The 144,179-nt window shown below is 40.9% G+C and overlaps 2 protein-coding genes and 1 pseudogene across 3 annotated transcripts; 2 read left to right on the plus strand and 1 right to left on the minus strand.

Annotated features, from left to right (window-relative positions):
* Positions 1-55,141: 55,141 nt before the first annotated feature.
* On the minus strand, positions 55,142-110,789 carry LOC147421099 (uncharacterized). 2 transcript variants are annotated; one of them, XR_015187053.1, is made up of 2 exons: positions 109,620-110,789; positions 55,142-55,309 (listed from the first exon to the last, which is right to left on the minus strand). XR_015187053.1 is itself a non-coding variant. In XM_086505149.1 (2 exons), exons 1-2 carry the CDS (start codon positions 109,791-109,793, stop codon positions 82,378-82,380), a joined length of 438 nt encoding a protein of 145 aa, XP_086361275.1. In that variant the 5' UTR covers positions 109,794-110,789; the 3' UTR covers positions 81,821-82,377. The 2 variants fall into 2 exon arrangements, 1 of the variants encoding a protein (XP_086361275.1); XM_086505149.1 differs by lacking the exon at positions 55,142-55,309 and adding an exon at positions 81,821-82,641.
* On the plus strand, positions 103,793-104,761 carry LOC147421100 (uncharacterized; annotated as a pseudogene).
* On the plus strand, positions 106,106-108,818 carry LOC147421101 (heat shock protein 81-1-like). Its single transcript, XM_086505148.1, has 4 exons — positions 106,106-106,368; positions 106,463-106,604; positions 106,747-107,024; positions 107,109-108,818. The coding sequence occupies exons 1-4, from the start codon at positions 106,243-106,245 to the stop codon at positions 108,669-108,671; spliced, it is 2,109 nt and encodes a 702-aa protein (XP_086361274.1). The 5' UTR covers positions 106,106-106,242; the 3' UTR covers positions 108,672-108,818.
* Positions 110,790-144,179: the final 33,390 nt, after the last annotated feature.

Below are 144,179 nucleotides of genomic sequence, written 5' to 3' on the forward strand. Positions count from 1 at the left end.
GGCGGACGGGTTGGCTACCATCATATCTAGAGCTATAAGTGCAGCATCCCATAAAATATTGAATGAGCCGAGAGATAAGGGATCACAAATTAAAGATGATAGGTAATCAAAAATTGTTACTATCACCACGAGTGTGTGTAGAGGTTACAAGTGACCAACGCTCTTCATATAGAAAACACATGGGATAAGTAGAACAAAGACTATATTAGGTAAAGTGGGAAAATCCCAACTCCCAGGTTGGACGACTTTCAACATATCATGTATAAGGTAATGAGATTTTTGTCAAAGACGTCAATTTGCTTAAGGTCTCATTCCACTTTATGCACGTAGATTACACATTGAAAACAAAATTGGACACCGAGACCATTAAGAAACTAATACATTGCATCCATTATCATTGTGTATTCTCTATTGTCCTACCTATGACTCATCTCAATGTGAAGAGCTTGATTTCAAGGCCCACCACTTGTCCAAGCCAAATGCAAAGTGAGTAACTAAAGAAAAATCCGAGGTCCACCACTTGTCCAAGCTAGGACCCATTGAGAAATACAACCCACTTTTCTATGACATTCAAGCAAGGTACACTGTTAATCTAGGACTTCCTCATTTGAGTCATGAAGCATACATAAAATATGTATAATATGCTTATTTGTATCATAGGAGTGTTGGTTTCATGGTGCACTGTAACATTTAATGGCCTAATTGTTAAGTATGGAGCCTGATTTACCCCTTGTAATTTTGTGTGGTAAACACGCACATTTGTAAGGACCCCATTATGAGGAGAAGCCATCGTGCGTAAAGAAAAATAACTCGCCGGAAACTAAAATCACTCGCCGGAAACCAAAATTTTCACGGCTAATCTCGAGCAAAGCTCGAGATTGGCTTTGCCGAAATATTATGGCCGAACGGCGGTCGGAAATGGTCAAAAAATGACTAGTCGGTTGGCCGGTTGGCTGGTGCTCGGAAGTCAATGGCTGGTAGCTGGTGGCCGAATTAAAAAGTGGACTTGTCTTCTCAAGGGCGGCCACACATGGGCGGATTGGAGGGTCTGATTTGGACTTATCTACACAAGGGCGGCTACACATGGTTGCCTCTCATGAGAGAGGACGGCCCTTTTGGCCTATAAAAGGAGGCCATTTCTATACACATTTTATAGTGTGAAGTTGATGCAACAAGGTGAGGGTGAGGTAGTGAAAGTGAAGCAAGGCGGGAGCTCTATTAAGGGTATAATCCCTTTGTAAACTACTTCTTGTTTTGAAGTACTAAAGCCATTGAGTGGCTACTTTCCCGTGGACGTAGCCCACATTGGGTGAACCACGTATATCGTGTGTACTCTCTCTCTCTACTCTATAATCTCTTGTGTGTAAAATCTATCTCTCTTCATTAAGTAATCTACTCAAATATCTATTTAGCTACGTCTTATTTCCTAACACTAATAACTTGTGTGTAGCGGAAAATAGCATGAACATAGTGAGCATTTCATTAGAATAGATTCCTAATGAAAATAATAAGAGTGCTTGGGTGGAAAGAGAGCAACAAAAAGTATAACACCTGGTTAGATAGCATGAACAATACTTCAAAAGAGAGAGAAATTAAGCTATTGACAACAGTTGAGGACTGGATTTACATGGAGCCGGTCTCCCCTCCAAAAGGCTTTGTATTATGGTTTCTCCCATCAAGAGAGACATCTTACAATATGATTATTTATGTTACTTCAATACTAGATAGTGCAATGAAGATGGAAACTTCAAGCACTAAGCAAAACACTTATAAGACAAGCATGGTAGAGAAGATGAGCATCCATTGAAGCTTGGCTCTTTGTTGGATTTGCATCACAAAGCCAAGAGTTGTTGGTGTAGGCCTCCCTTCTCACAAGCTTGGAGTAGGTGATAAGCTTTCCAGTAAAGCTTGAGAAGAAGAGAGAGAGTCTTCTTACTCCACACATGGACTAGTGTGAGTGTGTATGCAATAATGCCTTGAGAAAATCAGCCCCCTCTCTCTCTTGGTCGACCCCTCTTGCTATTTGCTCATGCTCACTTTGGAATTTCAAGAGCAGAAGTGATAGCTTTCTGACATGTGTCCCCCTTTCCCCTTTTGTGAGAGCTTTAGGTAATAAATTAATGCAACTAAACTCTCATTGGACCCCTTTGTCTCCTGGCTAATAGGAATCAGGCAAGCCATTGGGCTGTTGAATGCTCATTGGACCCTTTGGGAGACTGTCCAATAGTCTTCTAGAGAGCTTAATTTCTATTCGTTCTTTTATTAAGTGTATTTAAATTAATTAAACTAGATTTACTCTAGCCTAATTCTCATTGGTCCACCTCCATGGCCATCCAATAGGATTTGAGTACACCTTGTGGGCATCTGGGCTAGGGAGCTAACATGTGTCCCTCTTTCCCCTTGTGTAAAGGAAGCTTGTGAGTGTGAGTGTGAGTGTGTGTGTGTGTGTGTGTGTGTGTGTGTGTGTGTGTGTGTGTGTGTGTGTTTCTCTCTCATCCCCTACTTCTAGGGCTTGCCCCCTCCTAAGTAGGACTCTTTGAAGATTTTTTGGCACACACACTAAGCATCCAATTTTCCTAGTGATTGACCTTTGGACACAACCTTTGAAATTTGGAACCTTAGCATTTTGGAAGTCTTAATGGGCTGAACCTTAGGGTCTTTTAAGCCCATTGTTGCACTTTGCTCTTTTGCAGATGGCCTCCCCTTTGGATCCCTATTTTACCTCCTTTGGATCCCTACTATGTCCGGTCTGCCAGCTTAACCAATATTCTAGCTTTTTCTCCCCTGGTACTTCCCCATATTAAATGATCAGTTTAACATGAGAAAATCATTTAGGAGAATTAGATATTAGTTATTATGACATTACCTCTCTCTCTTGAAATCATAGTCATCCTCGACTATGGAGTAGAGAAGATAAAGCCTAATCATTACTCCTTTTTCTAGCGGGTAGAGGATCCCTACATTACCCTACGACATCGTCCCAGAATGGATGACTAGTCCATTTGGTGCTTGAGAGCCTAAGCTGCTCCGCAAGCATGTCTGCACATTAGTCCTATCAATCTTCCATAGTAGAGTGACAAGCTCTACTTGGTGTTTGGGAGGCGTCCTCTCCGCAAACTTGATCTAAGCATGCATTGTACTTCATTTTTGTGCACAATAAAGAAAAAGAGAGTCTTATAAGACAAAAACTTTGTTCATTTTAAACATCTGTACATTTGCTTACTCTAGGGAAGCATTGTAAGCATTGACAAGGTTTAGGTTATCCTTTAATTGAATGCCTTGCATCCATCTAGCATCTTCAAAAGGATAATTCTTAAACTTAATAAGATATCGTCAGATAGTCTTACCACCTCTTAGTACCTTGTCTTCATGTCGGAGAATGGACTTGAGTTGCAACACCTCTTCTTGGTCCTCAATCTCCGGTGGGTCTTCAATAGTTGGTTCTTGATGTGGCTCTCCTTTTTAAGGCTTTAGTAGGCTCACATGGAAAGCATTGTGTATGAGAAAATGGTTGGGCAACTTGAGTTGATAGGCCATTTCATTGATTGACCTAAGAATCTAGAAGGGACCATAGTACCTTTTTCTTAACTTAGCATAGTACTTTTGGTGTCCCGTAGGATTCTTGCCCGTCATGTTTCTTAATCAAGCCTTGGCAAATTTGAGTAAGATCCAATCATTTTCTTTAAAAGCTTGGGCTCTTATGTGCTTATCAGCAGCAGCAGCCTTTTGCCTTTTGCTGTGAGATAGAGATAGCATCCTTAATCTTTTGGAAAGATTCTTGTAGGTCTCGGCTATACTCATCGGCAGCGAAGATCTTCCCGTGTACTTTAAGTAGCAAGGGACTTTTTCATCTTCCCTCAATTACCTCAAAAGGTGCTTTTCCCATGGAAGTATGTACAGTGTTATTATAGGCATACTCCACTAAGGGTAAGTACTTCACCCATTGGGATCTTTGATCTACTTCTGTTACATAGTCTTTTAGTAGATCGAGAATTGCTAGGTTAGCTATTTCACTTTGGCCATCCGTTTGCGGGTGATAGGCCGAAGAGAAATTTAGCCGTGTTCCTAATTCTCAAAGAGACCCTTCCAAAAATTATTGGTTATTCTAGGATCTCTATGCGACACTATGGACATTGGTAAGTCATGGTACTTGAAGATTTGTGAAATGAAGAGGGTTTCCATTTGATGGGCTTTGATAGTCTTTTTGACAGGTATAAAATGAGCTTGTTTACTGAACCTATCTACTATCGTCCATATTCCAATTCCCATGGATAGACTTAGGCAATCCAAAGATAAAATCCATGGATATGCTCTCCCATGGTGAATTAGGGATTGGCAAAGGTTGAACCAACCCAGGTTGCTTCCCTCTATCAAACTTCACTGCTTTTGGCATACCACACATTTAGAAACATACTCTTGTATGTTTGCTTTCATGGTAGGCCAATAGAAATATGTTTCAATCCCCTTTAGGGTAGACTGAATCCCTCTATGCCCCGCATAAGGAGGAGCATGAGATTCATACATTACTTTCTCATGTAGTGAGTTAGTAACACATAGTCTATTGCCATAGAGAAGATAACCATCTTGTAAAGTAAATGGTTCCTCTTTCTTCCCTAGTGCAAGGGTTGAAATCACATCTCTAAAATTGGGATCAATAGCATACTCATCTATCATAGAAGATAGATCATTGTGAGATGCTATGGAAACCGCATTCACTCTCGGTCATCTTGAGAGTGCATCGGCTACTTGATTATGCTTGCCAGCAATGTGAGCAATATGAAAATTAAATTGCGAAAGGAAATTTTCCCACCTCATTTGTTTGTCGGAGATCTTGGTCTGTGTCATGAAGTACTTAAGACTTTGGTGATCCGTTCGCACAATGAAAGGAGTCCCCAATAAATAGTGTTTCCATGAGTCTAAGGCATGTAGAACTGCGAGGATTTCCTTTTCATATATGCCTAGATCTTTCTCAATAGGGTTGAGCCTTCGACTTTCATAGGCCATGGCGTGCCCTTCTTGGAGCAAAACAGCTCCAAGGCAATCACCACAAGCATCACATTGGACCTCAAATCGCTTTGAGAGATCCGGTAGTGTAAGCACAGGTTGAGAGATAAGCTTTTCTTTAATCTTTTCAAAAGCATTGTTCTCCTTGGTAGAACATGTATACCTAACGTTTTTCTTTGTTAGGTCATAATGGTCCTGCAATTTGTGAGAACGTTTCTATGAAGTGTCTATAGTATGCACACATACCTATAAAGCTTCTTAGTTCATGAAGATTCCTTGGTTTAGGCCATCCTTTTATTACCTCTAACTTTGATGGATCCATTTGGATGCCATCTTGAGAGATAATGTGACCTAAATACTAATTCTCTTGCAAGAAAAATTCACTTTTCTTTTGATTAACATAAAGTTTATTCTCTCTTAAGACTTGAAATATCACCTAGAGGTGTTGCTTGTGTTCGTCTTATGAATTAGAGTAGATGATAATATCATCAAAGAGCACTCCAGTAAAGGTTCGGTGAGGCATAAATAGCTTCTCCATCAAGCAGTTGAATGTGGCTGGTGCATTGGTCAAGCCAAAAGGCATGACAATATATTCGTAAAGACCAAATGTAGTGCGAAATGCGGTCTTTACAATGTCTTGATCAACTATCCTTATTTGATTATAGCCACTTTTTAGGTAAATCCTACTGAGTAGGTGGACCCTTGTAGCTTATCAAGTAGGTCTTCTACCCATGGAACGGGAAACCTATTCTTGATAGTGATCCTATCTAGTGCTCTATAGTCAACACACATACGATATGTGTCGTCTTTCTTTTGCACTAATAGCACAAGAGAACAAAATGGAGATGACCTAGTCTTAACCATGCCCTTCTCAACTAACTCATGCACTTGCCACATAATCTCCTCTTGTTGAGCTTGAGAAACTCTATAAGGAGGTTTATTAGGCGGTGAAATTCCTAGAAGAAGTTCAATTGCATGGTCATCATTGCCTCGTTTAGGAGGTAGCTCACAAGGGATGTCGTCAATAAAGACATCTTGAAACCCCTTGAGAAAATTGGATAACTATAATTCCTTGTGAGTGTGTATATTTTCTTTTGCTAAAACATTAGGTTCATTTTGAGAATCTTTAACAAAAATCATGTACACGGAACTAGAGCTCCTTATTGACTTATTGAAAGCTTGCATTTGTACAATGGGTATGGTGTTACCCATTTGCTTAGCATCTATGTACATATCTTTTTCCCTAAACCTAAAGTAGATTTTTCTTTCAGCAAATTTAACATTGGTAGCCATGCAATCAAACCATGGTGCCCCTAGGATTACATCCTCATCCTTGAGAGCAGAGATAAAGAAGTCCTCTTTGTCCACATAGCTTTGGACATGGAGCCTCAATTTCTCGATTAAGGGAGTGACTGAAGCTTCTTGCCCCTTGAAAGCACCATCTCCAAGAAGGACATCTCCCATCTCGTAAGCTTGTATGCCTAGCTTGGTGGCCAACTCTGTGGATATGAAATTGTGAGTAGAACCAGGGTCAAAGAGAATAAAGGCATCATGTTCTCTTACCTTTCCCCAAGCATGGCATAGAGGAGATCCTTTGTGGTGAGTTTCCTCCTCTTGGACTTCGACCAAGGTTGCTCTAGGAGGTTCATGGCGGGTGTTCTTTTGGGAAAAAACACGGTACACATGCCCTTGCTCGGCAGTTGAAACAGCGGTTATCCTTGCCATAACACTCAAGCTCTTCAGGAGAGAGTTTGTTTTTTGCCTTTGTAAACTCCCTTCTCCTTAGCTTTGTTGGAGTTGCCCTTATGAGACTTTTGGACATTGTCCTTCCCCTTAGGCTCATTGGAACCCTTGTTTTCCGTGGGCTTAGAATTTCTTTTATGCTCTGTTTGGAAATTGATTCGAGAAGCCACCATAGTATGGTGTATAACCGCGGATATGGTGCGTGGCATTTGAGAATTGACATACTCCGCCATTTCTTCAGTTAAGCCCACACAAAATTGTTGGTTTTTCTCTCCAAAATCCAACTTTCTGAAGACAGTGGCTTTGAGTTGTAGGTCCCAAAACTTGTCTACATATTTGTGAATGGATTCGTAGGGAGAGAGCTTCAGGCTTCGCCCTTCAGTGAGTACTTTGTCTTTGGCATCGGTGGCCAAAAACTGCTTCATAATGGAAGCTCTTAAAGCTTTTATGTTTGTGGAGCTTCACTGTTGGCCCATAGGCTAGACCACCATTGCCTGGTGGACTTTTGAAAGTGCATGAGCTACATAGTGTAGCTTAGAGGACTCCGTGAAGCCCTCGTCTCCAAACGACGGAGTGAATTTTTGCTCTTGTATCCCTCTTTGAACTTCTTGAGCTTGGACGACCTCTTCCATGCGGCATAGGATTTCCTATGGACTCTTCTTTTTTAGGGTTCAAAAGTTGCACCATCGCTTTCTTTAGAGGATGAAGAATTTGAGGAAGATGGAGAAGAGGGTTACCTCTTTCTCGCCTTTTTCTTGCCTTGATCTTCTTTATTTGCACCATCACTTTTATAAGAGGAAGGGGATGAAGAAGATGGAGAAGAGGGTGTCCTCTTTCTTGCCTTTTCCTTCTCTTGCTTTTTGTCATCCCTCTTTGAAGTATGGTGTGGAGAAGTGTGTGATGGTCTTCTCCGTTTTGGAGGTGATGGAGAGTGTTTAGCCCACCGTCTTTGTGTAGCCATCTCCACTGAGGTGGCAGGAGACTCACTTCTTTCTCGTTCCTTTAGTTGAGGCTCTTGAATCCTCCTTTGGGAAGGAGATGCATCATCAAGAAGCAAAATTTTTGAGCCCTTCGTATGGATCCTCTTCTTCTTCCCGAATCGGAGAGAGACCTGTTTTGGGAGTCTCACTAGGAGGCTTCCTAGGTACTCTCTTGTCATGGTGGGGAGCTTGGAGAATCCCATGAGCACGAAGCTGCTGTTGCACTTCACTTTGGAGGGATGGATTGCCCATGGCTTGTTGAAGTCTAGAAACAAGGTAGTTAACAAGCATAGGGGAATCATTAGTAGCCTGCTCATTATAGAAAAAAAGTTATCAACATTAATTTCACTCTCTTTACTATTGTCAGCCATTCTAACAACTTTTAGGTGTAAACTTTTTAGGTTTACTTTGGCACTTCAAGCCCTAGTTGCTACTCCTCTTTACCCCTTTAGAAAAAGCACTCAAGCTACTGTATCTGTGGCTCGAATACCATTAATTGCAAGGATAGAAGAGAGGTTTGTTCAACACCAAAATGGCACCGGCTCATGTCAAGCTTCTAATAGCCCAATAATGGTTAAGCCGTAGGCAAGCCCCGTAGGACTCCACTATTAAGACCATAGCTCTCGACGATGATGCCCTGTTATCTTCACGAAGGTAGGCGCATTCCAAGGCCAAAAAAACCCTATTCTACTTACTCAAATGCAGTTAATAGTATCAACCATTTATAGCTAGCTTGAGGACCTCCCTTCTTAAGCAAGAAAAGAGAAACCTTGTGCTATGATACCAATGTAACATTTAATGGCCTAGTAACTTGTGTGTAGCGGAAAATAGCATGAACATAGTGAGCACTTCATTAGAATAGATTCCTAATGAGAATAACAAGAGTGCTTGGGTGGAGAGACCAACAAAAGTATAGCACCTAGTTAGATAGAATGAAAAATACTTCAAAAGAGAGAGAATTAAGCTATTGACAACAGTTGAGCACCGGATTTACATGGAGCCGGTCCCCCCTCCAAAAGGCTTTGTGTTATGGTTTCTCCCATCAAGAGAGACATTTTACAATACAATTCTTTATGTTCCTTCAATACTAGCTAGTGCAATGAAGATGGAAACTTCAAGCACTAAGCAAAAAACTTATAAGACACAACATCAATTCCCTCACGGTCTCAGACCCAAGACCTCACACACCTTCAAAGATGCTGAGAGCTAGCGGGGCATGAGAGTAGATTGAGAGGAAGAAGGAGTAGTCTTACAAGAAATATGTGTACATCTCCTCACATAATCACTCATATTAGCATAGCTTAGCCTGGTAATTAGCATGGTAGAGGAGATGAGCATGCATTGAAGCTTGGCTCTTGGTTGGATTTTCATCACAAATCCAAGAGTTATTGGTGTAAGCCTCCCTTCTCACAAGCTTGGAGTAGGTGATAAGCTTTTCATTAAATCTTGAGAAGGAGAGAGAGAGTCTTCTCCTTGTGTAAAGGAAGCTTGTGAGTGTGTGTGTGTGTGTGTGTGTGTGTGTGTGTTTCTCTCTCATCCCCTACTTCCAGGGCTCGCCCCCTCCTAAGTAGGACTCTTTGAAGACTTTTGGGCACACACACTAAGCATCCAATTTTCCTAGTGATTGACCTTTGGACACAACCTTTGAATTTTGGAACCTTAGCATTTTGGAAGTCTTAATGGGCTGAACCTTAGGGTCTTTTAAGCCCATTTTTGCACTTTGCTCCCCTCCTTTGGATCCCTACTGCTGCAAGTGTGCCAGCTTAACCAATATTCTAGCCTTTTCTCCCCTGGCACTTCCCCATATTAAATGATCAGTTTAACATGAGAAAATCATTTAGGAGAATTAGATATTAGTTATTATGACATGCACTTATCCAAGCTAACCTCCCTTGACTTATGGAGGAATGCAAAGCCCACCACTTGTCCAATCTAGGTTCTCTTGACTTATGGATGAATGCAAAGTCCACTTCTTATATAAGCTACACTCAAAGTGATAAAGTTAGTGAAAATGATTATCATTGACTATTTTTAAGTGGTTCTCTATTGCAACAAATAAGATTTGGTTTGAAGGTCAAGCAATTAGGTTCAATATACACATAATGAAATATTTTTCACCTACAAGAAAATAAATTATAATAAGCTATTTCATATTGAATAGGAGAAGGTAATTTCCAAGAAGAATCTAATTAGATATAAACCTCCATTAAGACATGCATGCATACATTGACTTCTATGACAACTCAAGAGTACATGCAGTTAGAGTCCATAGTTTTCCTTTCTAAGTTTCTTTATTTTCTAAACCTCTTTTACATGAAGGATGTAGTGATAGAATGCTTGAAGAGAACATTTGTATCCATAAAAGAGATCTCTCTCACACATCCAAAGTCCATGAATTCTCCATTCCATGCTTGCAAGTTTTATTTTGACATCAAAACATCAATTTCTCTTAGTTACAAATAGATGAAACCTGAGATGGACTAACATAAAATTTCTCAAGAAACAAAAATTAATTATTGTTTACTAAATGATCGAGCATAGATCCCAATTGAATAAAAAAGAAGTCCCCAAAAAAATAGGGTGCACTCTAACAATACATTGGAGTCTCCTTACAATAGGATACACTCTAGCAATACATTAAAGTCCCCTTAGAGCAAGATGCACTTTATTAAAGTGTTCATCAAACCAACACATCTTTTCTCTAAGATAAAATTTATATCATGTAATACAAATATTGAAAGATGCCCATTACAAAAATAAATGAGACATCTTGTGGATCATTGTTATCAATGCTTTTGCATCGACAAGTACACACCAAGGACATAATTTGTCTCAAAATCATAGTAATGATTCAAATTTTGCATTACGTATATTCTCTCTTGTCTCTTGCAAACAACCATCCTACCAACCATGGCATCATTCTTTCTTGCAAGAAGTTTGAAGTTGCCTAAATTTTTTTCTTCTTTGGAAATATAAGATATGTCCCCGGCATGTTCCACATCACCCTGTATGGAGTGCCATAAAAAATTAGGGTATTTTCTGCATCCAAATCCTCAAACATGACTCAATTTTTTGTGATAAACCCTTCTGAATCCTAGCATGATGTTTGGATTCTGGCAATTCTTGTTACTCATAAGCATCTTGAACTTGGTAAAATGCTTAGGGAAGCATTTTTGTATGATGTGTTGCACTCTTGTTAAGTTATAGAAACTCCATATCCATAGCTCAAAGTATTCACTACAAAAATCCAAAAAAAAATCTCTGCATCTGGTCGCACCACATGATAACTTCATCTTTAGCCTCCACAAGTCGCATTTGTTGAGCCCAAGCTGGCATATAATCTCCATGTTTTGTTTCAGTTGTCTTGAGAAGCAATCCCTCTAGATCCAAGATAAATACTCTTTTAATGTCCTTGTTGATAGCAAGTAGTAGGTGATAAGGAGGTGGTTGAAGGCTTGGAAAAGGTCTTGGATGAGGTTGTTTGGGTAGTTCAATAGTTTCCTTCAAATCGTTCATGCATATAGCCAATCCATTTTTTTTTATTGAATCTGAAATTGAAAAACGAACACATTCAGTGTCAATGAAGCAATAGACATGAGTTTTATATTGTATATCATATGGTAATATTAGATGGAAAAATCCATCTACCAATATACTCATTGCCATTAAAAAAAGTCAAATTGAAAACCTAACCTTTTTTATGTTGCACTCTCTCTTAGTCTCAATATTATAAACTTCAACTAGGTCTAAGTCAATTAGTAAGTACTACTTGTCAAAGGTATGCTCAAAGTGCATAAGTTCTTAACCAATTCTCTAATGTATAATGGGTGCTTAGGTATCAACTATACCACTTTTCCAATATAAGATCCATTTGGATATGGAAAGAGAAACTCATAACCACTTGTGTAAGTGATCAAATAAAGTTTAAATCTTGATTCTTATAACATAGGATTCTGACTAATGTCTACTCAATCTTAGCATATATAGAATTAAGGTCCACCACTTGTCCAACCTAAGCATGGTACATTAATATAAGGTCCATGGCTCTATTCTCAATTATAGAATGGGGATTTAGTCTCAAGATTCACAAATAATCTAAGCTAGATTCATTAAACAATGATGACAAAAACATTGCCCATTATCCGTGCTAGCGTCCATGTGGGTAAACCAACTATGGATTTCAAGGTCCACCACTTTTTTGAAAACTTATGATTGTTTGTTGACTGGGCAATTTGGTTTCAAGAAGGACCACTACTTCTCCATGGTTTTAGCATGGAGAGAATCAAGGTGCACCAAGTATCCAAGCTATGCTTACTTTTATCATGAAGAGAATTAATGAGCATCACTTGTCCAAGCTAGGCATAACCTATTGATACAATGCCACCACATGTGAAACCCAAGTGGTGGATCTCCTCTTGATTTCCAGTCATTGACAGGATAAGTGGTAGAATTTGCTTCCATCCATCTGTCAATGGAGCCCAACTTAGATAAATGATGGACATTGAAATTGAAACCCCCATACTACAACATATCATAAGTTGAGCAAATGATAGAAAAAAACACTATCCATTCTGTAAAATAGCATAGGTGTGGGACCTTTTATCAAGTGGTTTTCCTTATAGCTTGGACACATTGTGAGGTCCCGGGGCCCCTTGTCGAGAGGAGCGGAGCACCTTTGATAGGTCTCCAATCCTAAGAAAGAAAAACCAACGGACATTGCCTTAGCTACTACGTAGCCACGGGCATGAACTGTTAGTGAAGGATTGGTCTTATCTCACTATGGCGGAGTGTGACCACCATAACCCTATCTAAAAACTATCTATAATCAATTATACCTAAAGGTATAAATCTTAGAGTGACCAACCTGTGCGCTTTTTCCCCCATGTTTCAGAAGCACAGCTGCCAAGGTCTATCTCTTTTAAGATTTATGACTATAAAAAAAAACAACTTCTAACGTTGGAAAGTTACCCGACTCATCGGGTTCACCCATCCATAGAATGATACCGTCGGGATATCATTCTCCCACTTTCCACACCACACTCACCCTTCTTATTTAAGAAAACCCTCTTGATATTCTTAAATATGTTAGCTAGAGGGTCTTTTAAAAATACAACCTTGCATTTTAGAATCTACCATGATCAAGAACTATACTCATCAAGTTGACCCTCGTAAGACTGCGATTGATGGTTTTAAGAAATCGACTTTATAAGCTCAAGAAAAAATGAGGCGACCTTGTACAAAATTTCAGGTGTCTTTTCCACAATTTTGCTATAGATAATTGAAAGTTTCATGTGAAAAAATTGACTTGGGAGTATATAAAATAATGGAAAGTTCTATGTGTTTGATATAGACATTTCAAGCATATCGTTGTATACAAAGAAAAATATGTTTTTGATGTATTTGTGAGTTTTAGAAAGTGATGCATTGCTTACCCTTTCTATCTAGGACTCAAGGTGGAAAATAGAAGGGCTTTGGTATGCAACAATTTTTGGATTATTTTAAATATTCAAAACAGGATAAGAGAGAACTTTGATATTTTCATTCTTGAGACATAAGCATTCAAAACCTCAAATAATATCAAACTTTCTATGTAGATCAACTAAATGTATCAAAGTACATGGTATTTACACAATTGGGGTGCCCAAAACCTTGGTTTTAATGTTATTATGGAGAGCTCAAGATTTTCAAGAGTTTTTTCATGATAAAAATTTCAAGATAGAGTTCAAGCAATGAGATTTAATTAAGTTAGGGAGCCCAAAAAATACGTAGTTTCTTGGTTTCAACATATAAAGTCATTTGTAGTTGTCAAATTGCACTAAAATAGCCCCAATTCCATGAGGGGAGCTTTGGAAGACCAAAATTATGCTCTAATTCAACACGTGCTCAAGTATAAAATTATGTCTATAAATTGCGTGTGACTTGGAAACTTGTCTTTAAAGTGCATTCCATTGTTTTGTAACACTAAATGCTAACACTTTGCTTTCATAAACATAAAAAGGGCCATCTCTACAAAAAGATATAAGAATTTTATGATTTTTTTGGCAAAACAGCTTGAAATTTTGCTAAAATTTATGACTTAGAACTTACCAGAATTCTATCCATATGGATTGTATTTTGACATGGAGAAAAATTAAGTGTTTTATTTCCCTCATGACCAATCTATGGTAGAAGCAAGGTATAAAAAACTTCTTTCTAGCTTGACAAATAAATTCCCAAAACTTGGAAGGAAAACAGGACACTTTAGTGTCTCAGAACACTTAAGTGTCCAATTACAGAACTAGTGTTAAGTCCAATCTCCTTGCAGTGTGACGTGATGGTCAGCAACAACCAAGGACGATGGATTTGACAACCCTAATCTCCTCCCTGCAGTGCAACACGGTGGTCAGCAACAACCAAAGATGAGGAATCTATTTTTTTTAAATCCGATCTTCCAATAGTGCGATGCAATGGTCAACAACAACTAGGAGGAAAATATGTAAGATAGCTAACTCCTCCCTATAGTGCGACTCAGTGGTAGCAACAACAACCAGGGACAAAAAGTCTAATTGTACAACCTAAGATACTCCTTGTAGTGCGACACGGAGGTCAGCAACAGTCAAGGACGAAGCATCTAAAGTCTAACCCCCCTTGTAGTGTGTCACAAGGATCAACACAGTCAAGGGCGGGTGTCTAAACCTGCAGACTAACACTGAGGTGTGAGCAAAGCTCCACAACAACAGCATTAGTAAAAAGCAAAATACAAACTAACACTGAGGTGCAAGCAAAGCTCCACAACAACAACGTTAGCAAATAAATTGCACATAAAAAAGCATAAAATAGTACAAGAAAAATCACCTTCTCTGTTTGTCTAGACTCTGCTCTCTCTCTCTCTCTCCAATAACTCTGTCTCTAGCTCTCTCTAGCAATCGCAATCACGGTAGTTTGAACGAACTACCGCGATTTTATAAGTCTAACTATATTTTGATCAAACTATAGTTCGATCAAAGTATGTTTTATTTGGATATGTGCGTATAATACGGATATACAACGTATAACTCCGTAACATACGTACAATTTATGATATACGAGCGTATAAATGCAACTTAGTTGAGATTCTATCATTTAAAAAAATAAAATTTTAGATGTATTTAAGATTTCCATCCATATACAATATTAATACTTGAAAATATCAAGTAAAGTCATAGTCAGCAAACAACTCTTCTCCTGCTGCAACCCGATAATTAGTCTCAAGGCATACATAGCCATACACTTCTGATTTGATGTGCGAAGATGTGCATTTGTGCCAAGGTGCAAAATTTGGATCAAATGTATAGCGTACATTTGGATGGACACTTGTACCATGAGAACTATTTATATAGCCCGACACATTTCCTTCTTCTATGCAACCAAGAATGTATGCTTGATCTTCCTCTTCTTCTACATTTGGATCTTCTAGAAGAAAATATTTAGAGGCTCTTGGAAATATTTTGCATACGCTTTTCCACACTTGAAATCTATACTTATGCCCTCCATAGTTTAGAATAGCCACTCCACTTTCAAGGGCAGTATGCACAAATAGCTCATAACCAGCTCCTTGAATACATGAAAGTTGCATTTCAAAAGAAGAGTCCCTCCACCACATGATACATATCACACCATTTTTTGTAAAATTATATTCATATCCAAAAATGCATCTATCACCCATTAATATAAAAAAGTACATTCTTGGGAATAGAAAAAGTTGGTGTCCCAAAAGGATCTTCATTATTATCATAGCATGAAGTACACCTCATTTTTATCTCACTTAACTCATCTACAAAAGGAAAACATTATGTATAAATACAAGGAATAGATCAAAGGATGAGAGTACTATTGGGATGTCCATCATATGGAAGACTGAGAGTGTCTCTTAAATGGGGCCTCAAAAGGTTTCAAAAAATATAGTCTTTGAGAAACATAGCACACCATGTCTCCAATATATATTGCCCATTTGACGCATAAATAGAACCAAGGTCCACCACTTGTCCAAGCTATACATTAAGCATTGATACAAGGTCCAATAACTATCCAAGAAACCTATAGTATCTGGTAACATGGGATGCATTGATGCAACAAAGGTAGCCTAACCTCTTGATCCATATATGTTTTCTTGTAGACTATAGGGGATAGTTTCAAAGTCATCACTAGTCAAAATTAGGCATAGAATATTGATACAATGCTCCACCACATTTGCAACTTATCTTCTCTAGTAGCATGGGTGTTTTGATCTAAAATTTCACCACATATTCAACATATACTCTATTGTAGTGTAATATTTTGGTTTGTAGGTCCACCACTTGGCTTGTTGATGTATGGAGATTATCAAAGGTCCACCAGTTCTCCAAGCAAAACTTATAGCACAATTTCAAGGTCCACCATGTGCACAACATATGAGGGGCTATAAATGCAAGGTCTTACTTCAAGGTCTACCATATCCTCTCCGACGCTAAGGTTCCATTGAAGCATGTAGAGAAGCAAGGTCCACCACCCAAGCTAGTACTTTTTTCCACCACTTCAAAAATCCATGTTATGTTGTCCATGGGGTTTTTGTTTCAAGTTCCACCACTTGCCCAAGGTAGGTGCTCCATTGAAACATGGAAAGAAAAAAATATCCGCCACTTGTATAAGCTAGGCTCCATTGAAACGTGGAGAGAGCAAGCTCTACCACTTGTCTGATCTAGGCTGCATTGAAACATGAAAAACCCATGAGATGTTGTACATGGGTGGTTTTGTTTCAAGGTGCACCACTTGATTAATCTAGGATACTTTGCAACATTTAGAGAGGTCAAGCTCTACCACTTGTCCGAGTTAGGCTCCTCTAAAACATGGAGAGAAGCAAGCTTCACCACTTGTCCAAGTTAGGTCCCACTAAAACATGGAGAGAAGCAAGCTTCACCAACCTTGACTTAACGTATGGAGATAATCAAGGTTCCACCATTTCTCCAATATAGGTATATAAAATAATTGCAAGGTCCACCATGTGTACAATCTATGATGGTTGTAACAAGAGAGGTTTCATTTCAAGGTTGTGAACACTTATCCACCTCCACTTGTCTAACCTTAGCTCCATTGAAGCATGGAGAAAAGCAAGGTCCACCACCAATCTAAGCTAGGATCCTTTGAAGATAAGAAACACTATCTTTCCTAAATATGCATGGGGGAACCTCCACAAAGCCCATTATTTGTCAAAATATCCTATGCTGCTGCAACATGTGGAGTTTTATTTGAAGGTCCACTCTATGTTCAAGCTAGAATCCATTTAAGCATGGAGAGAAGTAAGATATACCTTAGTCCAAGATAGGATCCATTGAAACATGAGAGAAGAAAGGTTCACCACTTGTCCAAGCTATACGTGGGTAGTTTGGTTTCAAGGTACTTCACTTGTCTAAGGTGCACTTCATTGAAGCATGGAGATAAAGAAGGTCTACCGAGGGTCTACCACATGGCCAAGTATGCTCCATCGAGACACAAATAGAAGCAAGATCCACCACTTTTCCAAGCTAATGTAACAAATTGGTGTTGTTTTAAAGTCTATCACAATTGTCTAAACTAGACTCCATGGTAGGTCCACCACTTGTCTAAGCTAGGCTCCAATGTAGGATATGAAGGGATATAAATACAAGATCTAAAACTTACAAAAATCAATCTCTTAAGCCATTAAGTTTAGGTTAGTCTTATATTTTTAATCTAAAGACTCACCATTCAAACATTAAATACTTGACATGAAAAAGATAGACTCAAGCAATACTATATAAAACAAAATCTAACACTAAGAGTATCAAATTGCCAAAAAGAAAACATTAACATGTACAAGAAGTTTAAAATGTACATTCTCCATTTTCAAATAGTCCTCCAATTATAAATGATGCTCTTCTTCTTCTTCTTCTTGTGGAGAAATATCCTTTTCACTAGACACATTGATCTGGTTGCAACGTGGATTGTTGGGTTTGAAGACCAGCCCACTCTTCTATATCAGCATGGGCCTTAGCAAAGTCTAGAAGCTTGATTGCTAAGGTTGATTGCTCCTCCACTCTCTCAACCAAGCATAGGACTTCTTTTTTTTGTTGTAGTCCTTCTTGTGCAACCAAGGAGCCATCACCAAAGAGATCAACAAGCTTACGGTCTTCAAAAAAATATGTATGAATGTAGTGCCTGACCAAAGGGCTTTTTTTGGCTTCCAAATATTGTAAATCTAACATCCCTTCATTTGATACTTGAAGCAATGAACAATCAATCGGCATGGAATGCTCCTCTGATCTTATTCTTAATTCTTCAAAAGCATTACCTTTTCCCAAGAAGGCAACAATTGCTAGGAACTGAATTGCTCCTTTACAAGGAGCTAATGGAAAATGATGCAAGGCACCACAACAAAGGTAGCTCAGATTATCTCCCAAAATTTGGAATGCACATTGCAAATTTGTGAATTTAGTGAAATTCTCAAATGCAAGAAAGACAAACCCAGGATCTGTTGACCCTTCAGCAATAGCCAATATCCCATCCAAAGCATTGTTAAATGTCTCCTCGATCCAGTGCAAACTACCCCATAGTGGTTTGCCAAGTCTAAAACCATGAGCCGATAGGCATTTCATTGTTGAAGTGGCACTTCAAGTAGATATTTCCTTCCATTTGTAGGCTCACCATATATATAGACCATGACAAATATCTAGAGTCAATTTTTTGCTTTTGAAGTTGAACTGCCTACTACATATATTTTACTACTTTATCTGGAAAAGATGTTTTCTTTATTCCATGCTTCAAGCTATATTTGAGTCATTCCTCACATAGTGTCAAAATTGTTTTATAAACTGCATCATTGATGTTATACATGTTGGCAACTTCTTCCCAATTTGTACATGGTGAGGCCACATTCAAAGCATTGAAGCCCTCAAGAAGTGCATCTTGAACCAATTTGTCTTGGTTGAGTTGCTTGATTTGATCATACATATCATATACATCACCATCTTTTGCACTCTTTGACAATAGAATCTTCTCATCTTTGTTTTCTTGTTGAATAGTCTTTACCTCTGATTCATCAAGATCGCAAAGGAATCTAAATGCAGTTGTTGGGGGTTTCCTTTTCTCCTCCTCTAGTCTTTCAATGATTTCTAACCAAGAATCATAAACTTCATCAAAATATGTCACCATGTGCGCTTGTTTAGCAATCCAACTTGCTCATGCAATCATTTTTGCCAATCAAAAAAAAGCCTAAAAAGAAATATAGCCATAATTAAAAGAACATTGTTTTAAATATATAGACTACAAGAAAGGAAAAAAATGACTTACATCCCATCCAGCACGAGATACATGTCCCTGTGCAACTCCACTTGCTGCCCTTGGTAGTCGTCCTGAGAAGATCCATTGACTTTGCAAGTGTCTCACTATTTGACTATAAGGTTGCTTAACATACAATGCTTTAGGCTCATCATTTGCAATGGCAGATAAAGCAGCTGCAACAAATGGAGGAGCATTCACAACAATGCGAGCCTTTCTAATGCAAGTATAGTCGTTGAGACAGCAACCCTTGTAACATTTCTTTTTGGATCCATCTCTTCTTGAAACAAAAAAAATCAATTCTTATTATAACACATATTCCACCACTAGTTCAAGCTGGATGATCCAAGCAAGTACATATAGTAAGTCTGTAAACTATTTAACTAAGGGGGAAGAGAGAACAAGGTCCACCACTTGTCCATGCTCAACTCTAAAAAACATAGAGAGTTGGGAGGACACTGGTTGTCTAATGTAGGCATGTGGAAATTATAGAAGATTGACCACTTCTCCGACCTATCTTTTTTAGGAAAACAAAATGGTTTTCCTTACAATTAGTCATGTGTCTAACCTATACATCATTGTATGATAAAACTTCACTTGTCCAGACTAGGATTGAAACATGGAGAGAAGCAATATCCACCACTTGTTATCTAACCTAGGAATGGGAATTTTTTGTCTCAAGAATCATTGGGACATGGAGAGAAGATAAGTTCCACCGCTTGTCCAAGCTTGGATCAATTGAGATATGCAGAGAAGCAAGCTCCACCAGTTGTCCAAGTTAGGCTCCATTAAACCATGCAAAACCCCAGTTGTTTTCAACATCAAGGATTTTCTTTTTGTTATCTTAGCTCCATTGGAACATGGGGAAAAACAAAGCTCCACCAATTGTCTAAGCCAAGCTCCATTGAAAGAAAAAGAGAATCAAGCTTAACCATTTGTCCAAGCTAAGCTCCATTAAAACATGAAAACCCCATGATGGTTTTATTCCGCCTGGGGTTTTGGTTCCAACCTCCACCATTTGTCCAAGCTAGGCTCCATTGAAGCATGGACATCAGCTAAGCTCCACCATTCGTCCAAGCTAAGATCCATTGAAACAATGAAAACAAAAGCTCTACCCCTTCTCAAAGTTAAGCTCTATTGAAACATGGAAAAACCATATATATGTTGTACATGGGAAAATTTGTTTCAAGGTCCACCACTTGTCCAACCTAAGATCTATTGAAACATGGAAAAACCAAATATATGCTTTACATGGGGAATTTTGTGGCAAGGTCCACCATTTGTCCAAGCTAGGATCTATTAAAACATGGAAAAACCAGATATATGTTGGACATGGGGATTTTTCTTTTAAGATCCACCACTTGTCTAAGCTAAGCTTTATGGAAACATGGTGTGAAGAAAAGCTCCACCACTTGTCCAACGTAAGCGTCATAGATAGTAGTTTGTTTAGTACAAAGATCCAACACTTGTCTAACCTCTAGAGAGAGGTGGAAGGAAAACTAGTTATATAAGCTAGGAATGGGGATTATTGGTCTCAAGAATCATTGGTAATGGAGAGAAGATAATTTCTACCATTTTTCCAAGCTTGGATCAATTGAGACATTGAGAGAAGCAAGCTCCACTAGTTGTCCAAGCTAGGTTCCATTAAACCATGGAAAACCCCAGCTATTTTCAACATCAAGGATTTTCTTTTTGTCAACTTAGCTCCATTGGAACATGGGGATAATCAAAGCTCCACCACTTGTCCAAGACAAGCTCCATTGAACAATGGAAAGAAGCAAGTTCAAACATTTGTCCAAGCTAAGCCCCATGAAAACCCCATGATGGTTTTATTCCACATGGGATTTTGGTTCCAATCTCCACCAATTGTCCAAGCTAGGATCCATTAAAGCATGGAGAGCAGCTAAAATTCACCACTCATCCAAGCTAGGATCCATTGAAACAATGACAACAAAAACCTCTACCACTTCTCAAAGTTATGCTCTATTGAAACATGGAAAACCCATGTATATGTTGTACATGGGGAGTTTTGTTTCAAGGTCCACCACTTGTCCAAGCTACGCTCTATTGAAACAACCCTAAGCCAGATATATGTTGTACATGAGGAGTTTTGTGTCAAGTTCCACCACTTGTCCAAGCTAGGATCTATCGAATCAACCTCAAACCAGATATATGTTGTACATGGGGAGTTTTGTTTAAAGATCCACCACTTTTCTAAGATAAGATCTATTGAAACATGGTGTGAAGAAAAGCTCCACCACTTGTCCAATCTAAGATTCATAAATAGTAATTCGTTTAGTTCAAAGATCTAACACTTGCCTAACCTCTAGATACAGGTGGAAGGAAATCTATCTATCTAAATTAGGAATGGGAATTTTTCGTCTCAAGAATCATTGAGACATGAAAACAAAATAATTTCCACCACTTGTCCAAGCTTGGATCAATTAAAACATGGAGAGAAGGAAGCTCCATAGTTGTCCAAACTAGGCTCCATTAAAACATGTTGGAACATGGGGAGAATAAAAGCTCCACCACTTGTCTAAGCCAAGCTCCATTGGAAGACAAAGACAAGCAAGTTTAAACATTTGTCCAAGCTAATATCCATTAAAACATGAAAATCCCATGATGACTTTATTCTACATGGGATTTTGGTTCAAAGGTCCACCACTTGTCCAAGCTATGCTCAATTGAAGCACGGAGAGCATCTAAGATCCACCACTCATCCAAGCTAGGACCTATTGAAACATTGACAACAAAAAGCTCCACTGCTTGTCAAATTTAAGTTTTATAGAAACATGCAAAAATCATATATATGTTGTACATGGGAGTCTTGTTTCAAGCTCCACCACTTGTCCAAGCTAGGCTCTATTGAAACATGGAAAAACAAGCTATATGTTTTACATGGAGAGTTTTGTGTCAAGGTCCACCACTTGTCCAAGCTAGGATCTATTGAAACATGGAAAAACGAGATATGCGTTGTACGTGGGGAGTTTTTGTTTAAAGATCCACCACTTGTCTAAGCTAATCTCTATTGAAACATGGTGCGAATAAAGCTCCACACTTGTCCAACCTAAGTTTCATAGATAGTAGGTCGTTTAGTTCAAAGATCCAACACTTTCCTAACCTCTAGAGAGTTGGAAGGAAAGCTAGTTAAATAAGCTAGGAATGGGGATTATTGGTCTCAAGAATCATTGAGACATGAAGAGAAGATAATTTCCACCACTTGTCCAAGCTTGGATCAATTAAAACATGGAGAGAAGGAAGCTCCACCAGTTGTTCAAACTAGGCTCCATTGAATCATGTAACAACATGGGGAGAATAAAAGCTCCACCACTTGTCTAAGCCAAGCTCCATTGAAAGACAAAGAGAAGCAACTTTAATCATTTGTCTAAGATAATATCAATTAAACATGAAAACTCCATGATGGTTTTATTCTACATGGGATTTTGGTTCCAAGGTCACCACTTGTCCAAGCTAGGCTCCATTGAGATCCACCACTCATACAAGCTAGGATATGTTGAAACATTGACAACATAAATCTCCACCACTTCTCAAATCTAAGTTTTATTGAAACATGGAAAATATATATATATATATATATATATATATATGGGGAGTTTTATTTCAAGGTCCACCACTTGTCCAAGCTAGGCTCTATTGAAAACATGGAGAAACAAGATATAGGTTTTACATGGGGAGTTTTGTGCCAAGGTCCACCACTTTTCCAAGCTAGGATCTATTGAAACACATATAAATATATGTATATATATATATATGGGGAGTTTTATTTCAAGGTCCACCACTTGTCCAAGCTAGGCTCTATTGAAGACATGGAGAAACAAGATATAGGTTTTACATGGGGAGTTTTGTGTCAAGGTCCACCACTTGTCCAAGCTAGGATCTATTGAAACATGGAAAAATGAGATATGTTGTATGTGGGGAGTTTTGTTTAAAGATCCACCAATTATCTAAGCTAATCTATTGAAACATGGTGTGAAGAAAAGCTCCACCACTTGTCCAACCTAAGCTTCATAGATAGTAGTTCATTTAGTTCAAAGATCCAACACTTTCCTAACATGTAGAGAGAGGTCGAAGGAAAGCTAGCTATCTAAGGTAGGAATGGGTATTTTTTGTCTCAAGAGTCATTGAGACATGGAGAGAAGGTAAGCTACACCACTTGTCCAAGTTTGGAACAATTGAAACATGGAGAGAACCAAGCTCCATGAGATGTCCAAACTGGGATCCATTGAACCATGAAAAAACCTAGTTGTTTTCAATATCAAGGATTTCATTTTTTTTAACTTAGCTCCATTGCAACATGGGGATAAAAAAAGGTCCACCGTTTATCTAAGCCAATCTCCATTGAAAGACAAAGAGAAGCAAGTTTAACCATTTGTCTAATCCAAGCTCCATTCAAATGTGAAACCCACATGATGGTTTTATTCTACATGGGATTTTGGTTCCAAGGTCTACTACTTGTCTAAGCTAGGCTCTAACCTCTAGAGAGAGAGGTGGAAGGAAAGCTAGTTATCTAAGGTAGGAATGGGGATTTTTGGTCTCAAGAATCATTGAAACATTGAGAGAAGGTAAGCTCCACCACTTCTCCAAGCTTGGATCAATTGAAACATGGAGAGATGCAAGCTCCACAAGATGTCCAAACTGGGATCCATTGAACCATGGAAAATCCTAGTTGTTTTCAATATCAAGGATTTTTTCTTTTTTAACTTAGATCCATTGGAACATGGGGATAAGAAAAGGTCCACCACTTGTCTAAGCCAAGATCCATTGAAAGACAAAGAGAAGCAAGTTTAACCATTTGTCAAAGCTAAGCTCCATTAAAACGTGAAAACCCCCTGATGGTTGTTGGCGGATATGCCGCGATGGACGTCAGCACAGCGAGAACTCACCTAACAAGATTTGTCAGCTAAGGACGAAGCTCGACCCGCAGGCGCATGGACGCAAGCATAGGGTGTCAACTACACTCGATCGACTCTCGACTAATTCCTACAGAGGTCTCTACCCAATGTCTAAGCTACAGCCTTCAGGAGTGCATAAGAGGAGATTTCCTACAACGCTTTCAACAACCAAATACCCATCAAACATTCTCGAAACGCCACAGAACTTCAAGGAGACCCTACTAACACCAATAGGTCGCTCTCCCTAACGTCCATGAACCAAAATCCCAACCCTAAACACCTAGTGCAAAATCACGTAGGATGTCTGGTCGAAATTTGCAGGTTTTCATCATTTCCGAAAACTAAAGTGCCTAATGTGTAGCTCTACTCAATGTGAACGCGTGGATATGCTGAAATGCGAAAACAGACAACGTATGCTCACCGAATCACCAGATGTAGCTCGTGGGTCGAGTTCACAAAACCAGACCATACACCCGCAATGTAGGTATCGGCGCGTATCTCTCGTCGAAGGCAACACGCTGCACTTCTCCACACTTGATTTCGACCACCAGTGCGCGCGTAGCGTCAAGATGAAACTCTCACTCTCTCTCGTACACAGTATGCTCACTCACAGACAGAACTTTTTTAAAAATGACAAAGTTTCTTTTCATTAAGGTCAAAAGTGGTATAAATACCTTAAGATCTCAAACCCTAAGGTTCCAATTTAACCATCTACTCAATCTAAATGTCAAAAATGGGATACAATCTGGAAGCTTCTGCAAGCCCCACTATTTACAAAGGTGAAACGACGGGTTTTCTCAATTAAAGAATAATTACAAAAAATAATATTCCGCCGAGCTTCGTAGGGTGTGTCCAGCTGCTAACACTCCCCCCCTCCTAGTTCATGTCGTCCCTGACATGGCAGTTGAGCTACTTCTTTAATGTAGGCTTTCATGCATCTTTAGAAGGGACTCATATCGCGCATGCTGAGCCAATAGCGTCGGGCCGAATATATATGTGTTGATGGTGAAGAAGCCGGTGTAGAAGGCTTCTTCGAATGCCTGGAGGTGATACGAAGGTAGAAACATGATTCTCTGATAAAGCGCGTGTATCACCTCGTGAGAAGGCTGAGCAGACAGATCGTAGGCACATCTGTATGTATCTTGAAAGAAAAAGATATTGTCTGTCGCCTGGCCTGGTTTGAAGGTTTCGAAGACTTCCATAAGGGTTTTACATTTTTTCTCATCATGATGCAAGATAGGTCAGGCAAGCCACTGAACAATTTGATGGCGCCCATTAGGGTTTTCACCATGTATTGCTCACTTATTCTCTCGCCTCCTGGCAGCTTTGGGTAATTGAGCCAAGTGGGTTGGCTTCTCTACAATAGCTCTTGGGCCTTCCATGTCCTCATCCTTGGTAGAGGGCAAAAACTGAGGTTGTCTCTGATCACTTTAGGTGCCTCTACCAGATGGATTATATATTGCGGATATTTTGTGAGCCATGCCTTTCTCCACTTGGGTTGAGAATCCACTATCAACTTGACTCCTTTAGGTTTGGAGATATTTGCTTTATACAATGGCACTATTGGCTCCTCTTTTATCCCTTTGTTGATCGTAGCAGCTTCATACTTTAGCAGAGGATATGGGAGAGATGGCTATAGCCATTCACGCCGAAGGTTACTGGCATCTATCTTCTGAATGGTCATTGATTTAAACACTCTCTGCTCCCACTCCAATGCTTCTTTGGTTGTGTCTCTTACTGCCGCTTCTATGGCCTTCTGCAGCTTTTCTTCTTCTTCTTGTGTCAGATCCTAGGGCTCTTGTGAGGGTCCCACCAGGATTTCCTCTTGCATGGTGGTGTCCACTGGATCTGACACATTTTCTATGTCAATACCCTCCATGGCTGCTGGCCCGGTGCTAAACTGTTGCTCTTCAGTTTGTTGTTGGCCTTTCAGCTCATCTATCTGCTGTTGAAATGCCTTCTTTGCTTCTTCCACTTGATCTCCCATATTCACTAGAAGGTCGTTCAGATCAGCATTGATTTTCTCCGCCTCCTCGAGCTTTCTCTTGCTGTCTTCGTTTTCTGCTTGCCTTCTCTGAAAATCCTCATCCATCTTTCTTTTTACGGCTTCTAACTCATTTTTCAATGCCTGGTTCTCTTCTTCCAAGCGGTTTTGCATTACCAGAGACCCCTCGGCCAGCATCAGCCTTTGCCTCTTCTCCAGTGTTAACTCCTTTTGGAGTTCTTTCATTTGTTCTTCATATAAATCAATCTCTGAAGTCGTGCCAATCGAGCTAGCAGCTCGGACTCTGGCCAGAGATGCTCTGAGCCTTTGGATGGTCTGATCTTTTACTTTCATCTGATCTTTCAGCTCGATCACTTCATCCTGGCTTGCCTCATGCTCTATCTCGGCCTTTTCCTTGGCATTTCTCAAGGTTTCCACCTCTTTGGACTCTTCAGCAAGTTGTAGAGTCAGATTGTCCCTTTCTCTCTCTGCATCTGTCAATGACTTGTTGATTTTCTTGTATTCTTCCCCTGCTCTTTGAAGGTTGTGTTCGGCTGCTTGATTTTGTCGTTCCATCTCCTGGCATCTTTGTAATGCCGTGTCCAGACTGGCTTGCAGCTTTGTTTGTTTCTCTATATGCTCTTGGCCTTGTTTTTGTAGTGAGTCGACTTCAGCCTTGATCTGAACTTCATTGGTTTTAAGATTATCAATCTCACTCTCCGTGGCTATTGATCTTGCTCTGCGCCCGGTTAGCTTTTGCATTACCACATCCCAATCATTGGTCGGTGGCTGTAGATCCACTGTATCGGTGGCCATCTCTTTCAATTCCACTAACTGAAGGTTGTGCATTTATTTCGTGGGCCTTGTGCTTGTCAACTCAAAAGGCTACAGTAGCTGCCTCTTCTCGAGAGTAACCCGCAGCTAGTAGATCAAGAAATATTCTAAAATTCTTTTCTTCTGGATCTAGCTTCTCCTCCTTTGGTTCAGCTTCTTCTTTTTCCTCTTCCTCTTAGTTCTTCTCTTGCTTGGACTCTTCTTGTTCATCAATTCTATTCAGCTCCTCCTTTTGTTGGGTTTGTGGAGGGCTAAGAGGAGGTGGTGATGGGGGTGGGCTGGACTCCCTGCTTGACGGTGGAGTTGTTGGCTTCTTCTTGAAATCTCTGTCAGCCTTGGTTTTTCTCTCTCTTTCTTGGCCTTCCTACTCTTCTAGCAGTTGCCGTCTCACTTCGTCCACTTCTTCTTCTGTAAAAGGGATATTCGGGATATTTTCTGTCGTAGCATCTAGGATCTCAAAGTTTTTGATGTAGTCTTCAAAACGATCTCGGTGAACCCTTCGAGATGATCCCGACATGGCTTCTAGGGATGGCTTGCACAACTCACTTAGATCTCCCTTGAGTGCTCTTTCGGCTCTGAAGATTTCCATTAGTCTTTCTAGCCACGCCGCTTTTTGTGACTTGGTTTCTTTGATCGGCACTTGTAGACTTTCTTTCTTTCCTTTCTTCGACTCTGGCGGCTCTTCTAGCACAGTCTCTAACCGATGCTTCAAACGTGTGGCTACTCTAGGTGCCTTGGGAGGTTCTTCTTCTTTATCTTCTTTCAGCTTTAGCCAATCATTCTGTGAGGGAGGTTCAGGCCAGTTTCCTTTGGCATGCAATGCTCCATAGACCACTTTTGTTATCAGCTCACCAGGTACAATATAGGTGGGATTTCTGTTCCCCATCTTCACCAGGTTGTCATGGATGTAAGCAGCATAATTGATCACTTTTGGTTTGCTCTTCTGCATTGCCCAGATGAAGGTGGTAGCAATGGCTCCAGGTGGCATCTTGTACTTTTGTGGCCACTTTGTACACATGTGGAAGTATTGGTTGTAGAGTTGGCTCATGATAGCCACTTTTGGGTTTGCAATATCTTCAAAAGTGTAGTTGTTCTTCTTTTCCGAGTAGACTTTGACTTCATCTCTCCTCTTTGTCACACTATCTCCTTTGTTTGAGATCTCAAGTGTGGCTGCCACCACCCTCCCCGTGATGACAATCATGGTATCTGGCTTGCCTTGCAGATCAGTGACTCGGGCCACTCCATCTTCTTTGATAGTGGTTACAAATTCCCACACTCTTTTGATATCAATCCCTGCTGGCAAAGCTTCAAAGTAGTTATGTAGATCCAGCTTCTCCAGGTAATCCCCCATCTTGCTTCTGACAAATTCATTGAGCTCCCGTGGTATCATGGGTAGCTCCACTGCATTTCCTTCAGGATCTTTGAATACGCCTTGGTAGATTCTCAAATCATTGGACTCTAACAAATCATCCTGAATCCATGTGCTTGTGGGCTTTAGAGTTCCTTCTGGGATCACAAATGCCTCCACTTCTTCTAAGTAGTCTTTTATTGTCATCCTCTTCTTCTTTGTAGGTGATTTTGCGGCTGCCATAGATCCTGTTGTACTCAGTAGTCCAAAGTTAGCGTTTTGTCCATATTAGCTGATAAACTGATTTCTAACTATCCAAATGACTTGGAAATTGAAAATAAAACTTAAAAGGAACTAGGAAAACTCTCCATCTGCCCACAATAGCATTCTGGCTTAAAAATTATCATTTAGACATCCTACGCGTAGGATGTCTAACTTGTCTGTTTTTGGTGAAACTTGGTAGGCTGGTGGCCCTTGACCTGTGCAACATGGCTATGTGATTGGAATTGGGTTTGGGCATCAAAAAGTGCAATTTTGGGCAGATTTAGTCTTTACGCTCACAAATTGGGTAGGATGTCCTCAACAGGTGGAAAATGATACTCAAATGGGTTGAAATTTGATATACAGGCTTCTTGCACCATGTTAATGGCTCCCTTGAGGTCAGATCCTGCACAGTAGGTCAAAATCACATTGGAGACATCCTACGTGTAGAATGTCTTTTTCATCAAAATGACTTGAAATTGGTTCTGAGGGTAGCCCTTAGCATGTGGAACATGGCCATGTTCTTAGATTGTGATTTGGACAAGAATTGGTGTTGGTAAGAGCATGCGTAGTGTTTTTAGGCTCAAAAAGTGCATCTTGGAGGTGTTGGGGGCCAAATGTGATGAGAATGATATATGAGCCTATGAAGGTGTTATAAAGAGATCTGGAACTCAAAAATACCATCTTGGAGGTGTTGGGGGCCAAATGTGATGAGAATGATATATGAGCCTATGAAGGTGTTATAAAGAGATCTGGAACTCAAATTGGTCATTTAGGCATCCTACGCGTAGGATGTCTATTTCATCAATTTTCACATCTTACCCCACAGATAGCTTGGCAATGTGCTCATGAGTATATTATGCAAGTTTCATGTGATTTGGACTAGTTTTGGTAGGTCTATGGCCCATTATTGCCTCTATGCTCTGATTTTGCGTTTTTTGATGCATATGAGGTCATTTTTTGTCCAAATGTGATGAAACTTGGTGGCTAGCATGTACAGGCTATTCAGAAGCTGTGTGTGATAAGAGACGTTGAGTTTGGTGCCCATATTTGTCCTTGAGACATCCTACGCATAGGATGTCTCCTGATGAAATTTATGTGGGAAGTGCTACTGGTGCCTGCCCTGAGTCCCTTTTAAGCCCTATTTCAACAAAAAAGTCAAAAAGATAGAAAGAAACTCCCTGTGTGGATTTCAGAGCCTTTGAGCCGTTTTTTGACTCTTGGAGTGCTTTTCGGCGCGATGAAATTTCTTGATGTTAATCTCCATAGCTTCCCGGTCCCTTGGGGATCCTTGCCATATGGTTTTTGTCGACTTTGGCTTCACCGGAGCTCCGTTTGACAATTTGTCGCTCTAGAAGCGCCCGTGGTTGCGTTTACATGTCGTCAATGAATTGTGGTGGTCTACCACCATAGGACTTGGTTTTTGATGGTCTAGGAAAGCCGCTCGTGAAGTTTGGTGGAAAACGGACATGCGGTTTGGCCGTGAGAGCTATTTGACGCTTTGTGTGTTTGATGCCGTTTCTGAAGCTTAGTGCCGCTTCGGGTCACCGTATGGCCATGTGGGCTATATAGACTTGTCGAGCATGTCGAGATGCTCCTACCCATGAGTTTTGATAGCATTTGGGCGCCTTTCCACCGATTTAGCATTTGGTGGCTTCTTGCAGGGCTCTAGAAGTTAGGGTTTTTCCCAATCGTTTTCTACCTCCTTTGGGCATTCAAAAGTGGTCTCCTATGCTAGGGTAAGCCTCCGATGAAGCCTCATTGCTTTTGTGTTAGCCGTTAGGTGGCCACTTCTACTTGTAGGTCTCTACCGCTCGCTTCCCGTGTGAACCATACGCTAGTTTTCGCGACAAAACATCAAACATACGCGAAAAGCTCAAGGTGGTGAGCCTACCTCTCATGTCTGGAGCCTATCGGGTGGTCGTGCACGTTGTAGAAGCCGCTGGAAGTCTCGTTCGCTCTAGGTGGCAAGAGCTCTCTCTCAAAAGGCAATAATAGAAATGAGCTTAAAATGAAGTGAAAAAATCTTATAATGGGGGTCCCCGAACCACTTTCCATGAAATTTGACATGTGCTCCCAACTTCTTGAAAGATGCGGTTTAGGCTCAAAAAATTCTTGATTTGGACTGCATTTGCCCAGTTTTCGAGAAATTTGACGTTTCAGTCAAAATCTGGCCAAAACACGCTTTCCGCTCTATTCACATAATTGCACCCCCATTGTACCATAGGTTGTCCTACAGTCACTGATTATCCCCATATTTTTTGTTTTTCATATACGACCGTATTTCACCTGCTTTTTGTATTTTTGAAGTTTTTTTGCCGATAATTAGTAAAATTAAAAAGAAAATAGCAAATTAAACCCAGAAAATCCCCAAAAATCATAATAACTCAAAAACATCACCTCAAAAACCCATATACTTGTAGATTCATGCTGTATAAGGGCATTTGTACTTAGATTAGTCCAAAAAAATTTGCAATCAAACGACAACCCTCTAAAATAGTCGAAAAACATGCCCTTTTTACCATTGGGTCTGTATTTGAGAATGCCTCCCCCCCTCCTAGCCGGAGGCCTCCCGGACGACAAGGTCTCGCCTCGGTGTATGTGCCGTGCATGGAGTAAAAAATTTGTGCTAATGCTCGGCCGTGTAATGTGGCCCTATATGATGCATACTCGATCAGTGCATCGAAAAATTAATGTTGTGCTAGAGGAGGGTATAAGCAAGATGCTTATTGGCATTCGCCGTCGAGGTTTCCTGTTTGTTGTTGATTTGGTGGGCGGATTTTCTTTGCAATTAAAAGTTGTAACTCTACCACTCTCTGTTTGATCGTCTTTCTTGCAAAAGGCGCTTGGTTTGCCACTACTGTCGAAATGGCCATGGTCATCTCCTTGGAGAGAATTGTCGTGGCGGCATTGGCCGTAGTCTTTGTCTCTTTTGCTTTCCATTTGTAGCTTTGTTTTGGAGGTCTTTGTAGGTTTATTGCTACTTCCACGGTTGTCATTGTTGTGCTGCTGATTGGCATCCACATAGATCGGTTTGCCGGTTTCCTATGTAGTGTATGTTTGCATGCCGATGTTGCTTGTACTGAAGGGAGTTCCTGTTGCTTTGGTTTCGGGATCCAAATGCGAATCGCACTAAAGTTGTTATTGAGCATTCTCTTTGGGATCCATATCTTTTTTATTCCCTTGTTTTTTGGTTGAACTGTGTGCTTCTGTTGACTTCTTCTGTTGTATTATGGTTTGTCTGCCATGTCACCTCTATCCTTCCGCACCCATACTTGTTTGTCGCGTGTTGCTAACCTTGATCTTGGCACTGTGGTCTGTGTTGTTTTATGTTTGTATTGAACATGGTTGGTAGTTCCTTGTGTGTTCACCATGGGTATCGTGTTGGTCTTTATTGGCACCCATCCTTTTGGTTCTTTATTCAGTGATTGTGTTGCTGTCATCTGGTTCTTCCGGGGTTGCTGAGCAAAGGCTACCACTTGTTGTTCTTGTGCATGCTGAATTTTGACTGCATCCGCATTCCAATCTATCTGCACATTATACTCTTTTTGCCAAGGTTGTCCCAACAACATGGGGTGTGGTGTGCTTTCATCCTCAACCACATAAAACTTGTGTGGGTAAATATATTGATGTACTTGTACATGAAATATAGTCCAGCCCACTGTTTTTAGCGGATGTGATGTACTACTTTCCAGCACCTGTGGAGTAGGATGTAGTTGACCTTTGGGCTTGAGCTGTTTGTATACTTTGTAAGAGATCAGATTTGCTTGAGCTCCAGAATCAAGCAATGCCGTCGATTCAACTTGATTGCTACCCGCTTTGACTGCAATTATTGGCTCCACTATGTCTTCATCAAAATTCGTTAGTCGAATAGCATTTATTCGCAAAGGTGATCCACAATGTTGTTGTTGTCGTAGAAGCCGTCTTTTTGCAATGTGTTCTTTTGCTTCTGCTTGAGCTTCTTCTCGTACCTTCTGTTTCTCGTTTATCCGTTGTTTTTCTTGATGGATTTGTTGAAGCATATCCTGTGTTAGTGGCAAATGATACTTTTTTAATCGACACCCACTAATCCAATTTGGTATTTCTTCACTTGCTAATGTAGCAAGCTTGACAGCTCCACTTTGTGATAAGTCACTAATCGCAAAGGGTCCCATCCCTCGCTTTTTAAGTTTCTTGGCATGTTGCTTCAAGGTATAAACAAGTACATAATCACCTATTTTGAACTCTTTCGTGTGCACATGCTTGTCAAAAAACTCTTTTTGTCTTCTCTTTTTAGCATAGATCGAAGCTACAGCTCTCAAGCGAAGTTTATCTAGCTTTTCAAGATCATCCACTCTTGCAGAGAGCTCATGCCCTGTCCATTCTAAACGTTTCGCTACTCGTAGAGTTGGAATTAAAAGATCCTAGCGTTTAGACCAAACACCATGTTGTACGGTGTTGTTCCTATTGATGTTTTGTAAGCTACCTTGTATGCCCATAGTGTTGAGTGTAACTGTTGATCCCAGTCTGTCCTTGATTCTGATACAATTTTAGGCAGAACAATGCACAGTGTTTTATTTGTGGCCTCAGCTTGTCCATTTGCCTGTGGATGATATGGAGAAGATTTTCTATGTATGACCATGAATTCCTTTAGCAGATATTCAATGATTTCATTAAGAAAATGTGTTCCTCGATCACTGACAATTTCTATTGGTAATCCATATCATACAAAGACATTCTCATACAAAAATTATGCAGTGGTTCTTGCGTCTGCTTTTTGTGTTGCCTTGGCTTCCTCCCATTTTGTGAGATAGTCCGTAGCCACAATGATATATTGGGTATGGGTGCAATATGCAGGGGGTGAAATAGGCCCCACATAATCAATGCCCCATTTTGCAAATGCCCTTGCTCCCATCATTGGCCGTAGTGGCATCTCATCTCTCTTTATTGGCACTTTGGTGCGCTGACATGCGTCACAACGCTTTAATAACTCCTCAGCATCCATATGCAATGTAGGCCACCATATTCCTACGGTTAAGACAATTTTCGCCGTCTTATCGCCTGAAAAATGGCCTCCACTTATGCCTCCATGTGCGTGTTCTAGAATCAGCAGGTATTCATTTTCACTTGCACAGATTTTAATTTAATTGTCCTTTCCTCGCTTATAGAGTTGATTCCCAATCAAATTAAAGTCACGAGCCTCTAGCTCTATAGCCCTTTTCCGCGCTTTTGTTATGTTTTCAGAAAATGTCCTTGTTGTTAAGAAATCAATGATATATTGACTCCATGCATGTGCAATGTTTACTTGAAACAATGTTGCGTGATCCTATGTTCGTTTGGCACTACATATAGTACAATTGTTAACATAAGTGTGTGTGTCAGCATACATAGTTGGCCAATAAACCCCTAATTGTTTCAGTCTCTGGTGTTGTTTTCATTGTTGAACAATGAAATGCACAATCCTGGACATGTGCTTCTTCAAGATAACACTTGAATCCCTCCAGATTTATACATAATCGTAGAATCTGGTCCGATCCTAGATGATACAGTCGTCCTGCAATCGACTGGAAGTTTTTTGTTTGTCGAATTGTTTGTTGTTTGGGTCGGTCTTCCTTGTTATCATATCTACCTCCAAAGGAAAGAATGTTAACAATTTCTTGAGACCATTTGGGTATCATTTCAATATTGAAAAGATAAGCATCAGGTATGTCATCGTCTACTCCTTCAGGAGCTTCCCCGTTTTGCAGCCTTGAAAGATGATCAGCCCGTAGATGAGTTTTACCCTCTTTGACTACCACTGTGAAATCAAACTCTAGCAATATAATAAACCAGTGTACAATTCTCCCAGTATTGCATGGTTCTAGGTACAAAAGAGCTTGATGATCTGTGAAGAACACAAATTTGTTTGCGAGCAAATAATGCCAAAATTTCTTACAGCATAAATCATTCATAACCCCTCTCTTTCAGTGGTTGTGTAGTTCTTCTCTACACTATTTAACTGTTGGCTTGCATAACAAACTGGGAAATCCATTGTTCCATCTCCAAGTTGAGCCAGAATACTCCCGATTGCATATGCAGAAGCATCAATGTGAACATGGAATATCTTTTCCCAATCTGGTGCTTTAAGTGCAGGTGTTGAGACAAGGTTTTCCTTCAGCTTTTGGAATGAAGTTTCACACTCCTCAGTCCAGTTGAAACTGACTAATAAGCGATACAGAGGCTGTGCGACGGCTGCATACATATATATGAATCTTCGATAATATCCGCAGTGTCCCATGAAGGATTGTACTTGTTTGGCATTAGTAGGCCTGGGCAAGTCTATTATGACTTTGATTTTGTCTAGGTCAGTGGTTATGCCATTTCTTGAGACAATATGTCCTAATATGCGGCCTTGCCTAACCATAAAAATGCATTTTTCCGGGTTAAGACAGATTCGATATGTTCTGCACTTCTCAAATACCTTTTGTAAATGGCCAATATGTTCCTCTAGTAGAAAATAGTGGACACAGAGATCATCCATATATATTTCTAAGAATATTCTCAGGTATTCTTTGAACGCATGAGTCATTAACCTTTGAAAGGTAGCTGGGGCATTGGTTAAGCCAAAAGGCATAACTCTATACGCATATATTTCCCATTCTGTGAAAAACGTTGTTTTGTGTTGATCCTCTATTGCAATTGCCAGTTGTTTATACCCTGAAAACCCATCTAGAAAGGAATAAGCTCGTTTCCCAGCCACCCTCTCAAGTACATGTTCTGTGATCGGCAAGGGGTAATTATCCCTTATGGTGGCTGCATTTACTTTTTTGAGATTCACACACACATGCAGCTTTCCATTCTTTTTGGGGACAACCACAATGAGTGACACCCAATCTGTATGTTCGATTTCATAGATGAATTCAGCATCCATCAGCTTGTCAATTTCCTCTTTGATTCGTTTAGCAAATGTGTCATTATATATGTAAGGACGTTGCTTGCTAGGTTTGGCATCTGATTTCAACGGTATTGTATGTTGGCATATCGATGGATCAACTCCTTTGAGGTCTTTGTAAGACTATGCAAACACATCTTTATACTTCTTGAGAAGTTGTGTTAATTGTTCTTCTTCTTCAGGCTCTAAATCAGTTGCGATATAGACCGGCTGAAGCTTTTCACCTGGTTCAGTGAGGTCTATCCGTTTTGCATTTTTCGGCCCATCGTAAGATTCCTGGTTTATTCTTTCCCTGACTGGTGGTGTCATTATGATTTTTCTGTCCTGGATGGTGAATTTTCGATAGTGGGATGGTACATTCATGTTTCCTATTTCTGACTCCTTACCATCACTTTCTCCCTCAATCATCCATACCTCTCGTAATAACCGTTTTAGTTCTTGGTATTTCTTTTTACACTCCATTTTGGTCCACTCTGGGTCTTTTGTTTTTTCTTTTTTTAATTTTTGAGATTTTTTTTATTTTGTTTCTGTTTTAGTCTTCCGTACTTGTTTTATTTCCTCTTGCATTCTTTCCCTTTGAACTTTTGAGAATCTGCCCGATATTTGGTCTTTTACACAGTTATCTGCTTTGACAAGCATTAGATAGTGAGTTTTATCTTTTATCCTGGGCATAGGGTTCTCTCTCATTTTGTTTTCTACTCTTTTTTTTCCTATAGCGTTCTTGGCGTCTAGGGTGCTAATTGGCAAAATCATAAAACTTGACATTCTCTGTCTTCTCCCCACGCTCGCTTGAGCTGTCTGAACACTCGTTATCTGCATCGTTATTTACCTCCAGATGCTCAGAGGAGTTATAAAACTCTTCTTGTTTTGGTGGTTCTACAATCTCATCTTTTGCTGGTATAAGGATTACCATGTAGTAGGGTAGCACATCATAGCCATTTTTATTGCAAAATTTTGTCGTTGGGCTATCTATAATGGTACAGACATCCAATGTTGCTAGTATGTGTTCCCATTCCAGAGTTTCTAAGGCATCTTCGGGAAAAGGTTCCGGAATATAATCCTTGTCCTCAATAGCTCTTTCTAAGACGCATTCCTCTCTTTTTAAGCTCCCACAATGTGAAGCTCCGCACATCCATAGCTCTTTTTTTTTTTCCCTAACCATGCTGGCATGCTGGGACTTCGGACCCTGCCAATGTAGCTGAATCAAACTCTTTCACTGGTGTCTAGTTCACATCTTTGTAACTATGGTCTTTTAGGTGTATTTTGGTTGTAGTCTCGCCATGTCTGAGGTATATGTGGTCATAAACCTGGACCATCTTTAATTGTCTCATGAATAGTCTTCCCAAGATGATCTCGTAATTGTTCTTTTTGTCGAAATCGACTATTGCAAATGTATGCTCATACTCGATTCTGCACGAGGTGACAATTACTTTTTCTAAGAGTCCTAGAGGCTTTTCCATGAACCCATCTGCCAATTGCAATTTCATTCTGGTAGCTCTCAAAGCAGGTTTTCCCCATTTTTTCCAGATTTCCTTGGTGGTGATAACGACTCCTGCTTCACTGTCAAGAATAGCTTTGGAAACTACTCCTTGGAATTCTACTGGTAGTGTGGTATTTCCATCTTCTCCCTCGCAATATTCTCCAACCTTGTTTAAAGGTACTAGCCTAGTGTTTAGTTGAGGCTTGTCCAATTCTCTGATCCCTTCTTGAAGCTTTGAGGTGGGGTCTTTCACTCCAAATTTTTCTAAGCGTCTACGATGGTCCACATGTTTGGCCGTAACCTCAGGAGTTCGGCTAAAGTGATTGTGCATGCCATAGGAGTGGATAATAACTCAATCAACCCTTGTGAATCCATCACTTTGTTAGAAGAAATTCTTTGAGATGGAATTGCTCTCACCTCAGACTTGGCTTCATACTCCCCTAGGTAAGAGGGTAGAGTTTTTAGCGAGTCTAGTTGGCTATGTCCCGAACTAATTGATCCCTGGTCTCCCCCTTGTGAATGTATATCAAAGTTCATTTGTGATCTTGCCTCAAATTCTTCAATAGGAGGTAAGATCTCATTTTTCTCTTTTCTCGTGCTACTCATGTGGTAACTCACCCTGTTAGCTTCGTTGGCATCACGGATTTGCTTCCACAGGTCATCTAGACCGTTACAATCCTTACCCATTTCTACCAATGTTTTAGGCTGGAACCCATCACTTGTCTCATCTGTTGTATTTGGCACTGTGATAGGTTCTCTCCTAGACTCGGAGGCAATCGTGAGTCTCTCCTTCGTGTCTACTTGTTTCTCTAAAGTTGGTTTGATAGGGGTTGGAGCTGGTACTTCATGCCAACTTGCAGGTTTACCAAGCGGGTTTTCTATCAAGGATTGGGCTATTTCAATCATCTTTTAACACATTTCTAACCTCTGTTTTCTATTTCGGCATATGGATAAGTCATCCATCTTTGCTCTTGGGTTTGGTTGTTTTTGAGTCTGGATTCGTACGCTTTTAAAAGTGCGTCTAACTGCTCATTTACCTTTTTTGCCAACACTGATCCTCTTGATCCTGCACTTTTGGGTTCTGCTATTTCCTTGGGTGCTATGGTTGCCGCAGTGTGTGAGCTTAGACTATTTAGATCCTCTAACTGCTCTAATCTATCCTTTGTGTGTTTTAACTCCTCGGATAGAGCCGTTTGCTCTCGTTCTTTCTTGGCTTTCATACGCACCTTTCTAGCTTTCCAAGTGCTTCTCTCATTTTGATTTCTGAACTTGGGGCATCGGTTTTTGGCTCTTCAATTATGGGTTCATTTGTCCTTCTTTGAGCTTGGGCTCGTGTCACTGCCTAAATAGGTATTACTGTCTCATTCTTTGACCCTCCATTGGAAGACACTGCTTCCAGCATGTTTAAGGTAGTTTTTGCTCCTTTGCTCAGGTTCTTAGGGCAATCAAGAATTAAATGAGTAATTCCACACTCGGTGCAATATGCGTTGACTCTAATGATTTCATCATGAGGACAGTCTCTTAGCCAATGGTCTCCACCACACTTGTAGCAGGGTCCCTTAGGCTGTTGAGGTACTCCTTGAGCTCCTCTTTGTTGGTATGCATGTCTCTGCCCGCCCATGCCTCCGTTGGCTATGAACAACAATGTTCATTCATCCAAGCTATATCTTTCTTCTCCTGCTGCCTGTGCAGTTGTTGGTGGTCCTGCACTTCCCATCATGCTCCAAGGTCCTAGCGTTGGGGGTTCTTCCGGTGGATAATAGACAGAATTTGCAGCATATCCATTGGGATCTTCGTAATATGCATGCATAGGCACCAAAGCCTTCTCTTCTGGTTCGGTTACACTTGGTGTTTATCTTATGCCGACTGGTCGTAATCCTGGTAGGGGTGGTTGCTGACCCAACACTGGTTGTGGTCTTTCTACACCTACAAGTCCTGGTAGGTTGCCTGCTTGATACCTAGGCATCGGTGGAAGTTGAGGAGATGCTACCTGAGCCTGGGGAGCATAAGGTCGTTCTCTCACATATCCCTTGCTATAATAACATTCCTCCATCACATGGTTTGTCCATTTTTGTTCAATAGCACACCACTTTGGCTGTTTAGCCTGAGGTTTGACATACAGGTTGATCTTTTTTAGCACTTCCTCTACAAGCTGCTCCTGGCTTACTATTGCTTCTCCTTTCGGTGTTGTCTTAGTGGACTTGCTTCCACTTTGTTGTGAGGAAAGATCCTTGAATTCACCCTCCTTGTAGACCGCACAATTATCTACAAGGTAAAGAGCCTCCTTAGTTAACTCGTTTAATGTCGTGCTCCTCTTCATATGTAAATCCTTTTGGAGCTCTGCATTCCTCGGTCCTTGAATAAATATAAGCATAAGTCTGGACTGAGTTGGCAGTTCTTCCACAGGGCAGAACTTAACATATCTTTTTAGTCGTAGGGCTGCCTTTCGCAAAGATTCCCCTTCTTTCTGTTTGAATTTATGGATTTGTGAGACAGTATTATGAGCTATCTCTCTTTGTGAGAATTCCTCAATAAACTCATCACACCTCCTCCATAGACTCAAAGTCTCTACGCTCCACAGAGTCAAACCAAGTAGCAGCATCCTCCTCTAGGGTCAGTCCAAACCCTGCAAATTGGGTAGGGAAGTCTAACACCTCTTCGACTCTAATTACACACACAAAGGCTGCTACATGATCCCTAGGATCTCTGTTTCCCATGTATTTCTTGTTTACCCATTTTTGCACTTGAGAAGGTCTAATTCTACGATGGTCTACAAATCTCATCATTGGATCTCCTCATCCTAATCGATATACCTCCTCTGGCCTTCGGTAGTGGGAGGGTTCCTCTCCCAATGGTGCTCCTAAGCCATAATTTCTAACGGTTCTTGCAAGAGATGGTTCATCTCATAGTCTCGATCAATTGAAACATGAAGAGAAGAAATCTCTAACTAACCATGGAAAACCCCAGTTGTTTTCAATATCAAGGATTTTCTCTTTTTTTTTAACTTAGCTCCATTGGAGCATGGGAGAAGCAAAGGTCCTCCACTTTTCTAAGCCAAGCTCCATTGAAAGAAAAAGAGAAATAAGTTTAACCATTTGTCCAAGATAAGCCCCATGATGGTTTTATTCTACATGGGAATTTGGTTCCAAGGTCCACCACTTGTCCAAACTAGGATCCATTGGAGCATGGAGAGAAGCAACTCCCAACCACTTTTTCAAGGTAGGGTACATAGATAGTATGTGCTTTGTGTTGAAGGTCCATTGACCTATAGAGCATGGAGAGAAGCAACTCCCAACCACTTTTTCAAGGTAGGGTACATAGATAGTATGTGCTTTGTGTTGAAGGTCCATTGACCTATAGATGAAAGGTGAACGCATTTTGTAAGGTTGAAATGGGGAAATAATAGAAAGTCACCACTTACCAACCTACTATCTTGTGGCATGGGTGGTTTGGTATCAAGATATAATTGACCTATATTACTAAAATATGAAAAATGTTGTTTTAACATTGACCACTTGTCCAACCTATAAGACTATATAAAGCTCCATAACCTGCTCCATTGAAACATGGAGAGAAGCAAGCTTCACCACTTGTCCAAAGTAGGCTCCATTGAAGCATGGAGAGTAGCTAAGATCCACCACTTGGCCAAGCTAGGTTGTAGGTAAACCTGGTTGCATTATTTCTTTAAGCTAAGCTTGAGGGAAACATGGAAAACCCAAATATATGTTGTACATGATGAGCTTTGTTTCATTGTCAACCACTCGTCCAAGTTGTAAGTCCCACCTTTTGCTGAGACAAGATCCATTTAAACTTTGATACACACAACACTCCACCAATTATGTCTAGTAGCATGGATGGTTTGGCCTAAAGGTCCACCACTTGTCCAACCTACACTACATTGTATTATGGAGATTATGGTTTGAGATTCAAAACATTACCACCTAATTATTGTTCAAATTTAAAATTTATTACTCAAATTCAAATCTAACGGCCCAAACTTAAAATTTATCGATCAAATTCAAATTTAGCCACCTAAATTTAAAATTTTTCTTCGAAATTGAAATTTAGCCGCCAAAATTTGAAATTTCTCACCGAAATTCAAATTTGACTGCCTAAATTTAAATTATCCCACCCAAATTCAAGTTTGCTAAAGAAGACGTTGTCCCGTCCAAATTCAAACCATGTTTAAACTAATTATCCCGCCTAAATTCAAAGTGGCTAATCTTGAATCACATATTTGAACCAAAATTCAACAATACCGCCTAAATTTAAATTATGTCGCTTGAATTTGGATTATCCCACCCAAATTGAAAGTAATGAGTCTAAATTGATACTAGTCTTTATAGATTTCAAGTTATCCCACCTAAAAAATGCTACAATATCATAGCAAGTTTTATTCAAACAAGATCCACCACCTGTCCAACCTACATACCAAGAATGATTGAGTGTACAAGGTATTGTTTGGAGGTCCTTAAAGTCAAATGGTTCACCATTTGTCCAACCTATATCCCATAGAGAAATGTGAACATCATACACCCACCACATGCATAGCATAAGCTCTTGAAAAGGGACAAATCCCTAGCCCATCCGTATCATTTTTTTGCATCCCAACAACGTATCATATTTTTATCCAGTTACTATTGTTTCTTTACTTATCCTAGTCTCAACTATTTATGTTGAGTAGGAATTTTAGTAGACTCTATTATTCTATTGAAAAACCACATTACAATCAGATTTAGAAACGGATTAGAGGAAAGGAAACTCAAGACGTCTCCATCACTCGCGGCAAGAATCGATCTCAACAAATCACACAAGTAAGTCATCCGTCCATTCAAGTTTACAAGTACTATAATGGTTTAGTTATATTTGCTATTTACGTAGATATAGTATGTCTACTACATGGGTTATATGTAAATATCTATGAATATTATGCATGACTATTATGATGAGATAATACACATTTGCATGTTGATGAATATATGCAAGAGGAAAAAGGATGAAGATAGCAAGAGAGCAATCTTATGAGTTTGTAATTTTTTTATTTTCAAGAGAGACAACAAGCAAGAATGACAAATTTGACTGATTTGTGTGTGAGTGACTTAGGGATGTAAACAACATTCAGAAATTCTGCTCAAAAGCTATGTATCTTTGTACACAAGAAAGAATGACCGAGAACCTTTAAATGTACATGGAGAGAGAGAGAGAGAGAGAGAAATAGACCTTAAGGAATTTGTTGTGTCTTCCTCACTGCACCCATTAGCACGAATCTGTACGTTGATGGCCTCCTGTCAACGATGGCGATTTTTGTACCTTGTGCGAGATGATGGCCTCGTACTTGCGTTGTGCGCGGTCTGTGTTGTTGATTCCTATGCACGCATGAATGTTGTACTTGCGTCCGATGTCGGTGTGCTTCTTCTGTGTTTTTGTGTTCTATGTGCACTCACGTTTCTTTGTCTGTAGGGTTTACTTACTAGAATGCCACGTTCAAAACTAGTTTTATAGTAATATTGATATAGATAGCTTTTGTGCTTTCTATTTTTGGATTGTGAATTTTAAAAGGCACAAATCACGTTTTAATCCACAACAAACATGATCCAACATAACATCAGAAAGCAGAGGTTTTTTTTTTTAAAGCATGGAAAATGGCCCTTTTCCAGAGCCATTTTAACAAGAATTTGGAGAGGCTTGTGAGAACTTAAAAATGTTTGTATTGAAAATTTCTATGATCATCGAGAAATCAAAATTTTTTAGTTTTGACTTCCTTTTCTCCAAAATTAGCCCACAATTTTCAAAAGTCTAGAGAGAGAAGAAAATACAAGTATTTTTTTGCTTTCACTAAACTTCAGAGCATCAAACGGAGCCCAAAATGAAAAAATCCTTCGATACTCAAAGAGACAAAGTTGTTTTACATTAGGTGGACTATATTTCGTACATACAAAACATTTTTTAACTCTTTCATTAATGTGCTCAAAATTGGCATACAAAAGGTGCGCTCGGAGAGTTTGAGAGAGTATAAAAAATTATAAAAACTAAAAAATTTTCGTGTGTTTATAATGACCTAAAACCCATTTTTAAGCATCTACTACATGCACTTTTTTAAAAAAAATTCATTATCGGAAACCACCCCCAAGAGCCTCGTTCACCAAAACAAATTATATGTACCCCTTACACACCTTAAGCACACATGTTTTTGAAACTCCGCAAGAATATAAAATCCCTTCTGTTGACGCCATGTGCTATGTTACATTGACTTTAGTGAACTTCTCGGGTTAAGGCAATTGAAAATACATTGATTGTAGTTGTGTCGTTTTAACATGCATAATTTGTTGATTCATTGCACTTTTTTAGCAAGAGGATTCCTCTTTTTAATATCGACCATTGATCCACTCAATCATTCAGAACTTTGTTCCACCACATGACCAAGCTTAAAATTGGACATTTTCCTGATGGAAATTCTTCTCAAAGTCCACCAATTCTATGGTATTTTTTCTTCTTTTTTTGGAGAGGGGCCCGGACTCTCCAAGCAAGGCATTGGCATGGGGAGTTTAGGTCCACCACTTGTCCATGCTACATTTTAATATACCAAGGGGATTTTGATTTCAATACCCATCATAGGTCCAACACCATCTTCAACACTATTTCCAATAGTTTGCCTTAAACATTGGCCATTAAAAAGTCCACGAATTTTTCTAAGTTACGGTCTAATATAGCAAAGGGCTACTGGTTTCAAGGTCCACCACTTGCTCCACCACTTGTCCAAGCTACATTCTAATATACCAAGGGGCTTTTGATTTCAATATCCATCACAGGTCCAACCCCTTCTTCAACACTATTTTTGATAGTTTGCCTTAGGCATTGGCCATTAAAAATATGTCCATAACTTTGTCTAAGCTACATTCTAATATAGCGAAGGGCTATTGGTTTCAAGGTCCACCACTTGTCCAAACTACATTCTAATATACCAAGGGGATTTTGATTTCAATATCCATCACATGTCTAACCCCTTCTTCAACACTGTCTCCAATAGTTTGCCTTAGGCATTGGCCATTAAAAATAAGTCAATACCTTTGTCTAAGCTATAGTCTAATATAGCAAAGGGCTATTGGTTTCAAGGTCCACCACTTGTCGAAGCTACATTCTAATATACCAAGGGGCTTTTGATTTCAATATCCATCACAGGTCCAAGTTACCCCTTCTTCAACACTATTTCCAATATTTTGCCTTAGGCATTGGCCATTAAAACTTTCACAACTTTGTCTAAGCTACAATCTAATATAGAGGAGGGCTATTGGTTTCAAGATCCACCACTTGTCCAAGCTACATTCTAATATACCAAGGGGCTTTTGATTTCACTATCCATCACAAGTCCAACCCCTTCTTCAACACTATTCCCAATAGTTTGCCTTAGGCATTGGCCCTTAAAACTAAGTTCACAACTTTGTTTAAGCTACATTCTAATATAGCAAAGGGATACTGGTTTCAAGGTCAACCACTTGTCCAAGCTACATTCTAATATACCAAGGGGCTTTTGGTTTCAATATCCATCATAGGTCCAACCCCTACTTAACTCTATTTCCAATAGTTTTCCTTAGGCATTGGTCCTTAAAACTAGGTCCACAACTTTGTCTAAGCTACATTCTAGTATAGCGAAGGGCTATTGGTTTCAAGATCCACCACTTTCTCCACCACTTGTTCAACCTTGCTTCCATTGTAAGAAGCAAGGGCTACTTGTACATTGGTAGGAAGGTGTTTTGGTTTCTAGATCCACCACTTGTTCAGTCCAACCTTGCTTCCATTGAGAAGCAAGAGCTGAACATTATGAAGAAAGTTCCTCTAGTTATCTGCCTTGGGTATTGACATTAAAATTACATGGAGTTAAAACTAGGTCCACCACTTATCCATGCTATAGTCTAGCAAAGAAAGAGGGTTTTGGTTTCATGAACAACTAATTGGACCACCACTTGTTCAACATTGATTCCATTGCTAGATTTTCATCTATTGTTCTATCAAGGGTGGTTTAATCATAATATCTGTGGCCACTTGTCCAACCTACCTAGATCATTTGCATGTTGTAACATGAGGAATTTGAACTTGACAGCCCCCACCAGACCAAGCAAAGACCCATTGATGCATGGATAGAAGCAAGGTCAACCCAAGCTAGACTTGATTGGGCTCATTTCTTTGAGACTAAGTGGAGTTATAATGCAAATAACTCTCATGTATTTTGTAAAATGGACATTATAATTTTTTTATTCGAAGGGAATTCATTTATGACTATGAACTTGACAAGGCCATCTTTTTAACTTATAGGATGGATTTCTAATTTGGGGAGAAAGTGCATATGATACTTGATGATGAAATTGTTGGTATTGGTTGTGTATGTAGAACAGATCCAGATTCCAATTGTGGGGGTATAAAGATGGGACCAAGAAATGTATCTATACTAGTGAAGGAATGTTTGAAGGATGTGGTTCTACCTTTTCCTACAATGGATACTACATCTCTCCATGGTTCATTATGGAGTGCCGTTCAATGGCCTAAGCTTCTCTTGCAGTCTTTCATAATAAATGATAATTTAAATGAGAAAAACAATATCTATAGTGGTGATGAACAAGGGAATCATTCTGATCCTCTAGTTACAGATGCAATACCTATAACAACCCCAAAATTTGAAACATTGAATTGAGAATCTTGGAGAAATCAGAGGTCCTATTAAAGGATGACACAATGATGCAGACTGTCAATGAAGGGACCATACTATATGTATTTCCACATGATAATGTCAACTTTCAAGAACTTGGTAATGATTTTATGGGTATTGAAAGGGCAAATGCAATCACTGAGAATATGGTTGAAGTGGGTAGCATCACTTTGCTAAAGTGGCCCATCAATCAGACAACAATGTTGAATGGGAGCCCATTACAACGCTTTGTTCCTATTGATGGTATGCATGATAGATGTGAGAATGTATCCAATGATGATAATGTTGGAAAAAAATTTGATGGGAGTAACGTTGTCCCTTTGTCAAGGAAGATACAATACACTTTCATCAACAGGACTCAAAAAGCAAAAGTAGCACAAGCTGCTGCCTTTTATCTATCAATAGAGTCAATTCAAAGGGTTTCATGCATTGATTGTTGTGGACAAAAATGTTGTCAGTTTGTAGATCGTGATATGGTGATAGGGTTACGCAAAGAATTTTGGGGACAGTCTCAAAAAGCACACACTAACTATGTTTATGATGTTCTTTCTATTTGCTATCAAAAAGATGAAAAGATGCAATATCAATTTAGGCTAAATGGCTCTATTGTTTGTTGTAGACCATGGTATGAGCTACATAGAATACCAAAAAGAAATCATTTTACCGCTACAAGGAAAATTTTGAAAATGGTGTGCGCCAATATGTGCATGGGAGCACATGTACATTGAGAAGAGGACTTCAACATACTAGTTTAGCAAGAGCATTGCTAAATAATTTTGTGGATAAAAACTCTGAGAAGATGCCACATAGAAGTAGAACACTTCTCGATGGCTCAAGAGAAGCGCAATAAGTGATTCCATCAGCATACAAACAAGTAGATATTTTAAGCGAAATCAACATGACACTTGACCAAATGGGATGTGAGAAGAAATCATCCCAGTCTTCCTTCGGTAGAATTTGGAACCAAGAATACCCACACGTCACTTTAACAAAGACGAGTGAGTTCTCTAAGTGCAATATTTGTAGTTCAATCAAAGGAAGGTTAGAACCTAAACCTTCTCTTGAAGAGAGATCTCTTCTCTTCAAAGAGAGTGTAACATCTAATGGCCTAGTAACTTGCGTGTAGCGGAAAATAGCATGAACATAGTGAGCATTTTATTAGAATAGATTCCTAATGAGAATAACAAGAGTGCTTGGGTGGAGAGAGCAACAAAAAGCATAACACCTAGTTAGATAGCATGAATAATACTTCAAAAGAGAGAGAAATTATGAAATTGACAACATTTGAAGACCGGATTTTCATGGAGCCGATCCCCCCTCCAAAAGGCTTTGTATTATGGTTTCTCCCATCAAGAGAGACATTTTACAATACAATTCTTTGTGTACCTTCAATACTAGCTACTACAATGAAGATGGAAACTTCAAACACTAAGCAAAACACTTATCAAACACAACATCAATTCCCTCACGGTCTCAGACCCAAGACCTCACACCCCTTCAAAGATGGTGAGAGCTTGGGATATGAGAGTAGATTGAGAGGAAGAAGGAGTAGTCTTACGAGAAAGATGTACATCTCCTCACATAATCACTCATATTAGCATAGCTTAGCTTAGTAATTAGCATGGTAGAGGAGATGAGCATGCATTGAAGCTTGGCTCTTGGTTGGATTTGCATCAGAAATCCAAGAGTTGTTGGTGTAGGCCTCCCTTCTCACAAGCTTGGAGTAGGTGATAAGCTTTCCATTAAAGCTTGAGAAGGAGAGAGAGAGTCTTCTTGCTCCACACATAGATTGTGTGAGTGTGTAAGTGAATATTGTGGTGAGTTTCCTCCTCTTGGATTTTGACCAAGGTAGCTCTAGGAGGCTCATGGCAGGTGTTCTTTTGGGGACAAGCGTGGTACGCATGCCCTTGCCCACTGCACTTGAAACGCGATAACACTCAAGCTCTTCAAGACAGAGTTTGTTTTTACCTTTGTAAACTCCCTTCTCCTTAGCTTTTGTTGGCGTTGCCCTTAGGAGACTTTTGGACATTGTCCTTCCCCTTAGGCTCATTGGAACCCTTGTTTTCTGTGGGCTTAAAAATTCTTTTAGCCCCCGTTTGGAAATGGATTCGAGAAGCCACCATAGTATGGTGTATAACCGCCGATATGGTGCGTGGCCTTTGGGAGTTGACATACTCCACCATTTCTTCAGTTAAGCCCGCACAAAATTGTTGCTTTTGCTCTCCAAAATCCACTTTTTGAAGACGGTGGCTTTGAGTTGTAAGTCCCAAAACTTGTCTACATATTTGTGAATGGATTTGTAGGGAGAGAGCTTCAAGCATCGCCATTCGGTGAGTACTTTGTCTTTGGTATCGGTGGCCAAAAATTGCTTCATAATGAAAGCTTTTAAAGCTTTCCATGTTCATGGAGCTTCACCATTGGCCCATAGGCTAGACCACCATTGTCTGGCGGACTTTTGAAGTGCATAGCTACATGATGTAGCTTAGAGGATTCCGTAAAGCCCTCATCTCCAAACGTTGCATCGAACTATTGGATAAAGGCCAAGACTTTGTCCGTAGCACCAAAGGTGCCATCGTAGGTAAGGAAAGGGATGCTCTTCCCTCCCTCTTTGAACTTCTTGAGCTTGGACGACCTCTTCCACGCGGCATAGGATTTCCTATGGCCTCTTCTTTTTTATGGTTCAAAGGTTGCACCATCACTTTCTTCAAAAGGGGAAGAATTTGAGGAAGATGGAGAAGAGGGTGACCTCTTTCTCGCCTTTTTCTTTCCTTGATCTTCTTTGTCTTCACCATCGCTTTCATAAGAGGAAGAGGATGAAGAATATGGAGAAGACGGTGTCCTCTTTATCACCTTTTTCTTCTCTTGCTTTTTGTCATCCCTCTTTGAATTATGGTGTGGAGAAGTGTGCGATGGTCTTCTCCGTTTTGGAGGTGGTGGAGAGCGTTTCGCCCGTCGTCTTCGTGGATCCATCTCTGTCAAGGTGGCAGGAGACTCAATTCTTTCTCGTTCCTTCGGTGGGGGCTCTTGAATTCTCCTTTGAGAAGGAGATGTGTCATCAAGGAGAAAATTTATGAGCCCTTCATATAGATCCTCTTCTTCTTCCCGAATCGAAGAGAGACCTCTTTTGGAAGTCTTGCAAGGAGGCTTCCTAGGTGCTCTCTCGTTATGGTGGGGAACTTGGAGAATCCCATGAGAATGAAGCTTCCGTTGCACTTCACTTTGGAGGGATGGATTGCTCATGGCTTGTTGAAGCCTAGAAACAAGATAGTTATAACGAGCATCGGGGCATCATTAGTAGTCTACTCATTAGCAAAATCAAAGTTATCAACATCAATTTCACTCGCTTTACTATTGTCAGCCATTCTAACAACTTTTAGGTGTAAACTTTTTAGGTGTACTTTGGCACTTCAAGCCCTAGTTGCTACTCCTCTTTACCCCTTTAGAAAAAGCACCCAAGCTACTGTACTTGTGGCTCGAATACCATTAATTGCAAGGAATAGAAGAGAGGGTTGTTCAACACCAAAATAGCATCGGTGGTTAAGCCGTAGGCAAGCCCCGTAGGACTCCTTTATTAAGACCATAGCTCTCGGCGGTGATGCCCCGTTAACTGCACAAAGGTAGGCGCACTGCTAGGCTGAAAAATCCCTATTCTTCTTACTCACATGCAATTAATAATACCAACCATTTATAGCTAGCTTAAGGACCTCTCTTCTTGAGCAAGAAAAGAGAAACCTTAAGCTCTTATACCAATGTAACATTTAATGGCTAAGTAACTTGTGTGTAGCGGAAAATAGCATGAACATAGTGAGCATTTCATTAGAATAGATTCCTAATGAGAATAACAAGAGTGTTTGGGTGGAGAGAGCAACAAAAAGCATAACACCTAGTTAGATAGCATGAACAATAGTTCAAAAGAGAGAGAAATTAAGCATTTGACAACCCTTGAGGACTGGATTTTCATGGAGCCAGTCCCCCCTCCAAAAGGCTTTGTATTATGATTTCTCCCATCAAGAGAGACATTTTACAATACAATTCTTTGTGTTCCTTGAATACTAGCTACTGCAATGAAGATGGAAACTTCAAGCACTAAGAAAAACACATATCAAACACAACATCAATTCCCTCACGGTCTCAGACCCAAGACCTCACACACCTTTGAAGATGGTGAGAGCTAGCGAGGTATGAGATTAGATTGAGAGGAAGGAGTAGTCTTACGAGAAAGATGTACATCTCCTCACATAATCACTCATATTAGCATAGCTTAGCTTAGTAATTAGCATGGTAGAGGAGATGAGCATGCATTGAAGCTTGGCTCTTGGTTGGATTTGCATCAGAAAGCCAAGAGTTGTTGGTGTAGGCCTCCCTTCTCACAAGCTTGGAGTAGGTGATAAGCTTTCCATTAAAGCTTGAGAAGGAGAGAGAGAGTCTTCTTGCTCCACACATACATTGTGTGAGTGTGTAAGTGAATAATCCTTTGAAAAATCCGCCCCCTCTCTCTCTTGGTCGACCCCTCTTGCTATTTGCTCATGTTCACTCCCTATTGGACCTCCTAGGCTTAGCGAATGGAAATTAAGCAGCAAAAGTGATAGCCTTCTGGCATGTGTCCCCCTTCCCCTTTTGTGAGAGCTTTTGCTAATTAATAAATGCAACTAAACTCTCATTGGACCCCTTTGTCTCTTGGCCAATAGGAATCAGGCAAGCCATTGGGTTGATGAATGCTCATTGGACCCCTAAGGAGACTGTCCAATAGTCTTCTGGAGAGCTTAATTCTTATTGGTTCTTTTATTAAGTGTTTTTAAATTAATTAAACTAGACTTACTCTAGTCTAATTCTCATTGGTCCACCTTCAAGGCCATCCAATAGGATTTGAGTACACCTTGTGGGCATCTAGACTAGGGAGCTGACATGTGTCCCTCTTTCCCCTTGTGTACAAAGGAAGCTCTTGTGTGTGTGAGAGAGAGTTTCTCTCTCATCCCCTACTTCTTGGGCTTGCCCCCTCCTTTGTAGGGCTTGAGAAAGACTTCTGGGACACACACAAAGCATCCAATTTCCCTAGGCTTTTGACCTTTGGACACAACCTTTAAATTTTGGAACCGTAGCATTTTGGAAGTCTTAATGGGCTGAACTCTAAGTTCTTTGGATCCCATTGTTGCACATAGCTCTTTTGCAGATGGCCCCCCCTTTGGATCCCTATTTTCCCACCTTTGAATCCCTACTGTGGCTGGTCTGCCAGCTTAACCAATATTCTAGCTTTTTCTCCCCTGGAACTTCCCCATATTAAATGATCAGTTTAACATGAGAAAATCATTTAGGAGAATTAGATATTAGTTATTATGACAGAGAGAAATTCACATGGCACAACAGAAGAGCTGTAGGAGCTTATATTATGCATGGTGCACATATTCAAAAACTCAACCACAAAAATATATGTGTATAATTCATGATAAGATGGATCAAAAGAAGACTGTCATTCCTCGATTATATATTGTTCCTAAGGGTGTGGATTCATGATACAATTTGCAGGTGGCATTGATAGATATGATAACTCATGGACATGGAGAAGGTTATTACGGACACTTTGGCTTGAATGGTTTGAGGCTAGCTGATCCAAAGCTTACAATTGTCTCAATTGCTAATTGTTTACATAGCCTAGAGAGGATAGATAAGCATCCTCTTGGTGATCTAGTAACAAATGGACTTCCAAGGAGTAGTGTTTCACTACTACATGCTTTGAACTCAAGGGATGCTTTGGACTACCACAACTTGTGTGATGGAAAAGAGCCCATTGTGCAAACATTAAAAACTGCAAAAGAGGAATTATGGTCAACATTTCAAAATCTACTGGAGAACTTGCTACTACAGCTAGATAATTGTGCAGGGGAAAACAAAAATCGATATCTATTTGCTTATTTGTCAATGCTTGTTGGAAGAGGGGTTTTCAAAACCATCTAGCTAGGATTTTTGATGGTCGGGCATACATATGAGGACATAGATGCCATGTTCAATAGGTTTTTAGAGAAGTTGAGAAGAGTAGCCCAAACATATACTTTGCTACATTTGATGGATACATTCCAAAATAGCTCGTCTTTATATCTAGCTCCATTTCTGCTTACAAAGGACCCTGATTTCAAGCAATATTGTGATGGTTATCTTTGTGATGGACGAGACATACTTTTCGGCCATTCCAAACCACTTCAATTTAGGTTTTTTATGCAAGATGAGAGACCAATGATGCAATATAAAGCACATGTAGGTGCGTCAAGTTGGAGTGGAAGTATTCGTCTTTGAAAAATAGATACAAAAGGCAAACCACATGGAGATCCACCTTTGGTACCAATGGTGGAGTATGTCAAGGCTCATGAACAAGTGATTTCAAGGCTGAAGAATTTATAAGTTTTTGGAAAAATTTAGGGAATAGTTCAAGTGTGCCACGATATTATAGACATATGATAGATTATTGGAGTAAGGTAATCGATGAGATTGGAAAAGCAATTATATCAAAGGGATTCTTGTATGAAAAATTTTGGCCAGAAAACTCAAGAATCTTGTCTCCTATAAAGTACTACAATGAATTTACAACAGGAAGTAGAAAGATTCCTTGTTCTTGAAGAGTTGAATGATCATTTGTGTGGTCCTTGACGAGATAGACCAAGGGAAGAGTTTGACCCTATGACTGATGTGGACCAAGGTAACTCTGTTATGCTAGTTCCAAGTGACACAAAAATCAATCTGGTTTGGCTTGCAATGGCTTTATTCGACGTTGATAATGAGCCTACATCACCAAACTACAAAAAAAAAAATTGATTCAATATTGGGAACCTTGTGCGAGAAAGAGTGGGGTGACAGATGCTCAAGCTTATGCTAACTGTTGGAAAGGTTTTTGGGTTGTCAACTATAAGGACCCACAAGTGTGGGAAACTGTAGATGCAATTGTTTGGTCCTGAGGACTCAACAAAAAAGGACCATTTTCTAACCTTAAGATCCTAGTAAGGCATGCTCTGAAAGCCAAAGCAGGTCTCAATCGTGCACATCAATCACGCTTGGATCAAAGTTTGGATATGGTATCAAATTTTCAATAGATTATGCGTAGCTTCTATTGTGACTATAATAGTCAATTTTGAAAATAGGGTCTTTAGTTGTACCTTTCTTTGTTTTATTTATCAATAGTATTTCTTCAAATTCATGTGTTGTGCATACTCTTGACTTTTGGTGTTTATCAACACCACACTCCTATAAGATTTTCACTCTTTTTACCAACCATACATTAACAACTTATCTCATTTTTTCCCACTTTAAGTGGGAAACTCCCAAATTACACAAATTTGATCAATTTGGAGATTCCCATAATGCGGAATTTCTACTAAAATACCTAATATGGTCTTAACACCATTTTTGGTTTAGGAAAGAAAAAGCCTTAATTATTGATCATGATGAAAAGGTATGCCATCTAAAAACCATAGAGATATCACTTTGCAGAAGCATTTAGGGCAAAGGTTTCCTCTATACATGTCACCATCATAACCAACAATAAAAAGCATGTTAGTTAGTGGAAGACAAGTGTCACAAAAGAAGCCCACGTGTAATAGATGTCAACCATAAACACTGTGGAAATAAAAATCCTTACAGTGAGAAGATGGAACGTGAGCAGAGTTCTCCATGGCTATTGGGTTATGTTGAATGTAGGAAAAAGGTCCCAATAGCTTCTTTGTGAAACCAAGAGCATTGCTATCATGCACGAGCACCTATAGGTAATATGTCTCCCTTTGCAACGAGTCTGAAAACATGACTTCTCTTAAGGCCATACCTATGCATGTGAAAGAAGGTAGCGGAGTGGAGCCACGTCCCAAAGAGGAAGAACCAGAAGACATTTTTGTGGGGGCTACCGCCTGCAGGTAATACAATATACCTGTATACCAAATCGGCCAAGTAGTAGGGGGTGTTCTCATTATTGCACCCACATATGATGCCCCCACACATTTTAGACATGTAAAAAATGATAATTCCTCAAGCCTAATAGGCCTTCTCATGTTCTTTAAGGGGAATCAATATTGTATGAGGAATATCACATGGAAAAAGAAAAATTATCAAAATAAAGGTGCATAAACCCGTGTGTAGGACAAGAAACAAGTGTTAGTGGGCTTATATGTGAATCCCTCCATCCAATCCCATACTAGGGACAAAGAGGGGGCACTAGGCCCCCTCTCTCAAGGGTCCAAGTGCCCAATAGTTAGAGACAGATGGTGCAAGAGTAACTTGGGATCACAAGTAAAATTGGAGAAACAATACCCTTGTAGGGTCTGCCTAATCAATCTCCATAATTTTTCTTTTTCAAACCCATTTCTACAAAAAGCAGCTACCAGCTGGTGGATGTCATTACAGGCTTTAAAGGTATCAGAGTTGCAAAAAAAAATAGGTTTCAATTGTGAAAGGATGACTTTGTGGGCCTAGTTGCTAGGTCTATTGCTAGCCCTGTGGATATACTTTAAAGGAGTAAAAGGAAGGAGCATAAGATTGTAAGTTAAAGATTTGTGAATTTTTCCATCAATTATGGAAAGGGAAAGATTTAGGAAAGTGGTTTCTACTGCCTTTTCTCCTTTCATGGTGAGTTCTGGTGGGTATATACCCTCCTTAGATAGATTTTTTTTGGATTTTGACAATCTATCCATAGAATGTCATCAAAATACCTAAAAGGGGTAGCAAGCTTAATTAATATTACCCTAGTAGTAGGAGAGAAAATCATTTTCTCATAGTAATTATACTCCAAGGCATGTAAATAAAGATTACACCAAATAGGTGAACATGCAAGCCCCATAGGAATTCCATTAGTCTGTTGGTAGAATTTTTGGTAGCATTGAATATACATGTGTTGATATTGATCACATCATTAACATAAAAAGAAAGCCCATTCTTATGTTTGGTTTTTTAACCAAGTCGCTTCTTGACACAAAGCTGAGAAAATCTGGCAACAAATAACGGGAGCAACATCAATTTGGAAAGCACAAGTAATGAGGTTATCGATAAGGGGAATAAGTCCCATCTTACCATTATGAGGGATGTTCTCATAGTACTTTTTAATGCCTACTGAGTTGAAAGAGGACGCATCTTTTGGTAGGTTAAGTACACAGTCATAGATAGATTCAATAATCCACCATGATTGGATTTTCATATTATGGCAAAGAAGAGCTTTTTAATTAAGGAACCTTGCTCTTCGTTTAAGCTTTGGGAGGCAAGATTTCAACAAGAATGCCATAAGTAAGGAGGACTTCGAGTAAATACTGGAAGCACCACAGGTTATCCATCTGAAACTATTTTTGTGAAATTTAAAAGATGTCATCAAGAAGGGTAGAGGGGCCAATGAGGGTATATTCATCCTCTTAAGCATATCCCTTACAATTTCAGAAGGGTCTTCTGGGCATAGAGTGAAGTCGCTACTTGTGAGCCTGCCTTTGTTGAATTTCTATCTGTACGAGTGCTTTACATATAAAAAGTGGGTTGTTAGGCGCTTTGTCAATGCGTGCATGCGTGCGTGCGTGTGTGTGTGTGTGTGTGTGTGTGTGTGTGTGTGTGTGTGTGTGTGTGTGTGTGTGTGTGTGTGTGTGTGTGTGTGTGTGTGTGTGTGTAGCTGTTTAACTTAAATAAATAACACACCAATGAACAAGATGCTAAAGATGTCAAGGCAAAGATAAGTACAGAAACAATTCAGTCTTTGAATCATAACTGTACAACATAATAAGAATGAAGTATCATTCCAAAGGAATTTGTACAAAGGTATCAAAAACTATCCCAATTGCATCATTAGATGTTTCCAAATTCAGACTTCAGCAAGCTAAACCTCTTTAAGCCAAGATATAATTCTCACCTGCATCCATATAGTCAAGACAACAGATATGTTAGACTTGGCTACGTATGGCACGCTTCAAAGAACCTATTAGTTGTTATCCATGTCAAACTTAAAAAGTATTTAGACTGGCTATTGTCCTATACAAAGTAATCCTACCAGAATTACTTCATATGTTTAAAATACCCTTTTTACTGTGAGAGGAAGTCGATAAATCCAAATCATCATATGTAATTTCCTTAGTTTAAGCAGTGTAAGAAAAAAAAAAAGGTTTAGGTCAGCCAGCAGAAACCTTAGTTATGCAAGTAGTCTTTTGTAATAGGCCTGCTTACCTATCTGCACCTTTTAAGAGATTGGTATCCAAATAGCAGTCAAAATGGACTATCCAAAAAGTGTCAGCCATAGTAAAAATGGAGCACATGCTCACTGGTAAAAAATGTTTTTAATTCATCCCTTTTTTTAAAAACATTAGATAGATTTTTACTCAAGTTTTTGTGAGTAGGTCCAAAGTATCTTTATCCAGATTTAGGCTATAGTTGGCCAGAAGGATTCCAACCAAATGTAGTAAAAAAAAGAACTAGTTTTTAGCCGACAATCAAGCAGAAGGTATAAAGTCTGGTTTTGCCCAGTTATACCAGACCAGGTAGTATGCACAAGCTATAATGGAAAATCAGATCTAAGCCCGACAACCAAGCAATAGGTGACGGTCAGTTTTGTAAGTCAAGAGCCCACACTTAACTCAGAGCACCCAAATGCTATATATTTCAAGCCTATGATATCAAAAATGCAAAAAGTTGAAAAAACTCCTCAGCTGTAAATAATCGTGATTATTTACTTTTGTTGCAAATTTTTGCTTGAACTTTATGATTTTTATCTTTACATGTTTTTTATGCATCTATGCATGTTCGAAAATCGATTTGAAGCAAATTGGACTCAATTTGTCATCAATTCAAACTCAAGGGCATTTCAATGCGAAATCTGCAAAATTTTCTAACTTTGGCATTGTATTCACTTAGCAAGAGCAATGCAAGCTGCCAAGAAGGCCAAGAAAAGAGTGTCCCAAAAAGAGAAGCTGCAAGAGCTGTCACCCTACCAACTGGATCCAAGTTCAGTAAAGACGGCCAAGGCAACATACTTGTCAAGAGAACAGCTTGAGGAAAACAATACAACGGTTTTCACTGGCAGGTTTAGGAGTGAAGAAGGACACCAAGTAGAGCTGCAACTGCTACCGAAAGAGATATATGATGTAGCTGCCAAGCAGACACAAAGAAAGCTAACAGAAGGCTGGGCCTCAGGGAATTCTACAACCAGGAACCATGCCGAGTAGATTTCTAGAAAGCCTATGAGCTACTGTCTACAATAAAAGAGGATGGATCAGCCCAAATCACTCACCAACAAGGGTAGAAAGTAGAAGTGGTAGTCACAAAGGAAATTGTGGCCAAGGCACTGAAGTTGCCAACTAAAGAAATGACAATGCAGGCCCGAGACAAAAAGACAGCATGCACCTTCACCAAGGAGACTGCTGCTGCAACTTTTTCCGACCTCATCCAAAGGCAAGTAGAAGAACCAACTCGTCTCTACCATCAGCACTTCCATTTTTTGGCAAAGAGACCGCCATGGTACACCACACTAAATCATGCAATTGCGACTACCTTCAGCCAAGTGTTGAAGTCAACAACCAGGCAACTGATTGATCATGCGCAGTATGTGCTGACAACGTTGAAAGGCACCAAGAAAGAAGGTAACATCACCTATCTGAGCACGCCTGAAGTACTGACAAGAATAGCATACCATGCTACTGACATGGCCAACAATTTACCGCCAGCCCCAGATCATAACACATGGATTGTGTCTGCACAACCTTCTTCAAGAACTACGCATTCATCAAATCGAGTTTATAAATCTAATGAAGAATCTGCCGAAAGCTCCCACAAAGCTCATAGCAGTGAGAGTTCAGACAATGAGGAGAGAAGGGCCAAAATTGAAGAGATGAAGAAGAAAGTTGTAGCTGCACACCAAGAGGAACCTCAGCAAAAGAAGGCGAGGTTTGAAAGAGAAAAACAAACTTATGAAAGAAGCCACCAAGCTGCAGGTGAGGACCCGGAAAGGTATGTTCCAAGAGAGATAAGGGGACCCAGAACCAAAAACCCTGCAAGGAAAGAAGCGGAGAACCCCACAGACTTCCTTGAACGCATGTATGAAAATGCAGAAGCTCTAAAATTAAAAGAAGCTCCAGAAGCTGAGAGAAAAGCAAGAGAAGATGCAGCAGAGCAACAAAGACAAGCGGAGGCTACAGAACAAGGAGAGACACAGCAGTATCAGGAGGAGATGTCTCCAAAGCCAACCTTACCCACTACGGAGCAGTAGACCATCCAAAAGCCCTTGCCGTCACCCACAGCTACACCCAATGAGGGTGAGGAAGCCAAAGAAAAAGAGCCTGAACACCAGGAACAGGCAGCAACAAGTTTTGAACAACCAAGGCCAACCGAACAAAGAGAATCAAAACCATCTATGACCACATAACAAGAAACCACAGAGGCATCCACAAAGCCTCAAGCAATCGAAGCAGCCGAGGCAATCGCAACGCCTCAAGGAGAAGTAGAACCCCCGCCGCAACAACAAGCAGCCACCACAGAACCACCCAAGGAGCCTCAAACCGAAATGGTTGAAACATCTAGACAACCTATAGAGTCTGAAGAATGGGAGACAAACGACGAAGTCATTTTGCAAGTAAATGAATATGCCAAGCAGATGCAAGGGATGACCAAAAAAATGTGAACAGTAGCACTTAGCCGCAGTGCTAAGGCTAGAGAGCTGGAACTCGTCATAGATGCTCTACAAGGAGAGTTAGATGAGAGGATGAATGTCATCTTAGATCTACAGAGACAGATCTAGGAGCCGAAAGATGAAGTCGAACAACACCAGCTAGCCAAAGAGAAACAGCAAAAAGAAATGGAGGAACTGGGAGAACTTCTCACCAAGTTATCCGATGCCTGCAAGACCAAAGATTACCAGCTGATAGAGGTAACAAATGAACTCATAACCACAATTTTGTCAGTACAAAAGGTTCAAGTGCAGCTCAATGTAGCGAATGCTTCTCTACAATACTCAGAGCAAAGAATTAATGACCATGTAGCCTTTTTGAGACAGATCAAAGAAAATCCCGTTGTCGATCAAAGGTACGGATGAAGTCTATAAGGCTTTGGAAAAGAGGAATAAGGATCTAGAGCTAGAGTTAAAGCTAGAGCAATCATAGAGAAGGGACCTTGCAATGATGCGGGTACAACGAGAAGAACAACTTCTCAAGGAGATAGTGGAGTTAAAAAGAGTCAATCAGCTGTTGAGAGAGGGACAACTAGAGACACAAGAAGAAACAAGTACCTCTAAGCAACCGACTATCGAAATTTCCCAGTCTCTTTTGCTGAGATGGAAACGCAGTCAACAGAAGGGATAGAAGAAGAATATTTTCAGGTACCACTTACAGATGTTGAGCAAGGGCCCATGGTCCCAATGGTCCAGCTCTCTAAAGCTAAGAAAGATGCACTAAAGAAACAGGTTGCTTAAGAAACATATGCAAAATGGAAAGCAGCGATGGATTGGGAGTTGAGAGTTCTCCACTCAATTAATGTCACTCAACTCACTCCCGACCAAATCAATGCACAATGGCATCAGTAATCATTGCCATATCCTTTGATCAAAGTAGAGCTACTACAGGTAAAAGAAAGATTATATAAAGATATGCAGGCAGAAGGCACAGAGGATGTCCACCCCAAGTGGAGAAAGAGCTGGTTGAACAAGAATCTACGATATCTGATTTTGTTCACAAGAGCACCTGTCGCACTACAGAAAGACCCAACCTTTTGTCATGTACTAAGGGTAAGGACCTGGCAAGCATATGAAGCACTGAGAAAGAAGCGGCATACATGGCTGAACTATCCACGATTGCCAACTCCAGAGCAGGGACCGATAACAGAGGAGTACATGGTGAAAACCCTAACGAGCACCATGACTGTCTTCAAGAGTCTTCCTGACCTCTCATGTGCCATGCTTTATAAGATTTTTCAAATGCTGCTCACATGTATTGAAGCTTTTCATGAGTCAGAGCAAGCCGGAGCACCATGGATGTCATTCCTGGAAGGTAATAAGGGTCTCTGCTATGACTTAAGTGGCCAGCCTTCCGAAGAAGTCCTTTATGGCTTCTATGCCCAATGCATGTTTTTGCCCTCAAGCAATATGTTAGCACTGGAGAAAGCATTTTATACAGGTTTCTTCACTTGGAGAACGAAGATATTTGGGCCAGTGATTAGTAACCTCACATCTAGATTTGTTGGCTACTCAACCATTGAGCTTAAAAACCGAGTCACCATGCAATTCTTGCAGGTTCCGGACAAAGAGAGAAGACTCAGATATGAGAAAGCACTCCACGCGCTTAAAGACCACCTCGCCAGCCGTCAACCCGAAGACTACTTCAGCCCATGAAGTTGTGTCAAGGGGACAACACAATCGAGGAGGAGGGAATGTTAGCAGCAAGCTAACTCAAATATCATTTTCCGGAGCTTTCATTGTACAAACACTTATTATTTTGATGAATTGGGAATATTGTAACTCCTACTTTCTAGATAAACATTGTAATTGATGAGCCGGGACTACAAGCTTCCAGATTGTATCAACCTGTCTTTAGTTAGAGCTCCCAGATTATTAGTTTTGACCACAAAAACCTTGGCTAAGGTATAAAAGCCAAATTTTGTAAGTTTTTCATAAGTTTGGGATAATAGGAACACAACGTGAGCTAACGGTGCTCACTTCTCTCCTTCTCGCGCTTTTCTACTCCCTTCTCGGTTGTCACATTGCAGTCGCATCTGTTGCGTTACAACCGCAGGTAAGAGCTCTACGCATTGACGTAAGCATTTCGTGGTAATCCGTAGCTTTTGGCGTTGCCGACCTACGGCCTAATTTCATCATAAGTAGGAATTTAAGCTTTAAAATCAAAAACTAAGTATAGGCCGGGTATTGGGGCATCATTGCTAAGCATTTAAATGCATTCTGGGTCGAAAACGATTAGGTCAAAAATTCACTGCCATTTTTTGCACTTGACCTAAAGTGAAATTTGATACCATAAGCACGTGTGCTTAGGTCTTATAAACATGTCCTAGAAGTTTTGTAATGTTTGGATGTCATTTGATGCTGTAACAGATGTGATTTGTTTGCCGATAAGCGATTAGATTTTGGTGATTTCAGTCATTTGAGTGTAGCTTTAGATGCGAATTGTTTGTTGTTTTCCAAGAGATTGACAACCTCTTGTAGCCTCTATGCACTAGTCGAGTCAGCTTCATCCCATGGATTGACAATTATATTCGTGGTTCTCGGTATGTCTGCAATAAGATAGGAGTGAGGTTAGACACCCGTCCCACACTTACGATACACATGGCAAGTGCATCATGGCCACAAACCAAGGGCTACGGGCCCTTCGGGGCCTCATGACCCACGAGGCCCACGGGCCTTGCGTGGCCATAGGTCGTCCTACGTGGTCACATGCCTAGGCTATGTAGGCTCGTGGGTGTGTGGCCATTGGCCCCCGTGGCGGGTCTACGTGGCCACGTGCAGTGGCCATGTAGACTACTACGTATCATAAAATCTAATATCTAACTAACCCAAATAATTTTCTCATATTAAAATGATCATATAAAGTGGGAGAATAAACAGGAACAAGAGATATAATATAGACATGTGCTTATGGATGTATCTCGACAACACGAGGCTAAAGTTAATGGGTCCAAATGAGAGATGGTCTGTCAAAGAGAAATGCAAGCTAATGGAGCTTGAAAGACCTTAGGGTTAGCTTCATTAAAGACCTCTAATGGTTGGTGTAAAAGTCCTTAGACCTTAGGCAAGCTAGGGTTGTGCTTGAGGTAGGAACCCGGCCCAAGCTTGAGGTGCTTGTCGTGCTTGCTGACTAAGGTGCTTAATGACTAAGGTGCTAAGGTGCTCCATGACTAAGGTGCTTGAGGGGTTTAAGGTGTTCCAAAAGTCAACAAGGATCCCTACACATGGGGGGGCGAGCCCTACTTGTAGGAGCATGAGAGAGAACACACACACGCTCACTCAAGGCAAGCCTAGTCTAAAGAGGCAACAAGGACACATATCAAGCTCCTCTCCATGTTGCCCTCATGAGGTGCCTAAAGCCTATTGGTTGGCCTCTAAAGGGGTCCAATAGTATTTTAGCTAATTAGTTTTTTGTTTAAGCATTTATCAAGTCCTCTGTCTCAAAGGGGAAAGGAGGACACTTGTCCAAGGACTACCCCTATTGCTAGTTATGATCCAGGCATGTGATTGCCTAGGCTTGACAGAGCCAATGAGATTCAAGCAAGGCCAAAAAGAGGGGGTCGACCATGCAACGTGGGGGCTAGCTTGAGGGGTATACCCACCCCCCCCCCAGACACACACACACACTCACTCATTGTGTGAAGTGCTTTCACTATGAGGACTCTAAATCAATCCAAAAGTGGTGTTGCAGATGATATTCCCATTAGTGGCATGCAAGAAGTGCCTACGTAAACCTCCCAAAAAAGTGATCAATCTCAAGCGACTAGTTCTCTAGACCGTGTTGTATCCATTGTGACAAGTGGAGTTGGAATCCAACGATCAAGTGGAGGGTTGGATACTTAAGGGGAAGCTGCATCCAAAGTAGATGACACTGGCAATGAATTCTTTGGAAATGTGGTTGATAAGCACATATCTTTGGGTTGGATAGACTCTCATAGATCTACCATAGCAAATTGCTATGCTTACCTCTTTGTCGCCTTCTTTTAAACCCTGCTATTTCGCACGCATGATGATCTGCTAATGAATTTGCAACACTCCATTGCAGATAAAGGTTACCAACTGACCATGGCAAGGTTTATTTTGAGTGAGCGGATTCTCAACGAAAATTACAGTCGCTGTTCGTCACAGCCATTCCGCTCGAGATCTTGCGATGTCATATGATTTAGATGAAGAGCTTCATCTCATCCCCAAGCTTAGTCATATGGCCGAGACATATTTTTTGGTCTAGGATGGGAATCATAGATCGGAGGCATGAATGCATTGGATGAACAAAAACGACATCCCTGTGGAAGAGGCACCCCATGTGGAGTGTGTGCTTATAGAGTTCAAACCGGAAGAGAAAGCGGAATTCCTACTTGTTTTAGGCATGATAAACAGGTACGATTGATTGGAGTTTATGAATGTGTTTGCATATTATTTTATTGGGCTTCTTGTTTTACCTTTGAGTGTTTGGTAGGGCTATGAGGATATCAGTCCATCACACTACATTGCACGATATATTTATGATGCGAAACTTAAGGACAACTTGATTGTAATGGGAGGCCGTTTCGTAGTGGCGTTGAGAAAAGTCCATTGTTTTCCAGGTACTTGAAACCTATTCTTGGTTTAGACTTCGTTACTCCACAAAAAAATGCTTGAGATTTGTGTGGGTGTGCACATGGATACTAGGTACCTTTACCAACATGGGAGATGTTGTGATGGATTGTTTTGCCGAAGTGGGGACATTGGCCTCATAGTGTCTAGTGCTGCACAGACACTGCATCAGTTGTGAGATGGGCTTGACAGTTTTCAGTGCATGTCTTGCACCAGCTCAGCGCCTCCCTACAGAGCTAGGCACATTATTTTGGAGAGAGAAAATTCGTCCACAGTGTGAGGGAGAGCAGTTTCGTCCATTGAAGCCACCGTTTCAGGGCGCCATGAAATCAAAATACACCTAGCTCTTTCTCTACCCCAGTTGTAGCGTGGCCCATATATGGAGCAGCCGCCCCCACATTCGCCTCAGAACCTGAGTGTCCCCCAGGATTTGACGCAAGTCTGACCACATCCATTGCAGCCCCCAAGGGTCCCCTGGAGTTGATGCGGTTCCACCCACACACCCCGCGAGCATCCCCACATCTGGTTTATACCCTCACCCATATAGGGCACTTCCTCCTCCATTTGGAGCACCTCCTGTTTCTTTCAGTGCAGCCCCCATCCCATTTGTTGCAGCTTCCTCAACCGTGGATGCAACTTCTGGACGGCCACCATTGGCACGACCCTTGTTTCTAGTAGGAGCATTTCTAGCTCCACCATCCTTCTCTCGCCCACCTCACCAAGGGTAAAAGCGCCATATTGAGGACACTCAAATGAGATCTGATCGCAAACGCGTGTGCTACATCAATCTTGCTGATTTTGGGTGCAATGTGTCATTGAGAACACCTACTATCAAAAGAAATCAACGTTGTCACTTCTGACAATGCATACAATCAACACGTCATAGGTTTTCACCTTTGCATGTAAAAAAAATGTGTCCCGAAAGCCAGACAAAGCCCTCAGTTGGAAAAAGGACAGTGTTGTGTGAGTGTTGAACCTGTACCCCGACCAATGAAATTTATACACACCATGTAAACCCTCCCACCACTCGCTCAATTATGTCATGAGGTGCGGCCTTTTTTGTACTTAAAGTTTGTCCTTCCACTGGAGCTTGATGTATTCATTGACTCACATGTACTTATTTTGATGCCTTTAAATATCAGTTTATATTAGTTGTTTCGATAGTCTTTTAATATTGTTCATCTCCTGATTTACAAGATCAAAGTTTAGTTGGATTATTTTGGATTGTAAACCTTTAATTTGGCTTCTTGAAAAAATGATTTATGTGTACATGTCATTGTCCGCTTGGTTACTAAACTTATTGCTCAACGTAGATCATGATGTTTGAAAAGAGTGTATTTTTGTACTTGCATATGAGTGTGCATGTGTATGAGTTGAGGTCAGTGAAACGAAAATTTGATAGAGAGAGAGAGAGGATGAGGAGAGAGAATAAACCAAAAAAATCATAAACTATCAATGCTTAAGAGAGAGAGAGAAGGGGAAATCTTTTAGAAATCTGCTCACCCGATTTTAAAAAAGCGCTTGCTAAAAAGTGATCGCCCAACAATTACGTCCTGAAAGTTTTAAGTTTAGTTTTCTAATGTGATAAACATAACCAAGTTTTGCATGGTTATAAAGATGTGCTTCCTGATGATTTGCCTCTTGTGATACCTCTAGGGCAAGAAATTCAACTTAGTATAGATGTGCAACCAAATAGTAAACCTAAAAGCAAGCCAATATATATGCGAAATCAAGCTGCATTTAAGGAATTAGAACATCAATTTGTTGATTATTTAAGTAAGAGTTTTATTTGAACCAGTTCTCCTCCAGGGGCATTTCCAGTGCTCTTGGTGAAAAAGAAGGATGGCTCTATGCACATGTGCATTTACTATCTTGGTTTTCATAAGGTTACAATAACAAAAAACTATCCTAACCCCAAAGTTGATGAGCTTTTTGACCGACCCAGAGGGGCTAGATATTTCCCAAAGATTGATTTAAGTTCTACGTATCATCAGTTCCAAATTGATCCAAGTGATATTCCTAAAGCATCTTTTCACACACGATTCAATCATTTTGAGTTTCTTGTTGTTTCTTTTGGATTAACAAATGCTCTAGCCTCATTTATGACATCTTTGGACATGGTTTTACAACCTGATTTAGGTGAGTTTGTGGTTGTCTTATGACATCTTGAGAAGGGTGACTAAGAGTGTGTGTGTGTGTGTGTGTGTGTGTGTGTGTGTGTGTGTGTGTGTGTGTGTGTGTGTGTGTGTGTGTGAGAGAGAGAGAGAGAGAGAGAGAGAGAGAGAGAGAATGCACACAGCCCCCTGTTTAGTTGCCTTTGCATGGAAAAGGGTTGCATGACCCATTGCATTCTTGTACTCAAGGGACACCCCCCTCACATCTTGTTAATGATGAATGACATACAATTTGTCTCCATTTTGTTGTGCAGGAGGCCGTCTGCATACACTCCCACATAGAGTAGCCAATCGGGGCCTTTCTCCTCTCATCATCCTCGATGATGATCATTGAATGGTAGCTTTGTCATAGCAAAATAAAGTGATCTTCACTTCAGACAATAAAAAAGGAGAGATTTTTTTCACGTCGTGCGAGGAATCCCAAGGGAAAATGATTGTGAAAAGTGGGCAATTTCAAATTCTAGCGTCAATGTGAGAAGTTCTGCACAACCTTGAGGAGAGCCCTCTGCATGACAATCTTTGAGTGTGCTTGCTTCTTTTCGTCCTCTATTTTGAATTTTGAATGCACCTTTTACAAACCCTCTATTCAGAGAGCCTTTCACCATGCTTGAGATATAGCATAGATAGAAGAAGAAACCTTTTGCAAAGAGCACATATGTGACCGCATGGAAAGAAAGGGGGTATCAATTCATTGCTTCCAATATTCTTTTTCCCTTAGGCAAAAGTAATGAAAAATTATGGCATTGTAAAGCCTTAGTCTTGGTGCCCACACTTTGCAAAAAATACATGCACAAGAAGAACTCTGATTATAGAGTTTTGGAAGGTCTCTCTCTCTCTCTCTCTCTCTCTCTCTCTCTCTCTCTCTCTCTCCCCGTGACGATTGCCATCGAGACAAGGAGGTGAGATCTCTTTCACTATCATTTACATGCTCCATTGGACTACTCTCACCTGAAAGAACCGCTCTCTTCATTCTCATGCGCACAAAGTTCCTCCCCTTCCATTTCCATGTCGCTCGCACATAGGAGATCCAACAATTTCTCTTACTTATGGAGTATATATTCGATATCTTTTATTAATAAAGTTCTCCCTCTTGGCTCGCCCATGTATTGTTGGGTCCCAACTCGATCACTCACTTGCTTTGCACTAGTAATGTCATCTCATCATCGACTACAAATTCATGCATATGATCATCAACTACCCGCAAATCGTGCAAACCATCTTGCACGCCACCATGCATAGAGTGTCTAGCACCTATTCTCTAGTGAGGGGCCCTTAGTTTTGGATAGCTACCTGTTACCGATCACTATGCTCGTGCGAGCACCACCCTTTATTCAAAGAGCCTTTCACAATGCTTTAGATATAGCATAGATAGAAGAAACATATGTGACAGCATGGAAAGAAAGGGAGTATCAATTCATTGCTTCCAAGATACTTTTTGCATTAGGCAAAAGTAATGAAAAATTATTGTTAACCCTCACGTACATTCCTATCACCTACGATGGACGTTGTATTATTTATTTGGTAGAGTCAGGTACCGGGCTTGTCAGTCCAATAGGAAAAGGGTAAGAGTGATCGCCGATGAGAGGCGCACTCTAACTGGAACATTCAAGGGATTAGTTGGCTAAGCATGGGCGCCCAAGTGTGAATGGGGCGAGCTCATATAAAAGTCAACTAAACCTAAAATTCACTCATTCTCTCATTTGTGCAATTGAAGAGTGCTCTTGCTCCATCTCCATCTTCTTCTTCTTCTGCATCTCTTTGTGTGTGTGTGTGTGTGTGTGTATGCGTGAGAGAGAGAGAGAGAGTGTGTGATCGAGCATTGCGGCGGCACGACGGCGGCGAGGTAGTTGAGCGCGACGTAACGGCAGCTCCTTCTTCTTCGCAGCCAGGAATCCTCCACGACTGTAAGCGTAGAGCAGTGAGTGACACACCATCGTCATCTTTGAACTTACCAGTTTATGCTAGTTGCGTGCTTGGAGCCATTTGTGGCTTGCACATAGTGTATCGGCAAGTTCCTTGCATTGACACGTGCGATAGACGCGCACATTTTTGGCGCCGCTGCCGGGGAATGCCATACAATAAGCTTGAATGGCACTCTGTGCTTCTTTTGTGGTGCAATTTCAATTGCAGGAAAGGTAGGGAAGAAAGGTGTGTGTGTTCAGAAGAAGGATTTTGTGTTGCTACTGTGTATTTCTTTGTTAATGAAGTTTTGAAAGGTTACTGTGTTTTCTCTGTGCTAAGGTCTTAGTATTAAGGTTGCTAGTTCTGTGTAATGCAAAGTACAGTAAGTAGGAAGTAGATCTGTTAGAGCTAATGAAGTGTGTTAGTGTGTAACAGTAGGTGTATTACTTGTAAGTAGGTAGGCAGAGTGTGTGTGTGCTCGCGCACAGCCCACGACGACCTTATCCCCACCAAAAAAAAAAATCTTTAAAAAAAATCTTTAAAAATTTTAAGGGTAGGACCGAGATCGAGAATATATCCCAGACCCAAGCCCATACCCAAGCTCAAGCTCACGATCATGCTCAAGCCTCATTCGCCCTTTAAAGTTACGTTTTTTAGCTTCACATGTAGCTAAAAATCGACCTTTTTGAGAACCAACGGAGCTTCAAGTGACCGAACGTTGTGCTATAAAGCACACCGCGACCCTCTAAGTGATACGCTCGTTTTGAGCTATCACACACTTTAATTAAAAAAAAACGATCATTAAAAAAGATAACATTAAAAAAATGAGTGAAAACGGACGCCTAAAAAAGTAAGCGGTTAACCTTCAAGGTTATTCGCCGACGCTTGTAGGGTGTCAAAGGCACATGCATCTGCGCTCTGGTCGTGTGCTAGAGATGGAGCAACTAGAGAGAATTTTGACTTACGTGAGTTCTCATTATCCACCTACCTTAGGTTCTGGGCCCTCAACAGGGACCTAAGGTAATACAAACCAAGACCCGAACATAGCGGCTGGTGACTCTTCCTCTGAAATACGACGTCATGGAGGGTTTCCCAATGCCTAATTCCGATAGCTCAAGCCAAGACATGCATGCCATGGGCCCGCGGTCCGGGCCGGGCGTGCTTAGTCGCTTGAAGGAAACCTTTAGTAGAACCACTCGCTCCGAACATGGAGCTAATGATGTAAATGAGGGGGGTAGGGAAGTAAATTCTCCATTCATGACCAACGTAGACCCTATGCCCTTAGAGAATGTGCACGTGGATACTCCATTCACTGCACCCCCTAACTCTTCAGAACTATTCCCCTCTGAGGTCATATTACCCGATGTTAGAAGCCTTGCCTAAGTGCAAGAGGTTGAGCGGTATATTCTTGCAGCAAGGGAAAAGGAAATCGAGAGCTTACGCAAGGAGGAGCAACGAAGAGAGTTAAAAGCAAAAGCTCCTATGTCAATATCTTTGCTAGGAGAGCAATCGAGTGCTCCTGACTTAGCAACCACTAAGGGCCAACCCCTAGAAAGCAACATTGCATCTAGTTCAAAGGACACCCCTAGCACCTCAAGTTTAAATGGAGCGTTCCTAAATGAGAACTGGGAGTACGAACTACAAACAGAAACTCTAACCGACCTATACACAGGTCACACCTATCACGTGGGTTGGTTAGATGTCCTACAATCCACAATGGGTGCTACTAGTGTGGAGGATCAACAACAAAGAGTTTGTGAGGTCATTCATAGGGTCATTGAGTTAGAGAGATAGAACAAGGGGATCAACATGCCTTCAACGGGTCTCATGAGATTCTTGGATACAAAGAAGGCTAAACAACCGACCTTATCGCAAATGGAGACTCCCTCAGTAAGTCCGATGGATCCTCCATATGTTGTTTCTCCCGAGGTCTCAGTGCAAATCTAAGCCCACAAGTGATAGCTTTACCTTTCCAAGTCTAGCTCATCTTTCCCTTGATGACACCACGGCTACCATGCCTACCCCAATGATGGGCATGCCGAGAAACACGCCATGGACTTCATTTGTTAGTAAAGCACCGCTACATGGTAGCTCAATGCCTGCAACAGTACCTACAAGTGTGTACCAATCGTATACACCCATGGGTCCTTGTTCTCATGTAGCACCTACTCCTCCCATTGTTTCAAAAACCTATGCTCCACAACCACAACACCCAAGTTCTTATTTCCATGGGACCATACTAGCTAGCATTAGCATGTCACATCCGACGTCTGCTATGCCTAGGGTCACACATATGAACTTTGGGCCACCACATGGCACAACACCGTACCAAAACGTCGAACCCAAGGGCTTCCTATGCTCCAAGCCCAATGCCAATACCTTCTCCGCATGTAGTCTCTGGAGCACCTCCACCCACAGTGCCTGCTCACTTAGGTGACTTGGCAACATTTGCTCAAGCTATTGGTCGATCTATTGCTGAGAATATGCGTAACATGCCTGATAGAGAGCCTAGAAGTAAGGCAGTACAAATAGCCAAGCTAACACAAAAATTTAGTGGAGATGGGGATGTGAGAAAGCATATCGAAAGTGTTTGAACAAATATGCGATTCTCTAGGAGAACACAATGACCTGCATAAGAGTAATGCTTTAAGCCTAACCTTAAGTGGGAAGGCATGGGATTGGTATAGAACCCTAAGGGTAAAAGAAAAAATGATTTACCCTACTCTTAGGAGACTATCCTTAAAAGAAGACATACGAGAGGGAGTGCTTTGGGGTGTAGCCTCTCAGCTCTAGAAAGCCCAATGAGAGGAAGGAGAGTCGGTGAGAGACTTTATTAGTCGCTTGAAGCATTTGAATTCTCGTTGTAATCCAAATGAGCGCTTAATAAGAATCAATTGCTTGATAGATTCATTAGGTGATTACGACATGAGGATATTTACAATGGCCTAGTCATTAGAGGTATCACCACTTGGGAAGCAGTCACCACCAATGCAATCCAATTGGAGGACAATTTAATGATTCAAGGAGAAAGAGTGTTTGTTGAGCCTAAATATATTAGCTCGCAAGCATCAAGGCATCAGCCAATGACCCTAAAGCCTATTGCTAAGGAGCCAAAGATATCTGAGATGACTTTAGCATATCTCACCAAGGCCATTCAATAAAGTCTTAGAGACAATCGTGCTCTGCAAAACAATCATATATAACCAAGAAGAGGGCAACAATGGTGCTCAGTTTGCTATGGTCCGCATAGTACCAGTGAATGCCCTACGTTCATCGTAAAATTTAATGGGAATTGCAATGCATGTGGGAGGTATGGTCATCAAGGTAAAGATTGCATAGTATTCAAATGCGCAATGACCAATAGACCAACCTTAGCATGGAAAGACACACCTCGAGTGCCTGCATTGATGCCGGCCCCACCTCTTGAACAAACAGCACAACACATGGTCCCTAGGGCCCAAAATGTTGTTCAAACAACACCCTTACCACCTCTGGTGCTAGGACCGCAACCACCACATCCGAGAATCACTTCAGTGAATCAAGTGGGTTGTGAGTCATCTATTGCTTGTTTGGAAGGCTATGAGGAAGATATGGACCCTAATATTGCCTATGGGATGGATGTGCTTGAAGAAAGTCCACAATACTACATGGAGGACTATTGGGGACAAGTCAAACCTGTATATCAAGTAGCTGCTCTTGCGGCAAGAGGCCAAAATATTAATTACATTGCTAAGAGACCACCTCTTCAATGCTATGAGTGTGGAGGTCCACATCGTGTAGTCGAGTGTCCTATTAGGCTACAAAAGAATACCACACTAATGCAAACCAATCAAGCGAGCACGTCTACAATGCCGATACTCATGTGTAATTGATGTGGCATAGATCATAAGATTGCCCAATGTCCAAATAATCCAAATGCACCGAAGATCACGCCATTAAACTTGATTGAAGTTACCGAGGAGCCATCACAAAGTACACTTGGGGTACCAGTAAACGTACTGACATGATCGATGCTCCAAAAACAAAATTATATTCTTCAAGGAAGAGACACGGCATCAAGTGCCCATTCTCAGAAAAAGAAGAAAACACGAAGGAAGAGATCGCAAAAAGCAGCGAAGTCAGACCCCAGTTCAAAGACCAACACAGGGACTGGTACGACCCCGTATATATGAACGACGCTGAAGAGAATTCTGATTCAGGTGAAACCATGGAGACCAAAATGACCAGTAAGATAGAAACCAACAAGGAAGATCTTCATGAGCCACAATGGCCAGGATCCAAGAAGAAGATAGGAACTTATCCAAACCCTATGCAGGAGATTAAGCGAGTCAAGCAATTAAGGAGTTTGGTAGAAGATACCCAAAGGGATCTAGAACCAACACCTAGGCAGATCCAAATTACAGACACCGTGTTCCCTACGCAACAACAACCTCACCAAGTCCATAGACCCTTAGCCATACCTAGTGTCATCCAAGAAGAAAGTGACTTAAAGTCATGGGAAAGTGGGCGTACTCACTTCTTGATGGAAAGAATGTTTACAGAGGGACTACTTGATCTTATCGAAGAAATGGAGATCCCATCTTCCCCAGGTCAAGGACTGAAGTCCAAAAGGTGCCGTTAAACATTGCCAAATTGATGGATTTCATGTCTTCAGAAGTTAAAACCACCATTATGTCCAAACTATATAAAGACCCTCAGCTAGTCTCAGCTCTTCGAGCCTTCCTCAATGGAGAACTAAAGTTTGGGCTACCACAATTTGCACAGATGGATGGACCTGGGGAGATACAAATAGAGGAGGAACACTTAGATCCACAACCCAACCTAGATGAGAACGTTGTTATAGAAATACCTGTTAACAAGTTGGGACAATACTTTGAGGGTGATGAATCCAATGCGACTATACCAATCACTACTAAGGGATTAACTGTGATGGGAATCCTTGATGGTGGCACTGGGGTTAGCATTATGACTAAAAATTGGTGGGAAACTATGGGAAGACCTCATCTTGCGACCACAACCATAGTAGTGAAGATGGCCAATGGGTCTATTGTTAAACCTATTTGGATGCTAGAAGATCTCAAGATCAACGTCTTTGGACATAAAATAAGGATTACCTTCATTGTTATGGATTTCTCCAAACACACTATGGCATCGGAGATGATCTTAGGACGTCCTTTCATGAGGGAAGCAAAAATGGTGCATGACTGGTCTAAAAACCATGTCTACTTGCAGTTCCAAGATTCTATCATTCGAGTGGATCTTGTGACTGGTTGAGCACATCCTCTAGGAAACAGGTTCATAATTGATCATAGATCTGACACCACAGTTCACTCGGCCCCATTGCAGTATTGTTACACGTGTAAAGCGGACACTGATGTTGGGGAAGATTCTCCTTATATGGATGTACTACCTAGGATGACTAAGTCCGACAATGTGGATTGGGTCCACCTAGCAGCAACCATAGACACTTGGGGAAACAAGGGGACGACCTGGGTAACACTTGAGGGGGATGAAATGCCCGTGCCCTTAAATAAGCTACAAGCAATGCATATAGCTTCTGACAAGACTCATTCTCATATAAAAAAGAAAACATGTAAGTGGGTCCCTAAAGCTTCTTTAGCAACCATAGCCAATGCTAAAAGACAAGAGCCTGGTAAGAGACGTCCCATTCACCCCAAGAAATGTAAAGAAAAGTTGCGTTGGATTCCTAAAAAACTATTGGAAGCCCAAGGCTACTATAAAGGAAATGATCAAATCTGGGGGCCAAAACGTAAATTGTGCTCTTACTTGTCACCGGGCCCATGTGAGCTCAATCATGTGGCTCCAAAATGAATTGAAAATCGTGGAAAGGAAAATATCACGGAATGCTACACACCCGCTCCAGAGCTAGTTTGGGTACCAAAGAAAGAACGATTTGTTCCACCTAGCTCAAGAACAGGGAACTCAAATGAAGCTTCTCGCTCTTCATGTAATTCCTATACGAAAGTAGAAGCTTCGACACAACCTCCACCTACCATTGTACATATCCATACAAGCAAGAAAGAGTTTGCATCTCCCGTTGTATATTCACCATCTACAACAACGTTGCAAATAAGATCATGGGAGAGTACCTTACCACCCTTGCAACTAGATGAAACACATAGGGAGGTCGAAAACTATTGGTTAAAGCCTTCACCAATAACAACTATTGGTTAAAGCCTTCACCAATAACAACTTAGAACAATTGGTTCCAAAAGGTGACGACATCATTCCAAAAGGTATGATCTACCCAAGGAAGGGGGGAGTGTTTGCTAACATCCATCATTCACTTGTTTCCCTCTCAACCTTCCTCCCCGACCTCTCAATCTCCCAATCTTAGGGAATGTATATATAAATCCTTATACTCACAAAAAAAAAACAAAAATAATAAAGAGCAAGAGCAATTAGCAAACGAGTATGCACAATAAAGGTAAAACATAGACCCAGACCTACACATTCACATCCGATACACTGAAAGAAAGACCTATGTCATTAAACACCTTTGATCCTCATCACTCGAGTAATGGAGGGTAGGTAGGATTAGTACAATAGGAGTGTTTCTGTTTTAGAGTTTAGTGATCAACGAAGTTATTTCTTCCCACTGATGTGCCTCCTAGAGGTATTCTTTGTGTTTCCTCGTGTGTACAAGAACGCGTTGCTGTGGTTAGGATTTGGAACCTCATGGAATCTTTATCTCCACTCACTCTTCAAATCGAGTGCAATTATCAATGCAAACAAGTGTTTCTTGTCCATTAGCATTGCCCCTTATCTTTTTGCATCCATGTTTGTCTGCTTTAATTGTGATTGGTAGCATAATATTCAGTACATTTGCTTAGTACCAAGCATTAAATTCAATGTAAATTTTTGTCATAATCACTTGACTAGGTTTAAAAATCAAGCAGTCCGACTAAGCTAGTTTGACCAATCTAGGTGTTAGAGATCTTCTCTTAATACCATGGGGAATGCCTTCCTAATTATCAAACGTTACTTAGGTTCTTAATCCGATTTAGGCAGCATTGTGTGAAATGTACCAGGGCTTTCTAGTGGGCTTAGTCCCTATTGACCTTTAGCTTAAGTATTATAAAGGGAGTTTACTAATGTGATGAGCTTGGGAGGGTAACAGTGTTATATGACCCCCCAAAGTTACAAAATTAAAATGCTGAAAACGAACAAACAAAAAAATCAAAGTGCCACAATGTAAAAAATCTTAAGTGCCACAATGTAAAATCTTAAGCTGAAAACGAACAAACAAAAAAATCAAAGTGCCACAATGTAAAATCTTAAGCTGAAAGAGAAATCTCAGCTTGATTTGGTACTTCACTCACATATATCGCCTATGGTACTAGAGCCCTAGAGGTTCCCAGTGTGGGCGCCTTTCCTTGAAAAGCAAAAAATCCAAGGCATACAAAATAAGCACACACATCAAAATTGAATCACTGTGAAAAGACTTTTGGGGGTCAAAGAAGAGGAAATAAGTCAGGCGATGATTTCATAAGCAATTCCTTTTATCATAGCTTAACTACAAGGTCTTCTAGGTATAGCCTCTACTCAGCCCTCGGACATGAATTACTTGGCTATCGTGATTCAACAACTTAATTGACCAGAGAAAATCAAGAAGGTTGCCCATGGTATTAATAGTCGATCGTTAGTGCCTCTCGACCGTTAAATTAGCAACCCCAAACTTGTTTAATTTTTTACCTTTACAACTGTTTATTCGTTTGATTATATTGCAGTTTAATGTTTATTGCTGACAAATGGTTTAAAATTCTATTACCAATCAAATTGTCTGCTTACAACTGCATATGCTTTTTAGTTGTTTATGAGAATGCAATTAATGTGCCAATGTTGTTTGATTTTGCAGTGACTGAAGGAGTCTAAGGACATTCATCTCAAATGATCTTCCACCTCAACGAACGAGCTTCAACTCAATAACTTCCGAGGACAGAATCTACATTAGAAAGGGGGGCATGTTAACCCTCACGCACAATTCCTATCACCTACAACAGACGCTGTGTTATTTATTTGGTAGAGTCAGGTATCGGGCTTGTCGGTCCAATAGGAAAAGGGTAAGAGTGATCGCCGATGAGAAGCGCACTCTAACTGGAACATTCAAGGGATTAGTTGGCTAAGCATGGGCACCCAAGTGTGAATGGGGCGAGCTCATATAAAAGTCAACTAAACCTAAAATTCACTCATTCTCTCATTTGTGCAATTGAAGAGTGCTCTTGCTCCATCTCCATCTTCTTCTTCTTCTTCTTCTTCTTCATCTCCTTGTGTGTGTGTGTGTGTGTGTGCGTGAGAGAGAGAGAGTGTGATCGAGCATTGCGGCGGCACGACGGCGGCGAGGCGGTTGAGCGCGGCGTAACGGCGGCTCCTTCTTCTTCGCGGCGAGGAATCCTCCACGACTGCAAGCGTAGAGCAGTGAGTGACACACCATCGTCATCTTTGAGCTTACTAGTTTAGGCTAGTTGCATGCTTGGAGCCATTTGTGGCTCGCACACAGTGTATCGGCAAGTTCCTTGCATTGACACGTGTGACAGACGCGCACAATTATGAACTTGTGAAGCGTTAGTCTTTGGTGCCCACGCTTTCCAAAAGATACATGCACAAGAAGAACTCTGATTATAGAGTTTAGGAAGGTCTCTCTCTCTCTCTCTCTCTCTCTCTCTCTCTCTCTCTCTCTCTCTCTCTCTCTCTCTCTCTCTCTCTCTCTCTCTCTCTCCCTTGACGATCTCCATCGAAACAAAGGAGGTGAGATCTCTTTCAGTATTATTTACATGCTACGTTGGACTACTCTCACCTGAAAGAACCACTCTCTTCATTCTCTTATGCACAAAGTTCCTCCCGTGCATAGGAGATCCGACAATTTCTATTACTTATGACTGTATATTTGATATCTTTTATTAATAAATTTCTCCCTCTTGGCTCGCCCATGTACTGTTGGGTCCCAACTCGATCACTAACTTGCTTTGCACTAGTGATGTCACCTCATCATCGACTACAAAATCATGCATATGATCATCAGCTACCCACAAATCGTGCAAACCATCTTGCACGTCACCATGCATACAGTGTCTGGCACCTATTCTCTAATGAGGGGCCCTTAGTTTTGGATAGCTACCTCTTACCGATCACTATGCTCGTGCGAGCACCACCTTATTGCAATATAGAACAAAAATCATGGAGGCATTGCCACGTCAATATCAAGATTACAATGATGTTTTTGAGAAGAAGAATGCAGATCTCTTACCGGAGCATCGACCCTATGATTGTGCTATAGAGCTTCAAGAGGGAACCCAACCCCCTTTTGGCCCAATATACAAGCTATCTCAAGATGAATTGGTAGAATTACAAAAAAATATTGATGAGAATCTTACTAAGGGGTCCATACGGCATTCAAAGTCCCCAGCAGGAGCTCCAATACTCTTTGTAAAAAAGAAGGACGGAACTCTCTGGATGTGTGTGGATTATAGGGGCCTAAACAAGATCACCGTCAAGAATCGCTATCCCCTTCCCTTGATCCTAGAGCTTCCTGAGAGCCTTGGCAAGGCAAGAATATTTACAAAAATAGACCTTCGTGGTGCTTACAACCTAGTCAAAGTCAAAGAAGGTGACAAATGGAAGACAGCCTTTTGCACAAGGTATGGCCACTTTGAATATACCGTCATGCCCTTTGGCCTCACAAATGCCCCAACTGTTTTTCAACATTTAATGAACGATATCTTTTGGGAGTATTTGGATTATTTTGTGGTAATATATTTGGATGATATCTTGATATTTTCCAAGGATCAAAAAGAGCATGAGCACCATGTACAATTAGTGCTTGAAAAGCTTCGTGCATCAGGGTTATATGCAAAGTTGGAGAAGTGCTCTTTTCATCAATCTAAGGTGGAATTTCTTGGTTATGTAATTTTTGAAACGGGAATCTCCATGGATCCAAAGAAGGTTCAAACCATCCTTGATTGGGAGACACCCACCTCCGTAAGAGATGTTCAATGTTTCCTCGAATTTGCAAATTTTTATCATATCTTTATACAGGGATACTCCAAGGTGGTTACAGCAGTCACAAGGTTGACAGGCCATAATAAGTTTGTCTGGGACTCAAAGGCCGCGAAAGCATTTCAAACTCTCAAGCAAGCTTTCACAACCACACCCATCTAATTCACGCGGATCCTACAAAGCCTTTCATCCTAGAAACTGACGCTTGAGATTTTGCCCTTAGTGCTATTCTATCCCAAGTAGGAGAGGATGGTTGAGTACATCCAGTGGATTTTCATTCCCTCAAGTTCTTAGCTGCAGCAATCAATTATGAAATCCATGACAAAGAGCTCTTAGCAATCATCAACTCCTTCGACACTTGGCGTCACCTACTTGAAGGAGCTCCTCATAAGATCACTGTCTATACAGATCACAAGAATTTGGGATACTTCATGGCATCCCGCGTCTTGAATTGTTGCCAAGCCAGGTGAAGTGCTATCCTATCAAGGTTTGATTTTCTTATCTCTTATAGACCTGGCCGTCAACAAGGTAAGCCAGATGCCTTATCAAGAAGATCCTACCTTGCACCTAGAGAAGGCGACGCAGCATTTGATCAACAAGAGTCAGTGATTTTGAAACCTGAGCAGCTTAAGCTAAACGCCACCATGAGCCAAGCTCCTGAAGATTCTACTTTTCTTTCTAAGGTGAAGACGCAAATTGCCAAAGACCCACTTGCTCAGAATGTTAGACAACAACTACAAGGACAAGAGGTTAATGAGGACTTTCAAGAAATTGAAGGACTAATATACTATAAGGGTCTTCTTTATATTCCGCCAGGACCAACACGCTTGGAGGTACGTCAGCAACGGCATGATGTTCCATCAGAGCAGGGCATTTTGGGGTTAATAAGACAATTGAGCTTCTCTCCCGTGACTTTTGGTGGCCTCAAATGTGGAAGCTTGTCAAGGAGTATGTAGGCACTTGTGACACTTGCAATAGATCAAAGGCCCCTCGTCATCGTCCTCATGGGTTACTCCATCCCTTGCCCATTCCAAGCAAACCATGGTCATCCATCTCCATGGATTTCATTGTAGAGCTACCCTTGTCACAAGGATTTGACTCCATTTTAGTAGTCATGGATCGGTTTACAAAAATGGCACACTTCATTCCAACCATTAAAACCATCACCAACAAAGGTACGGCCAAACTCTTTCTACAGCATATCTATCATTATCACGGATTACCGAATGACATAGTTTTTGATCGAGGCCCACAATTCATCTCTAGCTTTTGAAAAGCTTATTCAAGCTACTCACTGTACAAATCAACCTATCCTCAGCCAATCACCCACAAAGTGATGGACAAACAGAGAGAGTAAATTAAGTTTTGAAACGGTATCTCCGTTGTACTATCAATTATCACCAGGATAATTGGGTCGAGCTCCTACCACTAGCAGAATTCTCCTATAACAACAGTTTTCATGCCTCCACCCATCACACTCCATTCTTTGCTAATCATGGTCAACATCCCAAACAGGATATCCACAGACACCATCAAGTCAAGAATCCAACTGCTATTCATCTTACACAACAATTATCTGCAATTCACAAAGAACTTACAATTCATATCAAAGAAGCTCAATCCAAGTATAAGGAAAGTGTAGATCTCCATCGCATGCAGTATCCAAAATACAAAGAAACAAATAGAGTGTGGCTCCTCCTGCGTCATCTGCGTTCATCTCGTCCCTATCAAAAGCTTGATTATCAAAGGCTTGGGCCGTTTAAAATGATCCGTCAAGTCAATGCAGTCACCTATCGACTCTGATTGCCCTCATCCATGAAAATCCATCCGGTCTTTCATGTCTTAGTCCTAGAACCTTGTCACACACCTAAGATCCCAAGAAGAGCCCTACAACCACCTCCTTCGGTTGAGATTCAAGGACATGACGAATATGAGGCCAAGAAAGTCCTAGATTCTCGAGTTTTGCATGGCAGGTTACAGTACTTAGTGCATTGGAAAGGCTATGATGTCAGTGAACAAACCTGGGAACCATCACACAATCTTCAGCATGCATCTCTCAAAGTCCAATAGTTCCATCAACAGCATCCATGGAAGCCCTAGTCAAGGAACACCACTGCTCCTCGTGGAACTCGTCACTAGAGGGGGGGGGTAATGTCATGGATGCTTGAGAGTCAGTCGTTGCCTGCATCATTGCCTGTGTCATCGCCTACATCAATACTAGAAGGCTCTAGAAGAATTTAGAAGGATCTAGAAGATTCTAGAAGGTTTTAAAAAGTAACAAGGCGATTCTAGAAGTTTCTAGAAGCATGGAGAAGATTTCGGAAGAATCTAGAAGTTTTTGGAAAGCTCTAGAAAGTTGAAGAAGAATTTAGAAGGTTCTAGAAGAACTAGAAGGATCAAGAAGGTTCTAGAAGATTCTAACCTGCTCAAGAAAAACGTAGAAAGTCCTAACCTCCTCAAGCACTAGTATAAATAGGGGTCTTGGGCCACAAGCCCCTCAGTCTTGCCAACACCAGTTGTGAGACTCCTATGAGGAAATCCCTCTTCTAGTTCTTATGTTTAAGTCTTGTCCTTGCAATCAAGCCTTGTCTTGTACTCAAGTCATGTAATCCAAGTCTTGTATCTAGCTAGTTAATAAAGTATCAAGTCTCATAATCAATATTAAGCTTATCATCAAGTCCAAGTTCTTGTACATCGTGAGCACCTCCTCTTGCTCTCTTCTAGCTCTATACGCGCTCATAACAACATCAAGTTATGGGCAACCCTACTTTGCAAGCCGAAGTTACCCAACAACTTTGTGCTTATGGGATTTCTCTTCCTCTCCAAGAGGAGAGAGAGTTTAGGAGGCCTCTTGATGAGACTCCCAGAAGGAGCCTTTCTTCCATAAGAGAGTAGAATCCAAAGATGGAGAAAGAAGTGAATCCCTAAGTTCCTCTAAAGATGAGGCTCCATGAAGATGGCAGTCTAGACTATTGCCAAATCCTCCCAAGTCGAAATGGTCAACCCATAGTCCTTCTCCTCATCACTCCCAAAAAAAAGAGAGGAAACAAAGGAAGAAAAAGGCAAGAAAGAGGTCACCCTCTTCCCCTTTTTCTTCACCTTCCTCCTCCTCCGATGAAAGCAATAGTTATTCTCCTAGAGAATACAAGAGGAGAGGACATCGCAAAACTTACCCTGCATGGCGAAGGTCCCAAAAGCTCAAGAAGTTCAAAGAGGGAGGAAAGAGTATCTCTTTTCTCACCTATGATGGCACATTTGGTGCCACCGACAAAATATTGGCCTTCATGCAGCAATTTGATGCATCCTTTGGAGATGAGGGCTTCCCGGAGTCCTCTAAGCTACACCATGTAGCTCTGCACTTCCAGAAATCCGCCCGTCAATGGTGGGCTAGCCTTCGTGGTAATGGCGAGGCCCCAAAGACATGGAAAACTCTACGAGTTTCCATCATGAAGTAATTCCTTTCAAACGATGCAAAGGACAAAGTGCTTATCGAATGGTGGAGCTTGACCCTGCTCTTCAACGAGTCTATCCACAAATATGTAGAGAAGTTTTGGGATTTACATCTCAAAGCTACAATCTTTCAAAGGATAGACTTTGCCAAACAAAGCAACTTTGTACGGTATTACCTGAAGAAATGGCAGAGTATGTCAACCCACAATGGCCCAGCACTATCACCGAAGTCATCCACCATACTATGGTTGCTTTAAGGATCAATTTCCAACAAGGGGCGAGAAGAACTTTCAAGCCCATGGAAAACAAGGATCGAAATGAAGCTAAAGGGAAGAGCAATGCTCAAAACTCTTCCCAAGGCAACACCAACACTAACAACAACAAGGCCAAGGACAAAGGAGATTACAAAGGTAAAAATAAGCTCTCTCCCGAAGAATTAGAGGCCTTTCATAAAGACCATAATTTCTTTAAGTGTGGGGAGCATGGTTATCGTTCTTGCCCCGAAAGAAATGTACGCAATGACACTCCTAGAGCTTCCATGGTTGAAGCTCCAAAAGAGGATACTCATTGCAAAGGTTCATCCCTCTCCTATGCTTGGGGAAAAGTAAGGGAGCATGATGCCCTTATTCTCTTTGACCCTGGCTCTACTCACAACTTCATATCAATAGAGTTGGCCACTAAGTTGGGCATTCAAGCTTTTGAGATGGGAGATATTGTAACTACCGATGCAGCTTTCAAGGGACAGCAAGCCTCCATTACTCCCTTGATTGGGAAGTTGAGGCTTCATGTCCAAAGCTACGTCAACAAAGAATACTTTTTTTTTTAACTCTCCTCTCTACATGACGATGTTATCCTAGGGGCACCATGGTTCAACAGCATGGTTGCCAATATGAAGTTCCCTGAAAGAAGAATCTATTTCACCTACAGGGAAAAGAGCATGTACGTAGATGCTAATGAGTCGAATAATACCATATCCCTGGTAAATACGCTTGCTTTTGATAAGTCAATTAATGAAAAGCTCTATTTTTTTGCTTATATGATTTTTGTTAGAGAATCTGTAAATAATTCTAATGTTTTCACAAGTAGCAATAAAGGGAATCAAGAGAAATCAGAGTTGTCTAATTTTCTAAATGGATTCGAAGATGTTTTCATTGATGACATCCCTAGTGAGCTACCTCCAAAATGAGGGGATGATGACCATGCAATAGAGCTTCTACTAGGAAGCTCACCACCTAATAAACCTCCTTATTGAGTTTCACAAGCTCAACAAGAAGAGATCATGAGGCAAGTGCATGAATTGGTGGAAAAAGGGATGGTGAGACCTAGCTCCTCTCCATTCTGTTCACCAATACTTTTAGTGTTATTGAGGCATAGGGGAGTGGGAATAACCACTAAATCAACCATTAACGCAGTGCATCATCTCATTATAGATTCAGAACAGTTTCATACCTGTGCAAGTAGAATTAGGGTACTGAATAGAAACTGAAGATAGAATACACAGAGAAACACAGAATCTTCATAGCCATAGTCTTTCATTCATCATCTTCATCTCTTACAATGCGCTACCATCAGGTGCGAGGCCAACTACTAGGAAGAATGAAGAGGCATAAAGCTGTTCACTAATTACAAACTGAAAAGTTAACTACTAAGATTCAATAACACTTTACTGAAAGAATATGCAAGGATAACACTTGGCACAGCCTGATGGCAAAAAGTTTTTCACGGCAAAAAGTTTTTCCGAGCAAAAACTTTGGACTCGAATCCCACACATCCCTTGTTCCAAAAACTCGGTGCTAACTCCTCAAAAGTAGGCAAAGTATAGTGCCTGGAACTAAATCCAAGATATACAACTACATACCTTAAGGCCATTAGACACCGCCCTTTTTCCCCCCAAAAGATTACATTGATATCCCTAAACATTGTGCACCACCTCACCATCAAGAGTGATTTACAAGTGCACCATTTATTGGCAACATGCTAGGGTTGGGAACCCATCAAGTAAATCATCATCCATAAGAGCTAATAAAAAACAAACTGGTAGAACCATAGTCCAATGATCAAGTTTTCACTCAATCAAAATTCAATAAAAATAGTCAAATTCAGGTTCAGGATACTCTGCATCCCTGAAATCTACATTCTTGAAATGTGCAGTACTGAATTCTGCATGACTGAATTCTGCATTCTTGAATTTTGCATCCCTTTGCAAATCTGAAAATCAGCAAATATATCCCCAAAACATCTTCTCAAGTAAACAAACTGCTTCCAAGAACCATGGAAAAATTGATCCAAATTCTCCACAAACATCTCCTCCTCAACATTCATCATTCTCGGTAAATTAGACTCAAAAGAGTCCTCGCTTTGCAACTCAATCACTCCACTCATCAAAGTCTGCAACTTTAGCAAGAAAAACATCCAAAACATCAAATCCCTTTGAACTCCACAATCATTTTGCCAAATCAAGTCCAAAACATTCATCTCCTGATCATTATCTTGCAAAATACGATCCAAACAATATAAAATTGATGTTATTGAATCATCAAAACCAACATCTCCCATCTGCAAGATTTGATTTGCAATCTCAAAATTCAAGAAATATGAAAAACTGAGCTTCACCACTTTCGACACTTCAAGATTTGAAGCATCTGCAACTTTAAGCTCAGTAACCATCATCACATACTTCAAAAACATCTCCACAATCAATGTTAACTACCAATTTGTAGTAGATAAACTTTCAAATAGATCAGGTTTCAATTCAAATGAGATACAAACGGTTCAATATGAAAAAACACCTTGCAAACCATCAAACATTGCTTCTTTAGCATCTCCAACACCTGTGGAAGAAGATTAGATTCAACTCTCGACTCCACATCCTCAAAAACAAGATTTTCATGATCTTCTTGACTCATGTCAGGAAAAAAATAAGCAAATTGATCTTTGCTTCCTGCATCCCGCTTCAAATCTCTTCTACAAATCAGTAAACTTTCCTCTTCTTCAAGTAATTTCACGTTTTCCAGTCCATTTTCAGATTCAAGTACACATTCAGGTTCTGGTTCAGGTTCAGTAACAAGTTCAGATTCAGGGTCAGGTTCAGATCCAAATTTAGATTCAGGTACACATTCAGGTCCAGTATAGCAGGTTCAGATTTAGATTCCAATTTAGGTTCCTGTTTAGGTTCATATTTTTGTTTAGGTTCAGTTTTCCCCTCAAGAAGATTGAACAAAGATTCAAGATAGGATGCAAACTTTGCAACCTTTAGACACCTCTTGAACATCTCCAATATCTTTGCATGTAGATGCAATACTCGAAGACCTGATTTATACTCAATATGCCAAAACAATTGATTTTCCTGAAAATCTTGATTCAAGAAACATCCAAACTGATCTGCTTCTTCATGATTTGATTCAAGGCTTGAAAACAAAAGGTTGAAATCTCCTTCTCACATAAAAGACACCACCAAGTTGGCTTGCACATATTCTCCCTCGAAAACATAAAGAAATCCATTTTCTAGTAGCAAATCTCTCCAATCACTGATATCTCCCTGAAACTGACAACTTTTGACTTGTGTCCCCTGAATTTCCTTCCACTTCCTCTCTTCTTGCATAAAGCACATATTACGCATCATATCTCCTTCATTGACAACATCACAGACAAAGATAGAACAATCTCCAAGAAAACCCACTTGATCATCATCAAGAACTTTCAAAACCATCTCCTTAGCATCATAAACACCATTCACAACATTGACATCAGGCTCATGACCACATAAGGAATACAAAGCCTTGAGAATACCATTAGGAAACTGAACTTCCTTGGAAAAAGGTGGACTTCCAATCTCCTTGACTGAATTTATAAAAGCACCAATATCATAAAGATCATCTAAGACAACATCATCATTCAAGATACCTTCCACAACATCAAGGTTTGAAGAAGACTCCATATTCTAAGAAATCTTCACCATCAATGATGCCTCCTCTTCCTGAAGTTGCCTGATTTTGGAAACCGCTTCATTTGCCACAACCATACTTGAATGCCTCTCATTCTCCAACTTTAATGAGAGATTGTTGATCATCTCCGCTTGAGAAATAGCAAGACTTTGATATTCAACAAATTCAGGTACTGAACTCCTTTGCAAATCAGTTTTTTGCGGATCAGGGACCTGAATTCTGAAACTCTGCAAATCGAGAACCTTCAGTATCAAAACTTGTAATTCAGGGACCTGAAATTGAAGATTCTTGTCTTCACAACCTGAATAATTCATATTCGCTCTTGAAAATTGGCTTTCAGTCTTCAAAACACCAAAAAACTCTTCTCCATCAACGCAAACACTTTCAAGCTGTCACCTGTGGAATAATCTTCATCAAGATACATCAAAAACTGATTCATCACGTCATCCTCATCATCGACACACTTTATGTCTTCATGTATATTCATCTCCTCCACTTTAATATACGATAATCTGATGTCTCTCTGAATTTCAACCTCTTCAAGATTGATGTCCAATGTTGGCATATGGGTTTGTATGGGATATTGGTGGCTTCCCTTGCTCACCCCCACTTGGATTCACTTCTTTTCAATCATCAATTCTTCTTTTGGATAACTTGTGTTCTCTTCCTGCAAAGAGGTGAGTCTCTTTGATGTGAGGTTTGGGGATAGCTGGCAGTCCTCCTAGCTCCTTTGGCTCACAAGCTACTCCTGGCTTCCTCCTCCTTCCTTCATCATCTTTTGGACTTCATCTCCCTTGCACTGAACAACATCTCCTTCTTGAACCAACTTCTTCTCTTCAATAATCTGAGTATCTACAGCTTTGATCCCATATTCAAGGACATCAAAATCAGGTTGGAAAACTTCAAGTGCTGACAAATCAGATTCAGGCTTTGAAATATGAGGTTTTGAAACTATAGGTGCCTGAAAAACTGTTGGTAACTGAAAACCAACAACTTGAGGCTGTTTCAGGTTGGAAACAGAAAAAGGTTGTTGAAAACACCATTGAGAATCATCATCATCGCTTGCATTGTCCACAAAATCATCTTCATACTGCTCAATTACATTCTTAGCCGCTACTTGCAACATTCGGATCCGTCGTTCACTAGAGCATGACTTCCTTCTCTTGCCATTACGACATTTATGCCATTCTCATGCTTCATCAAGAAAATCAGAGAATTCTTCCGAATCCTCTTTAGCTTCAGCAAAGTCCTCATAACTTAATGCATCCTGGAAAGATTTTATGATGCGATAGAGGCTCTTACATAGTTTTGGCATGCAATACTTCACACATACCTCTTTCTTTTGACAAAGCGTATACATATAAGGACATTTCTTGATGGAATGGCCATGCTTTTGACAAATAAGACATTGCTTCTTCTTCTTCTTCTTTGCCATTGAGTAGACATTAAAGAAAAAGAGACAATTAATATACCCATACTCCAAGAATCAGCATTACATTGCATTAAACATAAATTTCCTGCAAACTGTCTGGGAAATTGCCTGAAACTGTCATCAAGAAACTGCCTGAATTTCCTGCAAACTACCTAAAACTGCTTGAAATTGTCAGGAAACTACCTGAATTTCTTGCATATTGTCAGGAAAACACCCTGCATTGCTTAAAACTGCCATCAAGTTGCAAAAACGCCCCTGAAAACATCAGGAAAACACCCCATTTGCTGAAAAACGCCTAACTTTTTAAAACGCCCTGAATAGAACTAGGGTTTCTACTCCTTAATTTTCCACTTTCCTCCTGATCTTCCTCCTCTGACTTCCAATTGGAGAATGCTTGCAAGAAATCTTCAGGTTCACAACCCCATATGCCCCAACTAGACCCCATTGCCCATTAAGGCTTTGATCAAGGTTTGCTCCACGATCAGCAGGATTGCCAAGTGTTATTGAGGCATAGGGGAGTGGGAATAACAAATAAATCAACCATTAAGGCAGTGCATCATCTCATTACAGATTCAGAACAGTTTCAGTACCTGTGCAGGTTCGAAACAGAATCAGGGTACTGAATGGAAACTGAAGACAGAATACACAGAGAAACACATAATCTTCATAGCCATAGTCTTTCATTCATCATCTTCATCTCTTACAATCCGCTACCATCAGGTGTGAGGCCAACTATTGGAAGAATGAAGAGGCACAAAGCTCTTCACTGATTACAAACTGAAAAGTAAACTACTAAGGTTCTATAACACTTTACTGAAAGAATATGCAAGGATAACATTTAGTGCAAAAGAAAGATGGCACATATCACATGTGTGTCGACTATAGAGCACTAAATAGGATCACTATTAAAAAAAGATTTTTCATGCCAGAGCTAGAAGATCTATTTGATAAGTTACAAGTTTTGGCCTAAAAAATGCTCCAGCCGCATTCAAACTCACAATGGAAAAAAATCTTCAAGCCACTCAAATTCTCTTGAGGAGTACAAGTGACACCATCAGGTAATCTTTCAAGTTGTGAGAGAGAGTAAGCTTTTCATTAATCAAAAGAAAAGTGATTTTTTTCTACAAGAGATTCAATATTTAGGTCACATTATCTCTCAAGATGGTATCTGTATGGATCCATCAAAAGTGGAGGTAATAAAAGCATGGCCTAATCCAAGGAATCTACATGAGTGGGCGCATCTGTCGTACGTGTCAAAGCAAGGGACTTGCCGTACACTGTGTGCAAGCCACAAATGGCTGCAAGCACACAACCAGATTAATCTAGCAAGCTCAAGAGAGCAAGGGTGTGTCACTCATTGCCCTACGCCCACCTTCGTGGAGGATTCCTCGCCGCGAAGAAGAGGGAGCTATCGTCGTACCGCGCTCAACCGCTCGCCACCGCCGTGCCGTCACAATGCTCTCTCTCTCTCTCTCTCTCTCTCTCTCACACACACACACACACACACACACACACACACACACACACACACACACACACACAAATACACACACATGCATACACACACACACACACAAGGAGATGAAGAAGAAGATGGAGATGGATCAAGAGCACTCTTCAATTGCACAAATGAGAGAATGAGTGATTTTTAGGTTTAGGTGACTTTTATATGAGCTCGCTCATTCACACTTGGGCGCCCATGCTTAGCCAACTAACCCTTGACTGTTCCAGTTAGAGTGCGCCTCTCATCGGCGATCACTCTTACCCTTTTCCTATTGGACCGACAAGCTCAACCCATGACTACTAGAAGTGGATGCCGATGGTTAATATGCCCCCCTTCCTTATGTAGATTCCACCCTCGGAATAAAAAAGTGCAGCATCGGGATCCACTATAGGAGTACTTGTAGCAGAAGAAAAACAACATTGTGAAAGCTCAAAGACAGCATGTGCAGGCGTACAATAAGTGAGTGTTGGGGTATAGGCGTCTGTGCCTTGCCCGGCCGCCCAGAGTCTGGGCGCCCACTGACTTGTATACCTTATACATAGCATAAGTGTATAGGGGGTTGCTCACTCTTTGAGTCTCCCCACCCATATCTGTGTGTCGTGTGTCTCCTTCTCTCTCTCTCTCACTCTCCGTCTGTGGTGCTCCCCGATCCCCTTCAATTGGTATCAGAGCGTAGGTGCGGAGGGAGCGCGTGTGTGCACAGTCACGACGACAGCGGAGAGCCAGTTTCATTCCCGAAATCGCGTCCGCGCGTGCGCACTTTCAAGAGTGCAAACACGGTTTCGACTTCGGCATCGGCAAATTCAGCTTTTCGAGAGCGTTTCCAGCAGGTGTCCTGACGTTTTACCCCCCTTTCGAAGCCATTCGAGCCATCAAAAACTTCATTCGAGCTACGGTTGAGGAGCTGCATTTTTCAGCCCTCTTTTGGCAGTTTATGCTGCGTTTTTGGGTCGAAACGGAGGTTTTTGGCATAGCTTTCACACCCGGACTTAGATACATGTGATCCAGGAGTCTACCTTGGGGTTTTGGCACGCTCCGGACGCGCTCGTCATATCAGAATTTTAAAATTCTGAACGCTGAATTTTTTGCAGCAGCAGTTGTTTATTGTGTGTCGAAGATTCCACACATGGTTTTGCTCTTAGATGTGAGAGTGATATTTGCTGCAGGTTTCCTCACAGGTGGGACGATACAATGTATGCCTTATGTGGTTTGATGCTCAGGGAGACTAATGTGATTGCATTTTGAGCTCGGCAATGTATGCCTCGAGCATGTTTTTTGGCAGTCACAGGTAGAGCAGATATTTGTGTACTAGATTTGTAGGTGTTTGCAACGATGTATGCAAAGTGTGGAGATTTGGTGCATGCATTTGGAGTACGGTTTGATGCGCTTTGGTTGCTCATGGTTTTGAGCGTGCAGTCAGTTTGGTTACTGGTTTTGTGGCCGTTTTATTGACGAAACTCTGGCGAAATTTTCCCAAGAGTTTTATGCGTATCATTTATGCGATCTAGGTAGAGATTGCGGGTTGCACTCAGCATTTGCGTGCGATGTTCTCTGCAGGTGGGAGATTTGTGCGTGTGTATGCATCAATACCGCACAGTGTGGACTTGGTGATTAGCTCACGGGTTTTACAGGCGTACAGTTATCTTGGCACACTCACAGGAGTGAGTATTGTGATGTATGCTTGTGTGGCTACAAGCTAGGTAGCCGGATTCGAGCACTAATGGCTTGAGGTTTTTCAGCAGGTTTCAACTACAGGTTTACAAGTTTACAGACAGGTTTGAGGGCTTATTTGGGTGCTGAATTTTCAGCCATTGTTTCCTCTTTGCAGGTGTCCATGTATGGCTCAGTTGTAGGCTGATTTGGGACACATTTGTGACTTGTTTATGCAGCTATTTAAGAGCTGAATTTTGGGGCTGTTTTGGGGCTGATTTGCAGCCATATCTTACAGCCATATTTGCAGACTTTTGGTTATGCGATTCGAGCCAGTTTAGGGCTGATTTGGTTGACATTTGCTACTCATTGTTGGTTGCTCTTTTGTGAGCATTATGGCTGATTTTTCATTTGACTTCCAGCGTTATGGTCTGACACAGTTTGATGGTGTAGATTTTGTTGCTTGGAAGGAACATAACTCATGCTTTATGGCAGAGTTTACATGCTATGTACGTGACATCCATGTTTACAGGGAAGTCTAGTCCCACTTCTATGTCCATGGGAGAGATTGATCCCACACGCAAGTCTCGACGGCATAGAGACTTGACATGTTGGCATTGTGGACATAGAGGGCACATTAGGCGTCGATGTTTCACGCGTTTGAGACAACGGAGGCGACAGATGCGTGATGCAGATTTGGGCATGACAGATGCTAGTGAGATCAGTACGGTGGTTACTGAGTATGATTGTGACGGCGATGTCACATTTACATCTAGCTTGTCTTCAGACGATCTTATGTCTACGGATTGCATATCGGATTGCACATTGTCTTCACATTGGTTACTAGATTCAGATGCTACTTTCCATGTCACGTCGCATCGTGAGTGGTTTAGCACGTTTTCTAGTGGGAGATTTGGTTGTGTGCACATGGCTGATGGTGTTGTGTATGACATTGAGGGTGCAGGAGACGTATGTTTGTCCTTGTCCATTGGTATGACATTTACCCTGCGTCATGTGCGTTATGTGCCAGATCTGAGGCGGGATTTGATCTCAGTCAGACAGTTACGGGATAGTGGATGTCAGATTTCGCTACGAGAGCGAGATTTTGTGATGCATTTGGGTTCGCTAGTGATTGCGAGAGGTGCCAGGAGTGGTACAGGTTACCCATTGCATGTGGATCACGGGAGAGATGGTGTTGTCTCTGTGATCACGCAGCCAGGTAGAGAGCGAGAGAGCAGGTGAGTCTCTTTTGCTCATGGGTTGCAGGGTACTTTGCATGGAGTGCAGAGTAGTGAGCTCGTTGTGCACACAGTTGGGGCACGACTTGAGCAGTCACACAGAGAGGTGATAGAGTCAGACATACATGCTTTGCTAGTGACTAAGCAAAGCAGAGAGTCAGTTGTGTGAGATACTTCTATGCAGGATAGACAGGTAGAGCAGTCTTGCTCTAGTGAGTCACGACAGGAGGACGTTGTGCAAGAGTCTATGCATACGGAGTTAGAGCATGAGAGATCTAGTGAGTCACAGCAGATTGAGTGGTCATGTTTGCAGTGGATGATTGCAGAGGAGGCTGAGATGTCAGCGATTATGCAGTCATTCCTTTCTATGCTCGACAATGAGCATGGGGATATAGTTGTGCAGGATATGTCTTCCAGCAGACACCTAGAGCAGCTGGTTTGCTCTAAGGTTGCACGACAGGTTGATGCGTCTTTTGTGGACAGTCAGGAGATGCATGTGGCTGACACGCCTTGTCAGTTAGAGATGCCTATTGCCAGGGATATATATGTTGATGCATGCTCCGTAGAGCTAGCAGGGCCCGCTAGCATTGCATCGGCATTCGGTGGTCTCATGTATGAGATGTTGATCTTGAGACCGGATATCGCAGCTGCAGTGGGAGCATTTGCAGTTGGGGTTGTCAGTCGTTTGTTGACTGATGATGGCATAGTGCACGAGGGACATATGCAGGTATTGCGTACATACTTGCAGTACGTGTGCGGTACGTCTGGTGGTGTATGGACTTACACGGGAGCAGGACAGCCGGATGCACACGATCACAGCCAGCCAGTGGGCATCGGTTGAGAGCGGTTTTCTCTCACCTTTTGTAGTCTTTAGACTAGGTTCCCTTGCTTAAAGGCACAGTCGCCTTTAAGTGGGAGGTACTCCATTAACAAAGAAAACTAACAACCTTAATACACAGAGAATAAACACAGTACCTTTGAAAACTCCATTAACAAAAAAAAAAACACAGTATAACACCAAATCCCTCTTCTCAACACACACACCCTCCTTCCTTACCTTTCCTACAATAGAAATTGCACCACAAAAGAAGCACAGAGTGCCATTCAAGCTTAGTGTATGGCAATCCCCGACAACGGCGCCAAAAATGTGCGCGTATGTCGCACGTGTCAATGCAAAGAACTTGCCGATACACCGCGTGCGAGCCACAAATGGCTCCAAGCACATAACAAGCCTAAACTAGTAAGCTCAATGATTCAATGATGGCGTTGGTGTGTCACTCACCGCTCTACGCTTGCTTCGTGGAGGATTCCTCGCCGCGAAGAAGAGGGAGACGCCGCTACGCCACGCTTCGCCGCCATCGTGCCTTCGTAATGCTCAATCGCACACACACTCCCTCTCTCTCTCCCTCTCTCACTCTCTCACACATACACACACACACAAGGAGATGAAGAAGAAGAAGATGGAGATGGAGCAAGAGCACTCTTCAATTGCACAAATGAGAGAATGAGTGAATTTTAGGTTTAGTTGACTTTTATATGAGCTCACCCCATTCACACTTGGGCGCCCATGCTTAGCCAACTAATCCCTTGAATGTTCTAGTTAGAGTGCGCCTCTCATCGGCGATCACTCTTACCCTTTTCCTATTGGACCGACAAGCCCGGTACCTGACTCTACCAAGTAAATAATACAACGTCCATCGTAGGTGATAGGGTGTCCGTGAGCCGTGAGGGTTAACAAGATATGACATGTTATTGCTAAATGGTATGGCCCCACTTCAATGAGAGCTCGGATAATGCCCTCGTGGAGTGTAAGCCCTTGGCATAATTAGGAGTGTGGAAGCTACATGGGCATGAGGTACGATAGGTACACAGGCTTGATGCACACCTGTAGGTATTGTTGGGGGCATTGTGCTACTAGGTAGCGGTGTAGTGCTAACAAACGAGGTCCAAGGTGTACTTTTTGTACTCATCACCGGAGTAGGTATCGTAGCCGTAGTGTCTCCAAGAGACAAATGAGCTAGATTTGAAAAAGTAAAACTACTACTTGTGGGTTCAGACTGTGCCAAAACTCCAGGCGAAATAATATATGAAGGGTCCATTGGACTCGCTGAAAGAGTTTCCATTTGTGATAGTGTCGGTTTTTTGGCCTTGCCCGTATCCAAGAATCTCATAAGGCCCGTTGAAGGAATGTTAATCCCTTGGTTTTGCCTCTCTGATTGGATGATGCTATGGATGACATTGCAGACCATCTATTGCCGCTCCTCTAGACTTGTGGTGCTAGAAGTAGATTGTACAACTTCTAAACAACCTATATGGTATGTGTAATGAGTGTACAGGTCAGTCAAGGTTTCAGTTTGTAGGTCATATTTCGAATTTTCATTGAGAAATAACCCTTCTAGGCCCGGCGTGCTAGAGGTTTCCCTTGAGGTGGAAGCATTGTTGTTCCCCACAGTCTTTCCCTTCATGGCACGGCGTTGTTCTAGGAAACTCTCCATTTCCCTCTCCCTAGCCGCTTGCATATAGCGCTCAACTTCTTGCACCTCCGCAAGACTCTTACCATTGGGTAGTAGAACTTCGGGGGGCGATTGCTTTGTAGGGTCTTCCATGGAAGCAGGGGGCAGGATATCGATGTGGACACTCTTGGGGAGTATAGGCTCCCCCTGAGATACCAAAGGCGAATCTACCTCTCCCTCACCTTAGTTAACTTCACGAGCTGCAGGTTCAGAGCGAGTAGCTCTACTAAAGGTTTCTATAAAACGACTAAACACACTAGATCCAGGTTGTAGGGCCCAGACAGGTACGTTTTCATTTACTTGCTCAGAGTTTGGTGTAGGATACCCTTCCATAATATCATAGTCAAATGAAGAGTCACTAGCCGCTATGTTTGGATCTTGGGTTGTACTACCTTGGATCCCCGTCGACGGCCCAAACCTAAGGTAGGTGGGTATTGAGAACCCGCGTAAGTCGAAGTGCTCGCTAGTTGCTTGGCCTCTAGCACACAACCAGAGCAGAGATGCATGTGTCTTTGGCACCCTACAAGCGTCGACGAATACCCTCGAAGGTTAACCGCTTGATTTTTTGGGCGTTTGGCACCCCGTTTTCACTCGTTTTTTGGTGTATTTTAATGTCTTTTTACGATGAGCTCTTGGATTAGAGTGTGTGATAGCTCAAAACAAACATATCGCTCAGGGGGTCATGGTGTTCTTTACAGCACAATGTTCGGTTATCCGAAGCTCCAATGGTCCTCAAAAGGGTCGATTTTTACTTAGGCGGCGTGAGGCTAAAATAAGTAAGTCCAAAGGGTGACTGAGGTATGAACCTGGGCTTAGGCTAGGGCTTGAGCTTGGGGAATGTTCCCGATCCCGGTCCTTCCTTTTATTTATTTTTGGATAAGGTCACCGTGGTCGCGCCGCGCTCGCGCACACACACCTAACCTACCTACTTGCAACTAACAGAGCTACTATTACACATTGTTTAACACAGTACTATAACAACTAATTAACTAACATATCTACTTACTTCACCTTACAAATCTAACATTATAGATCTAATACCTTTTGATCTAACACCTTATCAACAGAAGAAAACAGTACATAGCAACACCTTATTAATAGAAAACAGTACATTGTAGATAAAACAAAGTTCACAAATCCTTCTCAACAACCACACACCTTCTTTCTCTACTTTTCCTACATCTCACATGGCACCACAAAGCAGCATAGAGTGCTATTCAAGCTTAGTGCAGGGCATCTCCCCGGCAACGGTGCCAAAAATGTGCGCATCTGTCGCACGTGTCAAAGCAAGGGACTTGCCGTATACTGTGTGCGAGCCACAAATGGCTGCAAGCACACAACCAGATTAATCTAGCAAGTTCAAGAGAGCAAGGGTGTGTCACTCACTGCCCTACGCTTGCCTTCCTAGAGGATTCCTCGACGCGAAGAAGAGAGAGCTACCGTCGTGCCATGCTCAACCGCCTCGCCGCCGCCGTGCCGTCGCAATGCTCGATCACTCACTCTCTCTCTCTCTCTCTCTCTCTCTCTCTCTCTCTCTCTCTCTCTCTCTCTCTCTCATACACACACACATACACAAGGAGATGAATAAGAAGATGGAGATGGAGCAAGAGCACTCTTCAATTGCACACATGAGAGAATGAGTGATTTTTAGGTTTAGGTGACTTTTATATGAGCCCGCCCATTTACACTTGGGTGCCCATGCTTAGCCAACTAACCCTTGAATGTTCCAGTTAGAGTGCACCTCTCATCGGCGATCACTCTTACCCTTTTTCTATTGGACAGACAAGCCTGGCCCATGACTACTAGAAGTGGACGCCGGTGCTTAACAATGAGCTAAGAAGCTTTATTGGTATGTATGCATACTATAGACGCTTCATAGCAAAATTCTCTCAAATAGCAGGACCATTGCATTACTTAACAAAGAATAAGTACTCATGGACTGCTAAAGAACAAAATGCTTTTGACAAGCTCAAAGAGAAGCTTACCTCTCAACCAGTCCTCATGCTTCCGGATCTCTCAAAGCCATTTGAGGTCCAATGTGATGCTTGTGGTGATTGCTTTGGAGCAGTTTTACTTCAAGAAGGGCATGCCATAGCATATGAGAGCCGAAGGCTCAATGTTGATGAACGGGTCTTGGGCATATACGGAAAAGAGCTTTTAGCTATTGTACATGCCCTAGACACATGGAAGCATTATCTCTTGGGGAATACATTCATCCTATGAATGGATCACAAGGCCTCAAGAAATTCATGACGCAAACTAAGCTCTCCGACAAACAAATGAGGTGGGCAAATTTTCTTTTTTAATTTAAATTTCATATTGCTCGCATTGCTGGCAATCACAATCAAGTGTTCGATGCACTTTCATGACGGCCAAGGGTAAATGTGGTGTCTATAGCAACTCACAATGATCTATCTTTTATGATAGATGAGTATGCTACTGACCGAGACTTTAAGTACGTAATTACATCCTTTGCATTAGGGAAGAAAAAAGAACCATTTGCCTTGAAGGATGGTTATCTTCCAAATGACAATAGGCTATGTGTTACTCACCCATACAATAAGAAAGTCATGTATGCATCCCATGCTTCTCATTATGCGGGGCAAAGAAGGATTCCATAATCTAATCTTTGAGGAGTAGAAATGTATTTCTGTTGGTCTACCGTGAAAAGAAACATACAAGAGTATGTTTCAAAATGCGTGGTATACCAAAAATTGAAATTTGATCGAGGGTAACAACTTGGATTGTTTCAGTCAACGGGCTTAGCAAGAAAACACACTCTATGCCTGTCAAAAAGACTATTAAGGCACATCAAACGGCAACCCTCTTTAGATCTCAAATTTTCAAGTATCGTGGCTTGCCAACATCCATAGTGTCGGACAAAGATCCTAGAATGACCAGTAATTTTCTAGAAGGGTCTCTTTCAGAATCTAGGACGTAGATTAAATTTCTCTTTCAGCCTATCATCCACAAACGGATGACCAAAGTGAAATAACTAATCCAACGATTATTGAATCTACTAAAAGCCTATGTCATGGAAGTAGATCAACGTTACAATGAGAGAAGTACCTACCTCTTATAGAGTATACGTACAATGACATTGTACATACTTCTATGGGGAAAGTACATTTCAAGGACAAAGAGGAAAGATCCAAAAGTTCCTTACTACTTAAAGTACATGGGAAGATTTTCGTTGTTGATGAATATAGCCGAGACTTACAAGAATCTTTTCCAAAGATAAAAAAGGTTATATCCATCTCACAGCAAAGACAAAAATGGCTGCTATTAATAAGCATAGAAGAGCCTTAGCCTTTAAGAAAAATGATTGGGTCTTGCTAAAGTTTCTCAAGGATCATCTAAGGCATACTACGGGCAAGAATCCTACAAGCCACCAAGAGTATTGTTAAATTAGCAATAAGATACTATGGTCCTTTCTTTTAAAATTCTTAAGCCAATCAATGAAATTGCTTATTAGTTAAAGTTGCCCAACCATTGGCTCATTCTTAATGCTAACCATGTGAGCCTACTCAAGCCTTACAAAGGAGATTCATCAAAAGAACCAATAATGGAGGACCCGCCAGAGATCGAAGACCAATAAGAGGTGTTGCAGCCCGAAGCCATTCCTTGACACGAAGACAAGGTACTAAGAAACGGTAAAGTTATCCAATGATATCTTGTTAGTTTAAGAATTATCCTTTAAAAAACGCTAGATGGATGTAAAGAACCTAGCTTAAGGATAATATGAACCTTGTCAATGCTTACAATGCTACACCAGAGTAAGAAAATGAAAATGCAGTTTAAATGAACAACGTTTTTGTCTTATAAGACTCATTCTCTTTCTTTTATTGTGCACAAAATTTAAGAAGTGTGCATGCTTAGGATCATGTTTATGTTGACAACGTCTGCCAAACACCAAGTAGAACTTGTCACTCTACTTTGGAAGTATGATATGGACTAAAGAGCAGACATGCTTGCGGCAGCTAAGTCTCCCGAGCACCAAATGGATTAGTCATCCATTCTGAATGACGTCGTAAGGTAAAAAGGGATCTTCTACCCGCTAAGAAACATGGACTAATGACTAGGCTTTATCTTCTCTACCTCATAGTCGAGGACGACTATATTTCAAGAGAGAGGTAATGCCATAAAATATAATATCTAACTTTACCAAATGATTTTCTCATATTAAGCTGATAATTTAATATGGGAAGATAAAAGGGGAGCAAGAGTTAGGATATAGATATGTGCTTCTAGACCTATCTCAACAAGGGACCAAAAGGAGAAATGGTTGCATCTCAATAGGGGTTCAAAAGGAGACGGTCTACCAAAGAGCAATGTGCAATAAGTGCTTCTAGATTTACGTCAGCAAGGGACCAAGAGGAGAGATGGTTACATCTCAATAGGGGTCCAAAAGGAGGTAATCTATCAAAGAGCAACGTGCATCTAATGGAGCTTAAAAGACCTCATAGTCGAGGACGACTCCCGGGGGATTCACTCTATATACAAAACAGAATGCCACCTGCGAGTGGACAACTTTGATAAAACCCCTATATACGACTCATATTAGGGAACATGACCCCCCTTTCTATGCTTATATGACAATCAATGAAGAAAACTATCATACCCCTATCTTACATATAAAATTTGGGTCTCACATGATCTAGCTGAGTAAAACTAGTCAAAGCGTATGTAGCATAGTGATTGGCAACATACTAAGGAACCAGTTCTATTGATAACTAGATGTACCCTCAATGTGTCTTAATTTGACTTTCAAACTATGTGCCCGATCAGCCTGCACTTTGGCTACTCATCCAATTTTGACCCATCCAAAGCTAGTGTAAATCAACCCTTGACCTGCTCCAAATTATCCCTTATTTATGACCGGCTTGATGCAAAATTTGATATGTGACCTTATTAAAAACTTTTCCTAAATTCATTTGATTTCTAGTGCAGATGGGTGACCAATCATTACAAGTAATCAACCGGGGTCAGCCCCCCCCCCCCCCCCCCCCCCCCTAAATATGATACCCCCCTTCCTTATTTTTAAGTTTGAAAGATAAATTATGGGGGGCCTGCCCCTAACTTATACGCTTACGTAACTTGCAAAAAAAAAAAACCCTCCCCTGCACTTACGTGGTGCGGTAAGTTTTCCATGGTGAATCCCCCGGGGGACGACTATGATTTCAAGAGAGAGGTAATGTCGTAAAATATAATATATAACTTTACCAAATGATTATTAGACTAATCATTTAACATGGGAAGATAAAAGGGAAACAAGAGTTAGGATATAGATATGTGCTTCTAGACCTATCTCAAAAGGGGACCAAAAGGAGAAATGGTTGCATCTCAATAGGGGTCCAAAAGGAAACGGTCTACCAAAGAGCAATGTGCAGTAAGTGCTTCTAGATTTACCTCGGTAAGGGACCAAGAGGAGAGATGGTTATATCTCAATAGGGGTCCAAAAGGAGGTAGTCTATCAAAGAGCAACGTGCAACTAATGGATCTTAAAAGACCTTAGGGTTAGCTTCATTAAAGACCTCCAAAAGTTACTGTTAAAAAGTCCTTTGACCTTAGGCAAGCTAGGGCTGACCTTGAGGTGGGAATCTAGTCCAAACATGAGTTGATGTGACCTAAATATTGAATCCCTTGTAGGAAAAATTCACTTTTCTTTTGATTAATGAGAAGCTTATTCTCTCTCGCAACTTGAAAGATTACCTGGCGGTGTCACTTGTACTCCTCAAGAGAATTTGAGTGGCCTGAAGATTTTTGTCCATCATGAGTTTGAACGCGGATGGAGCATTTGTCAGGCCAAAACTTGTAACTTATCAAATAGATCTTCTACCCGCGGCACAATAATTTTTTTTTAAATAGGATCCTATTTAGTGCTCTATAGTTGACACACATGTGATATGTGCCATCTCTCTTTTGCACTGAAAGTACTGGTGAACAGAATGGAGAGGAGCTAGGCCTCACCATCCCTTTTTTCACCTATTCATGCACTTGCCTCGTGATCTCCTCTTGTTGAGCTTTTGAAACTCAATAAGGAGGTTTATTTGGCGGTGAGCTTCCTAATAGAAGCTCTATTGCATGGTCATCATCCCCTCGCTTTGGAGGTAGCTCACTAGGGAAGTCATCATTGAAAACATCTTGGAATCCACTTAGGAAATTAGACAACTCTAATTCCTCTTGATTCCCTTTATTGCTACTTGTGAAAACATTAGAATCATTTACAGATTCTCTAACAAAAATCATATATGAAAAAATAGAGCTTTTCATTGACTTATGAAAAGCAAGCGTATTTACCAGGGATATGGTGTTCCCCAAATCATTAGCATCTATGTACATGCTCTTTTCCCTGTAGGTGAAATAGATTCTCCTTTCAGGGAACTTCATCGGCCCCAATCCCGGGACGTAAGATGATTCGTTTTAACTAATCCTTGGAATGGAACGGTTAAAGATTGACAGCCATGCGGTTGAACCATTGTGTCCCTAGGATAACATCCTCATATTGGAGAGAAGAGATTTAAAAAAAAGTCTTCTTTGTCGATGTAGCTTTGGACATGAAGCCTCAACTTCTCAATCAAGGGAGTGACGGAGACTTGATGTCCCTTGAAAGCTGCATCGATAGTTACAATATCTCCCATCTCAAAATCTTGAATGCCCAACTTAGTGACCAACTCCATTGATATGAAGTTGTCAATAGAGTCAAGGTCAAAGAGAATAAGGGCATCATGCTCCCTTACTTTTTTCCAAGCATAGGAGAGGGATGAGCCTTTGCAATGAGTATCCTCTTTTGGAGCTTCAACCATGGAAGCTCTAAGAGTGTTATTGACAACATTTCTTTTGGGGCAAGAATGATAACCATGTCCTTGCTCCCCATACTTAAAGCATTTATGTCTTTATGAAAAGCATCTAATTCTTTGGGAGAGAGCTTATTTTTACCTTTGTAAGCTCCTTTCTCCTTGGCCTTTTGTTGTTGGTGTTGGTTTTGCCTTGGGAAGAGTTTTGAGCATTGCTCTTCCCTTTAGCTTCATTTCCATCCTTGTTCTCCATGGGCTTGAAACTTCTTCTCACCCCTTGTCGGAAATTGATCCTTGAAGCAACCATAGTGTGGTGGATGGCTTTGGTGATAGTACTAGGCCATTGTGAGTTGCTCGGCCATTTCTTAAGGTAATACCGCACAAAATTGTTGCTTTTATTTGGAGAAGTCTATCCTTTGAAAGACTGCAGCTTAGAGATATAAATCTTAAAACTTGTCTACATATTTGTGGATAGACTCGTTGAAGAGCAGCTTCAAGCTCCGCCATTCGATAAGCACTTTGTCATTGGCATCGCTTGCAAGGAATTACTTCATTATGGAAACTCGTAGAGTTTTCCATGTCTTTGGGGCTTCGTTGTTCCCACGAAGGCTAGCCCACCATTGATGAGCAGATTTATGGAAGTGCATAGCTACATGGCGTAGCTTGAAGGACTCCGTGAAGCCCTCGTCTCCAAAGGCTGCATCAAATTGTTGGATGAAGGCCAATACTTTGTCGGTGGCACCAAAGGTGCCATCATAGGTGAGAAAAAAGATACTCTTTCCTCCCTCTTTGAATTTCTTGAGCTTTTGGGACCTTCGCCATGTAGGGTAAGTCTTGCGATGCCCTCTCCTCTTGTATTCTCTAGGAGAATAACTATTGCTTTCATCGGAAGAGAAGGAAGGTGAAGAAGAAGGAGAAGAGGGTGACCTCTTTCTTGCATTTTTCTTCCTTTGTTTCCTCTCTTCCCTTTTGGAGTGACGAGGAGAAGGACTATGGGTTGACCGTTGCCTCTTGGGAGGAGTTGGCGATAGTCTAGACCGCCGTCTTCGTGGAGCCACATCTTTAATGGAACTTAGGGATTCACTTCTTTCTCATTCTTTGGATTGCTCCTCTCTTGTGGGAGAGAGTCTTCTTTTGCGAGTCTTATCAAGAGGCCTCATAAACTCTCTCTCCTCTTGGAGAGGAAGGGAAATCCCATAAGCACAAAGTTGTTGGGTAACTTTGGCTTGCAAAGTAGGGTTGCCCATAGCTTGATGCAACCTAGTAACAAGATAATTGATAAACATGGGGACATCATCATTAGCACCTTCATGTGCAAAATCAAAGTTATCAATGTTCATTCTATTTTCTTGGTTATTGTCAGCCATGCTAATTATACTTATGTGTTTTAGTGTATCTTTTGGCAATTCAAAACCTTAGTTGCTACTCTCCTTAGCCTTTGAAAATAAGCACCCACGGCTCGAATTGGTTAATTATATAGAGTAGTGGAGTGGGTTTAACATAGCAGAATTGCCGAGGGATAGCTCCTTTCAGACTTCTCATGGCTCAAAAATGGTAAAGCCATATGCAAGTCCAAAAAGACCCCATTATTAAGACCAAAGCTCCCGAGATGTGCACCATATCCCACATAGTGGGCTCAACAAAACCAATAATAGATCCCAATTCCACTTACCCTAATATAATTAACAAAATCAACCATTAATAGGCTACTTAAGGACCTCTCTTCTTAAGTAAGAAAAGAGAAACCAAAAGCTCTCATACCAACGTAATGGAAGTACATCAACATTCTCAATGAGAGAAGTACCTACCTCTTATAGAGTATGTGTACAATGACATTGTACATACTTCTATGGGGAAAGCACCTTTCGAGGTTAAAAAGTAAATATCCGAAAGTCGCTTACTACTTAAAGTACATGAGAATATCTTCGCTGCTATAGCCCATACTCATAAGAAACTTTTCCAAAGATTAAAGAGGTTATATCCATCTCAAAGCAAAGGCAGAAAGGGCTGCTGCTAATAAGCACAGAAGAGCCTTAGCTTTTAAGAAAATTGCTAAAGTTTCTCAAGGCTCGTCTAAGGCATACTACGGGCAAGAATCCTACAAGCCACCAAGAGTATTATAACTAGTAAAAAGATACTATGGTCCTTTCTTTTAAAATTCTTAAGCCAATCAATGAGATGGCTTATTAGTTAAAGTTGCCCAACCATTGGCTCATTCACAATGCTAACCATGTGAGCCTACTCAAGCTTTACAAAGGAGAGCCACCAAAAGAACCAATAATGAAGGACCCGCCAAAGATCGAAGATCAAGAAGAGGCGTTGCAGCCCAAATCGATTCTTTGATACGAAGACAAGGTACTAAGAAACGGTAACGTTATCCAATGATATCTTGTTAAGTTTAAGAATTATCTTTTTAAAGATGCTAGATGGATGCAAGGAACCTAGCTTAAGGATAATATGAACCTTGTCCATGCTTACAATGCTACACTAGAGTAAGCAAATGAAAATGTATTTTAAATGAACAATGTTTTTTTCTTATAAGACTCATTCTCTTTCTTTTATTGTGCACAAAATTTAAGAAGTACGCATTCTTAGGATCATGTTTGTGTTGACGACGTCTCCCAAACACCAAGTACAAGTTGTCACTCTACTTTGGAAGTATGGTATGGACTAAAGAGCAGACATGCTTGCGGCAGCTAAGTCTCCCGAGGACCAAATGGATTAGTCATCCATTTTGGAATGATGTCGTAGGGTAAAAATGGATCCTCTAGCAGCTAAGAAACATGGACTAATGACTAGGCTTTATCTTCTCTACCTCATAGTCGAGGACGACTATATTTCAAGAGAGAGGTAATGCCATAAAATATAATATCTAACTTTACCAAATGATTTTTCCATATTAAACTGATAATTTAATATGGGAAGGAAAAGGGGAACAAGAGTTAAGATATAGATATGTGCTTCTAGACCTATCTCAACAGGGGACCAAAAGGAGAAATGGTTGCATCTCAATAGGGGTCCAAAAGGAGACGGTCTACCAAAGAGTAATGTGCAATAAGTGCTTCTAGATTTACGTCAGCATTAGCTTCATTAAAGACCTCCAAAAGTTAGTGTTAAAAAGTCCTTTGACCTTAGGCAAGATAGGGATGACCTTGAGGTGGGAATCCTGCCCAAGCATGAGGTGCTTGTCAGCTTGCTAAGTGTTCGTGGGAACCTTGCCCAAAGCTTGAGATGATTTTTATGCTTAAATAACCAAGGTTCTTGAAGTGTTCAATTCAAAGATAAACTCTCAAGAGACATAAACGGTTTCCATGCTTAATTGACTAAGTGCTTAAAGTGTTCGATTCAAACCAAATGACTTAAGGAACGTAAAAGACACATGTTAAAATCCTCCACATGTGGCCCTTATGATGTGCTTGAATCCTATTGGATAGGTTTTAAAGGAGTCCAATGAGAATTTAGATGCATAAAAATAAATAATTAAGTCCTTTCTCTCAAAAAGAGGACACATGTCCAAATGATATAATTAAATAATACGAGAGAGAGAGAGAGAGAGAGAGAGAGAGAGAGGTGAACCAAACTTGAGAGGTGGTATACTCTCCACACACACATACATTCTCTCATTGTGTGGAGTACAAAGTGTAAGAGCTCCATCTCCTTCTCCAAGCTTGTTGAGAAGTGGAGAGCCTACACCAAAAATCTTGGCTATGGAATGAAAATCCAAGCAAGATCCATGCTTCAATGCTTAAGCTTGTCATCTTGTTCATCTTCATTACCAGGTTATTATGCTATGCTAGGCAAGAAGAGTGATGATAAATGAGGAACTATTTCTTTGTCCTATGAATGATTCTTTTTTATGTTATACTAGTGATGCATGAAGCTTTCCATTTATAGCATCACCAAGGTCACAAGGAACACAAAGATTGTATTTTACCAAGTCTCTCTTGATGGGAGAATCTATAATACAAACGGATTTTGGAGGGGGGACCGGCTCCAACTAAATCCGGTCCTCAACTATTGTCATGTTCTCTAATACTCTCTCTCTCTTGCAAAAGTATTGTTCATGCCAAGTAAAATTAAGTACTATGTTTATGTTGCTACCATCAATTAAGTTCAACCTCTATGTTCTCAAAGTGATCTCACAAAAATGTTCACTCTAAATTCTCTTAATTCCGTTATGCTCAAAGTTCATAGGCCAATTCCATTACAATAGTTGAGACACGAAGAGAGAGAAAAATGTATGTGCCAAGCACAGGTAGTAGATACATGAGCCATTGTGCATAAGGGGAACTGTGGATGGCAAAAATGACCCAAAGAGTTGTGTTAGGCCACGAACACGATGGATCTAGGGAGCGCACAAAAGGTGTAGGGCGTAGGAGATGACATATTGGTGTGGAAGCCTCGGGGAGATGATGGGGACATGCAAAACTCCTCTCTCCATAGGGTGTTTGCCTTCTACATATCTGCATGCAAAATGAGACCTACGCCCACCATCTACCTCTTTTACGAAACCCATTTGATCCAGCACATGCAGTGAGGGCTCTTCGCTTGCTGCTTCAAGCTGAAGCCGTGCTCAATCGAAAACACTGGAAGCTGCTCAGTTGCAGGGCGAGGGAGCACGTTTACTGGCACGTTCACTAAGCACGTTAGAGAGAGAGAGAGAGAGAGAGAGAGAGAGAGAGAGAGAGAGAGAGAGAGAGAGAGAGAGAGAGAGAGAGAGAGAGAGAGAGAGCATGTTCTATCCAAAGCTTGGCTGTTTAGTCTTTGTTCACGTGGGAATCTTCACGGAAATAAAGCAAAGATAGAACCCTTCTACTTGAGGATGACAAGCTCTTCTGTCTCGTTCTCTCCCCCCCAACTAGAGCCCCATCCTCTCTTTGCCCTTGGATACGGTATTGCTCATGAAATCTGGCTGTTCATGACGATCGCAAGAGCCTTAAGCAAAAAGAGGCCAAGCAGAAGCTTGCAGAAGAAGGCCTCAGCTCTATATCGAAGGTCATTCATCTCTCAAAACTTCAAATTGATAACAAATCTATTGGACTAAACACAAGCTCTATGGCTCATACGATCTCTTCCTTGCTGACAAGAGTGTCCTGCCTGCTCTGTCGAAGCTTCTTGGGAAGAATTTCTTCGAGAAGAAGAAACATCCCATCCCTGTAGACGTCAGAAAGAAGGATTGGACGAAGCAGATAGAGAGTGTTTGTGGCTCCACCTTTCTCTATAGATCAAGGGTGGCACTTGCTCATTCGCCAAAGTTGGCCGGCTTTCACGAAAGCAAGAAGAGGTTTGTGCCAACATCCTTGCTATTGTAGCTGGTGTAGTGTCATTTATACCCAAGAATGGAAGAACATAAGGTCCATGTATCTAAAAAGTCTGGAGTCAGTTCCTCTCCCACTACACCAGTCTCTACCAGATCTTGCTATGAAAATTGGTTAGATAGGTTGGTGATCTTGCTTGTGCAAGAGCTGGCCTTGGTTAAGTCTTCTCGTAATGGTAAATGCTTTTGAATACATCTTGATCAATTTCTTGCTTAAGAATACAGTTGTGGGGAGAAAAAGGCTTGAGCACGGAGCTTGAACTCTAAACTGCGCTGGTGATGCCAACTCAAATTGCTCTATGATGTGGACTCCGACTGAAATGCTCTTGGATCATTAGTGGATTGACATTCGGAATTGGTTTTGTGAGCCAGGTTGCTAGGGACAAAAAAAGAGAGATGCGAGAGAGGGACTGCCATGCTATTTTTAGAGAAGCATGGCTTCTATATGCACGAGCCAAGTCGACAGGAGCAGTGCACCGCGTACATGCTTATTAGCATGTATGAGAGAGAGAGAGAGAGAGAGAGAGAGAGAGAGAGAGAGAGAGAGAGAAGCCTCTAGCGGCGCTGTTATCAATGCATCAGACTGGGCAATGCGATAGTGCAAAGTGTCTGATGCAATAGTGTAGAGAGAGAGAGAGAGAGAGAGAGAGAGAGAGAGAGAGAGAGAGAGAGAGAGAGAGAGAGAGAGCATGTGTAGTATCGCCTGTCTACAGTACAACCTGACTTGTTTGGTTGCAGGAGATAGAGTGTCAAAGAATGCATCATGCATGTGAAGAAGCGATAGTTACACTAAGCACGTTAGAGAGAGAGAGATCTTCTCCGACATTTCGTGGTCCTCTGCTTCTTTTTTATCGAATTGAACCCTCCTTTGATAGGTGGGTAAACTATGACTTGTTTGGTCACATCAGAAAGAATGAAAATGAATGCATGTGTGTCAACGGGTGCTAGCGCAGTTGGTAGAGTCATAGCCTATGTGCTTAAGGTCTTGGGTTCAACCCCCCTTTGGCGACTTGAAGACATGTTCTAAGTCCTTAGGGACTGTTCTCATATGCCTCCACCATGGGGGTTGGCTATGTGCGTGTGATGGGATGCCTCTCTCCGTACCTGTGAGGCTGTTGTACATAGGGTGTGTGCGTGTGTTTTAAAGTTCCTTAACTCTCTAAAAAAAAGAAGAAAAAATAATGCATGTGTATATAGGGAATGAGTCTTACAATCTTATCTCCTCTCTTTCTCTCTCCCTCACGTCCTTGGAATATTTCACCTGGCTAGACCTATTTACGTTGATGATAGCAGGCCTCGTGATGTCATCACTTGTTAATTTAGATTTTTGTGATTTAGTTCGACTGCTCTAGACCAAAGAGATTGGATTACTTTGGCCGGCCAAATGGGGAAGATACTTTGCGTGTGAAGGGAGGAGTCAAGCTCGAGTCTAGGGCAAAGAGGAAGAAGAAAGGTCGTTCAGGAACATTCTAGAGGCTACGAGTATTCCCTATTTCATCTCCTCACAGCCCTCTCATGCCCGTTAAGCACAGTTCGCCATCGCACACCCTGTGAATTAGGATTCCTCCCCACGCTGTCTCTTGCTCAAGCGCTTGCAAACATGGCTGCGGAGACTGAAACCTTCGCCTTCCAGGCTGAAATCAACCAGCTTCTCAGTCTAATCATCAACACCTTCTACAGCAATAAGGAGATCTTTCTTCGAGAGCTCATCAGCAACTCTTCTGATGTAAGTCCTTTCTTCCCGCCCTTGTCTGCCGCTTTGGTTCCAGGTGAAATTTCCAATTGAGGGCTCATGAAGGTATTTTGTGTGGCCTTGCCAGGCCCTTGACAAAATCCGCTTCGAAAGTCTGACAGACAAGAGTAAGCTTGATGCGCAGCCTGAGCTTTTCATACACATCATCCCTGACAAAACTACGAACACACTCACCATCATCGATAGTGGGGTTGGCATGACCAAAGCAGGTCAGTGTAGCTTTCAAGCACTTTAAATATTTTGGTTTCAATGAGTGAATGAATCAGTTCTTTTTGTTTCAATGAGATTGTAACTACTGTACTCAGATGATCCTAGCGGTGTCAATTGGTTGATAATGCTTTTATGATGCAGATCTTGTCAACAATTTGGGTACCATTGCACGTTCTGGTACCAAGGAGTTTATGGAGGCTTTGGCTGCTGGTGCGGATGTCAGTATGATCGGTCAGTTTGGAGTTGGTTTCTACTCTGCGTACCTGGTTGCAGAGAAGGTGGTTGTAATTTCGAAGCACAATGATGACGAGCAGTATATCTGGGAGTCTCAAGCTGGCGGTTCCTTCACTGTTACCAGAGATTCTGGTGAGCCTCTTGGAAGGGGTACTAGGATGACTCTATATCTGAAGGAAGACCAGGTAAGATCATTTGCTGTTTCTACTCTAACCGTTCGTGTATGGAGGAGGAGACATTTAGCTGATGGCTTTCTGGTTTATCCTCAGCTTGAATATCTTGAGGAAAGGAGGTTGAAGGACCTGATTAAGAAGCACTCAGAGTTTATTAGCTATCCTATTTCCCTGTGGGTGGAAAAGACAACCACCAAGGAAGTATCTGATGATGAAGAGGAGGAAAAGGAGGAGAAAGATGAGGAAGAAGGGAAGTTAGAGGAAATCGAGGAAGACAAGGAGAAGGAGAAAAAGAAAAAGAAAGTGAAGGAAGTCTCTCATGAATGGGCCCTCGTCAACAAGCAGAAGCCTATCTGGATGAGGAAGCCGGAAGAGATAACTAAGGATGAGTATGCTGCTTTCTACAAGAGTCTCACCAATGATTGGGAGGAGCATTTGGCTGTGAAGCACTTCTCTGTGGAAGGGCAGTTGGAATTCAAGGCGGTGTTGTTCGTACCAAAGAGGGCCCCATTTGATCTCTTTGACACTAGGAAGAAGTTGAACAATATCAAGCTGTATGTACGCAGGGTCTTCATCATGGACAACTGTGAAGAGATTATTCCGGAGTATTTGAGTTTTGTGAAAGGTGTAGTTGATTCTGAAGATCTGCCTCTCAACATTTCTCGAGAGACGCTCCAGCAGAACAAGATTCTCAAGGTGATTAGGAAGAATTTGGTGAAGAAATGTGTAGAGCTGTTCTTTGAAATCGCTGAGAACAAAGAAGACTATGACAAGTTCTATGAAGGTTTTTCCAAGAATATCAAGCTTGGAATTCATGAAGACAGCCAAAACAGAGCTAAGCTTGCTGAGCTCCTCAGATTTCATTCTACTAAGAGTGGAGATGAGATGACCAGCCTGAAGGACTATGTCACCAGAATGAAAGATGGGCAGAGTGATATTTACTACATTACAGGTGAGAGCAAGAAAGCCGTGGAGAACTCTCCTTTCTTGGAGAAATTGAAGAAGAAAGGTTATGAGGTGCTGTTCATGGTTGATGCCATTGATGAATATGCTGTGGGGCAGTTGAAGGAGTTTGATGGGAAGAAGCTTGTGTCTGCCACCAAGGAGGGTCTGAAACTTGAAGATTCTGAAGATGAGAAGCAGAAGAAAGAAGAACTGAAGAGCAAATTCGAGCCATTGTGCAAGACAATGAAAGATATATTGGGTGACAGGGTGGAGAAAGTCGTGGTCTCAGATCGTGTTGTCGACTCTCCATGCTGCCTTGTAACTGGAGAGTATGGGTGGACCGCGAACATGGAGAGGATTATGAAGGCTCAGGCACTGAGGGATAGTAGCATGTCTAGTTACATGTCTTCGAAGAAGACTATGGAGATAAACCCTGAGAACCCAATCATGGAGGAATTGAGGAAGAGGGCTGATGCAGACAAGAATGATAAGTCTGTGAAAGATCTTGTGCTGCTCCTGTTTGAAACTGCTTTGCTAACCTCTGGTTTCAGCCTGGATGATCCTAACACCTTTGGTAACAGAATCCACAGAATGCTCAAGCTTGGGCTCAGCATTGATGATGAGGCAGGCCCTTCTGCTGAGGCTGATGAGGATATGGATGCTGCTGGTGCTGAAGCAGATGCCGAGGGCAGCAAGATGGAAGAGGTGGACTAAGTACAACTGAATGCAGGGGTAGAGTGTCGTCTTGGTCTCAGGAGCTTAAGCACTCGTCAAAATTATTGGAACACTTGGGCTTTTAGTTTCCCATGTAATTTTTGATTTAATTTCTACGGACATGAATTAAATTGTGTATTTTGCCCATTTTCAGTGGTCAAATTGAGGCTGTGCTATTCGTTGAGTTTGTTAAATGACTAGTGACTACTGTTTTTGATTGAGGTTACTTAGGATTTCTGGTTGGTGCATTGAAAGGTTGGACATACTGGGTTTAGGTGTTGGAAGTGCAGGCATGGGGCTTCTGTAGTAACAAAGAGTTGTGTTTAAAGGTTGGCAGGGAACTAAGTGATAGACGGTGGTTGGTCCCATCCTTCCTTAAGTTGGGTAATGGAGCCCGGTGAGAGCATCGTTGGAAATAGCTGAATCCTTTCTGATAACGGCTTGCAATAAGGGAGAGAGAAAGCAGTAAGTGGGGATTATTAGAATTTAAGTTTTGACTTGACCCAACATCCTACCTTTGGATCTCAAGTTTCATCTTCTTCAACTGTTCCGTCACTTACCAATAGAGGCAAGCACATGGGATGTCATAGTGCCATAGTTCGGATCTCTATATCCCATAAATTTTGCAAGCGTTGTGTTGCCGTTGTGATTTTTGACAAGTATTATTTTGTCAAGGGAATCTATCTAGCCTTGAACCCTTGATAGAGCCATTACTACAACCATGGGGAGATTAGGTGATGAAGGGAGCTTCTCGTAGTAGATGGCAATAGTCTCCTTGGTTCTTCTTTCCAATGAAATGGCCAAGAGTCAGGTCCCTCTTGAGATTTGAAGGAACTTTACCCCTTTCCTCATCCCAATTTTCTTTTTTCAAAATCAACAATGGCAGTTTGTGCAAATAGAGGAACAAATCAAAGTTAGCATCATGGAATCAAAATTTTATCAGCTTACCTTGGGGTTTTCGTCACCTTCAAAAAGCACCACTTTCCAAATTTCAATAGAGAAGGTTGGTCTTTGTTCTCTAGCTACTCTAGCACCTTCCCTAGCCATGTGGTCCATTCTGTATCTGCTGATGATTCTCTTCCTTTGAGTGCAATTCTTATTCTTCATTGCTTTGCACAACATCGCGTACACGCTTTCCAACAACTAACTTCTCAAGAAACTTATCCGCCTTTGTATCAAGCATTTCTCATGGACATGGTGTGTAGACCACAAATCCTTTTGTCATGGTCTACCCACTCTACAAGAATTGCAAGGCAGTAGGGTAAAGGGGCAAAGTTTAGGCCATCGGAGGGACGCATCAAATTGCAAAAGCCCTGCTGCACAGAGATGTGTGTTTAGGGGCGCATTTGGAAGCTCATGGAAGCGGGCATCTACAAGAAAATGTTGACTGCAAACAGTACTGAGACTGTCGGCCCCTTTTGATAATGTAAATTATCTCCAATTGTGGGACAAGCTGAGCCAACGTTGGGTGGGTTAACGCAGGCAAAGATTGTATCATGGCCCTTAGATCGTGGATTCGAGCTGATGTGGCGTAACCGTTTAAATTTCACTCCTCACTGGCTTCTTTTTCACGGCCTTTTTTGTTACACAAAATATTGAATGCTCTCCTGCACCGCCAGGCCAGCTCTGTTCGTGGCCAACATTTTCTTGTAGATGCCCGCTTCCATGAGCTTCCAAACGTGCCCCTTAACACACATTTCTATGCAGCAGGGCTTTTGCAATTTGATGCGTCCCTTCGGTGGCCTAAACCTGGGCCCTTTACCCTGTGTCAGTTAGCGATCCAAACCCTATATTATTGATCTTGCGAGCAGGAAATTTTGTACCACACAACAAAGAATCAAGCTAATCTTGTATCAACGGATTCCTCGAGAGTTTTTGCTTTGAACGCTACTACATATAAAATCTTTTTGCTTTGTATTTTCTCCAACTCCTCAATCTCTTCACCCTCTGTATCTTTCGTAACGTGCAAGGTTTTGGACTCTCCCTTTTTTCGAAAAAACATTGAAAACCCCAAGAGTCCAATGTCTTTAGCCACAAGATGAAAATCCTTACGACCATGCCATTGATGTGATAAGGACTTATTTTTCAAAGTTTTAGCGATAACTTTTTTTTAAAAGCAAAACTTGGTCGTTTTAGAGTTTTTTCACAATTTAGGAGTTTTTTAAATTATTTTCCTTCAGTTTCAAATTTTGACCTAGGGGACACTTGAGGGTGTTGATATCGGATCTTGAAAAAGTATTGTATGTAGGAAAACGTACCCTTAAATGAGTTCTACCAAACATTGAGAGAACTTACCCGAGCAAGCTCAAAACCGAGTGAAGTGTTTGAAATTGATTTTTTCCTAACGCTACAATAGATGCAAAAAGTCTTTACAACAAAATGTTGCGCGCGGACAAAATGTCGAGTCTTGAGAATCTCCATGAAAGTTTGCAAGTACTAAAAAAATCTTTGCAATCCGAGAGACCACAACTGACTACTTCAATGTGTGCCTCATCTGTCTTCCACTTAGCCCTCACGATAACGAAGCCGAAGTGCGAACACTAATACACTACGTTGGAGGATCCTCTCTCTCTCTCTCTCTCTCTCTCTCTCTCTCTCTCTCTCTCTAAAAAAAAAAAACTCTGAAAGAGTGCGCGCCGGTGCGCACTCTTTTAGAGAGTTTTTTTTCTAAATAGCAGTGTTCGTGGGACGTTGTGTACGAGCTGGTGGCTCTGCCGCTACCTCCAAGTGTATGCGACGCGTGTCTAAAGTGAAAAGAGATTGGACATGCGAGCAAAGGTTCTCAACTACCTTTGGATGACCTGTGTACAAGCTGGCAACAACCTCTTTAAGAAAGAGCTCAGCGTAAGAAACACATGAGCATACACGGCATGTTGAGAGAGAGAGAGAGAGAGAGAGATGCAGCGAGAGGCTCTCAATGTGTGATGTGACCCATTGTGGAGGTCGGTCCCCCGTGGAGGCTCAAGCTGGAGGCTTACTGTGCTCTACATATTCGAGGATTATGGTGAAGGATATGCACAAGCTTTCAATGCTAAGGTGGAGTCTCCTCCCGCACACACTCTCTATGGAAATAGCGGAGACGCATATCATTATACACATACATATGCACCTCACAATCATCTCTAGGTATACAGTTTCCATGAGGAATGCTAGAAGAGGACAATGTTAGATAGATAAGATGTAATTTGATGCTAAATGTTTCCTTTTATGATTTAAGTTCTATATGTATCTTGTTGGGTTTTGCTCGCTTTTATGATTGCTCGGAAAGGTTTGCTCGGAGTTTGAAACTCCCCCTCTTAAACATAAGAAAAAATATTGGTTCTTTGAGTATTTTAAGATTCCATCGTTTTGATACTTGTTTCAACTCGTAGACTAAGGAAAGTGCTATTTGTAGAAATTGCCAACTTGCAGGTTCATTTTTTAAGAATCCGAGTAGGATGTGACTTTTTTGTGTTCACAACTATCAAAGAGTGCAACGAGATGAACAATCTTATGTGAGACGATCCAGACAGATTCTGAGCCGTTTCGGAGCTATGGGCCGTTGAAAATGACAAAAAATTTAGGACTTTAAAAAAAAAGTTTTCTAATTTTTCCAAATTCATATGTATAGATATTTTTACTATTGTTTTTGTGGTTTTGTGCACGACGCCTCTTTTCGGCCCTATTTCTGTCATGCTTTACTAAAGAAGGAGTTGGCTACAAAAATAACTGCTTTTTGACTAGCTATTCTGGGGGACTGACTGTACTTTGAGGAAAGCCTTGCAATTGTGATCGTGATTGTGATTGCGAGTATGTGTGAGAGTGCGATTGTGATTGCGAGTATGTGTGAGCCTGGGGTTGCCAACTTGCAGGTTCATTTTTGGAGAATCCGAGTAGGATGTGACTTTTTTGTGTTTACAACTATCAAAGAGCGCAACGAGATGAACAATCTTATGTGAGACGGTCTAGACAAATTTTGAGCCGTCTCGGAGCTATGGGCCGTTGAAAATGGCCAAAATTCAGGACTTTTTAAAAAAAGTTTTCTAATTTTTCCAAGTTCATATGTATGGATATTTTTCGTATCGTTTTTGTGGTTGTGTGCACGATGCCTCTTTTCGGCTCTATTTTTGTCATGCTTTACTAAAGAAGGAGTTGGCTACAAAAATAACTGCTTTTCGGCTAGCTATTATGGGGGACGGGCTGTACTATTGAGAAAAGCCTTGCAATTGTGATCGTGATTGTGATTGCGAGTATGTGTGAGACTGGGATTGTGATTGAGAGTCGGGAGGTTATGACACGAGTTATGATCCTTCTATAATTATCTTACATCAATAAAGATTCTCCATTTGTCTAATTGATTCTATGTGCTCTGCCAATTTTTTATTTATCAATTGTTTTCTCTCTCCTGTATTGCACCACAGTGGTATCAAATCAGCTTTGATTCTGCGCGACAAAGATGGAAGCATACGAGTAGAAATTGAAGAAACAAGCTAAGCTTATTTGCTAAAGAGCTTAAAAGGCATGAAAAAGTTGACAAAGGAAAGGGAATACCTGATGGAGAAGGTGCAAGTGGCATTTGGGAGGAGTTGCTAGGTGGCAAAAAGGTCCATCACTACCTCCACAAGGTGAAGGATCCAAGAAGAAGAAGCGGAAGAGAAACGACGATGATGATGAGAAAGAAGCGGAAGAGAAACGATGACGATGATGATACGCGGGAAGCAACAATCAAACAAGACTCCAAGAAGGCTAAAGTCAATAATTCAATAGCATGGGAAAGACGAACAAAGATTTGGAAGCTTGGATTGAAGAACTCGAAGACTTCTTTGCCTTACGGGAGTTTTCTAAAGAAGTGAAGTTGAAGATTGCTATTCTGCAACTTCGTAGCGTTGTAAAGCTATGGTAAAAATTATACATGCAAACTCGTACTGATGAAAGCGTAATAGCATGGAAGAAATTTTGTGCACAACCTAAAAAAAGGTATTGTTCTCCTCACAATAATACAAAGAAGAAGATGGAATTTTATGGTTTCAAGCAGCATGAAGCTGACAAACCAGTTCTGACTGTGGATGAGTACAAAGAGAAATTTCTACGTTTACATAAATATGCTCCAGAGGTAATGGATGACACATTAAAGATAATGTTTATTGAGGAAAGAAACATTGGGCTCCTCAGTTACACAAATGACATGGTTTTTAACATTAGATACATGTAGCATGTACAAAGAGATTTTGGTAAGCTTCGGCACATGTCTCACATTCTTGAGCATGAATGAAGAACCATCTGAAATTTCAGCTGCACACCGCGGACACCAACTATGTCGCAAGCAAAATCTTTGCCAAGACGAACATGACCTTTATGGGTTGCATCATATGTACTTAACCACTCCCTGTGAGGAGTCACATGAAAAGATGTGACCGAGTCAAGAACCCAATTCTGTAAAGCATAGTCATTAGTAGCAACCAAAAAAGCTGAATCCATGGTAGATGCGAGATAAATGTCTCCATCAGAATCTTCAACAAAAACATTGTTGATCTCTTCAATCTTTATACTGCTTTCTTTAGTCTTGCCTTCTTCTTGCTTTTTGTTTTTACCTTTCTCTTGTTTCCAATTTTGACAATCTTTCTTCATGTGACCCTTTTTGTGACAATGATAGCACTCAATGTCTTTTCATCCACGTGATTTTCTATGAGATTTTCCTCTTTGATTATGCTTGCCCTTTTCTTGTGATCGACCACGAACAATGAGAGCATTGCTAGTATCATGAGAAGCATCAAGATTCTTCCTGCTAACCTCTTCAGTAAGCAAACTACCCTCAACATCAGCACATGTTAAACCATCAAGAGGTGCTAAGTTACTTATAGCTGTGTGAAAAGTATCCCAACTTTCTGCCAATGTAAGAAGCAAAAACATTGCTTTGATCGAATCGTCGAAATTGACTCCCTGTGCAAAAAGCTGAATGAATATTGTGTTGAACTCATCGAGATGGTTGCACATGGGTGTGTCCTCATCCATCTTCAAATCAACTAACTTTTTTAGCCAATAAACCTTGTGATGCTACACTCTGCTTCTCATACAAGTCACATAACTTCTTCCACAACTCACAACTAGTCTTTTCCATGTTCACATTGAAGTACACATTCTTTGACAAAGTTAGTATAATGGTGGACCTTGCAAGATCATCCAACTCTTGCCAATCATACTCATCCATATCCTTGGGCTTTATTCCCTTTATCTTTATCGGCCAGATCTGCTTCTTTTGTATTAAGACTGTCATAAAATCTAATGTCTAACCAACCCAAATAATTTTCTCATATTAAACTGATCATTTAATGTGGGAGAATAAACGGGACCAAGGGTTAAGATATAGACATGTTCTTATAGATCTATGTCAACACGGGGCCAATGGTAATGGGGCCCAAATAAAAGATGGTCTATCAAAGAGCAAGGCTAACCAATGGAGCAAAAAGACCTTAGGGTTAGCTTCATTGAAGACTTCCAATAGTTAGGTCTTAAAAGTCCTTTGATCTTAGTTAAGCTAGGGCAATGCTTTACCATTATTAAGTCATAAGAAGTCCGAAAGGAGCTAGCCCTCGGCAACTCTACTATGTTAGACCTACTCCACTACTCTCTATAATTAACCACTTCGAGCCGTGGGTGTAGATACTTAAGAGCCAATTTTCAAAGGCTAAGAGGAGTGGCAACTAAGGTTTTGAATTGCCAAAGCATACACTAAGTATGTACACAAATTTTGTTAACATGTCTGACAATAATAAAGAGAGTAGAATGAACATTGATAGCTTTGATTTTGCACATGAAGGTGCTAATGATGATGCTCCCATGTTTGTGAATTATCTCGTAACTAGGTTGCAACAAGCTATGGGAAACCCTGCTTTGCAAGCCAAAGTTACTCAACAACTTCGCGCTTATGGGATTTCCTAACAAGCCTCCTTATCGAGTCAAAAGGAATTGGTAGACAAAAGGATGGTGAGGCCTAGCTCATGTCCCTTTTGTTCTCCAGTTCTTTTAGTGCAAAAGAAAGATGGTACATTTCGTATGTGTGTGGACTATCGAGCACTAAACCATATCACTATCAAAAACACATTTCCCGTGTTTTGGGTAGAAGTTCTGTTTGATAAGCTACAAGGCTCTACCTACTTCAGTAGAATTAAACTTAAAGGTGGCTATCATCAAATAAGGATAGTGGATGAAGATATCCTAAAGACTGTGTTTCGTACAACGTTTGGTCTTTATGAATATCTAGTCATGCCTTTTGGCTTGACTAATGCCCCAGCCACGTTCAATCAATTAATGGGAAAAATCTTTAGACCCTACCACAAGTTCAATCAATTAATGGGAAAAATCTTTAGACCCTACCACAAATTCACTGAAGTGTTCTTTGATGATATCATCATCTACTCCAAGTCCTTGGAGGCACAAGCAACATCTCCAAGTGATTTTTCAAGCATTGAGGGAGAACAAGCTTTTTCTCAACCAAAAGAAAAGCGATTTTTTCCTTCAAGAGATTCAATACCTAGGTCATATTATCTCTCAAGATGGTATCCGTATGGATCCATCAAAGTTAGAGGTAATAAAAGCATGGACTAATCCAAGGAATCTACATGAGCTAAGAAGCTTTATTAGTATGTGCGCATACTATAGACGCTTCATAGCAAAATTCTCTCAAATAGCAGGACCACTACATGACTTAACTTAGAAGAATGTTAAGTATGTGTGGACTGCTAAGGAGCAAAATGCTTTTGATAAGCTCAAGGAGAAGCTTACCTCCCAACTAGTCCTCATGCTTCCAGATCTCTCAAAGCCATTTGAGGTCCAATGTGATGCTTGTGGTGATTGCCTTGGCGTAGTTTTGCTTCAAGAAGGGCATGCCATAGCATATGAGAGCCGAAGGCTCAATACCAATGAACGAATCTTGGGCATTTATGAGAAAGAGATTTTAGCTATTCTACATGCCTTAGACACATGGAAGCACTACTTATTGGGGACTCCATTTATTCTACGAACCGACCACCAAAGTCTCAAGTATTTCATGACGCAAACCAAGCTTTCCGGCAAACAAATGAGGTGGACAAATTTTCTTTCGCAATTTAATTTCCATATTGCTCACGTTGCTGGTAAGCACAATCAAGTGGCCGATGCACTTTCACGATGACCAAAAGTTAATGCGGTGTCTATAGCTACTCACAATGATCTATCTTCTATGATAGATGAGTATGCTACTGACCCTGACTTTAGATACATAATGTCAGCCCTTGATTTGGGAAAGAAAGACGAACCATTCACCTTACACGATGGTTATCTTCTCCATGGAAATATGCTATGTGTTACCCATTCCCTTCGTGAGAAAGTCCCATGCTCCTCCCTATGCGGGGCACATAGGTATTCAACCTACTCTTTGAGGAGTAGAGACGTATTTATATTGGCCTACCATAAAAGTGGACATACAAGAGTATGTTTCAAAATGCGTAGTATGCCAAAAGACCAAGTATGATAGAGGGAAACAACTTGGATTACTCCATCCATTGCCTATCCCAAATTCACCATGGGAGAATATATCCATGGATTTCATCTTTGGATTACCCAAGTCTATCCATGGGAATATGGGGGTATGGACAATAGTAGACATGTTTAGCAAGCAAGGACACTTTATTTCTGTCAAAAAGACTATTAAGGCACACCAAATGGCATCTCTCTTCATATCACAGATTTTCAAACACCATGGATTACCAACATCCATCGTGTCAGACAGAGATCCTAGAATGACAAGTAATTTTTGAAAAGTCTCTTTGAAAATCTAGGAACAAGATTGAATCTCTCTTCGGCCTATCACCCATAAACGGATGGCCAAAGTGAGATAGCCAATCTTATGATACTCGATCTACTCAAGACTTATGTTACCAAAGTAGATCAACGCTCATAATGGGAAAAGTATTTACCTCTTGTAGAATATGCCTACAATAATACTGTACATACTTCTACGGGAAAAGCACCTATTGAGATCATTGAGGGAAGACCTAAAAGTCCCTTGCTACTCAAAGTACATGGAAAGATCTTCACTATTGATGAGTATAGCCATGACCTACAAGAATATTTTCAAAAGATTAAGGAGGCTATATCCATCTCTCACAAAGGCAAAAAGCTACTGCTGACAAGTACAGAAGGGCCTTGACGTTCAAAGAAAATGATTGGGTCTTACTTAAGTTTCCTAAGGCTCGATTAAGGCAAACGATGGGCAAAAGTCCTACGGCCATCAAAAGTATTATGTTAAGTTGGCAAAAAGATACGATGGTCCTTTCCAAATCTTGAAACCTATCAATGAGACGGCCTACCAACTCAAGTTGCCCAACCATTGGCTCATACACAATGATTTTCATGTTTGTGATGACGACGTCTCTCAAACACCAAGTAGAATTTGTCACTCTACTTTGGGAGAATGAAAAGGACTAAAGAGCAGACATGCTTGCGGCAGCTATGTCTCCCAAGCACCAAATGGATTGGTCATCCATCTTGAAAAGATGTCATAAGATAAAAAGGGATCCTCTACCCGCTAAGTAAGATTGACTAATGACTAAGGCTTTCTCTCTTCTACCTCATAGTCGAGGACGACTATGATTTCAAGAGAGAGGTAATGTCATAAAATCTAATATCTAACCAACCCAAATGATTTTCTCATACTAAAATGATCATTTAATGTGGGAGAATAAACGGGACCAAGGGTTAAGATATAGACATGTGCTTATAGATCTATTTCAACACGGAGCCAATGGTAATGGTGCCCAAATGAGAGATGTTCTATCAAAGAGCAAGGCTAACCAATGGAGCATAAAGACCTTAGGGTTAGCTTCATTGAAGACCTCCAATAGTTAGGTGCTAAAAGTCCTTTGATCTTAGTTAAGCTAGGGATGTGCTTGAGGTGGGAACCCGACCCAAGCTTAAGGTGTTTGAGGTGCTTGTCATGCTTGATGACTGAGATGCTTGAGGTGCTTGTCATGCTTGAGATGCTAGGGTTGTACTTGAAATGGGAACCCAGCCCAAGCTTGAAGTGCTTAAGGGCCAAGCTTGTGGTGGGAAGTGGGCCTAAGCTTGAGGGGCTTGAGGTGTCAAAAAGTCAATCATCAATCCCTATAAGGAGGGGGCGAGTCCTATAAGAGGGGGGGATGAGAGAGAACACCCACACACTCACACAAGGCATGCTTGGTACAAAGAAAGCAAAAGGGACACTTGTCAAGTTCCTCCTCATGTTGCCCTCATGGTGTGCCTAAAACCTATTGGTTGGCCACCCAAGGGGTCCAATGATAATTTAGTGGATTTAATTAATTGTTTTAGCATTTATCAAACCATCTCTCTCAAAGGGGAAAAGGGGACACTTGTTCCAAGGCTACCCTTGTTGCTTGGTATGACTCTTGCTTGTGATTAGCTAGGCCTGGAGGGGTCCAATGAGCTTCAAGCATGAGCTACAAGGGGGGGGTCGACCAAAGCAAGTAGGGGGCATGCTTAGGGGGTATACTCTCCCACACACACTCTCATTTGTGTGAAGTGCAAAGTGCAAGAGCTCCCTCTCCTTCTCCAAGCAAGTAGAGAGGTTGAGAGCCTACACCAACACTCTTGGCTAGGGAATGCAAATCCAACCAAGAGCCATGCTTCAATGCTTAAGCTTGCCATTTTCTCCATCTTCATTACTATTCTATTATGTATGCTAGCAAGAAGAGTGATGATAAGTGAGGAACTAGTTCTTTCTCCTATGAAATGTTTCTTCTTCCTCTTCCCTACCCTCATTCCCTGCTAGCTCTCTCCACCTTTGAAGGTGTTTGAGGTCTTGGGACCGAGGCTTGGGATAGTTAAAGATTTCCACGAAGTTTATGTTATGCTTGTGATGCATGAAGCTTTCCATCTTCATTGCATCACCTAGGTCACAAGGAACACAAAGATTGTATTGTAACAAGTCTCTCTTAATGGGAGAAATCATAATACAAATGCCTATTGGAGGGGGGACCGGCTCCACATAAATCCGGTCCTCAAGTGTTGTCATGTTCTCTGAATTCTCTCTCTTGCAAAAGTATTGGTCATGCCAAGTCAACTAATTGCTATGTTTATGTTGCTATCTTCAATTATTATCACCCGCTATGCTCACAAAGTAATTTCTCAAAAGTACTCTCATTAATTTCTGCTACTCTCAAGTTAATAGGCCAATTCCATTACAAAGACATTGTAAATTTGTTCCTTCTAAAATGGGAATTTAGTACCATTTAACTTCTCAATGTTGAACAAAGAGTTCTCTGATGATAAAGCCATCACTCGGCAAGGAACAAAAGTGGTAGATTCGTTGCACTAAACAAGATGATACAAAACCTAAATTTTTTTGACAAGCAACGCCAACAATAGCGGGTCAGCAGATGCACACGAATACTACACTAACCGCATAAACATACATCCTATGTCAATGCTGAAACTATGGGGATATCAGCGGCTCGCTCCAAAACCTATATCACTGAAAGGATCTCCACATTTGAGAATCTTGTAGCTTAATAAAACCTTACCACGACCCGCAACAATAGGCTATGCATATTTTACGTCAATACATACACCGCATAAGATCTTACGTCAACCACAGAAACCCTCTTTTGTAACTGCTGCAGTGGTTTGTCTGATTTAATAGACCCTCAAGATCTTACATCAAATATGCATGTGACAGAGATTGCAAAAAGAATCTGCAATGAAAACCTGTACGCAGAAGAAACGACAAAAGTAGATCACCATGATGTCTGGACTGAATATCTCTCAAACCGTGCAAAATTTGCAAAAAATTCCTTCTGCAAAGTTGAAGAGCACGCAAAAACAGCCAGGGAATGCGGGAATCGACCTAAAACACCGATTCCAACCAAGAGAAAACTGATTTGCAAAATTTGCAACCTGTCCTACACGACCTGCAGGTAGTCTGAGCGATGTATATCAAAAGTAGTCAGGATTTTGAGAAAACTTTCTTCTGCAAAGTTTTAGAGCACAAAAAATCGATCACAAACAGAGGGAATTGGCATGAACAGAAACCATATGATAGACCAAAACAGATCTGCAAAAATGTGCTGCAATTTTTGTTGCTTCCCTGTTTGCTTCCTTGCCGAGCTCCAATGGTGCTCTCCAATCCTCAAGCTCTGATACCAATTGAAGTGTGCGAGCGAGAGAGCGCAAGCGCACGCACGTGCGTGCACGTACGTGTGTGTGTGTGTGTGTGTGCAACAATGGAGAAGAGAGAAGAAGAGAGAAGACACAAGTTTGGGTGGATTCCAAACACAATAGTGTTTTAGGGTTATGAGTCCTTAATGTTTTATGTAGAATGAATGGTCAATGTTAATTCCCGGTTAGTCTTCAACCGCCTAATACTTAGGCGTGGCATATTGGGCTTTACCACCCCAACAAAGAGCAAGGCCACCGGACTTTTGAATGCCCCATCAAAGTGATCGATAAGGCAATACGTGGGAAGATGGGTGAAGTGGAGACTATTGGCGATACGGATGATAAAGGTAAGTCATTTGACCCTCATTTGCGGTGCTTTACATCTTCGGTGCATCATTTAAAAGCTTCTACAACTATATTCATGGGCAAAATAAAAAATTTGAAATTGAATTTCTTAAACAATTTGGATTGTACACATTGCTTCTTGTCTTCTAAATTGATAGAGAAATTAAACCTGAAATTAATTCAAGAATTAAAAGACCTTTGAAACTAGCCAACAACAATTAAAAGTTTCACAAAGGGCCAATAAAAAATGTGTCTTTTTCTTGAATGGTCCGAACCATAAAGAATTTTTTTATGTCATAGGCATGGGTGTGCATGATATAATTATTGGCATGGATTGCATGACTGGAAATCATGTTATAATTGATTGTGAAGAAAGGAAAATTTCTTTTAAATCTTATGATGAGGGTAACCTCACTATTTATGGGGAAGAAAGGGATTTCAAGTCTATCTTTATATTAGCCATGAAACTGATAAGGAAACTTAAACAAGGGTGTAAAACCTTTATAATTTTTGCGAATGAATTAAAAGTTGAACCTGAAAAAGAAAAGGGAGAAAATCCATTGTATGTGGAAAAGCTTCTTGATGAGTTCAAGGACCATACTTACGAGCTCTATATAGATTCAACATAGATGAACTTAAAGAACTAAAACTCCAACTTGACGACTTGTTAAAGAAACATTTAATCAAACCTAGTAATCTCCTTGGGAAAGCTTTGTTCTTTTTTAAAGGATTCTAGAAGGATGGAACATATAGGTTGTGCATTGGTCACAGGGGTCTGAATAAAAAAATCATAAAAAATAAACATCCCCTCCCATACATCAATGAGTTGTTAAGTCAACTTAGCGGTGCGCAAATGTTTTCAAAGCTTGATATACGATCTATATACTAGCATATCAGAATTTAGAAAGGATATTTTTTGAACACTGCTTTTCGGACACGATATGGGCACTTTGAATTTTTAGTTTTCCCTTTTGGTTTGACTAATGCACTTGTGACATTCATGTGCTTAATGAACAATTTATTTCATACTTATCTTGATGACTTTATTCTGGTGTTTTTGGATGATGTTTTTGTTTACTCTAAGAATGAAAAGGATCATAAATTGCATTGAAGAAAAACTCTTGAAATACTCCGTGAACATCACTTGTATGTCAAACTAAGTAAGCGCTTCTTTGCTAAGGAAAAAAATGTATAATTGAAAAGGCTAATCTCTAAAGAGGGCATTCATATTGATCCTAAGAAGGTCAAGGAAATCATAGATTGTATTTGTGAGAGATGTGAGGAGTTTCATGGGGTTAACATAGTATGAGAGTGCATATCAAAACTTTTTCTAAGATTATGAGTCCTCTAACTGAACTAACGAACAAAACAAGGGTTTTGTATGGTCTACTGCTTGTCAAGCTGCATTTAAAACACTTAAAGAAAAGGTGGTTGAAAATTGTATATTGAAAATTTCAAAATTAGGGAAATCTTTTGTGGTGGTAACATGTGATGCAAGCGGGGAACAAATGGGATGTGTTTTATATCAAGAGGGAAGAGTTGCTACATATGAATCTAGGAAGTTGAGAAGACATGCAATAAATTATCATGTGCATGATCTGGAATTAGGAGCTATTGTAAATCCTTTGAAACATTGGCGTCATTTGTTGCTTGATGTGAAATTTGAATTAAGGGGTGATCATCAAAGTTTAAACTATATTTTTACTGAGCAACTACTCAATACTAGGCAAAAGCGATGACTTCAACTATTGTGTGAGTATGATTTTGATCTTATGGCTTTAGCTGAAAAAGAGAAGAAGGTCGCCGATGTCTTGAGTCGAAGGCCTATGTGTAATCTAATTTCTGCTGCTGTACATAGTGATTTGATTGATTATGTTCAAAGTGGAGTGAATAATGATCCTTTCTATTCTAACATTATCTCTTTTTTGAATTCTCATGTGGGAGAAATGTTTGAGGAAAAATTTCATTTGTATACGGGTAACTTGTATTGTTATGATTGCTCATATGTGTCTGCAAATTCTCTTTGAAACATAAAAATTTGTGGGAGAGTTGTAACACTCCGTTCGGAGGATGCCGTGGTTTTAATAAAGCATATGCTAAAGGGAAAGAGTTCATTTTTTTGGCCAAGCATGCGAGCTAATATCGTGTTGTATATGTGTGAATGCTTAGAATGTCAACAGGTAAAGGGGGGGCAGAAATGCTTAACTGGTGAGTTACAGCCTCTAGATGTCCTTGGTAAAAAGTGGGAATCCATATCAATGGATTTCATCATTGTGTTACATATAACTAGAGAGAATTTTGACACTATTTTTGTTGTGGTGAATAGATTAACAAAAATGGCACATTTTTTTTCTAATAAAGAAGACTGATATTGCTTTGCGTGTTGCTAAATTGTTTGTTAAAAAGATCTTTTGATTGCATGGGATGCCCAAAAGCATAGTGTTTGATCGTGACTCTAAATTTACCTCTAACTTTTGGAAGGCTACATTTCAGGACATAGGAACATGACTAAGAATGAGCACTGCTTTTCATCCTCAAACATACTGGGAAATGGAATTTGTAAATCAGGTATTGGAAGATATGCTTAGGATGTATGTGAATGAGAGGCAAACTAATTGGGTACTTCCCTTTAGTTGAGTTTGCTTATAACAGTTCTTGGCATGCCTCTATTCAAATGGCACCTTTTGAGGCAATGTATGCTTGTAATTATTCAACTCCCCTAAACTTTTTAGATCCTGAGAACAAGGTAGAAGTCTCTAAGCAAATGCTTGAGAGAATGGACCTAGAAATTTCCAAGATTAGGCGTCACATTAAGAAAACCGAGAAAAAGTATAAATTGTATTATGATAAGCATAGGAGACCATTGTCCTTTGAGTTAGGAGATTTGGTTTTCTTTAAGGTCATTCCAAAGAGTACGGATCTGATTCTTGATAAGGATAGGTGATTGCCTCCAAGATTCGCTTGTCCTTTTAAAGCTTTGAAGAGAGTCGGATCACTAGCTTATAAACTTGAATTGCCTGCGCATGTTGAAGTACATCCAGTTTTCCATCTCAGTTTGTTAAAGAAGTATGTGTCTAATCCTCGACGTGTTTCGTAGGAGAATTTTAATCTTCGTGATGATGGGCCATTGAAGATGAAATCGGAAATCATTCTTGATTGTTGAGTTAGGCAACTTACAAGTAGAACCCTTGTTGAAGTTTTGGTTAAGTGGGATAGGTATCCTGCTGAAGATTCCTCTTAGGTTGATTTAGATGTTTTGCATGTTGAATACTTCTCCTTCCAACTCTAAGTACAAAGTCAATTTTGATAAGGAGAGAATTTGGAAGGACTTATTTTTCAAAGTTTTAGCAATAAATTTTGTTTGAATCAAAATTTGGTCGTTTTAGAGTTTGTCCACACTAAGTTTATTTTGATTATTGTCCTTCAGTTTCAAATTTTGACCCAAGGCACACTATGGGAGCCAATTTTGAGGGCGTTAAGGTCGGATTTTAAAAAAGTTTTGTAAGTAGAAAACATAGTTCTAAACATAAGGAAAAATATTGGTTTTTTAAATATTTTCATATTCCATCGTTTTGATACTCATTTCAGTTCGTAGATTAAGAAAAAAGTGAGAAAATGCTATTTTATACCATTTTTATAGAAATTATCAACTTGTAGCTTGATTTTTGGAGAATTTGAGCAGGATGTGACTTTTTTGCATCACACAATTGTCAAAGAGCGCAACAAGACAAACAATTTCATGTGAGACGGTCTCGAACAGATTTGGAGCCATTTGGGAGCTACGGGCTGTTGAAAATGGCCAAAAATTTAGGACTTAAAAGAAAAAGTTTTCTAATTTTTCCAAATTTGCACGTATGGATATTTCTAGTGTCATTTTGTAGTCGTGTGTAGGATGCCTCTTTTCGACCCTATATTTACCTTGCTTTACTAGAGAAGAGTGACTAGCTACAAAAATACCCTCTTTTTGGCTAGCTATTCTGGGGGACTGCCTCTATCATCGGGACGGCCGTGTGATGTAATTGTGATTGAGAGTGTGATCATGATTTTGAGTGTGAGTGTGAGTGTGAGTGTGAGTGTGAGTGTGAGCGTGAAATTGGAATTTTGATTGAGAGTGAGATAACTCGGGGGTGGTCGGGAGGTTATGACACAAGCTATGCTCCTTCTGTAATTATCTTACGTCAATAAAGATTCTCCATTACGTCCAATTGATTCTACGTGCTTTGTCAATTTTCTATTTATCAATCTCTTTTGCTCTCCTGTATCGCGTCATAGTTGACAAGGGCTATATATCATCATCTAATCATCTAGGAGTGTTTTCCACTTCTTGGATCCATTGTTTTGCTTATATATTTTGCCTTGCATATGCCCATAACTACTATAGCCGATGAGGCTCTATGATACCATGCCATCATATGAAATAGAACGTGTTATATAGTATGGGTCACCTCTATAACAAGGTAGTGAAAAGCATCCAAGGGAAGAACAAATGCCATTTGTACAATCTTCTCCTTGCCTTTTTGGTTATCTCATTTTTTTAATTGTATTTCAAGAAAATCCTTATCTTATGCTCATTTCAACGGACAAAAACATAGCAGGGCTTGTCTTCACGAGCTTGTTAAAAATCCTCATTGGAGAGAGACCCATGACCCCCTTTAGGCTGTTTAGTAGATTGCATTGGAGGAAGAGAGGGACATTTTCCTTTGGTAGCACCATGATAAATGTTGGTTTTTGGGGTGCACTTAAATCTTTTCCTTCTCCTTGCTACCAACCTCTTGCTTGAACTTTAGCCCAAAGAAGTTGTTTTGAAGCAATCTTGACTTGCAATTTCAATCTCTCCCTCTCACTTTAACTCTCTCATTTGTATGACGGCTGCAAGTCTGTGCAATTGTGAGGAAGGGAGGGGCAGGGGCACCAAGGGCCACCAATGGTAGTGGCAGAGGGCAGCTAGGAAAAATTCCCATTGTTGTGGGTAGGGACTGTGAGGGGGGTAGTATAGGTAGGGGGAGAGACGCATCTCCATAGAGCACAACCAATGCCGGGCAGGGGCACCAAGGGCCACCAATGGTAGTGGCAGAGGGCAGCTAGGAAAAATTCCCATTGTTGTGGGTAGGGACCGTGAGGGGGGTAGTATAGGTAGGGGGAGAGACGCATCTCCATAGAGCACAACCAATTCCGGGCAGGGGCACCAAGGGCCACCAATGGTAGTGGCAGAGGGCAGCTAGGAAAAATTCCCATTGTTGTGGGTAGGGACCGTGAGGGGGGTAGTATAGGTAGGGGGAGAGACACATCTCCATAGAGCACAACCAATGCCAGACCTCTCCCTCATAGTAGAAGGCGTTCAACTATTGGCATAGAGCATCTCTTTGGGAAGAAGTGTAGAGAAAAACTATCTCCACCTTCTCCCTCAACCACTAAGAAGAAGGTGCTAGTGCCTAAGGAATCCCCAATGAAGACTGGCACTCCACCAACAGATACTTATATGGTGCTTTGTTGTATATCCTCTTCTTGTATGTATTTGAACAAAATAGACTGTCATTGGAAAACAATGCATGCAGGTTTGAGTTTTGTTGTGTATGGACTATGAGGTGCCGGCATCCCATTATTTCATGCCTTGTTTGTTGATGGCTCTGTAGATTGTGATGGCCATGTCTTAATGTTGTAGGTTGATGGAAGAGCCCGAAGGTTTCCCTTGCATACAAGGATCTGCCACACAGTGGAGGAGTTCCACATTGAGTTTGGTCTTCCCATGAAGGATGCAGACCCAAAGATCGTAAGGTGGGATCGAATCATTGATGCAAAGTGGCATTTGGTGTTTAGAAAGGCAAAAGGCAACGATCAATATCGAGTCAAATGCGGTAACATTTGTGGAAACAAATTTGAGGACGACATATAGTTCCACCTACAAAGACTATCAGAAGCCACACACTAATATGGAGATAAAATCTGCATTTTCGAAAGGCTATGTGAAGAAATTCAATCATGCAGCAGTGGCACCAAATTCCACCATTGTGTTCAATTGCAAAGATTTTGCTATAGTGAGTGCTATGGCACATTTGTAGGAGATTCCAGAGAAGGGGTATTATGATGGCCATGTGAAGAAGTGGAATGTGTGCAACATGCAGTTGACTTCACCTACAATGGAAAGTGGTGTTGACTTGGACAAGGAGTTTGAACGGACTATAAATAGCTTGGGCATGGCTACCAGAGGCATGCCATGCTCCCACTTTAGCACTCACCAGTAGGTTGGGAAGGAGGGCTTCTCATACTTTGTTCGGAGTGACATGGAACATGTCAAGAACGTGCCTTCTTACCTTAGGAAGAAGCTAATTGCTGCTATAGAGTCCTTGGTGCGTGCTCAAGAGGTGGAACAATATGTGGCTATACAAAAAGCAAGAGATGCAAAGGTCAGTCCTACTGTGGTGTCTTTGAGGGCCAAGATATAGGATGTAGAGATGGAATTGGGATGTGAAAACATTGGGGCCAACTACAAAATGAAACTGCAATTCAAAATCCAAACATTGAAGGAAACATTGGACGCACTGGGGTATTCACACAAGGATGAGCTTGTGATCGACCAAAGCTTGGATATGGTTGTGCTCACAGTAAGATTTTGCCATGTACAATCTATAGAGATTCTGTCACACTGACCAATAATATGTACTAAAGGGAAGATTTCATTCTGTGTTTTGTAGATTGAAAGGCAAACCAAAGAGAAGGTGTGTGGGAAGTAGAACGCCAAATGTGTTTATGGATACATCTAGAAAAGCATCTTTTGGACATAGATGTAGTTGGCAGTGCTATGTCGTATGGCAATGGCAAACATAAATCATGTCATGGAGTTAGGGATGTTAAGTGTAGGGAGTTCTTGCACAGGGTGTGGACTACACTTTGTAGAGGTGGACCTTGATGTTTTCACAACAACCTTGCAGCCATAAGTATCGCCTCCTATGTCTTTTTCCTACATGCTCGTTTGGTCTCCAATGTAGGGATTTTCAATGGGAAGGAGCCGTAGTTGATATCTGGTACACACAATCTTTCAGACAGGGGACCTACTCACCCATAATGTAGGTAAACATGTCATTTACCACAGTTGGGATTCCTATTAGCATGCTAGTTAGCACGGTTTGTATGCTTTTTAACATTTGCAGCTACGGAAGTTGGGATGCTTGTTAGCATATCACAACCTTGTCACGGTACATAGCATGATTATTATTGTGAATAAGATGCACGCTATCATACTATATGTGTTAGCATATGTAGTTTATTTGAATAGCAAGTCGAGGACTGCTTGTTACAATATTGTTATGTGGATGCTAACATAAGCATGGATTTCTTTTATGCGAACTACGCTATAACCTTGCCTGCTAACTATGCTAGTTAGCATACCTATTGTGCTTGTTAATTACAATAGCACACAAAATTACTTCCATTACCATTCCACTTTAGCATAATATTATGTGAATGCTAACATACACAAGGATTTCTTTTATGCAAAGTATGCTATAACCTTGTGTACTAGCTATGACAATTATCATACGTACAATACTGTTATGCATGTGCTTGCTAACATAAATAGGTATCTCTTTTATGCAAACTATGCTATAACCTTGCCTGCCAAGTATGCTAGTTAGCATACCTACCATGCATGTGAACTACATACACAAAATATTCATTTGCATATTCCCTCTCTAGTTAGCATAGACATGATGCTTCTTACCTTAACCTATGCCCAATAGCATGTGTTCTTTTTGTTAGCATATACAAATAAGTTTTAGCACATATGAGATGTGTGATAGCACATGCCTATGTTAGTTATATCATACACGGGGATGCTTGATAGCACATGTCTCATGCCCCCTTTTTTTTGCATATGAGGGATGTCTATTAGCACATGCCTTGTGCCCATTAGTCCTACTTTTTATTAGCATACACATGATGATTAATAGCATACATGGGATGATTGTTAGCATATGCAAGATGCTTGATATAAAAAAATGGCATGTTTGTTACACAGGCACATTGAAATAGAGATTTGAAAAGAAAGAGTTTGTGACGCAACCTTCTAGACCGGACGTGGGCCATGATATACAAAATGATGATGAGATATGCAAGAAAGATGGCAAAGAGGTGCATGTTGAAGAGGTTAATCTGGATGTGGTCGTGTGTGGAGAGGAAAACGAGGATATTTGCACCACGAAATGTGGAAAATCTGGATTAATCTGGATGCGGTTGCGTGTGGAGAGGCAAATGAGGATATTTGCACCAGTCATGCACCATTTTTGCTTCCCTCATGAAAGGACATCCTACGATCATCTCCGATGACATAGTGTGCTTGGAGAAATCCATAACAGTGAAGGTATTCCTTATTTTGTGTCCAAAGACCTTGATCTTGATATCTTCTAGCATCTGAATAGGCTTAACAATAGTCCCACTGTCCATCTTTACGACTATGTTTGTGGTCCCAAGGTGAGGTCTTCCCATAGTTCCCGTCAATTTTTAGTCAAAATGCTAACCCCAGCACCACCATCAAGGATTCCCTTCACAATTAATCCCTTGGTAGTGATTGGTATGGTTGCATTGGATTCATCACCTTCAAAGTATTGTCCTAACTTGTTAACCGGTATTTCGACAACGGAGTTCTCACCTAGGTTGGATTGTGAATCTAAGTGTTCCTCCTCCATTGACATCTCCCTAGCTCCATCAATCTGTTGCAAATTGTAGTAGCTCGACTTTCAGTTCTGCATTGAGGAAAGCTCAAAGATCTAAGAATAGCTCGGGGTCTCCGTATAGTTTGGACATGATGGTGGTTCTAACTTATGAAGCCATGAAATCCATCAATTTGACAATATTCAACAGTACTTTTTGGGCTTCAGTCCCTTGATGTGGGGAAGATGGGATCTCTATTTCTTCGATAGGGTCAGATAATCCCTCCGTAAACATTCTCTCCAACAAGAAGGGGGTATGCCCACTTTCCCATGACTTAAAGTCACTTTCTTCTTGGATGACACTAGGTATGGCCAGTGGTCTATGGACTTTGTGAGGTTGCTATTGCGTAAAGAACACTGTGTCAATAATCAGGATCTGCCTAGGTGATGGCTCTAGATCCCTTTGGGTATCTTCTACCAAACTCATTAATTGCTTGACTCACTTGATAACCTCTGTAGGGTTTGGATCAGTTCATATCTTCTTCTTGAGTCCTGGCCATTGTGGCTCATGACCATCTTTCTTGTTTGTTTGTTTCCTAGTGGTCGCTTTAGTCTCCATGGTTTCACCTACATCAGAATCCTCTTCCGCATCGTTCATATATACGGGGTCCTCACCAGTTTCTATGTCGGTCTTTGAATTGGGGTCTGACTTCACTGTTTTTTGCAATCTCTTCCTTCGTGTTTTCTTCTTCTTCTGAGATTGGGCCGTTGATGATGTGTCTCTTTCTTCAAGAATATAATTTTGGTTTTGGAATATCAATCGTGTGAGTATATTTACTAGAACCACATGTGTACTTTGTGTTGGCTCCTTAGTAACCTCAATTAAATTCAATGGCGTTATCTTTGCTGCATTTGGATTATTCGGACATTGGGCAATCAAATGATCTATGCCACATTGATTACACATGAGTATCGGCATTGTAGATGTGCTCGCTTGATTGGTTTGCATCCGTGTGGCATTCTTTTGTAATCTAATAGGACATTCGACTACACAATATGGACCTCCACACTCATAGCATTGCTTTCTTGATTGGTTTGCATCAGTGTGGCATTCTTTTGTAATCTAATAGGACATTTGGCTACATGATGTGGACCTCCACACTCATAGCATTGAAGAGGTGGTTGCTTGGCAGTGTAATTGATATTTTGGCCTCTTGCCGCAAGAGCAGCTACTTGATAGATAGGTTTGAATTGTCCCCAATAGTCCTCCATGTAGTATTGTGGACTTTCTTCAAGTGCATCAATCCCATAGGCAATATTAGGGTCTATATCTTTCTCACGGTCTTCCAAACTAACAATTGATGTCTCACAACCCACTTGATTCACATAAGTGATTCTCGGATGTGGTGGTTGCGGTCATAGCACTGGAGGTGGTAAGGGTGTTGTTTGAACAACATTTTGGGCCCTAGGGACCATGTGTTGTGACGTTTGTTCAAGAGGTGGGTCTGGCATCAATGCAGGCATTCATGGGTCTATCCGTCCATGCTAAGGTTGGCCTATTGACCCTCGCGCATTTGAATACTATGCAATCTTTAGCTTGATGACCATACCTCCCACAAGCATTGCAATTCCCGTTAAATTTTACTCTAAACGTAGGGCATTCACTGGTACTATGCAGACCATAGCAGACTGAGCACCATTGTTGCTCCCTTCTTGGTTACATATGATTGTCTTGCAAAGCACGATTGTCTCTAAGACTTTCTTGAATGGCCTTGGTGAGATTTGCTAAATTCATCTCAAATATCTTTGGCTCCTTAGTAATAGGCTTTAGGGTCATTGGCTAATGCCCCGATGCTTGCGAGCTAGTAGATTTAGGCTCGACAGACACTCTTTCTCCTTGAATCATTAAATTATCCTCCAATTGGATCGCATTGGTGGTGACTGCTTCCCAAGTGGTGATACCTCTAATGACTAGGCCATTGTCAATATCCTCATGTCGCAGTCTCCTAAAGAATCTATCAAGAAATTGGTTATTATTGAAGCGCTCATTTGGATTACAACGCAAATTAAAATGCTTCAAGAAACTAATAAAGTCTCTCACTGACTCTCCTTCCTCTCATTGGGCTTTTTGGAGTTGAGATGCTACACCCCAAAGCACTCCCTCTCGTATATACTCTTTCAAGAACAGTCTCCTAAGAGTAGGGTAAATCGTTTTCTCTTCTATTCTTAGGGTTCTATACCAATCCCCAGCCTTCCAACTCAAGGTTAGGCTTAAAGAATTACTCTTATGCAAGTCATTTTGTTCTCCTAGGGAATCGCATAATTGTTCAAATACTTCGATATGCTTTCTCACGTCCCTGTCTCCACTAAATTTTTGTGTGAGCTTGGCTATTTGCATTGCCTTACTTCTAGGCTCTCTATCCGGCATGTTATACATATTTTCAGCAATGGATCGACCAATAGCTTGAGCAAAGGTTTCCAAGTCACCTAAGTGAGCAAGTATAGTGTGGACATGCGCTCTTGCGACTGCATGTGGAATGGGGGTTGGCATTGGGCTTGGCATACAGGAAGCCCTTGGGTTCCAAGTTGGGTATGATGTGGTGCCGTGTGGTGGCCCAAAATTCATATGTGTGGCCCTAGGCATAGCAGATGTCAGATTGCTAATGCTAGCCGGTATGGTCTTACTAAAATAAGAGCTTGGATGTTGTGGTTGTGGAGCATAAGTTGTTGAAACAATGGGAGGGGTAGGAGCTACATGAGCATGAGGACCCATAGATGCATATGATTGATACACATTTGTAGGTACTGTTGTAGGCATTGAGCTACCATGTAGCGATGCTTTACTAACAAATGAGTTCCATGGCATATTTCTTGGCATGCCCATCACCGGGGTAGGCATGGTAGCCGTGGTTTCATCAAGAGAGAGATGAGCTAAACTTGGAAAGGTAAATCTATCACTTGTGGGCTCAGATTGTATTGAGACCCCTGGCAAAATAACATATGGAGGATCCATCGAACTTACCGAGGGAGTCTCCATTTGTGATAAAGTTGGTTGCTTAGCCTTCCCTGTATCCAAGAATCTCATGAGACCCATTGAAGGCATGTGGATCCCTTTGTTCTACCTCTCCAGCTCAATAACCTTATGGATAACATCACAAACTCTTTGTTGTTGATCCTCTACGCTAGAAGAACCCACTGTGGATTGTAGGATATCTAAACAACCCACGTGATAGGTGTGACATGTGTATAAGTCGGTTAGAGTTTTCGTTTGTAGTTCATACTCCCAGTTCTCATTTAGAAGCACTCCATCTAGTATTGAGGTGCTAGGGGTGTCCTTTGAACTAGATGCATTGTGGATCTCTGTGGATTGACCCTTAGTGGTTTCCAATCAAGGAGCACTCGATTGCTCGACTAGCATGAATGTTGATATAGGGACCTTTGCCTTAAGCTCTCTCCGTTGCTCCGTCTTGCGTAGCCTCTCGATTTTCTTTTCCCTAGCCATATCGCTCGACCTCTTGCACTTTAGCAAGGCTTCTACCATTAGGTAATATAGCCTCGGAGGGGAATACCTTTGAAGAGTCAGGGGGTGCAATGAATGGAGTATTCACGTGAACACTCTCCAGGAGCATGGGATCTACGTTGGTCACACGAATGGTGAATTTACTTCCCCACCCTCTTCATTTACCTCATTAGCTCCATGTTCGGAGCAAGTGGGTCTACTAAAAGTTTCCTTCAAGTAGCTAAGCACGCTCGGCCCAGACCGTGGGCCCATGGAATCCATGTCTTGGTTCGAACTATCGGGATTAGGCATCGGGTAACCTTCCATGACGTTGTAGTCAAGAGGAAGAGTCACTAGACGCAATATGTGGGTCCTGAGTGGTACTACCTTGGGTTCCCGTTGAGGGCCTAGAGCCTAAGGTGGAGGAATAATGAGTGATTGCATAAATGGAGACACTCTCTATGTGCTCGTCCTCTAGCACACGACCAGAGCGTAGGTGCATGTGACCTCAACACTCTAGAAGTGTTGGTGAGCATCCGTGAAGGCCACTCACCTAGTTTTTTAGGTGTTTACAACCCAAATTTTTTTTGTTATTTTTGGTTCCTTTTTTTAACCAAACCATGGAATATGGTGTGTGATAGCTCAAAACAAATGTCTTGGCTAGGGGGACGCGTCGTGATTTACGCCCTCGGAATCCTAAAACTAGTCTTTTCTTAGGTGGAAAGAGGGCTAGAATTAGTAAGTTCAAAGGGTGAGTGTGAAAGGGATGGTGGATGACTTGAGGAACTTGTCCCACATGCCCTCCCTTCACTTGAGGTCCTAGTCTTAATATATAGTAGTGTGTATAGTAGCCTGGGCCTGGGCTCGGGCTCAAGGGAATGATCCCGATCTTTCCTTTTAAGATAAGTTTTTTTAAAATTTCTTTCTGTTTTGAGTTTTCTTTTTTGTCCAGATATCCCGAGCGTTTTTTTTAAATAACAAAAAACGTTTTTCACAAAATCTTTTTTTATAGTGGATAATGTTGTGCATGGGTGTCGAGCTCTCACACACACACAGAACAGCTCCTAGCAGCTCTGCCTAACCTCCTTGCAACAATTGACATAGTTAATTAACACTAATTATCTCTGCTTAAACACTATCTAACACAGAATTGCACACTTACAGACAATCAATCTTCTCATTGTCTACTCTACTGCTCACTGTCTACATTAACTGCTCACTCACAGAGTACTCCATCTACTCACAGAGCACATTATAAATTTACACTAGCTAACAGATCTACTAACACCTGTACATTACAAATCTTAGTAAATCTAACAAAAAACCTGCAAATTTCAACACTAATAGATTCTAACAAACCTGCTTAACATGCGCATTATAGTCACTTAGCAAATCTACACAAACTCAGACAAAAACTGAAAATAGGTGAAAGAAAGGCTTCCAGAGGTAGCACTGAGTGCTCCTCAAGCTTTAGTGCAAGGCAATCCCCGGCAGCGGAGCCAAAAATGTGCACTTTGCCGCACGTGTCAGAGGCTGGGAACTTGCCTGTGCATTATATGCGAGCCTCGAAAGGTTGCAAGCACACAACTAGACAGTGCTAGCAAGCTCAAAGAAACAATGGTGTGTCACTCACTGCTCAATGCTTCCATCATGAAGGATCCTATGCTACGAAGAAGGAGCCGTCGCCTCGCCGCGCTCAATCGCCTTGCCACCGCAATGCTAGATCACACACATTCTCTCTCTCTCTCTCTCTCTCTCTCTCTCTCTCTCTCTCTCTCTCTCTCTCTCATACACACACACACACACACACACACACACACATACACACGTGAGCACACAAAGGAGAAGGAGACATAGATGGAGCAAGAGCACTTCTTAGCTTACACCTCAGAGAATAAGGATTTTTAGGTCAAAAAATAGACCTTTATAAGAGTTTGATCCATTCACACATGGACGCCCATAGTGGCCGGTCATTGCAAAACTACTGTAAAAATAAGATAAGTGGTGCACCTCTCATCTGCGATCACCTATACACCTATTGGACCAACAAGCCCGGTCCATGACTCAATCAAATATAAAATAAGGTGCCCGTCGAAGGTGATAGGGTGTACGTGAGGGTTAACGTTCAACCAAATCTTAGATTCTCAAAGAGGAAAAATAGGTGGAATACAGAGCTTGAGCTATAGAGAAAGACACACACACACACACACAAAGAGAGAGAGAGAGAGAGAGAGAGAGAGAGAGAGAGAGAGAGAGAGAGAGAGAGAGCTTGTAACACAGAGCAATTACACTCCCTTGAAGTCCATTGTGCTATAGAGAGAGAGGGAGGGACCTAATCGCCCATGATCTTAAATAATCATGTAGCTGAAACGCCTCTTTTGGGAATAGAATGTGGGACTCTCTTTTTACTTTGCTTTGAAATTTAATACAAAACCATCTTCAAAATATACAAGCACTTCATTCCCAATATTAGCACTGTGAGATAGCATTGTCTCGGACATGCTATTTATGTGTCACGTTAACCTGCTTAAACCCATTGATAAATTTTTGCTATCAATAACACAGACACCTTGAGAGAGAGAGAGAGAGAGAGAGAGAGAGAGAGAGAGAGAGAGAGAGAGAGTGGGCAACAAGGCCATCAACACAAAGTTTTGTAAAATATTTTGCAAGTATTGAAATTCATTTTTTTGGAGAATTTAAGGGGATTTTTCCCACAAATTGTCCAAACCAAAACTTGTGAGGCTGCAATATCAATGTGTGCAATCATCCGCATGCCCAAAATCATACATAGAAATTGATGCCTTTTCACTTAGAAGTTGATGCCGTTTTACTCTTATTCTCAATGACACACTTGATTTTGCAATCAAAGCAAACTTTAATGCAATTTTTCCCTTACAATCAATCTCAAATTTTTTGGGCATAACTGAAGAATCATAAACTATAATTCTAGTTTCAATTGAATTTGATAGCCATTATGAATGCCTATACATTATACATTGAGGAAACCACACACCAAAAATGAGGTCAATGAGTTATTGAGTTAGTGCATATTCCCACAAAATAGCATTCACCAATAGCACTCTCATGCTATTTGTCAATAATTGATCTGGCATCCAAAACTTGGAATGTATGAAACAAAAAAAAAAAAAAATCCATTAAAAATTGATTCGAATTCTCACCCAATTATGCGATGCACCAACACAACTTTAGTTCACCTATTCTCAACTTAACTATCAATGAATTAAGATTCCGATTGTTGCAAGTAAGTTCACTCAAAAGTTTGGCCATAATGTAGACCATTCTTCACACACAGGATTGTAGCTCTATTTTGATGGCATAATGGAGGCCATCAAAATGTAGGTAAGTCAAACACTCACATGTGTATACACTTTCTAACAAATCCTTGCACTATGAGTCGGCGCATCAATGCGCACACATGTGTGCTCCTTCAATATGAATCCAAAATTGGCAGATTTTGCCCAAAATATCTAACACTTGATTATAGTAATGAGTATGCCTCTAATTAGGAGATTATAGATACATAACACATCAATAGCGGTTGGGTCAGCAAAGTGTTAGCACAATTAGAACAAATTAGCATAATGTTACTGAAAATTAGTGAACTTTTGGTCTCAATTAGTCATTGGTTAGTGAAAATTAGTCAATTATTAGAGTGGATTTTTCAATTGTTGTTCAACAATTAATCAAACCAAAGTTGAGTTATACACTCAAATCCGATCCAATTAGTGAGAAATTAGCAAAAATTGGTGATGATTAGACTCTTACCAATGCATCCTTGACACCATTAGCTTAGATTATCATTTCCAAGAATGATGCGAACTTTGGGGTGTCGCTGGTCTCAAATCCACATATAATGGACTAACATAATTGTCAATCAAGGAGTAATAACCTGGTTAGGGCTTGAGGCATCACGCTAGAGGTGTGATAGACTCATTGGATGCTATTAATCATTAGCCACTTACACATAGATTGAGACAATGGAGTTTCCATTTTGCCAATCCTCTTGAAACATACACAAACCTTGATCTCTCACACATAAGGAAAATGATTATGACATGCACACACTACTTAGACAACAAGGTTCAATACCACTAGCCATTCAATGCCAACCAATGTGCCAACATACTATTATACACACTTGTGGGAAAGTTTTAAGCATAAAAAAACCTACTAAAAATACAAGCAAACAAAATGGACCTTTATTGGAAACATGCACACACATTTACAATACCAAGAATGCAACGACACACTCTCTAACCAAGCTAATTAAATGTGCATAATGTTAATCAAAACACAAAGCAAAGTACTCTTGACATGATTAGGAGTTGAGAATCGAAATAAGAGTGATTAGCACTCTAATAAAGAAATGAAAAGTAGCCTACTTCATGAACAATGATGAAAAATAATGAAAAGAAGCCTACTCCATGAACATGATGAAAATTGATGAAAAGTAACCTACTCCATGAACAATAAGAGAGATAATAATTGATGACAATAATTAAGATTAGATTAAAATCAAGGTTTAACATGAGCACTTCCGTTGGCCATCTCAACGAGATATATGCTAGCAATCAATTGCTTCATGCATCCAATTGCTTTCTCTTCCTCTATTCTGTGAGGAAACACCTTGAAACTAGGGTGCACATGTCAGGCCAAGGGCCATGACACACATGCAGTAAAGAGGTCTCTATATATAGAAAGTGCCAAGGGCCTATATATAGGATAATTGGGTGGAGATTAGTATAATGTAGTCTCTATGTTCTTACACTGGTATCAAAGCTAGGGGGAGGGAAGGCAGTAAGCATGGAGGAGCTCCAATGCATATCGATGCTCTCTCTTTCCTTCTCTCGCTCGCTTTGAGGAAGGAAGAAAGGGGTGGAGTTGCAGCATGCAAGTGGATGCTTGCATGCTACATGTGCATGGTTTTATGGCATGTTGGTCGAGACTAGGGAAGCTCAAAGAAGGAGCGTGGGACTTGAGATTTTTGAGAGGACCAGTGAGCAACGCTCCTTGCACACAAAGAGCCAAAATTGAACTTGCACCAAACAGAGCATGGGTGGGGCCAAACAAGGGTGCCTGCAGCAAGGTCCAAACTTTCCTCCAGTAGCCAGTGCGAGTAGTTTTTCCTTCCATTGCATTTCCTGTAGGCTGCCATGCCATAGTCGTTTCTTTCACACCTTCTTTTGGCAAGGATGACAAAAAGGACGCCCTCTTTTGGGCACATGTGTTAAGGGTCGAGCCCCATGATAGAGTCATCAAGCAAGCAAGCAAAGTAGTTTGTAGCAGCTTTGAAAAGATTTGATGCTACGATTGCACTTAATTCCTGAAAGTTCAAATGCAGAGGTCATTCATTGGCATGCATAGGAATATGGATCCTCACTAACTGGAGTGGATTACTCCAGATGATTCAGTGTTTGATGATAGTGAAGTCAACCTCAAAGTAAAGACAAGTTTTGTTCTCTCAAAGCTGCATGGCAGCACATGCCAACCAGTTACAACAAAGGAAGCACGAAAAAAATTCAATTCAAGTTTGATTTCACCTCAGGTTAGTTTCTAGAAATTTTCAAAATGCTAAACTAATTTTGTCATGCAATCGCATCAACTAATTGTCAAGTTGGAAAAGAGAAAGGATGCAACTGATGGTGCCAAAACTTATGGTCACACAAGCCATGCCCAGGTTCCTCTTGGTTTGCAATTTCATGGTTGACATGGTTTTATCTGATTATGTCAATGACTGTATGTTTTAGGAGGTTATGAAGAGGTTTTTAGAAACTATTTTCACCTTAGACATGTGCTTTAGTCTATGAACAAGTACAGGCTTTGCATGAATGGCTCGTTGTCTTTTATGCTCTGCTACTTTAAGAAGTTTCTTTGCAAAATCTAACAAAGGTGTTCAAATTTGTAGAATCTAACCAAGGGGCTTCGATTGCTAAGATAGCACACACGGTTATCCATTAAATATTTCTTTATCTTCATTAATCTCTACTTTTGGTGTTCAACAGGTCAAAGGAATATTGGGCCTTTTGAGGCTAGAATTTTGGTAATGTACCTTTGCAATTTCAAAATTTCCCTTGACCTATGGGTAAGTATACGATAAGCATACACTTTGTATTTATTCGTCTTATATGTATGCTTTGGTTGAGCTCTACAAGTGGGATGCATATATTGGAATGCTTTCCTCCACTTTTCTCTTAGACACATGACAAAGTTATGTAGGAGCAAAGAATTTCGGGAACGTAGTGTATCAAGCACCATTTTGGCACCCTGTCACTTTCTCTCTTATTTGTTCATTATGGTACCATCAAGGGTTAAGTCCCTATTAAAAAAGGTATAGACCTACATGGTAGGATTTTGTTTGGCACATGTTGTTAGTCACAAGGTGTGAAACATGGTCTAGGAACTTATGGAGTTTGGTTTAGCCAGTGTGGAGCTAGGTTTATGAGCGTCCATCTCTATCATGTCGTTGAGTGTTTTTAGTTACCTCTACACACAAGTACATCTTGTACTTGATAGGTCATTTTTTTTACATCATTATATGAGATACTCCACATGAGGAGAATATGAGTCTTTGGAACTGACACTCGCACATGTTTCTTCAATTATATGTCACAAAAAAGTGCCTAGGTGTTGGTCACATCCGTTTATTAGACCATTGTGAGAACATAGTATCAGGAACGATCTCAATGGCCAAAAATTATCGAATACCAAGTACGACATGTTAAGGTTACAAGTACTATTAAACAAATTTAACGGATGGTTGTTTATACATATAACAAGTCTATGTTCTGTTATTGAAAATGTTTCATCGTTTGTACCTAGATGGGATTCATTTTCACATTCTATTGTAGTGCAAATGTGTTAGCAAGGCTTTCAAGTAATTGTAGTGAGAAGTATTTATTTCTTTTCATAAAACTATTTATCATGCTCATCTGCCATAAGCATTGGCAACTATAGTCATGAAAATGCAATTTCGGATCAATTTTGGCTAAATGCATGCGCACTAGGTGTTATGGGCCCTAGTGGTTAGCAAAGGTAGATTTGGAGCGGCATGCAAAATCATGAAATTGATAACTTATGAAGCATTTCACACCATGGGTGTGGTATCTCTATGAGATTTATGGTGGGTCTACCAACCACCATACGAGTTGATAAATTTGTATGGGTGCTTGTAGATAAGTTGACTAAACTTGGTAAACCTTATTCAATTCATTATTCAATCTCTATGGTGAACCAAGTTGGTTGTTTATAATCTATATTGATTATATAGATTACTCAGCAATATTGGGAATACTTGTGACCCACGTTTACCAATTATTTATGTAGAACTGTCTCTAAATAGTAGGGGAGAAACAATTCAATATTTGCCACTCATTTAGAGATGGATGGGTAGCTTGCAAAAGTATTAAACTAGTGCCAGAGGATATGCTAAGACCGTATGTTAGCAAGAGGCAATCCGATTGAAAATATTCCCTCTCTAGTTTGGAGTTACTTATCATTGTTACCATATACATGTGGTAGTGATGTGTGTGAACACACTAGGACCATCGGGGCATTTTTCCCTCTTTAGGAGGTTTCTTCCCCCGAGCATTGTATATACGCCCATCACTCTAGGGCTATCTATCTTTACATTGCACACTAAGTAACACACTCTCTATTGTGTGCCTTGAGCTTCCTTCGTCTTCTCCAAGCCGTGTGTGTCTCTCTGCAACCCTAATTCCAACAATTGGTATCAGAGCAGGTTACGTCCTCCTGGGCTTAGTCGCCAGCTGCTCCAGCACACGCCTGCTCACTTTCTCCGACAGTGAGGTTTGGCGAGCATTCGCAGGTCGACAAATATTCCAGGCATGCTTGTAGAGCACAGTCTGCTCAGATTTTTTATTCGGGCTCATTTCGGCCTCTGTTTCTACTACAGACAGGTCTGCATAGGCTATTTTGTCATTTTGTGCAGAATTTTTGTCAGTGCCATTTTTTGCATAACATGTGCCTTACAGTCTACTATGGTTTGTGCTATATAACACGTGTTGTTCCCGCTTCGTTTCTCCTCTTTTCGGGCAGTTTTCACATCAGGTGCAGCATTTACCATGGCTGACAACAACACAGATGTGTTCAAGATGTTTGTTGCTGAGGACATGTTGGATGGGGACAATTACCCTATGTGGGCTTACATGATGCAACATGTTCTTGTGTAAAAGGGTGTCTGGAATATTGTGCAGGGCATTGATGTACGTCCTGGTTCTGAGGATGCAGGCGATGTTGAGGATGTTGCAGGTCTTGCTGCAAGGATTGCTGCTATTAGAGTTGTTTTGCTTACGGTAGAACAATCTCGTTGGGATGTAAAGGATGCGCAGGCTCATGCATTGATTGCGTTGTTTGTGAAGCACACCATTGTTCCTCACACTCGTTCAGTAAAATTTGCAAAACAGGCTTGGGATACATTGGCTGGTCTTTATGCAAGTCGCAATGAGGCTAAAATTGCTTGCTGTGTAAAGAGCTGGAGTTGAAGATTATGCATGAGGAGGATGATATGGACACTTTCCTTGCTAGTGTCAAGGATATCAATGAGCAACTTATTTCTGCAAGTGAAGTCATTTCAGACAGTTCCCTTGTGCAGACTCTTCTTGATGCCTTACCAGATTCTTACCAGACTTTTGCTAGTACTTGGAGACTTATGACCCAAGGAAATCCAGAAATTGTTAAGTTTGATGCATCATGCACATTGCTGTTGCAAGAGTCACTTTCCAAAAAAAACAGGACTAGACAGCATGCAGTTGAACAGGCTTTTATTGCTTCTCAAAGAAAGGGTGGTAACAGCAATGGAGCCACTTCTTATGGTTCTGCTGCGAGTGGCAAAACTTCTGTTCCTAATGCTTCTGTTGGCAGCACTTCGTCTGGCAATTTTGGTGATAAGGGCAAAAAGAAGATGTGTTGCCATTATTGTAAAGCTAATGATCACTTGATCAAGCAGTGTCCTAAGTTGAAGGCCAAAGAGGCTAAGAAGAAAGAGGGTGGTTCCACTGCAAATGCTGGTTCCACTACAAATGCAGCCATTGTTGAGTCTTCTGTGAAAGGAGACTGTGATGCTGATGTCGATGTAGAATGGGCTTTTAACACAGAGTGCACTTACAATCCTGCTGTCGATGATGCATGCTTGTCACTTTCTGCAGATTCACATGTGTGGTATTTCAACAGTGGTGCTACAAAGCACATTACCTCACATCGTGAATTGTTCACCTCTCTCGAGTCTGTCCCTCATGGGAATTCAATCACTTGTGCCAACAATGCCTCTTATCCGGTTCAGGGAGTTGGAAAGATTGTGCTTACTGCTGCAAATGGCAGTTCCTTCACACTTGTTGATGCACTTTATGTACCTGGGATCAAGAAGAATCTCTTGTCTGTATCCGTACTTGCTAGACTTGGACTTGTAGTCAAATTCGTGGATGACAGATGTACAGTTCATGATCTCAGTTTTGGTGATGAAAGTGTTGCATCTGGCCTTTTGTGTTGTGGGATGTATAAGCTCACTTTGTATGACAAGTGTGGACAAAATTTTACAAATGTTGTTGCAGATTCAAGGGCTATTTCAGATGCAAAACTTTGGCATGCACATTTTGATCATCTGAATTTTGCCAGTTTGCTGCGTTTACAGAAATCTGATATGGTTGCTTCTTTGCCGCCTCTTGAAGCACCTGTCAAACATGTTTGTGAAGGCTGTATTTTGGGTAAGATGCAGCGTTCTGAGTTTCCAAAGGATGGTTCAGTTCGGGCCACATGCAGGTTGCAGCTTGTGCATAGTGATGTTTGTGGGCCCATGCAAACTCCGTCCTTGGGCAATTACCTTTACTTCGTGACTTTCATTGATGATTACTGCAAGCATGCATGGGTATTTCCGTTTAAAGCGAAGTCCGAAGTTTTTATGTGCTTCAAACAATTTCTGGCTTCGGCTGAAAATGTCTCGAAATGTACTATGGGCACCCTCCGTTCCGATCGAGGGGGGGAGTAAATGTCTCATGAATTCAATGCATTTCTGGCTAGTCGTGGGATAAAACACCAATGTAGAGTGCCTTATACACCTCAGCAAAATGGTGTTGCTGAGAGGAAAAATTGGTCACTTACGAAAATGGCACGATGTATGGTCAAAAGTCAAGCTTTGTCACATTCTTTTTGGCTTGAGGCCATCATGTGTGCCACTTATGTACTAAACAGGTGTTTTATGAAAGCTTTGCAATCTATTACTCCATATGAAGCATGGCATGATAGAAAGCCTTCTATTGAGCACATGCATGTTTTTGGATGTTTGGCATATGCTTTGGTGCCACAAACACAGTGCAAAAAATTGGATGATAAGGCTGTCAAATGTATTTTTGTTGATTATAGTGCTAAAAGCAAAGGTTATAGGTTGTATCATCCGCAAACAAAACGTATTCTGGTTTCACGAGATGTAGTGTTTGTGGAAGATTCTATTCAGCCCTTGCTGTCATGTACTAGAGATAGCAATGTAAGCTCACAGGACATTTATGACACTTTGTTGCCTCTTTTTAGTGGTGGAAATACGAATGTAAGTTCCAATGAGGCAAATGTACAGCCTATGGGGGTTTCTGAAAATGTTATAGATCAGCCTATTACTGATGCAGATGTACATGATGTACTTGATGAGGAAAGGGCTGAAAATGAGCAGGCTAGAGGTATGCCAAAATGGCTGGTGCACACTTTGTGTGACAATAAATTGGATGCACCTTTGTCTAGTCGTACTCGTTCAGGCTCTCGCCATGCATCTTATGCATCAGATTGTTATGCTTTGGCTGTGTCTAGCTTACATGATGTTGAGGAGCC

Source organism: Adiantum capillus-veneris, chromosome 28 (genome assembly GCF_014529385.1).
Source record: "Adiantum capillus-veneris isolate H3 chromosome 28, ASM1452938v2, whole genome shotgun sequence".
Lineage (NCBI taxonomy): Eukaryota > Viridiplantae > Streptophyta > Polypodiopsida > Polypodiales > Pteridaceae > Adiantum > Adiantum capillus-veneris.

Bases quoted from the DNA above. Each gene is read 5' to 3' on its own strand.
- LOC147421101 (XM_086505148.1), top strand. From the start codon at position 106,243: ATGGCTGCGGAGACTGAAACCTTCGCCTTCCAGGCTGAAATCAACCAG. The intron at 106,369-106,462 runs GTAAGTCCTTTC...TGGCCTTGCCAG, and splicing joins TCATCAGCAACTCTTCTGAT to GCCCTTGACAAAATCCGCTT. The intron at 107,025-107,108 runs GTAAGATCATTT...GTTTATCCTCAG, and splicing joins TATATCTGAAGGAAGACCAG to CTTGAATATCTTGAGGAAAG.
- LOC147421099 (XM_086505149.1), bottom strand. From the start codon at position 109,793: ATGTTGTGCAAAGCAATGAAGAATAAGAATTGCACTCAAAGGAAGAGA. The intron at 82,642-109,619 runs GTAAGCTGATAA...TTCTTGCTAAAG, and splicing joins AAGGTGACGAAAACCCCAAG to TTGCAGACTTTGATGAGTGG.